Source organism: Rutilus rutilus (genome assembly GCF_951802725.1).
Source record: "Rutilus rutilus genome assembly, chromosome: 7".
Classification (NCBI taxonomy): domain Eukaryota; kingdom Metazoa; phylum Chordata; class Actinopteri; order Cypriniformes; family Leuciscidae; genus Rutilus; species Rutilus rutilus.
This window is the reverse complement of record NC_140221.1, coordinates 41070654-41201650: the sequence shown is the minus strand read 5'-3', so window position 1 is coordinate 41201650 and position 130997 is coordinate 41070654. Positions and strand designations below refer to the sequence as shown.

The following is a 130997-nucleotide window of genomic DNA, read 5'->3' as shown; positions in this document are numbered from 1 at the left end:
TTGCCCATAGCCATATTTTGTTTCCATGCCAATCCAGACTGTAACATGATGGTATGATGTCATCACTCACTCAAATTCGCAGCAACGTTTGAATTTCAGTTGCAAATTATTATTATTAGTAGGCAATTATTATTATATAAAAAGGTAACTGTCAATATTTGTATCCTAGAAGAATTCAATTGTTCAATTGCTTCTTCATTTGTCAGTGTCAGGACTCAGGACATGACAGTTTCTCAGTAATCTCCACATGATATGGTGCACAAACTGCACCCCAAAAGCAGATTCTAATCATGGTGATCTACTGCATATAGCTTGTGTGATTCCCCCCTCTCTGATACAGAGAGACTCCATTCACAACATATAGTGACTGACATATGCTTTTTTTTTTTTTTTTTACCTAAACAATCTTATGCTAAAATAAAATAAAGTTGTCCGTTTTCTTCCAGAAGACTGCTAATTTTCAACAACAGTGGATATTCCTCTGTATATTTTTTAAAGTTAATTTCTATATAGGTACCTTGCAGTCTTGGCCACATAAAAAAAAAAAAAAAAAAAAAAGAGATAAAAAGTACATTTTCACCTGTATAGTTCACCTATCAAATTCTGTCATCATTTACTCACCCTCAAGTTGTTCCAGATCTGTATGAATTTATTTAAATATATTTATAAACAATACAGGCAGAATATAAGGGGGAAATAAATTACATTTAAATAAATTGATCTTTATTTTATTTTATTTTATTTTATTTTATTTTATTTTATTTTATTTTATTTTATTTTATTTTATTTTATTTTATTTTATTTTATTTTATTTTATTAACGGACGTCAGCAGCATTGACGCATGCGATCGCATTTAACGGCCACTAGATGGCGGTGTGACAATAATAATAATAATAATCTCTTCATCCCTCACACAGATTGTATAGCAGCATCAGACTCCAGATCGCTCATGTGAAATCCTGCCAGTTAGAAAATACAGCACAGGACAGTTCAATTTGTTCAGCCAGTTTGTTTAGTCAAATGTCCAATGCTTTATAAAAAACGAGTCGAGTGAGCAAAAAAAAGAATGTAATGAAAAGGGAAGACGAGTCTCTGAAATGAGCTTGTGTCTGCGACCCCACAGATGGCAGAGGGAGGGTGGAGTTGAGTTGGTCTCCTTCAACGGACTGATCAATTGAACACATATCCAACGCACAATGGCTGCCTCCCTCCTCCAGTATTGACTCATCTGGACTGTCACAGCACACACACACTCACACAGATCATTGGATGACACAGATAAGCCGATGAAATCATGATCCAGATCCTATTCGCCATTACTGTGCAAGAACAGAACATATAGGCTTCGGTCAAGGAGCAACTCGAACATCAATCCGCAAAGAGCTTCACGTGTACATACATCTGATTGGGTGAGATGAGTCATAGTTTCTCATTTTCATCACTCCTTCATCTTCTCTTACTCATAGACAGACACATAAACACATTTAAAGCAAGGAAAAAAGCAGTGTTTAAGAGCAGGAGAACATTCAGCACGTTGAAGGAGGAGGACAAAGACAAAGAGAGAGACAAGTGAATGATTACAGGGCCTAGGATGGATGAAATTACAGACATGGGTGAACAAACAGCACTTATTTGCTGCTGTTTCTCTCTCTCCTTTTCTCTCTCGTGCTCATTCACAGATACGGTTAAAGAGGTTTTAATGGATTCACTTCCAAATGTACAATATAAGCCTCACAATACTGTATGTGTTGGATGAATGCTTGAGAGAGGGCGGAATTGACTGGCAGGACGGGGGAAATGATCTTAACCATTAAAACTCTTGCCAGTAAAGATGTGTGACTCACCCACTTGATCTAACCAGTGTTGTAACTATAGACTGAGCTGCAGTGAAGATCTCACTTGTTGTTGTCTCTGTCTCGTTCTTTCTTTGCCATTATTTTTTGATGATCTTTTCCTTGTTTCAACCCAACTTTGGGTCGAATATGGACAAACCCAATGGCTGGGTCAGGATTTTTTAAATTACATTTTTAACCCAACGTTTGGGTTTGTCCATATTTGACCCAAAATTATGTTAAAAAACCCCAGCATTTTATCAAACCAACACAAACTGGAGTGTTTTCTTTCATGCTATCATATAAAAAAAATCTCAAGCCTTGTGAATCATATTTTAGATGAATTTCTAAGGCTTCTAAATTCTGAACATGATTGCTAAAAGAAATGACCTTGAGGTTGTGGTAGGCTTACGTGTGTCTTTTTATTTAAGAATAAACTAGTGATATTTCCAAATGAACACTTACTGGACTGAAGCATCTTAAGTCTGTTTAGATTATCAATACATTACTTTTTTTGAAAAATCCTATTCAAATGTGAGGATCATATATGATACGTCAGGCTTTTGAGGAACGTTTATTTGTTCACCTCACAGTCATCTTTGAATTGCATTGCATTACATTACATGTTTTGCTCCCCACAATAAAAGCAACAGAGCTTTGATCAGAAAATTAAGCATTTGGATATAAGACATATTATTGGGAGATATAGAGTGACATATGTGCATTTTATGTAATCTGTAGTATTGCTATACAAAATCTCATTGATTTACATTACAGCTATCAGAATTGCATCTTGCTTGCATCAGCAAATGCTTCACGTTACATATTTTTTGCTCGGTTTTGACCTCTTCGAGTACGAACTCCATTCTCATATCATACAAGCCATAAAAGCATGATGCCTCGAATGTCAAATATATTTTCTGAAAGTTTTCCATTTCAAAAAAAAGATTTTTCTGAATACTATTTCAGCTTTAGAGGTAAATATCACAACTGTTTCTCTTACAGCAATGAGATTAAATGGAGACCAAACTGAGACTTTGCATGTGTCTCTTTAAGAATTTCAGATGAGATCAACAAGATCTGAGCTGTCTAAATTAATTTCTTATTTACGTCTAATGTTTAATTTTAGGAGAAATATCTTGAAACCTGCACAAACTTGTCTGAGATCTCCATTAAGTCTAAGTAAAACAATTTTACTCTCCGCAATCCATTTAAACATAAAAGATCAAGAAACAATTTTTTTTTTTATCATTCCAAGCAAAAGGTCTAGCTGGTTAAACAACATAATATGATTGGATTTTTTTGATGATGACGTTTTTTTTTCTTCTGATAGTTAAGCCTCACTCTTAGAAGAAAAGGTTCTATTTGAGGTTCTATTTTGTGAGGCATTAAACATATAGCTATAGAAATCATTGGATCATTTTATGGATTTTGTTTCAATTAAATAATTTTGTTTTAATTCATTATTAAACATACTTTATCACGAGAAAAAAAATTAAATAGTCTGTTAAACATGAAAGTATTGTGCTATCATTTCATACATTTCTCCATATAAATAAACTTTTGGGCATAAAGGGTTCCTTAATATTCAGTCAACGCTGTAACAAATGTCTAACCTCCCCAACTCAAAATTTTCTAGTGACTGGTCACATCTAAACATTTTCAATTGGCCCAAGTGATAAAATTAAATTTACAGAATATCACTTGGGCCACTTGAAAATGTTTAGATGTGACCAGTCACTAGAAAATTTTGAGTTGGGGAGGTAAGACATTTTTTACAGTGACGGAACCACATAGGGTTCTATTTAGAACCATATTGACACTTTTTTTTTTTTAAAGAAGGTGGGACTAAATTAAATTCAAAGCTCAAAATCTTTGAAGGGATCCTGTTTGAAATAACTTTTTAGATCAATGAGGAGTAAACATGAGCAGCTTTATTCCCAATACAGATCTAAAAAATAATAATATTTAATAACAAAACATTAAAGTGTTTGCTTCGTGCGAATGTAATTCAAATGTTTAAGAGAGAGCAAACACAGCTGATGTGACTTTTGTTGTGTTAGTTTAGTCATTGAACAGGAACAGCTACGCAAAGTAATCATCAAAAAATGAATGTTCTCGTGTTCACTTACTGTAATTAACATGGACATATAGTTTCAGATAGTTGCCTATCTCTAATACTTGATCATCATCATCATCATCACTGGCCATTCAGGCTCTTCCTTCTCTCGTCTCCTGTCCTTTTCCTGTCTTTTATCAGTGTCCTTCTTCCCTCTCATCTTCACACGTATCTATGAGATATGCAGGAGAACGAAGCAATCTGGCACTCCACTGTGAGGAAGGTGAGGAGCGGTTCAAGGTGTGATGATGAAGGGAGGAGGGGAAAACAAAAAAGAAAGCTGCTTCTGGAATTGCATTGCTTTTAGGAAATGTAAATATATAAAAGACTTAAATTCGGTTTACATTCTAAAAAAATTATGTAAACCAAACTTCATTATTTTATGGATTACATTTTACATAAAAAAGAAAGAAGAAATCATACTTTTATTCAGCAAGGATGCATTCAGAAAAGGCATTTATAATGTTACAAAAGATTATGGTTTTTTTTTTTTTAATGCTGTTTATTTGAACTTTCTATTCATGAAAAATGTATCAGCTGTTTCCACGCATATTATTATCAACATTCTTCTCAACATTAATAATAAGAAATGTTTCTTGAGCAGCAAATCAGAATGATTTCTGGAGGATCATGTGACGCTGAAGACTGGAGTAATGATGCTGACAATTCAGCTTTGCATCACAGGAATAAATTACATAGTAAAATATATTAAAATAGAAAATGGTTTGCAATTATATTTCAGAATGTTTCTGTTTTTAATATGAACAGCTGATGAATATTTGCTGAACATCTGATCAGTGAAAGGTGTCATCATATAGTTTATAAAATGAAGAATGCATTTTGTGTTACAACAAATCGTTTGGATTGTTTTCCAGAAATAAGTTCTGCCACTCTTTAGATAAACCAAATAAATCAAAATATACTTCTGATTTTAAATATCACAATTTTCACAAATATTGAAGAGGGAAGGGAATCAGCTTTAAAATTACATCATTTAAGAAAATGAAGACTCAAGTTACTTTCAAACAGTCTTTCGATATGTTCAAGCGTTGTACATGCAAGAATTCAATTTAGCTTCTATCTTTCCATGATTATAAACAATTATATTATTAATAGTTCATTCTTAAAACTGAAGCTTCCAAAAGGGGGTTTTCATAACAATGCTTGAAGAACCATTTTTGGTTCCCCGAAGAACCTTTCAGTGAATCGTTCTTAAAAATAACCATTTTTTCTTAGTGTGAAGAACATTTAAAAAGATCTAGAATGTAAAGGTTCCATTGATGTTAAAGGTTCTTCATGGATGCCAATAAACAACCTTTATTTTTAAGAGTGTTGTTCTCCTCTCCCCCGCTCACTGCCTCCCTCCTCCATCTTTCACTCAGTTTTTAGTTGGGAACCTGGGATTCCTTTATTGTTTGAACAGGGTCCTCACATCAAGGCCATGCCTTTAGCTAGGGGCTGTTGCCCTCTGACCTCTCCTGCATTAGGTATGTGCAGCGAGACCTCAAAGAGCTGGAATTCGTCTGAAGTCAAACCTGTGCGCGAACACACAAGGGAAGCACACACACACCGTGGAGGACCACCGAGGGGCCGGGAAAATGTAGAAAACAACACGTTTTCGACAGGAACTCTCTCCATCACACGCATGCAGAAAAACAAGAGACCTCCTCCATGTCCTGAACTCATCACCTCGCACAAAAACACTGTGATGGCCGCTAGTTTTTGTACTGTTTTCATCAAGGTGCAATTCTTGTTGAGTTTTTTTCAATCTACCACATACATGAAAAAAACTATTTTCTCAGTATAACACGAGACCACAGTGGGCCAAACTGTGACCGGTGTCCATCCATCATGGGAGACTTCAATGAAGGCAATGATTAATTACTTACAGGTCATTGGTTTCTCTAACTGTAGGTTTTCATCCTCCTCATCCTCACATTGTCAAGGGGTTTTACTGTAAACGATTATTGTAAGTTTAACTTAAAAAGTAAGTAACCTGGTTGCCTTAAAAATTTTAAGTTCATTGAAATTGAAAAATTTTGTTAATACAATGATTGGTTTAATCAACAGAAACTCCAAATATTATGTTATCTGAACCACTTAAATTATTAAGTTGATTTGACAAAAGAAAAAAAAGTTGTGATAACAAATCATGAATTTTTTTTTTTTAGATCCATGTAAATCATAACATTTGATGTCACAGAACTGACTAATATATTTCTTAAGAAGAATCAGGGATGTTTCATTCCCTAAAGTTATGAAGATCGCCTTTTCCTTTTCATGGAAAATGACATGGACAATTTTTCCATGTATATCTGAGTTGTTTCTTTAACGTTTAATGCACTGTAATATTCTCTATAGGAACATTAAACATATTCCAAGGATGATTTAGAAGAATAAAGGTTGTTTTTGCTTCAAAAATAAAGTTTCTTCAATTTTCACCTGAGTTTAGCACTGTATTAGGATGTTTATCTAAGTTATATTGCTCTTTGGAGCTTTAAAAACATATTGATTTCACATTCAGATCAGTGTTATGTTTTTAGGTTTATTAAATGGTTTTCTAAAGAACTAGAGAATGAAAATATTAAAATAAAGTTATCCTGTGAGAGAAGCTTGATTATGCATTTTTGTTTGATTGTATCTTTTGTTTTTAATAAAATGTAGAGAAAAATATAATCATACTTTTGTATAAGGTGAATAACAGTTATTGATGTGCTAAACAATTTTCATGGAGCAGACTTTTAAGAACGTTTAAAGTTCCAGTAAAGTAATATTGCACAAAATTATAATTGCTAATGAAATCAAATTAAGAAAGGAATAGCAATTCCTGTGATTATTGAGATCTTAATCATTAAATGGCTAAGTCTTTAACAAATGGCTAAGTCCTTGCAACTCATACTTTGTGCTCGTTTTGGTGTCCTAAAAATAGTAGATCTTTTTAAAAGGAAGCTGTAAACAGTAGCCCAATTCAAGTCCATAAGGCTTTGAAATGTTTGGACATAAAAATAACGTTTAAAATAAAACAAATAAATCTGAAATAGCCTATACTAAGATTTAAACGTCAAAGGTTTGCCAGCAACACATCAAATAGAAAAACACTCTTCTGTGGAAGTCATTTTCTATTTCATTCGTTTAATTATCATTTTCAAAACACCTATATTAAGAAATTCGATCAAGTGGAACTGTTGTCGCTTGCACAAACATTATTTTTCGTTTTTGTAACGATGTAACAAGCGAATTAAAAATGGGTTTAACGATGCCACTGTTAAAACGGACGGATAGATTGACACGTAAACAACAGACTGAAGATATCTGTCTAATTAGGTTATAGATTTAAAACATCTTATCGATATTAACGTTATTTGTCCTGCTATTTAACGCGATTTTCCGTTTTCAGCACACTTATTTTTGAAACTTCCGTCGTGAAGAGCATACATTTCCCTGCCTGCTAAATGTATTTCATCGACCAAAACGCGTGGATGAACTCCTAAATAATCACAAATCAACGAAAAAATTAGTTGCTTTTCGATGTGGTGTTGAACAACTGAAGCGCGCTTGTGTTTTCAAAGATGTGACAACAAATGTGCACTTTACATAGACACGCCTCTTCTCAACACACACACAGCGCGCGCGCACACACACGCACGCGCACACTGAGGAATGTCAGACAGCTCTGTGACCTTTAATCGCTTTTAAAGATGAGCTCCAATAGTTTTAGATGAATGAAGCGTCAGTTTTATGTCTCAATAGGGGTCATTCATAAATTTAGTTGTTAAAAGAGAAGAATAGAAATAACTTCAGAACGTGGACGTTCATAAAACCCATAACGGAAGTTAACAAATGCAAGGATCTTCATAAAACTCATAATTAAAATCGGTGAACCTCAACTTCTATGTAAAACAAAAAAGGAAATTAATATTAAATTAAATACGTTTTGTTTTTTTATTACAACAAACAATCCACACGAATGTTTGCCTTTTGAGGTTAGGCTATACGTTTTTTGTAGTTATAATGTAATTTAAAATTTGAATAGGCCTATATTTATTTCACTTTTAAGACAGTTTCAATTAGGCTACTTATAAACATGTGTAGGCTATAAATGGATAACTGGGGTGGATGTTTGGTGTTAAAAGCAGAGTGTAAGGAAGGATATTTGACAGGAAGTGACAAAACTGTCTGTCATAGACAATCAACAATGACCATTCAACAATTTTCTATATGTCATAATCATTTGTTAACAAACATGTATGAGCTCAGTGTTTCTGCCTTATTAGGTTGTTTAAATTAATACATTTTAAAACTAACTGTGTGATTTCTGTAATAGATAATAGATCCCTCTAAATTGTAATGTGGACTTTACATTGAGATGATGTGTATTGTGAAAAGCACTATCCAAATAAATGTGAATTGAGTAGATCATGTCAAATTAATTATAGAAACATCTTGGACACATAGAGACTGTGTTTGGACATATCAAGGTGCTTGTTGAATCAATTATATTAAATAAAAACAAACAAGCTATTTCCCCTCAATTTTCAAGAGTTATAATATTTAAAAGCAAATGCTTTATAATCAAAGTGAACATGCTCTTGGCTTTATAGATATTTTTAATTTTGCACCAAAAAATATTCAAGGCTTTTAAAATGCCTTCCACTGAATGCAAATGACAATCTAATCATGACTAACAGCAAACACCAAAACCCCATACATTTATTGATCCAACAACGATCAATCAGTTCTCCTGACGTCACCAAACGGCCGTCTTTCGTTGGTTCTGCAGATCCTGGCTCTGATACCGAGCCTGTAGGCTGAATAGCAGGTATGTAGAGGGATCCGGGTGGTATGTAGAGAGCAGAGCAGTGGCCTGGCGCCACACGGATATGCACGAAACCTGAGACCCTGAGCAGTGGCTCTGAACTCTGACATCTGGGAATTCTGTGGATGCTGACCTCTGAGGGGCAGAGGTCACCCGGGGGTCCACCAGTTTCCTTTTTCGAGAAGGGGAGAGCGAGCAAGACAGAGAACAGGGTGAGGAAACCATAAGAGGGGTTATTGACTAGTCTGAAGAGAGGGAAGGTTGATGATGCCCGAGCCTGTGCACATCTGGCAATAATGCTGGATTTCTTATTATTTACATTTCCATTGAAGGAAGCATTTCCTGCACCATGGTGAAAAGAGAGATTGAGTGTCCTGTGAGAGCACACATCTGTGTGTATTGAGAGCAAACGTTGAGGTGATTGAACAGTCATGACGTTTTGGTTATTTTTTTGACAGCAAAAAACAGAGGTTGATGGGGAGAGTTGTCATGATAAATTATGATTAAATTAAATTATTAGTTTTTAAAACTATGATATATATATAAAAAAGAGTTGCTGCCTTAAAATTTTAATTACAATCAGCTTGGATGACTAAGTAATTTCAACTTAAATTACATTAAACTGACTTTATTGTGTTGAGTTAGAGCAATGTAAAAACATATGTTGTCATAACTTATTGATTATATACTTTTTTACAGTGTATATAAATGACAACAATTAACTAACTCGTTACAGTGTTCCATTTGTTAGTTAACTAGTTACCATGAACAATGAAAAATACTTAGTTTAATGTTAAATTCAACATACATTGGAATACATACATCAAGTTATCGGTTAAGATTATTATTTAATGGACCTGACATAACAAGATCTAACAATGAACAGATCTATTTATATTAACTTACAAAAGATTAACAAATACTGTAACAAATGTGTTAATACAATAACCAAATAAAACTGATAACGTTTTTCTTACCTTGATCAAATTATTTTTATTAACAATGATATGGACTACTTTTCAATTCTGCTTAAGGAATCATGCATTGCATAAATCAATCACAAAATTGCAATCATGCATCTACAAAAACAAGTAAGCATCCATCAAGACTTGACTTAATATATATCTATAAATACTTAGAATATTCAATGTAAAGAACTTTGATTGTGTTTACATAAAGCATTATACACAAAACAAGTAATGAAAAGAACAAAATGCACAAATTAACAGTAACAACAATAATAATAAAAAAAACATTAAAATAAGATGCTAAGTATTTAATCAAATATTTATAATAGACTATCAAGACATAAATACTGTAACAATTATGTTTTTTTTTATTTTATTGATTATATTAAAACATACCGAATATTTAAAGAACGTTATAATGCATGAGAGTTTACAGAGATATAGTGAAAGTGCATGACATGCTCCTGCATTAATGTGTTTGTGTTTGAACGTCACTCAACTCTAAAAAGCTCTCCAGTTCCTGCTATAACACTTTACAGTGTACAGAAGGCTCTATGCCACCCACCCAGCTGGAATGTCATGCATGCAATTAGGAGAGATTGTAGCAGGAGTTTGGGGGGCTGGGACGGGACGGGACGGGGCTGGGGGTGGGGGTGGGGGTGGGGGTATGGCAAGGAGCTGCATGGAGCCTGCCTGAAGAGTCAGAGAGAGGGGGTGGAAATAAAGGCAGAGGGGGAGAGAAACAGGCGAGGTGAAGAGAGGAACACACCGGCTTCTCACAACCTCACAGTTCCTTCCCCTCATGGTCATCAATACCCATCAATAGGAATCGGCCCCCAGTCAATAGACCCCTCGCAGGAGAGAGAGAGAGAGAGAGAGAGAGAGAGAGAGAGAGCAGCCATGCTACATTAACAAACGGAAGGAAATGTATGAATCAAAGAGGAAAGAGAGAGAGAGAGAGAGAGAGAGAGAGAGAGAGAGAGAGAGAGAGAGAGAGAGAGAGAGAAGATCAATGCTGACAACAACCACCGAAATGAAGTGAATGTGTTTGAGTCATAGCTAGCTTTCACCAAAAACAGAAACTACTAAACCTGTCTCTTGATTTTATATGCAGATCGAATCTTTAAAATGCATATTATTAGCAAAGAGGAATGCATTGAAAAAATTAAGCAAATCAGCTCTGAGACTTTTCTGTAATTTAGGTACATTTGCTGGCTTTCAATAAAAATAACCTGTTTTTCAAGGAGTTATCAATACATGCACATTGTTTTTATATTTGCTGCTAACCTGTTTCGAATGCTAATAACTATGGTGTCATTAGATGTTTTTGTACATTAAAATGAGATTCAGCAACAAAGGATTTAAATTGAAACCCAATTTTTCTTTTGGTAACATCTTCTTTTAAGGTGATTTAGTTAAACATTACATGTGCTAGTAATAACAATAAATTATGCATCATTTTAAGAAACTAGCCCTAAACCAAAACCCTAACCTAATCATAATAAGTACATGTAGATAATTAATATTACTCAGTACTTAGAGTAATTACAATGTAACAACACCTTAAAAATAAAGTGGAACATTTCCTTTTTTTTTCTATAATTATTATTAATCATAAATACATAAATGTGGTTGGCACACATTTCAGAACACAAAAGCTTTTCTATGTTGAACTTATCTATTTTGACTTCTTTATTTATTGATTCCAATGAGATTTATTCTGGTGACACAGATTTATATTTAATGTAATCAGTAATAAATTCCACTATCCCTCAAAAATACAACACAGCAGTTTTGTTATGATTTACAAGATTTGTCATAAAACATAAGTTCATGCAGTTTATGTTGTTTTCTGTATTGACAGCTAAACTGTTGTTCCACAAAGACACACATCCAGAAAGATCTATCAAAACTTTTCATTATTTAATTACAATCATTTTATTTGATGTCAAACATTTAGTTTTAGATTTTAATATGTTTGTTTGAAAATACAAATTTTAAGACATGTGTGTGAGAATTTCTTAGTTATTTGTGTGGTGAAATCCAACATAAATGTTTGAATGAAAAGAACTGTACATGTAATTAGTTATAGGCTTTCATGAGAGAAGTGCAGTAATTGTGTGTAGCCTACATTTAAAAATAATTTGCCAATATCTGTCAGTAATAAAATATCTTGGAATGATGTTTGTACCGACGTTTAGATTATAAAACATTAATAATGAAGCCGTGTGAATGACCAGAAAATTACACGCGCAAATTATCCTTTATCAAACACAAGTGAGAGTTTACTCCTTTTGCTGGGACGTAGGCGTGTCCAGCAGGGTTTGGGAAGCGTCACATGATCACTAAAGAGGCGGAGATTAGGCGATCTATATTTTTCTCTCTTCCTCTCTAAACGATGCGACATGGTTTGGATAAATAGGAATGTTTTATTCATACACAGAATGAACTGCATTTTTTTAGTTTTGAATATATTAACATCTTGCACGTGGTTTAAAATATTTAAGCAAAATCATTTTATTTGATTAGATTGGATTTAATAAAATAGCTAACTTCAGTTTATTAAAAAAAATTAGCCTATTGGTCTAGTATTTTCTTTACATAGCCTATTTTTGTTCTTGGTAATAATTTAAAGGTGCATAAATACTTATACATTTAAGTCCATAGAAATAGTCAGGTTACTGGTGTAAACTCTTGCTTGTGTGTGCGCGCGCGTTCTGTGTTTTTAACGAGCGCGTGGCGTTCTGTATTCCGCCTCGAGATCACATGGACACAAAGGGCAGCACGTGCAAATCGAACAAAACAAGAACACAGGCTATATATTAACCGCTGCATGCGAGCAAGTAGATGAGGGTTAATGGTTCGTTTACGATTGTGAAGTGTATGCAAATTTGTGCTTGCTATTTTGCTAATGGGTGGGTATAGCCTACAGCCAAATGGTTTGGGTTGATTTTCGACATACCATGATTATAAATACAACGTTCCTTTAGTCAAACTAAACTTATTTAGAAGCAATTCCTAACATTCAATATAGGAACTAGAATTATTTTTATATTTATTTTAAAATTCATCTTTTAATAAAGGTGCATCAAACTTCGGCTTGCGATTTGCTCGGGCTAGTCTAAACAATCACACAGCGCGCTAAGAAGGTTTAGCTGATATAGGCCCTTTCGTATGTGTGTGTGTGTGTGTGTGTGTGTGTTATAGAAGGGGAGAGGGAGAGGAGGGTGTCCCTCTTGATACGTTCGCTGCATACTGAATTCACGCTCTGCTTTGGATCAAACGCTCTCTGCCGATTAGCTACACAATCAGGTCCCCGCAGTAAACGGGGAGAGTAAGACAGAGAGAGGCGGTTCTTTTCCGCCGGACAATGCCATTATTTAAGCTCCATTGGCCAGGAATGCCGGATTTTACAGGCCGCTGCCCTCCTCTAGGCGTCAACCAAAGGGCCTCGACTGTGGGGCCCCTCTCTCTCTCTCTCTCTCTCTCTCTCTCTCTCTCTCTCCTCGGGTCACCATATCTATCCCGGAGACATATAGCTTTCTCAGTGCATTCCACAGTTGCTTCTCTAAGCTGTCGTCTCATGAGAGGCTACAAAAATCAGCAGGTCCGTCAAATTCTTACAAAGCTTTAGGCTCACCAAAGAAAAATATAATTTTTCTTTTTAGACTTTTTGCTGTATATATGATCGTACAGAAATTTGATTAAATATTAAGAACATAAGAAGAACTCTACAATACTGAAATGTGAAAAAAATTTTTCAATGTTTTTACGGACGTGACTTTTCCTTGCATTCAAGTCATAAAAATCCTTAAGGAATGCTAACGGAATTTCTGTCATTTAAGAATTCTATCCCCGGTTTCAAAGACAAGGCTTAAGATAATTTAAAATGCATGTTTGAGCTGTTTTAAATGAAAGCAACTTATATCTAAAAATACGTCAGTGCCATTGTTTTGTCTCAAGATGCACACTATAATGTTTTTTCTAAGGCATGTTTATAAAAGCTACTTAAATGTCCTAATTGAACTAAGGTTCTAATCCTGGTTTAATCTAAGCCCTGTTTGTGAAACCAGAATTAAATAAGGCCCTGTTAAATCAACTAAAATGTCCATTTTTCTGCTCTTTTTTTTCTCCAGCATTTCATTTTCAATGCAATATGTTCTTTTTTATTCTTAGAGGATTAGTTCTAAACGATGACTATAGTTTCATTCGAATTCGTTTTGGATTTTTGACTAGTTACGTAGGCTATTCTTTAAAGCCTTTATTCCTTCATAATACATTTTCTAAAATGTTACATTGTTTTTGTTGATGTGGCATGAAATGTACAAACCGTTTTCATGCAATATCCTACTTTATAACCACAACTCATGTAGTTTTTCAATCTAGCATAAGAAGAAATTTGTGAATGGAGAGCAGAATTTGAGTGTTCATTGTTAAACTAAAACTATACGGTGACGCTTCACTCAGAGGAGCCAATCGCTGGTCTCACAAGACAGTTAAATGCCTTTGACTTCAACCAATGGTTCTACAAGCGGCAAAGACTAGCGCAGAAACGGGCCAATCGCACAGACTCATGCAAATGAGGAATTTGCTTCAGCAAGAGCTGAATGTCAACTAGTCAAAGATGGAGTCTTGAGCAAAGAGGGCCATTGGCTTGCCATGGATAAATTACGGTTTTGATTTTTTAGACCATGAGGGGAAAGAATGCGCGAGCGCGACAAAATGGCACTATGTTAAGCTGGAGGAATGCGAAGATATTTGAAGAAATTCGCGCGTCTTGCCTTGCAAAGATTCGGTCCAACTTTTTCTCTTTTTGTCGGTGTCTTCTGCTTTCAAGGATTGTCCCTCCCTTGGCCAGGTACCATTCATGAAATTTAGTGGGTCCTCTTTCTGTTTGTGAGTAGCATCCGGGTGATTTGGTAGAAATGGCGGGAGCTCAGGGGCAAAAACGACAACGTTGAGTCGGCTTGGGTGGGGAGAACGACGAATGGGGTGCCAGAGAGAGAAGCCCCCGAACATGGCTGTAGTTAGAAATGTGAAGAGCGAGCGCGCGCGCTGCATGGTGAGGATATCAAGAGGGCATCGCATTTGAGAAGTCTTGTCTGTCAGCCTGTCAGTCAGTCAGTCAGTCAGAGCAGAGGAAACAATCTCCTTTCTTTCTCTTCTATTGTCATCAGTGTTGATCTGTTGCAGTCAACTGCTTGGGTATTTAGTCCGAGGAATCCATGCAACTTCACCATATTCTCAAGAAGCCAATGATTAACTTGCAAAAGGCTCTGGGAAAACTAGTCTGTATTTTCCACGTGTTTTTCCTGCACAGATCAACAACTGTAAAAGAATAGCTTTTGGGGATAAAATATTCTGCGAGCTCAGAAGTAGAAACACGATGTGCCACTTTTTGAAAAATTACAGCTTAAGGTTTGAAGTCTACTGAAACTGAAAATATAGGCTTTTTTTTTTTTTTGCAATAGGCTACTCGTATTTTGATGCAAATGCTGTGTTTATGGGTAGTAGCATATACATTCCTGGATACATTGAAATCAAAGCTTTTTGTGCGCGTTTACAGTGCCATCCTTGTTGCGAAAAAATATTCTGTGTACCAATTTCTTCAAATCCTGTAATGTATGTAATTAATGCGTAAAATTGTACTGGAGGCTTGCACGAGGTTGTGTATAAATGTGTGTTTTTAGCTCGTCATTAGAGTATAATTTATATAGTTCGAATAATTCTCAGACAAATTTAAATGTTTATTTTAGGAAACATTCAAATGTTTTTTTCTCCCTCCAAGTGTCCAAAAGCACTGTTAATGTATGCATTGAAAATAACAACCTTAAGGAGCTCCCGCCCCCTCACCTTGTCCCCTAACCAGGGGGGTTTCAAATTGCCACTTTGGCAAAGGGGACAAGAATAATACGAATTATACGAAGGTTCCTCGTACTGTATCGCGGAATGTGCTCTTTGCCCTATATTTTCCTCCTCTTCCTTCGTATCTCACTCCAAAGCAGTGTGTTCATCGTTATTTGCTGTTGAAATTGTATGACAAATATGTGGAAACTATTGCTGTTAAATGTAAATGCTAATTCGGAGATTGTGCCACGTTCTGCTTGGTTTCTTTAATTACACGTGTGTTGTTTTCCTCAGCCTATAATAGCAGCCTCATTTGGGAGGTTTGGAGATTTTTTTATTTATTACACAATTATATTTGCCCTCCAGTGCTCTTTATTTTTCTTAGACTTAAGCGTATATGAAACACGAAATGCTTTAATTGTTCAAATATCCCAGTCATTTCGTGGACTCGCTCTGTGTGGGGCATGTGTCATTTTGATAAATGCAGTTTAAAGCACAAACCATTATTTATAACACACCCTGTGTTCAGTTTCTTTACTGTTGTTGACCAGGGCCCTTTTTCTGTTGTACTACTGTGCAGTCAGATGAGCAGTGCAATATTAAAAGGGCATTGGCTGACAAAAAAAGAGGAAAGAAAGAAAGACAAGTAACCTCCACCCCTCCCCTAAGCTTTCAAGTTCTCCCACCCTCAGTTCGTTTAAATTTCATGATTGATATAACAGGTGTAATGAATTGATTCTATAAAGAAACGTATTATGATGTGAAAAATGGCGTTGCGGCTCTAGGCTACCAAATGCTGCACGAGCTCCAGTAGCCTAAAATAAAACGCAGCGAAATACGTTCAGTTGCCCATTAACGTGTGGTTAGTGTATACCGTTTTACTAACTTCAAGCATGCATTACTTTATGTATAACTCGTTTTTATAAACTCACTTGACTAACTGCAACTGTGACGAATGATTTCGGCACTGTTGTAGCCTATTCAAGGCCTGTTCAAGGCCCATATGCGTTTCGGCTGTGCTAAGGTCTGTTGCTTTGACGATGTTGCACTACTGAACCATCTACTCAAGCAGTGCAATAGTATTGTCATTGCATTCGGCTTTCGCCTACTCACCCACTAGAGCCTGCTAGGCGAGCGGTAGGCCTACATGGTTAAAGGCGTTCGAGGCTATTTCAACCGGCGAAAAGGGGAGTCTAGACCACCTAGATGTATAGGCCCAGATGTGTGCACGATTTTGGATTCATTTAATTCACTGCTGCAATGTTTTAGAGCATGAAAAAGGCGTGTGAACTGCAGTATTTGACCTATATGGTATATCGGTGACACCAGGTTTTTCCACTTATTTGAAAATGCCTACAGACCACGCCTCCTCCGAAAGAACATTTTGTACGACTGAGGTCGTCTTCGTTTGCATTGAAAACCACGTGTTCGATTAAGTAACACTCCAGCAATGCTTTGAAGTGAGTTCCTCAACCTTTAGCATATTTCGGGAACTTCTGTGTGAGGCCTGCTGGCAGTGAGGTGTAGAAAAGCAGTGGATAAAACGAGCGGACGTAAATAATAACCCAAACGCCCTTTTTGTATGTTTTTGTCGAGCGTAAATGTCACGAGCGCACGAAGCATACACAACGCAGCCAATATTATCAATAATAATGTCTTCTTATAAAGTGTTTTCAGTTTTTTTTATTTATTATTAAAATATGCATCCTCCGTATGTTTTGTAGTCTACAGCAACGTGTTGAATTTTCTTTTTCTTTTCAGAACAATAATTACTTATTTATTTTTTCTGAGGTCTGTTTAAATTACTAATGTATTCTGCATTTTTATTCTTTAAGATTTCTTTATAGCAACTTTTAATTTTCATGCAATTAAAGTTCGTGTTTATTGTTTAATATTTTTCCTATCTTCCTCATATTAAATATTTAAGCTATTTGTTGTAAATTCAGTCCCAAAGCTTACATCTAAATATATATATATTAATCAGTGTTGTGAGTATTAAGCTGTTTGATGCGAAGTAGGCTATTTGCAACCACCAATGCTTCCACTTCTCTATAATGCAACTAAAGAGCTGGTAGGTGTGCAACCGTATATTTAGATTTTTATTTATAATGAAGGAGCTCTTCCAGAAGGCAGAAGGAAGGGATGATTCTCTTGTTTGAGCCAGATCGGTGGGGGATGGGACTATTTGTAAGGAATGTAGGGGGCAGGTCCCTTCCGAGAGGGGAGGAAAGGGAGGGAATGTGAGGAGGGGAGGTCGCCCATAGTGACATTTTACTCTTGGTCAGTATCTGCAAGGTTATGCAAGTTTAACTTTTTGGTTGTCTCATCAAAAGAATGGACATCTGGCCAAACGAAGTGTAATCTATTTGTTGCATTTAATGATTCGTAAGCAGTTCGGTGTATGTGAGTACACAGGCGAAACACACACAGACTTTGTAGGCTATCTATGTACGTGATGTACGAGGCGTGACTGACTTATATATTTTAAATAAAACATATTAAATGCATACACAAATACATTAAGTCTCTTCTATGATGAACACGTTTTTAATTCCGGGATTATTTTTGATATTATCTGTATAGGTGGTTTAACATCCGAGGTAAAAAAATAAAATAAAATAAAAAGAGAGGAAAACCCCTTCAATTTAAAGACTGGATTTAAAGCAATATTGACATAAATAGCCTAGTCTGGAACAATCTTTTATTATTATTGTTATTAATAAGCTATTAATAAACTGTGTCTTAACCAACATGCAGGAACCATTTTGTTGTCATGTGACAAGAAACACAGAGAAGAACCATTTAAAGTAGACCCCCATTACTTGACTGTGACTAGGTTAATTTTTAAAATCTTTTTATTTATAAAAATGCGCTCATTATTCAGCTTTGTTCAAACGAAGTAGGCCTAACCCATTAGATAATAAAACCTTTTGATATTCATGACATAAAAATCATGAATTGTATTATTATTAATTATTAATTATATAAAAGGCTACATTCACGTGGATTCACAGTAGCCTACACAAGGAATTTTAAAATTTGAAATTGACGGTTACACCACTAGACATTTTAGTTTTTGTTTTTTAAAATTAATTTTCTTAAAACAAACTAAGTGTAATCTAGCCTATTGGTTTCCCGTATATTTTCTTTTTGTAAAGAAATTTAATAAAACAATTTTTTTTTTTTTTTTTAGAAATGCATGAGAACGTCAAAATTGGTCCACATGTTTTAAGCTAGACCTTTAAAAGATGTCTCCTTTTTAGCATCTCGAGCATTTGTAATTGACCCGCATAAATAGAGGCTCCACAACAGAAGGTAGGCTTGAGATTCACCGGTCTGAACTGGGTGTATGAGGAATGTTGCGCTACATACAGCAACGCGCATGCGCAGCGCGTTCACAGGGTACTATATAGCATACTGAGGCCTACAGCTCCTCTGTTCTCATGATCCTGTTTCAGCTCTGAGCTAGTGGGCTTTGAAGCTTCAAGCTTCATATGAGGGCACCTTCTGGTGGTAAGTTTTTTTTTTTACCTGCAGATTTGGTAGCGCATTCCATATTCTTACGCAGAACCCATTTAGAATCGCCATACGAATTCAGTTCCGAACTATTGCGTGTTTGCATAACATATTAACGTTACTTTGCAGCGCGTAACGTTCTTCTACAAGACCACTACTGGTCAGTGTGGTCAGCTGATACAATAATCGTTCGTATCTTTTAGTGCGTCTATTTCTCGCCCTGTTGTCTTGATTCAACATTTTCACTGCATGAAACCTGATTGGTAAATTGTTTAACGTGTTTTATTACCGAGGGGGGCAAGTAAGATCATGCATGTGAGTTCAGTGTGAAATTCCCAAAGGAGAAAAAAACCATCCTGTTGGAGCATGTCGTTAACTCCAAGGCAGAAGCTGGTATGCGTGGAATTGCAGAGCACCAAGACTGCTTTTGGACGCAGATAACCAAAGGGCCTACAATATGCGTTCCAGTCAGCGTTTCTCATATCTGAAAACCTGAGGCAGTCCACAAGCGTGTCTTTGGAAGAACTGATGAATTTACTGACGGCATGCAAACATATATTGTTATTAGTTATCATGAGAAGATGCTTACTTTTAAGTATAGCCCATTTAAAATGCCAGATGTGCTGAAAATGATGTGTTTGGGAAAAGAAATATCACATGGTACATGAATGTATGTTGATGATATGATTATAAATAGTCTTTACTCAAAGACTACATTTCATGATGAAAAAAACTAAGTTTATTAGTTTTGCTATTACATTTTATATTAAATGTTTTCTTTAGCAGGAAAAAAACCTAAGTTTAATTCTGCTTAAATAAAATGATGACTGAAATGCACAGCATTGAGCCATTCGCTTTGGCATCATAAAGGCTGGTTTGTTTGTAGGCTGTTCCTCGCTGCATGTGAAGGGTCAGATGTCACAAAGAGGTTTGCGTATCATGTGTTGTAGAGCAGGAACCATTTTCAGTCTCCTCATGTAGGGATTCAAACCCCTAGATATTGTGTTTTGCACACAGCCATGTTATCTTTTCCCTAAAGTGCTGTGTGATTATCATGATAAATGCATCTTGCAGGCGAGACCCTATCAATATTGCCTCTGCTTTTTTCACTGTTTATGGAGTAGTGCAATATTGCTTATAGGGTCTTGACTTTGAGGGTAATCTACAATTTCAGGAACATTCAAGGATGTCATTGTCCTTTATCATTTTTATTAAAATGGGCAATGATTTTATGCTAAGGCTCAACAAGATCTCAATCTCTGTCAATCTTTTTGTGGAGAAAGAATGGGCTTTTGCTCTGCTCTTAACCATTTCAGGTGAAATGCATTAAATAACACCTGTTTAATGTGAAAACAAAATGGCCCACAAACATTTTGTTGTGACTGTGAAAGTCAGCTTGCTTTTAGCAGTGCAAACACTTGAGTGAATCATGCACTGTTAACAATGATTGCATTTAATCGTACCCAATATGAATTATATCATTATGTCTGAGAACATGCTGTCCTTTGCGCAGTCGAAACAACAGATATAGACTTGGGCTACTTTATTTTAGACTATTCTTTAGCAGCTTTTTTTTTTGTTGCCAGGTCAATGTCTTTACAATTAAATATTTTGTTTGTATTCCTCTGTATTTTCTCTGTTTTTGATGAAACATATTTTACCTCAACATGCATGCGCTGATCATGCTGTTACCTCCCCAACCCAATGAAAATAAACTATACTCAACATAACAGATATATCCCAATAAATTTCATTGGCTTCTCCATTGGCCATATTTATTTATTATTAATATAACGGTAACGTCAACACAATTTGCTTGCACGAATTGCTCGCAGATTGTGATTTTTCTGAAATACCCCAAAAATGACTATATTGACAGCTGAACATATCAACTGAATATCCTATATTATAATACGTTAAATACTCAGATGGTGCATTTCAACCTACCAGTTCAACATTAAATCAATGCAAAGCAAGTTATATGCAACATTTCATTATGCGACTGGTTTGTATGAAAGTCTAGCTCTCTATGTGGTTTCAAATTGTTATAATTTAGTTCATGTCATCATGATCCCATAATCAATAGGTTAACCTTGAGTGAGTCTGTGTGTGCAGTATAATGTGGAAGCTGTGAGGTCTGAAAAATGGTGGTTATGAAAGGGATGGGAAAGAATTTCTTGTGTTGGTCAGAGACTGACAGGTGCATTTTCAAAGGCTGTATAACGGGGTTTTTTATTGTTTAGACCACATGAAATAGCTTGCGAGCATTTGGCTATTTAGCAAACGAAACCCTCAAAGTAAATGTGTGTGGAATATGATGTAGAAGAACCTGATTTATGAAAGCATGTTTTTTGATCCCCTTGTGTCCTTCAGCTTGCTGTCTGTTGCCTGACACTCTTTCCCTGTTGCACTACTGTGGAAGCTGCAGCTAGCAGTGCAATAATGAAAGGGCATCAGTCCACTGGACCAGACCACCACACACACACACACACACACACACCTATCCTTATTTACCACAAATGACATGCTTCTCCTGCATGTTTTAATGAGCTGAGAAATTAATCTGTCCATATACCTCATGGCTAGTGTTTGTTTTTTTATGATTTGCTTTGCTCATAACCAGTCTTCAATAAAAGAAAGTAATTCATTAAATAAGTAAATTGTGTGTTTTTTTTATATTTAAATTCTGGTAACTGTATATTGTAAATTGCCTGCGTTTGAAATTAAATGTCATTGTATCTTTTTAGCAGCAATTCATACAATATTTTTTAGAGATGCCTGACTATCCATTTTTTTCTTGCATTGAACAGTATTTTACCTGGTAGAGTATTGTAAGATTTATAGATATATGTGACCCTGCCTGTACCACAAAACCAGTCACAAGGGTACATTTTTTTAACAAAACGATACAACTATTTGAAAATCTGGAATCTGACGGTGCAAAAAATCGAAACATTGAGAAAATCGCCTTTAAAGTTGTGCATTTATGTTTGTGATTTTTGCAATTCCCGATTTTGCTGCAATATATATATATATATATATATATATATTTACGGTAGGAAATTTACAAAATATCTTCATGGAACATGATCTTTACTTAATATCCTAATGATTTTTGGCATAAAAGAAAAATCGATAATTTTGACCCATACAATGCCCGTGCAACTTCTGATTGGTTTTGTGGTCCGGGATCACATATACATACAGTATATGATATATATGTATATATGTGTGTGTGTGTGTGTGTGTGTTATAGTTGCTTGATCATGTTTAAGATTGCAGTTTATTAATTCCCAGTTTTATTCTGATCTTGTATCTCCAAATGCATGTTGAATATTCAAAATATTTTTTTTATCCACTATATTAGTGTGTGTGTGTATGGCTTGGTAAACTAATATGGGGACAAAAAATCCCCACAAAGTTGGCAATATCCGAAACCCGTGGGGACATTTTTTGGTCCCTATGAGGAAAACAGCTTATAAATCATACAAAGTCATGTTTTTTTGAAAATGTAAAAATGCAGAACGTTTTCTGTGATGGGTAGGTTTAGTGGAGGGGGATAGAATATACAGTTTGTACAGTACAGTATAAAAATCATTATGTCTACGAAGACCCCACAAAGATAGCAAATACCTAACGTGTGTTTGTGTTTGTTTATATGATTTGTGAGAACATCAATTTGTATAGTGACATGGGTATTACACTGGTATTACTATGTAAATGTGGTTTATGACATTTCCTGAGTCTTTAAAACATACTAAACAATGTTTTAGGGTAGGTTTAGGGGTCAGGTTAGTGTGATAGAATATATATACGATTTGTACAGTATAAAAACCATTACGCCTATGAAACGTCCTCATAGACCAATATGTGTGTGTGAAATGTAATAAACACTTTCTAAAAATGAATTTGCATTAATTTACTGCTAATATGACAAATTGTACTATCATTTGTCCTTTTCTGTATTCCTAAAATTGCCATGAAGATAATTCTGCATTCAAGGTGACTTTCTGAAGGCAAATTTCACATGCAGTCTCTCTGGCCACAGAAGTGGTTTAATGTAATATTGCGACCTCAGACACTTCAATTTCCTGGTCACTCGCACGGTCAGCCCTCGATCACCTCTGTGCTGTAAGCTAAACGCTTGTCTTCTCTTGACCCTGTGAGCAGTGAGTTTTCATGGCTACCCCATCCATGTTAATACTCAATCCAGCTATTAATTTAATTATGAGTGCAATAGAGAGCTTGAGAAATGATGCATTTGAGGAACATGGCTCCTTTGGTGCAATATGGCATTGCATCAAGATTGCGTCTCAGACGTGATGACAGTACTGGTTCTCTTTTGATATGTTGAGTAACATGTCGACAAACAGCTGGAATTAATGTAGAATGGACAATGAAGTCAAATTCAGCAGTGTATACAGATAGACATGTCATGCATAATAGGAAGACAATAAAAACAAGGATCTTCAATACAGATTCAGCTCAGTTTAGCTAATAAGTACCATTAAAGCTAACATTATGGAGTTCATGACGGTTACAGGGTGACTGACCCAAACCCTGTGTTATATTATGTCGCCATCTTCTGGGAAGACAAAATACAAAGTAGGGTTCGACTTCAACCTGCCATGGAAGCCCATTTCAGCCATATGAGGGGGAAAAAAAATGCTTGAGTAAATCATAATAATGAGATTAAAAAGAAGAAATTATGACTCTTGCGATGGCACTCAAGGAAAATGTAAGCTATGAAACTTAAAATTGGCATTATAGGCTACTGAAATTAAAATAATAGACCTATCTACATTAAAGATGCTTGACCACTCTTACATTTATTTTGATTAATAAATCAAGGAACAAACATTAAATTAGATAATGTTTAAGATATAATTAGTTCAAATGTAGGATAAATCAGCAATATGCATATAAAAGTTAATGGATGTCATGTCGACAGATCTATGAGATCAGTGGTCACACCTCACGTGGACAGCAGTGATGAGAAATGGTAAGTGAAATGACACAATCTACTTGGCGAATCATAATTTAAATATTACAATTTACAAACGCTAAAATCTTCAGGAAAGAATCAGTCAGGCAAGAGGAATACCCTATAAAATTGTAAATATAAGATAATTTAGATAGTTATTTGGCTATTGTGCATTTTACTGAAAATGTTTTTTTTTAATACATATTTAATGTTGTAGCCTACTACTAATAAGGTGTTTTTTAATATTTCTTGTTTTTTTTTGTCTGTAGCTATTTTGCCGTGCAGAATTTTGGGTTATTTGCAGTAGGCTAGCCTAAGGCTAAATCATTTTAAACTTATTAGAAAATACAACCTATTTACAGTAGCATGCCCGATAAATATACTACTACAGTAAAACCATGATAAATGAATATGAAATCTTCTTCAAGCAGCGTAAGAAGCTTTTAAAATCTTTCATTTTTAATGAAAACATTTTGGCGCAAACTATGGTGAATTTTTTTTTTTTTTTTTTTTTTTGGGGCATTGAAACCAACCTGGAAAAGTCTTGAAACTAATTTATATAAACAATGAATGTATAAATAATAGATCCAGCATCAGACTGACTAGTTAGTAATTTGTCTGGATGTTTTATAAAAAAAAAAAAAAATTAAGAATGAATTATCGTTAAGCACATTTTTCTTTCAAAACAGTATCGTTTTAAATTTGGTAATAGTTTTTGACGCTTATAGTATTCCAATATGTATCGGTTAGTCAGTCAGCAGTCCCCACTTTCCGTCCCTCGTTTCATAGGGATTTTCCCTTCTTCTCAATCTAGTGTCAGGACTGTAGCTCAATGCTGCCCCCATCTGGATGCTGTGTCATCTTTCATACAGAAGAGTAACGAAATGAGCAGAAATATGACACTCTTGCCATCACCTTGAAACGTAATTGCAATTGTAACTTCAGAGTAATCCTTAATACAGTCTAGATAGTGTGCAGTACTTATAATACTGTACGATTGACAGGATTCAGATATTATTAACATGCTGATTAGCATTAGCATGCAATGATGCATCTGCTTGTTTACAATTTATATGGATATTTAAAACATGAGTAACACTTTACAATAAGGCTTTGTTTGTTAACATTAATGTATTAACTAACATGAGCAATACATTTGTTACAGTATTTATTAATCTTTGTTAATGTTAGTTAATACAAATCCAGCTGTTCACTGTTTGTTCATGTTAGTTCACAGTGCATTAAAGTAAAAAAAATAATATTAATGTTAAAAATATTAAAATATTAAAATTTAATTAATATTAAAATTAATATTAACTAAGATGAATAAATGCTGAAGAAGTATTGTTCATTCTTATTTCATGTAAACTAAGGTAGTTAACTAATGAATCTTATTGTAAAGTGTTACCAAAACATTATATTAGTTGCTTTAACTTGAAATAAAAAATGTAATAACGTTTTCAAAAAATTTATTTACGCTTTCACCAAATTATGTACATATCGGGTCATATACAGTATGAGGGGGGAAAACAACTACTGGGAGTTACAGTTATATCGAAAACTTAAACCAAAACAGAAACAGTCATTTCATATCTTTCATGTGCACAAAACTACTACAGTATTTCATAGTACAAGTTATTAATGTAATGTAATTTGTTCTACTAGTAATATGTCATCCTAAATATAAATAATACAAAATACACCATTTTTTTGGCCCAAAATCCTGGTTTGTAAAGTCATTTTATTCCCTTATATACAAAAAGACAAATTCCAATCATAAGAAATCTAGTAAAACAAACCTTTTTGTCTTTTTTTTGTCTGTGATGTGCATTTTGTAGGTGAGTTTTGTCAAAAAAAATTGCGACACACAATTGAGTTTGACCAATAAAAGTAAAACTTTGAAGAAACTGAAAGTTTAAATAGAGAAGGTTTCACAGCATGTGTGAGTGGAGTGCATCATCAGAGCTCATCATGGTTCACAGGATCACTGCTGGGCTGAATAAAAACCCCCTCCATCACCTTCCAGTAGTTATGCTGATTGGGTGAAGGCATTCCATGGACCTCACGCTGGCCTCTGATTGGATGACCAAACTGCTCTCCTGTAACACTGAGGAAAACCTCAGTGCCGACGTGTTTAAATCGCACCGCGTCGTCACGTTCCCAGTATGTTGCGCTGCACTGAACGCTCCATACGTCTAAATCATCTCCTTCTCCATTTTCACCAAACGCGCTCACTTCCTGCAAACACAACCTGGGTTATGCTCTACTACAGTTTTAATTCAAGTCAAGCCACCTGGAGAGTATTGTGCGGGTGTACCTGGTGGTTAGACAGCGGGGAGCTGAAGTGATGCGAGTGGAGGTTGCGTCCAGTCTTCATGTGTGTAATTCGGATGGCCTCTCCGCACCGTATGGGCGCCCCGCGCTGACAAACGCGGTCTGGTTTCCCACGGATACGCCAGTAGCTGTTGGCATCCTCGGCCGAATCCACGCCTGTCACTGACTGCTGGCCACTACCTGCAGGGTATCGTGTAAAAAATGTTTGGTACATTTGAGCATACATGCATACGTCCCATTTGCATTTACCACTGTATTTACATAGTACTCTGAGAATATAACAGTAGCTTTTTATAATACACTTAAATAAATACATGATACTGACAAATAGTTATCAAATATCACTGAGAAGTAACCTCTTCAGCTTTCTCATGTGTTTACATATCCAGACTTTTTAATTGCACATTATAATTAGTTATTATTGATATAATTATACTGCTAGAAGTTATATAAACATTATCATAGCAAAAATCAATTTTACAACATTTTCCTGCTATTTGGATCCACTGAGTAAAATATAAATGTATTTTTATTTAATCTTTACTTAATCAGGATTTTAAAAAAAACCTCTTGAGATTTAAAATCTCTTTAGCAAGAGGGTCCTGGATTATTATTACTATTTATATTATTAGATAATCATCAAAATAATAATTATTAATAACGTATATTATTTTTCTTTATTATTCAGGGTGAACATTCACTATTGGTCAATTTAAGTAGAGACACATATAGATAATTATACAAACAGTTTTACTTAAAGAACGGCTAAAATATCTGGATCCACTGAGTGAAATATCACTCATTATTATAATATATATGGAAAATAGCTTTTGCTAATTCTGGTACAAAACATCTTTTCGAAAGATTAATGTATCTTGTACATTGTCCCTGATAAATAAATAAATAAATAAATAAATATTTATATAATTTATATATATATATGTATATAAATGGGTCAATGACGTGACGGGTCATTTTTTTGTCCAAAGGCCTTAATAATAATTAAAAACAAATATATAACATCCAAAGTATGTAAGGTAGTACAACTTGATCTCTTTTACTGAATCCAAAAGGTTTTAATTATATTTTACTACATATAAAGGTATTTTAAAGATTTTGAAGTGTCAAAAGGTCATTCGGTATAGTAAATATTTAAATGGAATAATATTGTTTTTAATAACTAAAGGAACTACAATAATACAAATATAAAGCAGATAAGGCTCTTTTTTTTTTACATTTCCCCTTTTCTCCTTTCCCTGTGCAATGTTTTACTTGAATATGTTGGAGTGTTTAGATTAGTCCAATAAATGATTACATTTATGAGATCAGTGATAATTTTATTTAATATTTCTTCTGTGGTACACACTTTAAACTATCTCAACATCAATGTCAAATCAGTTTTTAACGTTCAAATCAGACTTTTTTGGTGACACATTTTTTCAAGCTTGTAAAAAATGACAAAAAACAGTGTTAAATGATTGTACAAATCACAAAATCTTATTGTTAACACATAGGTAAACTAAAAAATGGTTTAAAATATAGTTATATCTCCATTCTATTTTTTTTTACACTTTTAAAAACCTTATTCGTCAATGACCCATATATATATATATATATATATATATACATACGGTATGTGTGTGTGTGTGTATGTATGTGTATATATATAATTTTTTTTTACAATTGTACAATATTATACAAACAGTTTTACTTAAAGAACGGCTAAAATATCTGGATCCACTGAGTGAAATATCACTCATTATTATATTATATATATACCGGTATATAATTTTTTTTTTTTTACAATTCTAAAGCATTTAATGCCACTTCGAACTAAGAAACTCATGCGACTCGAAGGAATACCATAGTATTACCATTGCTCACGTCAAAAATGGTATTACCATGTTACCTTTGCTTTAGTATATTGTAGTGCACCTGTCGTCATGATGAATACATGCATCCTTCAGGTAAACATATTATATCATAACCAACAAAAACAAAACCATTGAATAAGAGACAGAATAAGAGTCTATAAATGCTTTCAGAAAAGCAGATACAGTACTTTGCAGATCACTTATGGGAAATATTCCTAATCATCATTAGCTTCCTGGCTAATGCATGCATGCACCAGCTGGTATTACACCAAGCACAATAATATAAGTGAATAACAGGCTCAAAGTGAATATTAAATGGTCGGCTACAACATAAGCATCCTCTGAGGGCTACGTTAACCAAATTGTTAAAGTTTATGCTCAGAGTGGTTTTACCTGATCCATATTTGACATCATGAGAGTGAAGTCTGACGCTGTGCCGTGTGTTCATCAGTTTGATCAGGGATCCACACGTCACGTAGCTGGAGTCCAAATCACTGGCCCCGCACTGGGCAAACATGAAACATACTAAAATAAAACCCAGAAAGACAGATAGAACTCTTAATGGTCCCATTGTTACAGCTAGTGTCTATGTACATCACAGAAAAATGGAAAAGGAGAGCCCCATTCAAACGCTGACACGCTTTCTAACCAATCGCATCATGACAAGTCCGAAAACAAGGAAGTGATCCGCGCGCACACTCGGAGATCAGTGATTGGTCGAGGATGATGTGACGTGACCTTACATTATAAAGTAGGCCATTAGTTCATGTAATGTAATACATCTTGTTCTCATGGCATTGATTAAAAAAACAATTAGTTCACATTTAAATAGTTAGAAATATCACGAAACTTTTATTGGTGAAGTCTATTTTAATATATATCCATGGGTATTTACACATATTTGTTATAAGCTATTATTGAAAGTTATGTTAACGGAATCATATCAATAATCACTTAGATACAAACATTATTCTTTAAAGAGCTGCTAAAATGTAAGTAGTTAAATATTAGTTTATTATTGTTGATTACTGTTATTTTAGTTTTAGTTTTCAAAATGGATTAATTTTTGTCAATTTACAATGTACGGAAAGTATTCAGACCCCCTTAAATGTTTCACTCTTTGTTATATTGCAGCCATTTGCTAAAATCATTTAAGTTAATTTTTTCCCCTCATTATTGTACACACATTGACAGAAAAACACAGAATTGTTGACATTTTTGTACATTTATTAAAAAAGAAAAACTGAAATATCACATGGTCCTAAGTATTCAGACCCTTTGCTGTGACACTCATATATTTAACTCAGGGGCTGTCCATTTCTTCTGATCATCCTTGAGATGGTTCTACACCTTCACAGTGGCCTCCATAATCCTTAAATGGAAGACGTTTGGGACGACCAGAACCCTTCCTAGAGCTGGCCGTCCGGCCAAACTGAGCTATCGGGGGAGAAGAGCCTTGGTGAGAGAGGTAAAGAAGAACCCAAAGATCACTGTGGCTGAGCTCCAGAGATGGAGTCGGGAGATGGGAGAAAGTTGTAGTAAGTCAACCATCACTGCAGCCATCCACCAGTCGGGGCTTTATGGCAGAGTGGCCCGACGGAAGCCTCTCCTCAGTGCAAGACACATGAAAGCACACCTGAAGGACTCCAAGATGGTGATAAATAAGATTCTCTGGTCTGATGAGACCAAGATAGAACTTTTTGGCCTTAATTCTAAGCGGTATGTGTGGAGAAAACCAGGCACTGCTCATCACCTGTCCAATACAGTCTCAACAGTGAAGCATGGTGGTGGCAGCATCATGCTGTGGGGGTGTTTTTCAGCTGCAGGGACAGGACGACTGGTTGCAATCGAGGGAAAGATGAATGCGGCCAAGTACAGGGATATCCTGGACGAAAACCTTCTCCAGAGTGCTCTGGACCTCAGACTGGGCCGAAGGTTCACCTTTGTCCAACAAGACAATGACCCTAAGCACACAGCTAAAATAACGAAGGAGTGGCTTCACAACTCCGTGACTGTTCTTGAATGGCCCAGCCAGAGCCCTGACTTAAACCCAATTGAGCATCTCTGGAGAGACCTGAAAATGGCTGTCCACCAACGTTTACCATCAGACAGAACTGGAGAGGATCTGCAAGGAGGAATGGCAGAGGATACCCAAATCCAGGTGTGAAAAACTTGTTGCATCTTTCCCAAAAAGACTCATGGCTGTATTAGATCAAAAGGGTGCTTCTACTAAATACTGAGCAAAGGGTCTGAATACTTAGGACCATGTGATATTTCAGTTTTTCTTTTTTAATAAATGTGCAAAAATGTCAACAATTCTGTGTTTGTCTGTCAATATGGGGTGCTGTGTGTACAATAATGAGGAAAAAAAAAAGAACTTAAATGATTTTAGCAAATGGCTGCAATGTAACAAAGAGTGAAAAATTTAAGGGGGTCTGAATACTTTCCGTACCCACTGTATGTAGCCTACACATAGCCTATTTTGAAGTCTTTGCTATAATTCAATTAACAATTCTAATGTTAGATACAGGTACAAAAGAAAAAACAAGCAAACATAAAAAAGTTATTCCATTGTCATTTATATATATATACATACATATATACATATATTTGCTTTTATGTAGCTTTCTGGCTAATTGTATACAATATGACTTGTATTAAAGTCATGCACAGCATTTTTTTTTTTTTTTCAAAAACAAATTTTCTTGAAAGTGTTTTCTTTTCACTTTAAAATTTCACTTTTAATTCAATGTTACTTGCAGTTTCTTTGTAATCAATTGTGAAATTTACTAGCAATTTTAAAGTGAAAATTTTTTCTATTTTTTTTTTCAGTGTGTGACAACTGATATCATGACAACCTGCACAGTTCAACTATTTGGTTAAATGTACCTCATAGTTTAACCTTAACTTAACGTATCCAAATGTTTTTATTGTATTTCCCTTTGCTTAGCCAAGACTGTAAAGTGTAGTCCTAATTTAAGACTACTTTTGAACTAGTGGTTTGAAACCAACTTTTGTATAAGCACTACTATACAAAACCAGACTGTAGCCTCAAAACATTAGAGATACTGATATAGCGCGTGTGACAACTATGTGACAACTAGCCCCGGTCTCCACTACAGCTTATTAAAGAATCAATTTCTACAAAGTGGTGTGTTCCACTACTATATTTCACTACTATTCCACCACTATAACCAGCGACGGCCCAGGTTATTCTAACATCGCATGTTATTGTTATCCTGTTATGTCAGGTGGCTGAAGAACAAAAGATCATAAACATGATACTCTCCCTCCCATTCTCTCTATCTTTGTAATGTTTTCCATAATTCTAAAGTAGGTTAAGCGTCTTGGGAAAACATTCACGAGCCTCCATAGACACGTAGGCAAAGTCACACACCTGCTGCCTTAAGTCTGTGTACAAGGAAATCCTTCAGTTTCACATTCATAACATTGAGAGCAGCAGAATCCTGGCTCTGGTGAGTATGGTGTTCGAGATGATCATTTAATAATTAATATCTAAATAAAAACGTTTATCTCTTTGTTATTTCTCAAAATACCACATCTTTTTATTTAGTCTCTATTCTTCCTAATACACCTAGTGTAAAATATATTAAAATAAGATATACTTTGTGTATGTGAAATTTTAAGATTCAGCTTCAAAAGTTTAGGCATCTCTCGCAGTATAAAAAATACTCTTAGGGAAAAGTTTCAATGGGGTTCTAAATAGATTCTTGTCTTTAACACGTAGGCTAAAAGTCAAAAACTGAATCAAATATGCTTTATATATCTATATCTATATTCTACATCCACCAGGATTTGGAAACTACATGGGTCTATTTGTACATGTGGCGTTGTTTAGTTGGCATCCTGTAGAGGGCGCAGCAACTCCGGAAAAGGAAATTGCTTTAATATCTTCTGTCGGTCAGTCGCTCGCGCTGTGTTGGGTTGATACAGTGTAAAAAGGGACCAATGGCAAAAACCTCGCAATAAAATGGGTAAGCGATTACTACATTATGACTGCTAGCCAGGCGTTTATATTACAAAACAGAATTCGTCCCATTGAAATTATAAGACATCTGTTTGTTTCTTTGGATCCCGGCTACTAACAGATTTAAACCGAGTAACGTTATGTCATTGGGCTGTGTAGATCTGTAGATGCGATTATATACCTGAATGTGGTCATGGGTAACGTTAGGCAGTGGCAGCTGTTCGTGTTAACACAGATAAAGTGATAAGGAGGCAGACTTCTAGATCTGTCTTATTCGCCGGTGATTTCCCGGTTGTGATAAGCAGCTTCCCCGCAACCGAGACTCGCCTTTAAACATATGTTGATGATGTTGGAATGACGCGTGTCATTTTGTTTCCTGTTGTGTGAATGACTTGTATTTCAGTGTCACGATGATTCACCCAAGACTTTTCTGTCTGTGTTCGGTTTGAATTTTAATTTATTTTAATTTTTTTAAATTTAGAGATCGATAATCGGTTTTATAGATATATATTTGCATTTAATCCTCACCGTTTGATGAGTCTCTAAAGAGTAACACAAAACAACAGGTAGAGTAACTTATTTAATGCACTGATCGCCTAATTTCTCAACATTTTAATAAATAAAATGTGTGATCTTAGATCAGACTTTTAATAAATATCAACAATTAGTGGCATAAATAAAATTGACTACGTTAATTAATAATATTTATAAAATTTAGTCTGATTATACATTTGTTATTATTGTCAAAAAGAAAAAAAGAAAACCAATTAGAATTCTGTTTAGCATAAAAATATTCATTAAAATAAATCAGCAATTTATTTTCAAGCATGAATATCTTTACAATTAGACATAGCCTAAAACAAACATGAAAATAAATGTGTGGCCTTTTAGATCAGGCAAACCAATTTCATAACTCCACAAGTAGCAGCAATTATTAAATAAATTAATCCTGTTGTAAAGTCTAAAGATCCATTAGTTATTATCATTATGGCAAAAAAAAATAAAAAAGAAGAATTCTTTTAATTGTAAAAATAAAATAAAAAAGCAATAAAAGCAATATTGGTGGATCTTCTTTAGTGTTTTTCTTTTTCATCAGCAAGGCGAGGAGAAGATGCCTCAACCCAAGGTGAAGCTGGTGGTGACGGGAGATGATTTTGGCTACTGTGAGAGAAGAAATCAAGGAATTGTGGATTGCTTCAGAGCTGGTGCGATCTCCAATGTCTCTCTTCTGGTGAATGCAGTCTCAGCGAAGCACGCGGCAGAGCTGGCCAAAAGGTACAGCAGCTGATTTCTAAACTACTATGAAAATATGATATAGTCTGAGTATAATGGCATTCCCTTATGACATGTGAGCCTGTTAAACCTGTTGCCAAAGATAAGATTAGGCCTACTTGTAAAAAAAAAAACACGGACATGATAGATGTATAGAGATAAAAATTCATGTCTTTGCACCAGTTATAAAAAAAAAAAAAACTTAATAAAAATAACAAAAACACACAACAAAATTACTAAAACTATAATTAAAATGAAACATAAAAACAAAAAAATAATTCAAAATATTATTAAAATCAATAATAGGATCTAAAATAACACTGCTTCTGACGCACAGGTATCACATCCCCATCGGACTCCATGCAAATCTCTCAGAGGGTCTTCCAGTGTCTCAGGAACTGAAGGGCTCAGCAATCCTCAACAAGGATGGGTTCTTCCATGGGAAGATGGGATTCAGGGAAGTTTTGCACAGTGGTCAGCTCAAGATGTCAGAGGTACACATGAACACGCACCCATAAAGTCCAACCGAAAAGCAAATGGGAGTAAATTTAAACCATAAAGCTGGGCGTCTATGTGACACTGTTTACATCACAGTGAATGGGATTGTATTCATGTTATATAGCAGCAGAGGCGGCCTTTGTTGAAGGCCCGCCCCCCCATTGAGAAAAACAGTGCGACTGCAATTGCTTTATTATCTCCGTTATAATGTTATCTCATATTTCACACTTAATTTTCTATTTATGAACAAATTCTATCTCTATAACCAGAATCTCGACTGAAAACAAAAACAATCAGGCATTGAGAGCAATGAAAATTTGAGAAGAGGGATTAGATATTGGTTGTAATAGGAATTAGTATTAATACAATATGAATATAAATAGACCTTGGCTTTCCGATGACGGAGTGCTCCAAAAGCTCCAGACAAGTTTATCCTTATTCTTTATCCTCATCCAACAATCTCATAATGTCGTGTTGGAATGACAGCAAGTGCGTACAGTCTTTCTTGCAGGATGATGGACCGCAGGTGTGACTTTATCAGCCACAGGTGTGAGATATAGCTAAACCCTCTGGTATTGTTCATTTGGGAGTCACACTTGTGTTGTTGGCATTCAAAAGGAACGACCACCTGAAATGTAACTTTTTTTTATTTTCAGTAAAATCAGTGTGATATACAGTATTTTTGTTCAATAATACTGTATATTACACTGATTTTACTGAAAATAAAAAAAGTTACATTTCAGGTGGTCGGTCCTTTTGAATTTATTTATTTATTTATTTATTTATTTATTTATTAATTAATTAATTATGGCAGTCAAAAATCTGCGAACAACAAAAGTGTGACTATTTTTTTTACAGCCATTTAGCTTTTTCGAATCAAGTCCACGATTGTTTTATTGTGGTCACATAGCGACTGCCGCAAATCTCACAGAGTTTCGTACAATTCCGATGAAGTAGCGATTTTTAAAATTTCCACAAAAAATAAATTCTGTCTAAAATGACCGAACAACACCAGAGGTCTACTACATTTCTCTTGAAAAGAAATTATGGGAAAACTGATATGATACTTTTAAATATGAAACTAAAACTGTCAGAGACGCACAATTGGATTTGTTTGGAACTATTGTTATTGCCGAAATAGACCAAAAACAGACAATACACATTTGCAACCATGCTGATATTTGGGAAAACGGCACTCGTGCCCGTGTGGTATTGTTGAACTATATCCAATAAAGGCTTATTAAAAACAAGAAAAACAAGAATTCCTAAATGGACATTTATTGCCGCATATTGCATTTTGGGGGCTTTTTAAATTTATTGTAGTGGCTTTTTTGCCCCAAGCCCAATAATGTCTGACCCTGGTGTGTGCGCGCGGCATGATGGCAGGGGTCGGGGCTCTTTTTTGAGGTCAGGCGAAGACCTTCTATTGAGAGGCTCGTGAAACATAGCAAAGGCTGCCACTGTATGGAAGTGTCAAAGGTTGCTCAAAGTAGGGCATTAAAGAACTTCATTATCTTGATCTTGATAAGTCTTGAAGAGGTGTTCACATTACGTACTAGTTTAAAGCAGCAGGTATGCAAAATATCTACCACTATGTAAATCTTAATTGGTGGAACATTAAAAAGAAAGAATAATAAATACCAATACAGAAAAAAAAAAAGTAAAAGGTTATTGCATAATTTTTATCATAATTCGTTTGTTTTTAAGTTCACTAATGTTAGTCAAGAGGGCTTGCGCCCAAAACGGATGTATTATACTGTTGCATCATTGACCATTTCCACCTTCTCTCTGACCCTTTTTTTTTATCAAACAGCTTTATTAATAAAGCTTAGTTTCAACAGATGTTGTTGGGCTGTGGAGGAAGTTTTTCCAGTATGTTTTTTGTTACAAATTAACCTTTTGTTTGCACTTTATTTTACAGTCGCATAAACATACAATGTACTTTTTGTAGTTATGACATTAACCAGGTACTGACTCGGAACCTACCCCTAAACCTTAAATTAACCCATGTAGTTACCTTACACTAACTCACTACTTTTGTGGGTAATTACTCTGTTAGTACATTGAAAGTGCACGTACTCTAAAATTAAGTGCAACCAACCTTTCATACAAATACGGTATGAAACCATTTTCAGACTTCAGAGCCAAGCACAGCATTACCATTTAAAACACGTCTCTGATTATTTCATCCCGTGTTGTTTTGTCTGTTTGTAAGGTGGAGGTGGAGCTCAGAGCCCAGGTAAATCGTTTTTGTGAACTGGTTGGCCACGTGCCCTACCATATGGACGGCCATCAGCATGTGCACGTGCTGCCAGGTAACAGTTTGAACAACCCTTTTCACCTTACATTTACATTTAATCATTTACCAGACGCAACTTAGAAATGAAGATAGCAATAGAAGCAGTCCACCTAGTTCTGAATGCGTATTTAGCCGTTTCTTGAAAGTGGTTAAAGACTCAGCAGCTCGGGTTGAGTTAGGCAGGTCATTCCACCAGAAGGAACAGTCCAGGTAAAGGTCTGTGAGAGCGATTTTGTGCCTCTTTGCAGAACGCAAGCTTCTAGAGTGCATATAGGTCTGAAGTAGTGAGTTTAGGTATAGGCGTGCAGAGCCAATGGTTGTTCTATAGGCAAACATCAATGCCTTGAATTTAATTATAATGGCTACCAATCAGTCTGCCTGTGTGCCACTGTTTTATTTGAACTACACTATACTCTTAAAACATAAACATTCTTAATTTTCATCGACGGATCCATAAAGAATCCATGGAACCTAGAAAAATATTCTTTAAACTAATCAAATGTTCTTCACGCTTAGAAAAAATATATTCTTTCAAGAACTGTTCACTGAAAAGTTCTTTGGGGAACCAATAATGGTTTCTTTAATGGAATTGCTGCAAAAAACAACTTTATTTTTATATGTGTACCGCTCAAAAGTTTGAAGTTGGTAACGGTTTTTAATGTCGCTTATGCTCACTAAGACTGCATTTATTTGATCACAAATACTAAGCTGAATTTTTAGCATCATTACTCCAGTCTTCAGTGTCACATGATCCTTCAGAAATCATTATAATATGCTGATTTGCTGCTTAAGAAGCATTTCTTATTAATATCAATATAAAAAAATAGTTTTTTTGTAAACCGTTATACTTTTTTTCTTCCAGGATTCATTCATGAATAGAAAGTAGAAACCTTTTGTAACATTTTAAATGCTTTTACTGTCACTTTTAATCTGTTTAATGTTCCCTTGCTGAATACAAGTATTACATTTCCTTGTTACATTGTCTTCTTTTCATCTTGAACTTTTTCCAGAGGTGCGAGAGGTGTTCGCCCAAGTTCTCTCTGATTTTGGGATCACCTACACACGGGTCCCCATAGAACCTGGTCTTAAATTCTGCACCTTCCTCCCATCACATCTGCAGGACTTCAACACACAGGTTGAAAAAGATGCCCTTGAATCCATCGAGGTCTTTCATCGCCATGGAATTAGGTTCGTGAGGCTAAAGGATCAGCATCTGCTTTCCAAGATTTCACAGATGGTTTTTTTTTTGTCTTTAATATCCTTGTGTCGTTATCAGTTCATCACCTTCTTCAAAACACGTGGGCATTGAATCTGAGTCTAATTTTTAGTAAATTTTGTCCTTCATATAAGCAGGCACAGTATAAACACAATATGCATGAGATCTAATCAACTAAATACTGTTTTGGTATGACTCCTCAGGTGGCCTGACGTATACCTGGGCCTAAGCACCATGGGTAAGAACATGTCTGTGCCCAACCTGAAACGCGCTTTGGGCTTCGCGCTGGAAGCTTCACTGGATGACACCGTGACTTCCCCATTAATACTGACGCAGTCCAATGACGCCGCGACCGACTCCTATCGACCAGTTACAGCCGAGCTTATGGTGCATCCAGGATATCCAAGTCAACCTCACCAGGGTGGATGTGGAGAAGGACCAGATGACTTCTCCCAGTCTGCAGACCGACTGCACGAGCTGAATACTCTGAGGGACCCTTTGGTGCTTCACTACTACAGGCAACAGGGGATCCACCTCTGTGCCTTTAAAGACTTTTAAAAAACACTTAAAGCAGACTATTTGGGGCATTTCAAACCGAATGTATGTCTGCTGATAGGAGATAAGATCTTGACCCATACCTCAAAAGATCAATTATTTATATTACAGTATGAATGCTTGGTTTGGGAAAAGGCAGAAAATCAGCATTCAGTTTCATTGTGCTGCTTCCAAAGCCCATACTGAACTATTTGAAACTACTACCTGTTAAAGTACAGCCAAAACAAGCATATTATACCAATTTTTCAACAAAAACCCAAGTTACTATTAGATTGACCTTTTTAAAATTGTATTTTAAGTTTTTTTTTTTTAAAGCAGCCGTTCACTTTAGGATGGAGAGCTGCTTCAGGCCAGTTCTTATCATAGGAAGGTGCCATTTTAATTGGATTTCTTTAGAAAACTTTTGCCTCATTTGAGCTGAAATGTCTCTCAAATATTGCAGAGAATTGTAAAATCCAATAGCAATCTGCATTAGTGACTGTAACATACTATATGAAAATTTTAACTCTACATAACATGTAGCGACTACTTTATATTTTAAAAAAATCAATGGTATTTTTCAGGTACGATGTTTTTAATGAATGTATTTATGATATTTTTATTAACTTGGATTAAAAGCACAGTACCACTTACTCTGGATTTCTTTGTGAAACTTGAAAAAAGGCTTTGGGACAAGTATTATGCTTTAGCATGGAAAGTAAAAACCGTATTGTACAAGCACACTTTATCTTTAACGCTATACCTATTTAACACCAGAACTTTAGGCCAGCCAATGGCACCACAGAAATGTATTTGTGCACGTGCAATATGTGTATGTATTTGTACACTATTCATCCATCCTATTGAAACTCATTCAGAACTAGGTCAAAATAGCCTTTATTTGGTGAGTTCAACCTTTTGTCACATATTAGGGTTAACATGTTTATAACCTGTGTATATTAAATTCAGGCCATTAATGGCATTTCAGATGTAAGCTGTAATTGAAGCAACAGTTCGGACTTTAAGTAGTAGTCTTCATAAATATATAGTTTACTAATGCTAATATATTCAGGTTAAACAATCGCTGAACTCTTTTAGAATTTGATTTCGTCACACAAATCCGTAATGCTCTTTTAAACTGGGGCATCCCAGAAAAATATTTTGATTGGTCAGGGATTTTCCTACTAAAATCAAACCAATCTGTAGAAGCAAAAAAAAAAAAAAAGAAAAGTGAATTTAGCCAATGTTTGAGTATAACAGGTTCCCGTGCTTGGTCTTCCTCTTTTATTTCGGTACACAAAAGGGAGTGTTTTTAAAGTCTGCACAAAAATAAGCCTTTAAGAAGAAGAAAATGACACTGTGAAGAGAGCAAGGGGGCTTATTTGAGGCATACTGCAAGAGATTTCACCCAAATGCATAAGCAAATATGACTTAAATATCTTGAACGATAGAAAGCACAAAGAACCTCGTCGATTTTGCATTATAAAGCGTGGCGTCGAAACCAAAGTTAAACTCTTTAGTCAGTCTTAAGTAAATTCTTGACAGATTGAATAATATTCTTTAAAAGAGAATGTTCTAGAAAACTCACGGTCAACTACTGCGTTTATTCTGTGTTGGGAGAAAATAAGAATAATATTCTTCAGTAGCGTACATCTCTGTGAATCTAGGGGCCATTTCCCTGTTTAAACCCAAATAATATACAAGAATCTCCTATGAGACGCGTTAAAAGAGAGATGTTTAAAATGAGTGATCATCATCATCATGAAAAATTACTTTCACTCACACAAAAAGCATTGTTTTCATCCTTCCTTTTTCATTTGTGAAACAAAAAGTTATTTCACAGCAATATCAGCCTTTGTTTCTGACTCTACAGTGGTTTTGCCGATTCGAGGCTTGGTAAGGGGCTGAAAGTAGCCTGTTCCTCAGACATACCGTGCAACCCAACAAGTGCAGTGAAAATAAAAGGGTTATGTGAAATAATCGCTTGCCCTCGCTGAAACCCTCCACTCCTCCTCAATGTCTCCGTTTTGTTTTGTTCATTCGGTATTGTGGAAATCAAAGAACACACATGTAAGAAGAGGGAACAACATAATAATAATAATAATAATAATATACATGATAAATTACAATCCATCTGGTTTTAAATGAACTGTCACTTCCAAAAGTAATTTCTGAAAGTTTTGTGTAATAATGCAATGATTCATTTTCTCATTACAAAAGGGTCAAACAGCATTCACAACTGAAACGCCCTGTACAATTTCCAACTTCTTTCTCTTAAGTTATCCTCTAACAAATTTTGATGCTCTCAAACTTCAGAAAGAAAAAAAAAATAAACAACATAGTAAAAAGTTAGTAAGGGCCTCAAGCTAACACCAGAAACTCAGAAACTCGGATGTCCTCACGGTGTCCTGCTTCAAGACGGAGGCTGCAGCTGCGCAGTACTTCTCCAGCTCGACTAGAGTGACACGTGGAAAGGAGAGGAGAAGGAGGGAAAGCGGGAGGGAGGGATAGAGGATGGCAATTGGGTGTTGGGAGGAAGGTAGTAGAGCGAGGGGAAGAGGATCAGAGGAGTAGGGGGGGAGGGGGGTCTGGGGCTACACACTTGTCTGGTATTGTTAGTCCACTGGCCGCTTTTCGCCGTGTTTCTTTGTAAACTCTTCTGCATTCTTAAAGAATTTTTTACGGTCTTTTGAGTATTCTTCTGCTAGGTCGGCCCTCAGAGGGTGTTCTGGCTGTGGGTCGTTCACCAGGGCAATGAGCGACTGAATTACTGTAAAAGAAGGGGAAAGAATGCTGGTTAGGCAGGAAGTAAGAACCCCATTATTCATAAAACTGTAAACCCTAATGCTCAAAATAATTAACTGATTTGAGTAGGGTAAACTTAAATTAAACAAATAAGTTCAATCAAGGGAACTTTTATGAGTATTTAGAACTTAATTTTTCTTTGAGCTCACAAAAAGACGACATTTTAAGTAATCTGAATTGTTTCATTGTTTTGAGTTCTATGAACTTGTTTCTTTTAATTTAGACAAACTTAAATTTAGCTGAAACTGGGCTGGGGGATTTCTATTTCCAAGCATGCTTTGCCATGATGATGATGACACTCGAAAGTGTTTTATGTTTTGTTTTTTTAGCAAGATTAATGTAAAGTGGGGGGTAATTTAGTAATGTCTAATGTTGGATTTTTTGAGGGTTACCGTTATGGTGACGAGTGGAGCATGAGCTTGGTTTGAGAACAGGTATATGTTAAATGTTTTATATTGCTATGCGAATGCTATTACAGAATTGTGTTTCCAATTAGCAAGTTAGCATTTACTTTTAAGTTAAATGTATGAACTGGCTTACTCAAACATTTTTAATTAAGAGCAATTAAAATGTATGAGTACAAAGTAAAAATGTGCCAGCTCTGCTTGCTTAAACTTTGAATTTCTTAACGTAAAAATGTATGTAACTTAATACCTCACTTCTTTGCCAACTTCTCTGGGTTTCCAGTGTACTCTAATGTAATCAATACACCCACAATACAAAACTCTGAGTAAAATCCCATAAAACAACTTTATAAACTAGGAATTTAGTACTGCATGATCTCAACTTGGTGAGTTTTCTGAAGAAATGCGTGACATTACAAGAATGCAGTAAAACGATCACGTTGACAGACTGTTTGAACGCATCTGTTCCTGGAGAAATTTGTGATCATCTACAAAGCTGCAAAAACTAACAACTGCAAAACTAGCAGATTCAATACAATCATACACACTACCGTTCAAAGGTTTGGGGTCTGTACGATTTTTTTATTGTATTTGAAAGAAGTCTCTTATTCTCACCAAGGCTGCATTTATTTGTTTGAAAAAACAGTAAAAACTGTAATATTATGAAATATTATTACAATTTAAAATAACAGTTTTCTATTTTAAAATGTAATTTAACTGATGCAAAGCGGAATTTTCAGCATCACTACTCCAGTCTTCAGTGTCACATGATCCTTCAGAAATCATTCTAATGCTGATTTGCTGCTCAAGAAACATTTCTTATTATCATCAACGTTGAAAACATTGTGCCGTTTAATATTTTTGTGGAAACCGTGATCATTTTTTTTTCAGGATTCCCTGATGAACAAAGTTCAAAAGAACAGCATTTATTTGAAATATAAATCTTTTATAACATTATAAATGTCGTAACTGCTACTTTTGATCAATTTAATGAGTCATTGCTGATTAAAAGTAATTATTTCTCTAAAAACAAATCTTATTGACCCAACATTTTTGAACGGTAGTGTATATCAAGATTATTTCTATTAATATATGAGTTCAGATGCAAAAGCCTCTAAGTGCCATCTGAAATTTTCTTCTAGAATGATCATTTTTATCAAGCTTGTATATTTAAGTTCAGTAATTTAATAAATAGGTCATTTTCATTGCCATTTAAATGAAATTACTGAATTTAAATATACGAGCTTGATAAAAATGATCATTCTAGAAGAAATTTTCAGATGGCACTTAGAGGCTTTTGCATCTGAACTCTTCATATATATTCTAATTTTTTACAATACTAATAAATAATCTCTATAATTTAGTTTGAGAGAACTACATAGCTTTCATCTTCATAAAACAAACCAGGATTAAAAAAAAGAAGAGATTAATCTATGTAATGTTTGTGTAGTCAATATGAGTTGAAAAAAAGAAAGTAAGGGTGTTGCCTACTATATAAACAGATGTGAATACAAACAACATCACAACGACTTCTATTTGACTTCTACATAATAAAATGACGACAAGGCCGAGAGTGTACATGAGAGCTTTAGCAGTCTGACTCATGTGGCGGTTTCAGGAATATTGCAGCACATCTCACCTTGGTCAGTTTTGGTGGCTGGTTTCCAGTTCTCTGCACTAATAACAGGCAGGCAGACCTGTCCCTTCTCGTCAATGTTGGGGTGGTAGATCTTCGTTTTGAACGTGATCTTCGGTGGTTTGAATGGGTACTCTGCAGGGAAGATGATCTCGATCCTGAACGCCCCTTTGTCATATGGAGGATTGTCCTGTGGGAGAATAAGGTAAATGAGGTGAGCACAGCTCAGTCTATATTGTAAATAATTGGAAACAAATGGATGTTGATAACAGGACAGAAGGCTGAATGCGTGTAGCATAAGATCAGATATGGCAGATTGCATTATGAAAAGCATGGATATCATCCAGGTCTAAATGCAGTCCAGCATTTGAAATCTGTTCAACAATGAACATACTGAAACTTAAGCAACGTTGTAGAACAGAGGTCCCAAGCTTTACACTACAAAGTGGCAACAATCTAAATTGATTGAGGGCCGTGGGCCAAAAGTACATGTTGCTTTATATTTTTATTTAAAAAAAAAGATTTTTATATTTTTAAAACATTTACATTTAAAAAAAAATCTAATTAATTTATATTCTCTACATCTCAATGCAAAAATAAGAGATAAATTAGAAAATAAGATATGCTCCCATTTTTCATATATCAAAGGTCATAAAAGGTCAGCCATCTCTGGCCCACAGACCATGGTTTGGGCATCTGTTTTAGCATATATAGCCTAAAGCGTTTTACATGCAAATTTCTAATGCTGTCTTATAACATAATTTCTTGTCTTGACTTTATGCATAGGCAAATAACATGTAAATACAATTCATGCAAAATATGAACATTTAGTAAACTTACTGGAACAATGAGGCCTTGCCATGTCAATATGTTTGATTCATCAACTTGAATGTTACGGAAGTTTTTCATTCCAGATTTGCGGATTTCTTCAAGCTCCTGATAAAAACAAGGGTTGTAAACAAGGATGTGTTAGATACTACTAGTGGGTTATTACACTCCCAACACCCACTTTTACTTGTGGAGCAGAAATATAAGAAAATCTGAGATGGATGAGTTTACGATAAAAACAACCTTTCTTTATAGAACAATCAGCATTAATTAAGTGCAAAGAAATGAATTAGTAATTACAGTTGAGTTTACAACATTGGCCAACAGCTTATGTTATGGTCAAGACACCAAGTGTAACCTGAGTCAGATCTTGACCTAATGAGTCGGAGAAATTACCCCTTCCTCAGCAGCTTACTGTAAATAACTGACCCGAAGTGAGTGTGCATTAATACAACAAACCACACCTTAAATGTTTGAGGTAACATTATATCTGAAAACTATTGCTCTAACATGTGCTTTCGAAGATGTCTATTCACTTCCACATAGGGCTTCAACTAATTATTACATTTAAAATCTATTAATCTGTCAATTATTCCTGACTAATCGGATTTAAAAATGGCATTTTTTTCTGTGTGTGTGTATATATACACACACACACACACACACACACACACAAAATACACATATACTTCTTATATTACAAACGTAATTCTTCCACATCCTGTCCAATGTTGTTTGAAGTCCATAATATAAAGCAGTCTCATGTTTTAGACAACTTGGTTCAAGCAGTTTTCCCCACCGCAGGTCAGCCTCTGTCCACTGCTATATTTCAGTTGTGTTTTGTCTATAGAAATGTTATTCACTCCTGTAAAGTGACGTGACTTGCTGTGTTTTGTTCACAACACTCAGAAGTGATTAATAGATTTCAAATTCGTTATTGATTATTTTCATTATCAATTGGTTAATTGTCCTAGTCTCACAAGTCCACACAGTATTGAACAAAACAACAATTTCATGTTGAAAAACAGGTACTATAGAAAGAGTGTGTTTTTACTGCCCTGTGAAGATTACCCATTTCCTACCATTACCACTGAGAGCTGACTGACATTTACAAACTATCTCATCTAATAAGGAAGTAAACTCGCTGAGATGATCATTGTGACAAAAAAAGTCTGCTAGCTGTACATACACACCCTAAAACCTCGAATATACGACAATTCAGACAGTTTGACCTCGAAAAAAAAATTGGACAGAAACATCTAGGTGGTTAAAAACAGGTTTTTCACGTGTTGGGAATGAAGTGATTTAGACAAGACGGAAGTTCATAAAGCGAAAGCTTGGTGTTAAGTCGGTTACAGTTTCGTTTTAAATTAAGGGCGTTACTGCAGCTTACCACCTGAAACACACTAAAACGTCTTATTTAAGTAGTAGTCGAATTATTTGTGCCATTTTAAGTTTTAAACGGAAAAAGAGCGTCGATTTCAGCTTAAATTCGTCAGATGTTGCTGGTTAGGTCCCTTTGAGTCATCTCTAACGTCACTGCAGTGGGTTTAAAACATTAAGATTCGGTTAAAATGATCCATTAGTTCTTACAACAGCCGCTTAATTTCAAGTTATTGTATTCAGATTTGTTTCAATCAAGCAAATCCATTCTAACGGAACTCGTCGCATTAGAATCCTATACATTATATTGCAGTCATTTACATGCAGTCAATAAACGAAAGGACTTGTTAAGACACTGAATCCTACTCTAGCGGCACTTTGACCCATTGTCTGTCCAAAGTCGACCCCAAAACCCTGTTCTATAGTCCCGCGGCCTCCACCGGCGCTTTTCCTCCTTCATGTTTGGAAACGCGAAGCGAGCCGAGTCATCGAGTGAGAGAACCGCTTGTACCAACGTCGATCAAGCCCCAACGAGCCAACGAAACGCATTTTCGGCGAGTTAAACTTCATGTTTAAACCCCTATCGCGTCGTCGTATGTGGTTACTCTTTAAATGCGATGTAAAAAGTATGAGGTTGAGACGTCTACCTTGTGTAGTCTCCTGCTCGCCGCCATCTTGAATCTTTCAACTACTACCAGAATGCACCGCGCGGCGCAACGATGGAATCATGAGCTCGTGCGCGTTTTTAAAACTTCGGTTGATCTGGAATCAGATTAAATAGTCGCGTACAACCGACACAACAGGCGAGACAAGAGCGCGAATACTGATCTCAGGTCAGCACCCGTGGGTACTTTCCATTACAAAACGAAACAAAAATGTAATTTATTACTCTGTGGATGGAATTGTTTCTCCCGTGGTGAATCAAGCTCTATTTTAGTCAGCCTTTATTATTTACTTATCTCGAAAATGTATTGAACTGAATAATTTAAGTGAACTTTCAGGATGTAGGTGTGTCGAGAAACCATAGCGAGAAACACAAAATTCAAAGAACGTCCTTGACAAGGAAGCGTCTTTTCCGTATTTCTAGTTTAGTACTAGTTAGTGACCACATGATGTCACTACAGAGTAGGTAATAATGCTCAGTGGTTATTTGATGCCGAGTGTTTGAATTTGGAAATTGGGACATCACTCAAACAGGGTTTAGATGGTTTTAAACTATTGGCTCTAAAGTCAACCAACAGTCTGACTAGGCTGGGAGACCAGTAAAGACCAGCAAGCCACTTTAGGCTGGTTGCATCTATTGTTCAGGGAGTGAATATCAAGAGGAGGACGGATTTTCCAGTTCAAAATGCAAAGGATTTCCATCGTTTATCCACGTAATAGCTTCCAAACGCGTTGCAAATGTCATACGTAGTGGGACTTTATGCATCTACACTCTTAGAAGAAAAGGTTATATATAAAAACGTAAAGGTTTCTGTCAGGCGCTTCATATAGCTACATCCTTTTAGGGGTTTCCATGTGATCATTTTAGGGATCTAGTTTTAATTAAAACATTTTATTTTAATTCATTTCTTATTTTAATAAAATTTTATAAGTTAAACAGCTTGTAAACATACTTTATCTCTAGAAAGAAAGAAAAAAGTTAAACATTAAATGCATTCATTAGAACCTTTTTGGCATAAAGGGTTCCATAATATTGAGTGAAGAACCCTAGGGTTCTATATTGAACCCCATCAAAACTTTTTTTGTGATATGCTTTAAAAAAAGAAAATATTATGTCCCCAACCAGGGTCCGGCAGTGAATCTCAGCCATTTCCACCACTGGTTATTCGACATTACGTATTATAATGTTAATATGTTTGTAATGTACTAAACTGCAATGGCATCATTACAAATAATTAATTAAAAGTATATTTTAATATGTTTTAATAGAATGAAATTAAAGTATATTTTAGTTTACCATAAATGCTTGTCAATACATTCAACAGTACACTTTAATTGACTACAATATAGGTACTTATGAAATTACATGCAATGATGGACTTAAGTTCTGCTTCAGTATATGTCAAAAAAGCACTCTTACATTCAACTATTTGCATTTAATATAAATGTAAACTATAATACATTTTAATTTCATTTAAATGAACATGCAATTATTGACCAAAAACATTTAAAGCTTTAAAAAAAATTCTAACGTGTACTTAGTTTTCACCGAAACCCAACTTAAACCAGCCTAAGATCGTCCCAACCTGGAATGCGTTTCTCAAAAGCATCGTGAGCTAAGACTCTACTTACGCTTACAATGCTTTTGAGATACGCACTGCAAAACTGTTGACTGGTTTCAGAAGGATTTTATAGGGTTCAGTTTTGTGGAATATTCTTTGAATGCAAGGCAATATGAAATATATTACATTTTAATCATACATGTCTATGTCCAAATAGAGTTTGAACAGGGTGTGTACATCAAAAGTTAAATGCTGGATTAATTGAGTGGGTTGTTTGTGTGCATGTGAATTTGTCTTTTTGTCAGTTTGCTTATTTGTTGATTATCTTTTCTTGTCATAGGAGCCCAAACTACACCACCAACATGCTTCCCAGACCAAGGAGCGATAAAAAAGTGAGATTGCACTCTCCCATAGTTTCCTGGAAACCACATGACTGAGACAACTTGATCAGACTTGCTTCCCCTTCAGCAATTTCAGGTAATGTTGCTGTTGGGAAACATTAACTATCTTGTTTCTGCTTTTGCTATGTTTAGCATTCAAAAACATCAGGAGTTTTGCTTAATACATTAATTTTGGATTAATAGGTAAAACCGATGCTTAATATTCCAAGTTGAGTCACTTAAATGACTTAGATTACAGGGCATGAAGATTGTTAACACAGGTATGAAAATGCTAAGAAAACACCTGCCTGCCAGAATATACAATGAAAGCATATGATCTGACCTAGATTTCAAAAACAATAGGTTTATTTTCACTGCATTGCAGCAGTTATGTCTTGCTTTATGCAGTTTTAGACTTGTAAATCAATTATTGCAATTATTGCTCCAACAGCTTGAAATCTTCAAGATGAGCTCACCAATGTAGCAAAGTAGGTCAGAGACCTTTTAAGATTATTGCATCCGCAAGGAAAGCCCCAACAGAATCTAAATCTTAATAATACCTAATAATATTATTTCCAAAGTCTCTTATTATGGTTTGAGCAGGAATATAATGTTTGGTTGTTTCCAGCAATATATATATATAGTTATTTTGTGCAGATATACAGTAGTGGTCAAAAGTAATGTCTTGCCTATAGGAAAATTGTCATCTTCAACCTTTATTTAAATATTATTAAAAAAATTGTTAAAGATTTCGTAAACATATTGCATAGTTCTGCTTGGAGTCAATTGTTTTATTCGTGATAACACAATTGAAATAATCCAAGTTGTACAGACATAATATTTGCCAGGCTGTCAAACAAAGAAATTATGAACACAAATGCAAAAACAAGAGAGAACCAATGAAATATTAATAACTGATTATGTTGTAGACAATGTATGCTTTTTCCTGTGAGCTTTCAGCATTTTTCTTTTTTGCATAGTAAAAAAAATCTGTCTAGCTGTAAATTACCCCTTTTTTGCCAAATAAGTTTGTCAGATACCTTAATACCTTAACCAAGTTTGTTTTGTTTTTTCCATCACAATTAAAATATTTTCCTCATATTTTGATGGTGTAATTGAACTTGTAGGGTAATTAAAATCAAAGATTCCCCTCCAGACATCACTGTTGGCCACTATATGTGTATGTGACCAAGGTTTTTTCAGTAAGAGCAATATAGGGTTTTTCTTCCGAACCCTTGTGGTTTGTTTTGTTGGCTTTATTGCAGTTGGATTACTGGAATGTTTGTTTTGATTATACCACATCCAATGTTGAATTCTCAACTGAGAAATCACTGAGGGACTTTCCTCTTAGTGAACATACTTTTGTTATGTCATAGCCTACATACTGAATAGCTGGATGAGTGCCCAAGACCAGTGTGGGAGAAGCCATGTGGCTTGCCTTACTGCGTGCATAATATTTATAGGCCATATTTATTTATTCATTTATTAGGCTATTTATGCAATGTAGACGGAAATGCACGTTGGCTACTGTATTCAGAATGTTGGGCAATGCTTTCAGGAAGACATTTTACCTGCTCTGAGATGGGGCTCAGATTACATGGGTTTCGTTTGTCTGTTATACATAATTGCTGATAAGCAATAATAAAAAAAACTCTTTTGGAAAGAGTGAAACTTGTCTACTTTTCCAGGTAGAATAACAGAAATGAAGGTGCTTGCCATAACATCTGTGGCTCTCAGTCATGAAATTCAAGAAGAATGGATTTCTATGTAAATAGTTTGTACTTAAAACCTTTGTGCCTCCCCAGTCTCGGGGCCACGTAAGCAGTAACAAGGAAGTTTGTGACAACTGAGCAATTGGCTATTGGCTTGTTGGCGAATTTGTTACTATTGTGAAGCTGCTGTGAAACAATCTATATTGTAGCTCAAAAATAATTTCTTTCTTTCTCAAAACTGAGTTTTGATTTTCTATGTGATCCGTTTATGTATAAGTGTTTTCACACATGATCATTGGGTGTAGGTCATCTGTGGCATGTAGAGAACTGTGTTTAGAGCTTTGCAAAAAGTTTGTTTTTCAATTTCAAACTGAGTGTAAAGCGTATAATGTGCATGCAGTTTCGCAGACTGAAGATTCAGTACATGAGTGAATGGTTTCCCTGAGTGGGCCTCAAGTTCCACTTTTAGTGTGTAAGCAATTTGAAAACACTATAAGAGCCATGCACCAAAATTTGTTCTGCTTGTGTTCTATGAATGTTTTTTGCAGAATTTTCTTGAACAGAATAAAAGCAAAGGTTCCCACTCTTGGCTTGTTTACAATAAGATACAATTGCAAAATAACACAAAAAGATATGATGAAAAATATCAGCTTCATGGTGCAAATATTGAAAAAAATATGATACAAAAACGAAGTGATGAAGTATACAGAGGTATATAGTGATGATTGTAAAGAAACATGAAGAAAATTTGATGACACTTTACTGTAGTATTTTTATATAGGGTACATTGTACATGTTTAAACCTCATTGCAAATGACAGGTTATTGGCATGCATAGACTGTTACTGTGACTGTTGGAAAGCTACAGGAAATCATGACCGGGAAATTGAACGTTATCTTAAAAACGAAACTTAAGTTGTGCATAAATGGTTGGAGGGAGGGCTGTGCTTTTGAAAATTAAGCTTTAATTTAGCAGTTCAGCTCAGGACAGGTCCGGATGTATTGTGGGGACACATTTCCCTTTAGTCTCTTGACAATAGTGATGCTCTTGGCGTTGTTGCTTCACGGAAAATCACACACCCTCGGATCCTTGCCAAGCTCTCACATGCCAAAAGGCATTCAAACTATTCATTATTAATATAATGACATGTCATGATCACTTTAAATGGCTCTTTGTTGTACAGACGGGTTTTGAAAGATCTAGATTATGTGCATTATTATTCTGTCTCCACTAAAGACATTTCCCAGAAAATCCATTTCACCCATCAGTTTCTATCCGGGTTTGAACTGCATTTTGTAAAATATATAAAAGTTGGGAGTGAAATAATTATGAAAAAGATATTTAATACATTTATTAGTGCTGTATATTTATATTAATAATATTAATATGCACATACTAAAACATTCTGAAATGATTACAATTCATTTTCCAAATCACTCTATGCTGAAAATGTAACTTTTAATAAAAAGGTATTAAATTAGAAATAAATGCAACTGAAATATTTTCACTGGTGGCCTCAGACTTTTGGAACACATTCCCCAAGTTTAAAGTAACTAAATCAGATCATTCATTATGAATAGGTTCTGTAGAGAAAACGAAAGCTATGAGCACTTAACCGTAATGCAATGCTGCATTGCAACCCATACACAAAAGAAATATATTTGAAATATATTTTCAAAATATATTTTTGGAATATATGCAAATATTTGAAATTGGCCCAATAAATATATTTTAGTTAAATATATGTAAATATATTTTCATTATATGTTTACATATATGTTTTAACTTTTGCAAATTGTTTCATTTGAAATATATTTAGAAATTTAAAAAGTTAACAATTTCACATTCAAACAACACATTTTCAACTTATTTTTTAGATAGGCCACTTCAGCCGTGGATGTGGACATGGGAGAGCAGTGCTCTACCACTTCCCCTGCCCACATTTTTCCTGCTGGTCGGTGATCGAACCGGCAACCCCTCGGTTACAAGCCCGAAGCCCTAACCAGTAGGCCACGGCTGCCCCTTTACTGACTTTATTGGCCTAAAATGACAATTTTATGTAGGAAATAACACACAGAATAGAAGAGTTTTTTCCCCCATTTTTACAGAATTGAATACAGTTATTTAATAGTGTGTGTATGCAGTGTTAGACACTGAGTTCTATCTATTGTTTAAGTGCACTTCACTGTTGGAGTGTCACTGCTATACTTGCATCATAAATATTGTGCATATTTTCAATATTTAAATGACTTCAGGAAAGATGTCAATAAAACAACAATAAATCTAATAATTGCACTTAGTGTTAGGTACGTGCCACCTAATATGGCCTAATAGTCCTAGGAAAGCAACTATCTGTCATTTTACATTACAGTCATTTAAATGTAAGTACAGTATTTATTATAGCTGTGTGTCATAATACAGTAGTGAAATATGGCCTACTGTTGTGTATAGGGGAAAAGGTAGAGGAATCACTATGATCAAAAGACATTTTCAACCCTTCTTTAGCAAGCTAAACATTTTATGCCCATATATTTTGTCATATATTTTACATTACATGTTATACATGTAAATATATTTCACACTTAACATCATATATTTTTGTTATATTTCAGAATATATTTCAAAATGATAAATATAAGTGAACAACAATGCAAATATATTTCAATGTATTTGGAATATATGCCACATATATTTTTGACACTTTAAAATATATTTCAATATATTTCTTTTGTGTATGGGAACCCTGATAACAAACCAACAACGAAATATCTCACTGAGAGTTCAGTTAAGTAAGATTTGTGTGTGTCCTTGTTTATAAGCTGCGGAATGAATTATCAGGTCATGTACCCCTGCAAAAGAACTCTACCGGAATTGAGGGGGAAAAAACTGCCAAGAAATGTGGGAATGGTGAAGCCAAATAAAACGGCTGGATTTACGAGTAGGGGTGGAGCAGGTACGGTAAGTCTTAGTGTGAAAGTGAAAGTGAGTTCATTTTTTTGTGTATAAATACATGCACCTGATACCTGCATGTCACACCTGTGCACAATTGTCTGATGCTTTTGCAGAGATCAAACACGAAGACAAAAATGCAGACTTCAGCAGTAACTCTCCTGGTCATTACTGCAGTCCTCTGGGGCAACATAGAAGGTAAGACTGGAACTGAAACACTCTCATGGCACACACACTTGCAGCTTCTCAGAAGCACCCTTCAGAATTTCAAATCGAATTTGAGGACTGTCTGCAGATCAAGATTTACAGCCATTGATAAATAGAGCAATTCTTGGCTTTTTCTGTGCTGTCTTGTTCTTCTCAAAGATTCAGTTATAGTAACTGTGGGAGCAAGTTCCTGTAAGTCCAGGAACAGACCCAGTTTTGTTCTTGCATGGTATCAAGTACACATTAAAAGGGGGGATTTCCAGTGACAAGCATTGCTAATGGCAACCTTTCATCCTCAGCATTTTCAGACACAGCTGTGGACTGCTGTCTGACCACCAAGGACACTCGTATCCCAATAAAAATTGTTGAATCCTACTTCCATCAATCCACAGACAGTGGATGTCCCATTGAAGCTACAATGTAAGTATCAGTTGATCCCCAATTGGCTTCATTGATACGCTAGACTCGTATTAATGCATGTTTCCCATACGTTCCCTATAGATTCATCACAAAAAAGGGCAAGAAACTGTGCGCTCCACCAGAGAAAAACGGCTGGATTGCCAAAATCATCTCACACCTGGACAAGAAGAAAACTCCTCTGTAGGAGCACATGGTATTAACAACTCCCACTGCATGACCCTTTTCAAGGTTTAGTTCTGCTCAGTGGAATCAGACATTTAGCAGAAGTTGTGCAGTTTTTCTTCTTTAAAAGCTTTTCTTAATCTGGTTTCGTTTTCCTGCTTTACAGACAGGAGGTGAACACGATGACCCTATAGCTGCACTGAGCAACGCTGAATTGACAGGAAGTGGCTTCACTAAATCACCAACTGCGACAGGGATTTTTTTAACAAATATTTACAAAGTATTTTGAACTTTGTAAATGATTAAATGCTGATATGCTATTTGCGTGAGTCTCATACATTTGCACGAGATATCATGTAAGCTGTATTTGTATTTTTAGGACATCTGTTATGTATATATATATCAAAATTTGTGTGACTGGAAATTTTTTGCTATGAATGTTTTCAAATAAATTCATTTTGTTAAATCTCCTGTCCACCGCAATTATTTCATCTGGAGTGTCGTTTTTCCTTCATTTATCCTTCTGGACAAGATGCAGTAATATGCCTTTTCAAGAGTTTCTTGAAAGAAGTATTTTATGCTTTCAAAGGCTTCATTTATTTAATCAAAATCATAGTAAAAGCAGTAATATTGGGAAATATTATTACAGTTTAAAATCAGTATATCTGTTGAGGACAAAAATAGGATAAATAAGCTGATCAAGAGAGCTGGTTCAGTTATTGGTCTTAACCCATGTATTGGAGGTCACTGTGGAGAAGAGGATAAGTTTGAAATTAAAAATGGTCCTGCTTTTTGAAGGCCATCCACTACACAATTTGTTCAAAGGACTCAGAAGATCTTTTAGTGAGCGATTGGTAATGCCTCTGTGCTCTAGCGAGCGCATGAGAAGGTCTTTTGTTCCTGCAGCAGTCAGATATTTCAACGAACACTGTTAATTGTTGAATATTATTCTTTTATAGTGTTTGTATTTTAAATTTTTGAACTGTGAAATTGAATCTTTCTTCAAATTGTGTCTCCTAATCAGGTTTTATTAGTCTCCTAATGCAGAATTATTTATCTGTCTGTTAGTTGTGTATTATGTTTGATGGCTGTATGGTTGGTGGCAAACCAGTTTCCCTATCGGGATTAATAAAGTTTTCAATCAATCAGTCAGTCAATCAATCAATCAATCAATCAATCAGTCAGTCAGTCAGTCAGTCAGTCAGTCAGTCAGTCAGTCAGTCTATTTGAATATATATTAAAATGTAATTTATTTCAATGATGCAAAGATGAATTTTCAGCATCATTACTCGTCTTCAGTGTCACATGTTCCTTCAGAAATCATTCTAATATGCTGATTTGCTGTTGCTGCTGATTGCAATGTTGTTTTTTGTGTGGAAACCGTGATGAATTTGTTTCAAGATTCTTTGATTGTAAAGTTCAAATGAACAGCATTTATTTGAAAAAGAAATCTTTTGTAACATCACTTTTGATTAATTTAATTCATTCTTGCTGAATAAAAGTATCCATTTCTTTCCAAAAAACAACAACTTACTGACCCCAAACTTTTAAATGGCACTGTTTGAAATGGCAGAAACTCTCATTATAAACTTGTTTGATGTCAGATGTAAATGTTCGTTACAAACACAATGATATCAGACTTTCATGCACAATACTGTTACTTTCCACTTTTTTGTTGTATTTTGTCAAATGCTTGAAGGAGCGATGAAGATCCTTGATAATCGGCATATAAATAGAGGGTGTGCATGCAGTCTGAAATTTTGTGAATCCCCTGTTTTATTCAAATGCACAATGGCAATGCAGAATAGAAAGGCATTTTTCATAATGTTAGATTTTATCTACATTTTTATTGCCACACATTTAAGAATTTAATCTGATAACCATCTGTTTACAACCCTAAATGTTCAGCCATTAAGCTAATCTATCAGTACATACTGTTAACAGTGCATAAAGTTGTGCTTTGACATTCAAACTTTTACAATAAACCCAACAGAATTCACTATGTAGTTTCCCACACACACACACACACACACATACACACGCGCGTGCGCACACACACACACACACACACACACGTGTTGTGTTTTCATGTTTAATAGGGACTTTCCATAGACATAATGATTTTTACACTGTACAAACTGTATATTCTATCCCCTAAATCTAAACCTACCCATCATAGAAAACTTTATGCATTTTTAAATTTAAAAAAAAAAAACACATAATTTTATTATGATTTATAAGCTGTTTTCCTCATAGGGACCAAAAATCTTTATAGAATATTTATGGAAGATTTTAACATATGGGTTTACCTGAACCACACACACACACACACACACCAATAATAATTAACTGTGTTACAGTAAGTAAACATTAACAGATATTTTGTTTCCTTTTTTTAACCCCCTGGAATTCCCAGCTCTGCCTTGCCAAGGACAGATGCAGTAAATACACATGAAGTTGAGCAAATTTTTAGTTTGGCAGGTTTAGCTGAACTATTTCCTCTGTCATTTTGAAACATTTGCCAGACTATTGGCCTTTGAGTGAGAAAGTATGTGAAAGTCTGTGAGAGTTTTTATGTGGGCATAAATGGGAAAGAGAAAATAGAGAGCGAGGAACAGATACAGAGAATGGTGCATTGTGCTGTAAGCATGCAGGCTCTCATTTAAAAAAAAAAAAAAAAAAAACTTTTGTCCAGGTCACAACCTCTGGTTCAGCCTCTCCTGCTTTGACTATTGTTTTTTTTTACAGGATCTGGGAGGGACTATACGTCATAGTGAAACTTAAGATTGTATAAAACGGGAGTGATGGAGTGATGAGAGGAGAGTGTCAGGATCTTCCAGCCACTTGAGCAGGACCGACTCAACGCTTGTTCCTGCATCTTCTGTTCCCGTTGCCATGGCTTCATCCGTCATTCCTGCGCTGAGTCTCTGTGCACTGGCGTTCGTTCTCTACTGCAGTCCGGCAGGTAATCGCTCATGTTTTCCATCCATTGCATGTGCTTATTTCATTCATTTCTTCTGATCTTTCATGTATGATAGCAGATGTGTCACACAACTCAACAATTCGAGTTTTTAGCATTCACAGAAAACAAAAAAATGTAATGGCGAAACCAATGTGTTGTTTTGGAGAATTCTCTAGAGGCAGAGACACAGGTGGTGCTGATTCCTCCTTTTCCTGTCTTCCCGTCTCTTGTCTCTCATATTTCTGTTTCCCTTTTGTCTTGATCTTTCTCAGATGCTCAGGGAGACTTAGCTTTGGACTGTTGCCTGACGGTTAGCCATAAAACCATTCCTAAACATATCCTCCTCACTTACCGGAAGCAGTTCAAAGGTGACGGATGCCCCCGTGATGCTGTTGTGTAAGTATATTCATCAAATACTGGAGAATACTGGATGCTTGTATGCAGTTCAAAATCCGGGAGCCTGTGAAACTTCTGATCGCATTTCTAAGCAAAGCAGATGTGAAAGTGTGTATTAAGCATGCTCTGATTGTCTGTTCTAGTCAAATAATGCGCTTAAATCAACTATCTTTCAGATTCATGACCAGGAAAGGTCGGAAGCTTTGCGCCCCGACTGCCGCTGATGAGGAGTGGGTTAAAGAGCATATCAAGTTTCTGGACACTAGGCTCAAGAAGTGCAAACAAATCAAATTCAGTGTATGTAATTTTCCTCAGATTTATTCAGTAGCTTGATAGTTTTATTTCCTCAGTTGTCTATCCTCGGATGTCATAAAAACCGGTTGCATAACAGGCATGACATTGTTATTGCAAAAGTTATTGCAGGTCACTTTCTCTTCTCTGGTTTTCCTCTGACTCATGACATTGTTTATATGTAGTAAGATCTCGATTTGGATGTTAAAATCGTACTCATCCAAAACCACAAACTATTCAACTATGAAACCACAAGCCAAAACATCCTCCTACGGCAGATTTATAAGCTCTGAACAGACCACCAACAATGTGGACTCAGACTTGGACTCAGTCGAGCATTTTACATGAAGCATGTGCAGCAGATCTCTGTTTCAAATAATGCAATTAGAATTAGTATCAGAATTCTGATAGGAATGCTACAGTAAACATTAGAACTATTAAATTTGACGTTGACAGTCAAGTGAAAGTCTACAATCTCTTTATAAGCTTAAACTAATGGTTTGCTTTGTGTGCTTTTATTTCAGGAGAAACGCTGTCATGCCCTGAAGGATTTGACTGTTTGAGTGAACACACACACACACACACACACACACACACACACACACACACACAAACACAATGGCAGCTAACATCTTTCTGTTTTATAAAAAAAAAAAAGCAAAAAAAAAAAAGCTTTCTTCCTCATTCAGGATTGCCTATGATAACATCAGGCCAAGTTGTGTGATCTTATTATTTACAAATACATTTTTTTCTGTTTGTTTGTTGTATTTTGATATAATCATCTTGTTGGATTTAATAAATTAGTTGACTAACGCAATTATTGGTGGGACTGTATTCTTTATGTGACGTCTGACTTTATAGACATGATAAAAGCATATAGTGCTGGGTAGAAACTAGTGCTGTCAAATCGAATTAATCAAACGTAAAGTTTGTGTTTATATAATGTACACACACACACACACACACACACAATGGCAGCTACAGTAACATCTTTCTGTTTTATAAAAAAAAAAAAAAAAAGCTTTCTTCCTCATTCAGGATTGCCTATGATAACATCAGGCCAAGCTGTGTGATCTTATTATTCACAAATACATTTTTTTTTTCTGTTTGTTTGTTGTATTTTGATATAATCATCTTGTTGGATTTAATAAATTCGTTGACTAACGCAATTATTGGTGGGACTGTATTCTTTATGTGACGTCTGACTTTATAGACATGATAAAAGCATATAGTGCTGGGTAGAAACTAGTGCTGTCAAATCGATTCATCTAATGTAAAGTTTGTGTTTATATAATGTACACACACACACACACACACACACACACACACACACACACACACACACACACACACACACACACACACACACACAATGGCAGCTAACATCTTTCTGTTTTATAAAAAAAATAGTGCTGTCAAATCGATTAATCTAACGTAAAGGTTTGTTTATATAGCCTAATGTATGTACACACACACACACACACACACACACACACACACACACTAGCGCCACTGAGCGGCGCTAATGAGCTGATCTGATCTCTTCTTCTGTGTAGCGCGCCATCAAGCAATCACGAAGAAGAGGTCTAGTCAGACCAACGCCACATTATGACACGATTTTCAGGCTCTCACTTCGTATTTCATTTTCTGTGTATAATTATTATGCTCTTAAATGACGGAACTATTTGTAATGTTGGTAAGTGAGCTTTGAATAAATGAAATATCAGTAAGAAAACCCGTAAACAGAACCAAAACAAAGCCAGCTAGCTGGATAACTGTTAGCAAACATCTTGTTGCCATGGAGAAACGCAAGCTTGAATGTATAATTAAAGCATATATTAATCATCTAAATAAAGCATGTATTAATTAATAACTCTATAAATATTTAAATAAACCCTTACATTCCAGAGTCAATCGTAATATAACGTTACATCTGAAATCAATAGGGAATATATGAATGTATGCTTATTTCAGTGTTTCAGCCTGCGTTTATTCTGGCATCTGGTCCAAGAATATCATCATTTCTGGTTGGAAACGTGTCTGGCGTTTCCTTCAGCATCAGCGCTGTTTCATCCTCAAATGCAACAGGTAGACAATTACATTTCTATTCAAACACCTATAACAACTAACTTACTTGCATTACTGTAAGGTCCCATTAGTTAACATTAGTTAATGCATTAAAGGGATAGTTCAGCCTAAAATGAAAATTCTGTTATCATTTACTCACCCTCAAGTTGTCCCAAACCTGTATAAATTTCTTTCTTCTGCTGAACATAAAAGAAGATATTTTGAAGAATGTCGGTAACCAAACAGTTGATGGTCCCCATTGACTTCCATTTTCCATACTGTGGAAGTCAATGTCTTCAAAATATTTTATTTTGTGTTCAGCAGAAGAAAGAAACTCATACAGGTTTGAGTAAATAATGACAGAATTGTAATTTTTGGGTGAACTAAGCATTTTTCGAAGCATTGTTATTTCACGTTAACTAATGAATGAACTAACAAATGGAACTTTATTGTTAAGTGTTACCCATGCATACTGTAATATTTGAACTTCAACAAATGTTTTCATTGTGAACTACTTCAGGAAGCATCCCATCGTCATCTTGTGTGCCGGTTTATCGAACACAGTGGAATCTTTCATATGAATTAATTGGGAAGGTGAGTTTATTCTGCCACAGGTTTATGCAGTATAGAAGGGCAAATACTGTTTAATAAATCTCCATCTTTATTCTGTTTAGAAGGTACTAAAAATCTGCAACATGGAAAATCTAGCTATGTTACATGGAAAGAATTTCCAACAGTTAACGAGATCAACACATCAAGAAATTTACTTGTGAAGTCCCCGGTGAAATAACAGGAAAAGGCAAACTGTGTTATTAACAGTCAACCTGTCATTAAGCAGGGTGTGTGTATCACCTACGCATCACGTTTTTGTGCATGAAATTCCTCCTTCTGTTTTTCTGCTTAATAGCCCTATCAGGGAAATAGTTTGTAGAGAGATGCGTATTATGAGCTCCAGAACATGCCCAGGGATTTGTAATAATCTTTTGGGCACTGTCGAAGTAAAATGAGAAACTACTTTCCTTTCTATTTCTTTAGGCATCTCAGCACAGGGCATAGCAGTTACTTTAGAGTTTAATAGAGCAATCAAACAGTCGGTGCTTTTTGTGGTAATTTTCACTTCTTGTGAAATGCCACTTTCTTGTAAGTTGCTCTGGTAAGGAAGTATCTTCTAAGAAGTATATTTTGGGGTCTGGAAGATTTTTTTTGGTCACACTTTAGATTAAGGTCTAATTCTCACTGTTAAATAACTACAACTTTTGCCTCAATAAACTCCTAATAAATGAATAGTTGTTATGTTGTAAAGTAGGTACTATTAATTGCAAGGTAGTTGTTAAGTTTAGGGATTGTGTAGGATAAAGGGATGTAGAAAATGGTCATGCATAATTAGGCATTAATTTGTGCTTTATAGTTACTATTAAACAGCCAGTATCCTAGTAATATGCATGCTAATAAGCAACTAGTTAATCGCAAGAACTAGACCCTGATGAAATTAATACTTTTATTGAGGAAAGATGCATTAAATTGATTAAAAGTAACAGTAAAGATATTTATAATGTTACAAAATCTTTCAAATCAGTGCTTTCTATTCATCAAAGAATCCTTGGTCCTCCAGAAAAAATATGAAGCAACACAACTGTTAATAATAAGAAATGATAAGAATTATAATAACATTTTGAGCAGCTAATCAGCATATTAGATTTATTTCTGAAGGATCATGTGACACTGAAGCCTTGAGTAACGATGCTGGAAAAATTCAGCTTTGCATCACAGTAATAAATTACATTTTAAAATGTCTCATTATTGGAAAATTAAATTGTAATAATATTTCACAATAAGTCTGATTTTTGTTCAAATAAGTCTTGGTGAGCATAAGAGACTTCTCTTAAAAGCATTGCTTCAGCTCATAGTATGGAATGGAGCTGATCTTCTTGAAATTTGTACATTAATATCTGTTGTTCATATGAAAACTTGACTAATTTCATGGTGGAAAAATAATCCGGTTGACTTCAATAAACATGCTAGGAATATCCCTGACATTCAAGTTTGACAAACCAGAATGAGCGACTCAACTATACATTTTGACTGCTTGATTTTCCAGATAATGTTATTTTCCACAGTATGCCTCCTCAAGCTAAATGGCGTATTGCGTTCTTTTGTTGAAACTTCTGCCTCAGGGTTTCATAAACACAGCCCAAGGCTCATATACCACAAGAACCCCTCACCTAACCTGAAATACACCACATTATACACTAGAATGGTTCACAGAGTTCACACCACTGCTATAATGCTAATGATTTTAAGCAGCAGATGACAACCCTGCAGTGCGCGCTTACAATTAACAAAAGAACGATATCGCCCGCTGGTGTGGACGTGAACATAGTTATCGTTATAGTTATCGTTCTTGTTGTGAACGGATGTTTGTTTCAAAACATAAGCAATACTGGAACTTTGAAATATGTAATACCATTATGTTCTTTCTGTTGAATACCAATATATCAGAATGCCTTCCTGGTGCGAGTGAGTCTCAACCGCAGTCTGCAGCTGTGTGGGAATGAAACATCTGTCCCGGACTGCTGCCTGGAGCCGCTCTGTGTCCAGGAGACTCTCCTTGTGTCTGCATGTGCTGGTGAAACCCCCAAAGCCTCACTCATCATACAGACCCATATTTATGCTCAGATCTTCCCCAACAAACCCCTTTCTGGTTAGTGTCTCTTTTCATGTTACTGAATTTGAAGTGCTGTAGTACAACCTGGTTTTTAGTACCGTGGTGGGACTACTATTGTTGATTTTTAGTGGTCAGGTCACCTTTAATTTATAAAGCACTTTATACAATTAGACATTGTACTAATGTCTCTCTGTTGCAACTACATGTCAACTAGCAATCATTAGAGTATTAGGAGACTGTCTGCTTAATATCTGCTAACACTTTATTTTGACGCTCCTCAATAGTACCTTTGCAAGTACATATGTCAACTTATTCTACTAATCCTAACCTTAACGTAACAGTCTACTTATTCTCTAATGATAATTAGTTTGCTTGTAGTTGCAAATTAATGAGAGTTAGTTGACATGTAGTTGCAAAGTTACTTATAGTTAGTAGAATGATCCCGTTCACAACAATACTGTCATTATTCAGCTCAGTTCAATAACTGTGTGAAGTTGATTGTGTTCAGTTTAGATAAGCAGCTCTACAGAAGACAATAGTGTCGTTATTCACTTTGAGTAGGTTCATTGTTGATTCAATTCATTTCAATAACAGTGTCGATGTTGCAAAATTTGCAATTATAAAATGAAGCCAAATCAGCGATAAAGCAGTATATTCAAAGTACCATCAAATTACATGGTTCGTTTAATATTACTTCGTTTATTCGTTTAATATCACTTAAGCAATTTTTGTTTGCATATATTAATTTAGCAGAAGTAAATTTGAGGAACATCACAAGCATGGTGCTAATAATAGCAAGGTCTTGGGTTTAATTCCCAGGAAATGATTATATGCATACCTTTAATGCAATGTCACTTCAGATAAATTACTTGGCATTACCCTCTGAGACCATCATTTGTACCATGGTACGGCTATAGTACTTTTTCATAGAGAAATCTTAAATGCGTTAATGTTTCTTGTATTATATCATAATGCATATGTGATTTTTTTTGCAGAAAATAAAACAGCCATTCCCAACCAAGTGTTTCAGCCTCTCGGCAGCTGCCCATGTGACGTTTCCCTTGGCGAGTGTGACATACGCTGCTGTTGTGACCAGGTAATAATTAAAGCTTGGAGAAAGTTTAGTTTATTAGGTAAAAAATGTAGGTTAGTGTTTTGTAAAGCTTACATCAACAAGGGGGGGGGGGGGGGGGATGATAAAATCTTAGTTTATTTATGAGTGTCATTTTTCTCTTTTAGGACTGCACTCAAGAAGTTCTGCATTTGTTTGCGACTCAGTGTCTTCCTGGCCCATTTGGGGGAAGTTTCAGTCCTGTTCCAGAGTATCAGTGCTCACCTCAGGCCTCTGAAAATGACCCGGATTGGTTCCCCTTTCTCTGTGTCACCTCCCCCTCGGACAACAACCCCTTTCTGGGACTTTTCTATGATGGTCGGACTGTGTAAGGAGTGGAAGTTTTTCTAGTGCATTATGTTCTATACAGTTTCAGTTTTGTTTTTGTACAACTCTGTGTATTATTAGACCTATTCAAAAATACACTTCTGTTCAAAAGTTTGGCGTCAATAAGAAAAAAGTATCGTATGCTCACCAAGGCTGCATTTATTTAATTCAAAAATACAGTAAACACAGTAATATTGGAAAGTGTTCTCTGTTTTAAATTAATATATTTTAAAATGTAATTTATTCCTGTGATGGCAAAGCTGAATTTACAGCATCATTACTCCAGTCTTCAGTGTCACATGATCCTTCGGAAATCATTCTAATGCTGATTTGGTGCTCAAGAAACATTTCTTATTATTATCACAAAGCTGAAACCAGTTCTGCTGTTTAATATTTTTGAACGCTGTGATGCATTGTTATTTATTTTATGAATAATGAGTTCAAAAGAACAGCATTTATTTGAAACAGAAATCTTTTGTAACATTATAAATGTCTTTACTGTCACTTTTGATCAATTTAATGCGTTCTTGCTGAATGAAATTATTAATTTTTGTAGAAAAAAACTCGCACTGACTCCAAACTTTTGAATGGTAGTGTATGTTTGATGATTTTCTAACTTTGCATGGGTTTTTTCAGCTCCCCAAAGCCCAGTCCATCATTCCAAGCCCCGCAGATGACAGCTGCTGTACCTCCCATAAACTACCGCCAGGGGGATCCAATATTCACTAAAGATGACCAATACTTCACCGTCCCACAGGTTAGATAACATTGCTAGTGTACGTGTCTGTTTATATGAGTGCACGCATTCATGCATGTGTGTATCTGTCCTCTGAGCAGAACTCTGGACTGGGCCAGTGTGCAGACAATGCTCCAGTGGCATTTTTGGAAAACTTTGAGTCTCAGTGTGTGAGGAGACTGCAGTCCTGTCCATCACCATCAGATGACCTGAGGTTGGATGTTAAAGATGGATTGGGAGGTATATATACAATATAACCGTTTATTTGCTTTCCTCAACCAAACACAAGAACATAAACCACATATTACAACATATCTAGAATGCTGCAGTAGATACTATTGAATCAAACATACCATAAGTACAAAAGGTCTCCATATCTGATAAAACATTGTGAGAAAATCTAAAATCCTTTTATGCCATGTCAACATAGATGGGTTTATCCGAGATCCATCGTCCATGTGCTATTTCAGGCAGCAAAGTACGAAAATGTCCTTCCCGGTGTGCCTTTTACTCATTTGACGGTGTTTTTGAATACAACTTTATGCTTTTAAGGAATAGCATGGGAATGGTGAATCTACCCTCAATGATATGCTTCAGATATATAAATATACAGCAGCTTATGAATCTATTGATCATGTTGTTTTTCTGAGTATGCATGCAAATATGCATATGTGAGACCGTTCATATTTTTGCACTCTTCCCAGGTGTGGTCACAGTCAGCGTTGTGGATGAAGCAGCCAATGACCTCGGATTATTTCTGTCAAATTCTCTTGAGCCCATATCTGGTCAGTTGTATGAACATTTTCAGCAGTTGTTTATTTAAAAATAAGTTAATCTATTTTTAAATATTAACTATATATTGAAGTAGTCCTAATATAAAATATTAAGAACCAGTAAATTGTGAGTTTGATTTATTAATTTTGTATCAAATATCAACAATAATTTCTTTTTAAAGAAATTAGTACTTCTATTCACTAAGGATACAATAAATTGATGCAATTAAAGTATCAGTAAAGACATTTATAATGTTATAAAACTAAAATAGTTGTTCTTTTGAACTTTGTATTCATCAAAGAATCCTGAAAAAAAGTATCACAGTTTCCACAAAAAAGAAGCAACTGTTACAACTGTTTTCTACATTGATAATAATAATAAGAAATGCTTTTTGAGCAGCAAATCAGCATATTAGAATGATTTCTGAAGGATCATGTGACACTGAAGACTGGAGTAATGATGCTGAAAATTCAGCTTTGCATCACAGGAATATATTACATTTTAAAATATAATAAAATAGAAAACAGTGAATTTTTACTGTAACAATATTACTGTTTTACTGTATTTCTGATAAAATAAATACAGTCTTGGTGAGCTTAAGAGACTTCTTTCATTAAAAAAACTAACTAACCCCAAACCTATCAAAGAATAATACAGAAAATATGACTAAAGTTTCTCGTTGAAGACACGATGGACATTATATGTAAAGTTGGATCTTTTTCATTGTGTTTTTTTTTTTTTTTAGTGCCACAAAAGTGTGATAATGTCGTTGTGGCCTTGAGTTACACTCTTTACTGGAGAGAGAATGGCCTTACTGCCATTACTGTGAAACGGACCTCTGCAAACATCACTCTACCTGGTAAGTCACAACTATTGTCTTCCTGTTCACTCTTACAATGCGACACACATCACTGCACATGTTTTTCTTATGGAATGCATCTCTTTCTCTCTATCATATATATATATATATATATATATATATATATAAATATATATAAATATATATTAAATCTTACCTCTTACCTCCCATCTAGTATCTTTGACCAGAAGATATTCTGCCGTGTTTGTCAACGGAAATGAAACATCTCAGCCAAACTCTGGGAATTCAGGTTAAAGCAACTCCCATAATACCTCAGCTTCAGATGCTCAGGAACATTGTTTAAATTATCCAGAAGAAATAATTTCTTATGCATTACTAATGTTTGCACAGGTTACCTGGTGAAGAGGCCAGTGATTGGTGGCATTTTGGACTCTGCTACAGAAGTTATACAGAGGGCCCAGATCAATCTCTGGCAGCCAGGTAGTGTAGCATGTCCATATTTATCCATACAGGACTACACAAAAATATTACTTTAATCCTGTGTTGTGTCCTCTGCAGGTGGAGATGGACTATGCTCTTCTGCTGAACTGAGACCAGTTCTGTTCGGGATCAACTCCACATCAGGCTGTGTGATTCCTGTGAGTTTGCTGAATGTGACACAGTGCAGTCAGCTGAGGTGAGAATCATTGCCGAAGGCTTTTGAACACAATACAATAGATTCCTATTGAACAGTTTCATTTGACACATGTCTTTCTTTTGCATGTCATTTCACAGGGAAACGGTGCGTGCTGTCCTAGATGAATTAGTGACTGCTACACTTGTTTCCACAACAGGAAACCCAAACTTTTCCAACCTAGTGGATTGGGTCAACATTACTAGTGAGCACTACATCATATAATTATCTCTAATATGTATAATATGTCAAGCTGTTCTGGAGTCTATTTATACCTAATCTTATAAACTACAATGTTGCAGCTTTAAATTCTGATCAAGCTGTCTTTATATGTACACATTTATGTATGGCACTTTATATGTGCCAAGTCTATACAAACTACTTTTCAAAAGTTTGGGGTCAGTAGGATTTTTTTTTTTTTTTTTAAAAGAAATTAATACTTTTAGTTTTACTCAGCAAGAATGTATTAAATTTATCATAAGTGATAGTAAAGACATTTATAATGTTACAAAAAAATTCTATTTCATATATAAAAGCTGTTCTATTTGAACTTTCTATTTAAAGAATCCTGAAAAAAATGTATCACTGCTTCCACAAAAAAGCAACTGTTTTCAACATGGATCATAATAAGAAATCTTGAACAGCAAATCATCATATTAGCATATCTGAGGGTGTGTCTCAGTCAGCTCCTTAGTTCAATAGTCAGGGCACTGATCAGGCAGTCGGCCGTTTTAAGGACTGTCTCAATGCTAAAATCCTTTCAGTGCACTGAAACGTTCGCTCCCTAAAAAGTCCCACAATGCACTGTAAAACCCAGAGAGCATTGATGCTTACTATTTTCCCTGAAAGGAAATTCTGAAGTGCAAAACAGAAATTGCATGTTTTAAAAATATTTAAGATGTTTTATCATTTTAGATGTGTTATTTAATGATATATTTTTAGTATGAACATACATCTCTAGAACATAACTTAGCTAACATTTATTATGCATTTATGGCTGAAATGTTGCAGGGAAATGTACCCATAAATAAAATAAACAAATAATGTCAGAAAGATATCTGCTCTGCTGTTCATATATACCAGTAGTAGTGACGGGAGCTGATTGAGAGACACCCTCAAAGATCATGTGACACTAAAGATTGGTGTATTGGCTGCTGAAAATTCAGCTTTGCCATCACAGGAATAATTGATGCTTTAAAAGTAACAGTTATTTTAAATCGTAATACTATTTCACAATATTACTGTTTTTAATGTATTTTCGATCAGACAAATTCAGCCTGGATACGCTTCTTTCAAAAATGTACAAAAAATCACCACTTGAAAAAGTTACCTACTGCTTTAAGTCATTGATTCTCAACCTTTTTGACTGCAAGACTGCCCATTTTCCAAGACAATATTCAAAGGCCCTTCTGTCTAAGCTGATAAGTACCTGTGGTCAGGGATGGGTATGACATGGTCTAAAGGCCCTTCGGTGCTTCAAATTTCTTGTTGAGTGGGGGTGGGGGGGGGTGGGAGAAGTGGTGTGGTGCAGTGCGGCACGTTGTGTATGGGTTTAGCGATGCAACGCTCCGATTTTATGGTTGAGCGGGGGATCCCACCGCAGCTTGTCTGCCATCCCCCCTGTTCGAGTGCCCTGGACACATGCCCCATAGGCCAGTGCGTTTATCCATCCCTTAAAGATTGCTAATATAGCTACATTTAAATTAATTAATTATTAATTAAATTAAATTAACTCCTGCTTGAGAACCACTGCTTTGAATGAATGAGCAAACGATGTTCTTGCTCTTGTGCCTCTCAGCATCACTGCAGAACTCCAGTCAGCCAGCAGAGGGCAGCAGTGGAGAGTGTTCTGCCGTCCCGACCCACCTCCACATACACGTTTGGAGCGTCATCTTGGGCAGGGTGCAGGGTGTGCCCCAGACAGTTATCCAGGCAGTGGAGATTAGGTACAGGTTCTTATCATCTCGCTATCCTGATAGCAAAAACGAAAGCTGTTCATTAATGTTTGAGCTTAATGTATCTAGATGCATTATGCTGGTTTGAACTGGTTGTGTTTGCCATTCATTCTTTTTCCAATTCACAGTTTTATAGAAACAACATGGAGGATTGAGTGTGTAATTGGCAGGATGAACCCCTGTGTTAACCCAGAGCTAATGCAGAATTTCCCCGTGACCTCTTCTGTGACCTTTACTGACAATCCTCTTAATACACAACCCCCTAGATCCAGGTCGGTCCTAAACGCATACATATTGAGTGTGATGATTATTGTATAGATGCAGTGAAATTTTAAATGTAGTTTTTTTTTTTTTACAGTTTAATGTTGTTGTTTTTTCTGATAAAAGGTGCAATAAAATATTTTGAAATAATATTTCAAAAAATAAATTCCAGAATCTTAATGTCATGTTATACATTTCAGAAATTATTTCTATTTGTTTGAATCTGTTGCTTGCATATGACATTATTTCACTAATCCAAGCTAATCGTGCATTCTTGTGAACTCTGTAAAGTTGAAGTGAAGTGTCTTCTCTTCTGCAGGTTCAGTATTAACTTCACAGAGTTTGACTGTGACCGGAATGATGTGTGCTGGCCTGAGCTGGCGTTCCCTCTCACAAGATACTACACTGGTGAGGGCTTGAATTTCTTCTAGATTAAGACAGAAATAACCGTGAAAACTCTGTCCTGTTGTAGGAGTCAGCAACACATTATAGTCTATATCATTTTTGTATATGAAATGGCATTATGTATCCTTTTTTATACTAGTTTATCACTCATGTTTTGGTGTATTTAGGTATTTGATGTGAAACGTGAAGCACTAATAGCAGTGTCTTGCAGTGTGACATGCTATACCTCATCTAAAACAATTTTTGTAATTCTTGTGTAAGCCATTGTTATATTTGTGCTTTTATTTTGTCACACTACAGAACTATTTAAGTAAGCTGCATATAGGTGATTTAAAAATAAAAGATGAAGTTTCCCTTATACAAAAATGTGTAGGCCTACATTTGAACCTAAATCCTTGATTAAGTCATACCCCCGGTTTCACAGACACGTAGTTTAAAATGCATTGAGCTGTTTTAACTGAAAGCAACTTGCTCTGGCATATATGTCAGTCCCATTGTTTTGTCTCAAAATGCACACCATCTAAGGCAAGCTTATAAAAGCTACTTAAATGCCCTAATTGTACTAAGGCCTAATCCTGGCTTAGTCTAAGCCCTGTCTGTGATACCAGGCCTTAAAGTTTGAAGGTAACGTTTTTTGGTTTTGTTTTGTTTTTTACAGGTGAGCCGTATTCCCAGGCTCTGGCTAAGGGTCTTATTCTAGTGTTCTTCTTCATCGCTGCATCTGTTTTAGGAACGCCATGGAGACAAATCCGCCAGGCATGGAGCAGTGCTCGATTATGAGAGAGAGAAAAGGAAAATTATGATATTTATTTGTAAATAGCTGTGAAGATGTAATTATTTTTCTTTTGTGGTTTATACATTTTATAAATAATTTATTATGTTTTGTGAAATGAAAATGTTGTACTTTTTTATTAAATGTATTCAATGCAAAATAAAAATACATATATTTTATATGTAAAAACTATTTTGTTTCTTCCACTACTATATATGTAACATATGATCACATATAATAATCAATATACACTACCGTTCAAAAGTTTGGGGTTAGTACGATTTTAAATGTTTTTAAAAGAAGTATCTTATCTGCTCTTCTGCATTTATTTGATAAAAAAAAAAAAAACAGTAATATTATGAAATATTATGACAAGTTAAAATTACTGTTTTCTATTTTAATATATTTTAAACTGTAATTTATTCCTGTGATCAAAGCTGAATTTTAAGCATCATTACTCCAGTCTTCAGTGTCACATGATCCTTCAGAAATCATTCTAATATGCTGATTTGATGCTCAAGAAACATTTATGATTATTATCAATGTTGAAAACAGTTATTTACATTTTTATTTCATGATGCTATGATGAATAGAAAGTTCAAAAGAACAGCATTTATCTGAAATCTAAAGCTTTTGTAACATTAAACACTACCGTTCAAAAGTTTTTATTCATCAAGAATGAGTTAAACTGGTCAAAAGTTAAGTAAAGACATTTATAATGTTAGGAAATATTCTATTTTAAATAAATGCTGTTTCTTTTGAACTTTCTATTCATCAAAGAATTTTGTCTGTTTTCAACATTGATGATAATAATTAATGTTTCTTGAGCATCAAATCATCATATTAGAATGATTTCTGAAGGATCATGTGACACTGAAGACTGGAGTAATGGAGTAATCACAGGAATAAATTACAGTTTAAAATATATTAAAATAGAAAACAGTCATTTTAAATTGTCATAATATTTCACAATATTACTTCTTTTTTTTTATCAAATAAATGCAGCCTCGGTGAGCAGAAGATACTTCTTTTAAAAACATAAAAAAATCTTACTGACCCCAAACTTTTCAGCGGTAGTGTATATTATTCATACATATAATATTATTTTTTATTATGAATACATGTGATGATTTGAATCAGTGACCCCGCAGCGCCCCCTATCGGTGCAGAGTCCGCGTAACAGGTGGGCGGGGACAAATACATCACTCTGTGCCTCACAGTCTCCGACTCCAGCTGAATATTTTAGACAGTTATTTCTGGTGTACTCGTGGCGACATGAGCGGAAGAGTTGGAGATCTGAGCGTGAAACAAGCCGAAGCTTTGGCCCAGGTGAATTATTTCCCTTTTTTCCTATCAGCAGGTATCTCGGGGATTTATTTGTGGAGTGATCCTGTAGATGACGGGATGAAACGTTCTCCCGACCAGAGAGAGAGGCCACACATCGCAGATGAAAATACATTCGTTTTGAATGCAGGATTCATAGACTTTAGTTAGAGTACAAAGTGTTTAAGCTTTATTAGTTTTTCCCTCTCTTGCTGAGTTGTGTAAATGACGTGGCTGCACAAGTTTGCACTGTTGTCAGCACGTGAGTAGATGTTGTTAAGGGATAGTTTCCAGCAATGTGCGTGCATGTGCAACTTCATACTGTTGACATCGCATAATTCTCCATCTGTACTCCTCAGTTTCGAGAAAAGGTTCAGGATATTCTGCCCCAGTGTCCATCCCAGAGTGACCACTTTCTGCTCCGATGGCTGAGAGGTGAGCTACTATCACTGTCACATTCGTGATGCAGATTGAAGTAGGTTAAATACTAATGTCCTGCTTAAGTACTTAAATGTTGAGTTAGAGAGAGAGAGAGAAATCCCTCTATCCCATTTTAATATATAGAAATGCATTTTACTTACTTGGAGAACAGTTGCGAGTCCTTGTTGCATAGATAGCAATATTATAACAGGCAATACAAAGCTTAATTAATCTAAAAGAGTGAGCATGATCTATAGAATCTAATCTTATAGAGTGGAGTAGAGTAAAATATTGTCGAATGATGCTATCTATAGAATAAAATCATGTAGAATTACACTATTAAACTATTTTTGACACTATTAAACTATAATGACAACTGTTAAAAAGAATCTTCTAAACTGATACCACCTATGAAATACAATTGTATTCTACTACATAGAATGATATAAAATGGTCGTACCTATTAAAAATACAAATTTAGCATACCATCTGTTTAATTGAATGTTATTATAGAATGACCATTATGTATGAAGTATTTAGATGGAATCTTATGTAATGATACAGTCTATAGAATAGAAACTTTTTCAGACTATGATCTCTATTTTAAGAATATAGGTTTTGTGAAGGATTCTGGAAAGACATGATACGTTCTGAACTGACTCGTGTTCAGACCGTATGAATCAGTGTAATCGGCTCAAGACTGCGTGTATCTCTGGATTCAGGAGTGAGGAGGACAAATTCAGATAGTGCTGGAACTCACACAATAGATGATAGATTAGGCCTTCGTGTATTATTCTGGTTAGACATGTAATGTTCTATGTCTGTTCATTCAGTCATTTTGAATCTTTATCGCTATTTTATTTACTAATATAAACATATTACATAGTGTGAACAGCTTGTAGCGAAAGACCTTCTCAGACTTCCTCGGTTGTCCATGTTTTATGTGAAGAATTCAGGACATTTTTCCTTGGAAAATTAAAAGGATGTGACGTTTACGCGCTCTCCCGAGAGTCTCTCTTCCGCTCTATGACACGTGAAAGGAATGCTTATACAATGTTCAGGATAATGGCGAAAGAGCCGTTCTGTACTGTAATGTCAATGTGCCCGGCAAAGAAAAGGGTTTAATTCAAACTATAGTCTCACATAGCCAGATCTATATAGCCTGTAGTCTCAAATATAGGCCTATTTTATAATCAAAATCAGTCAAAATCAATCACAACAGTGTCATTTTAATTACCTCATCTGTCGACATGATGCCGCTGAATTGCAAAACCTGTTGCAAACATAATACATCACTATCAGATGTTTCCTAACTGCTGCTTTCTCACTGCTGGCATTTTTGTTAGTTAATTTTGTAATTAAGAGAAAAGCACGCAGCAGATATTTGCATATTCATCTAAACGTCCCTCTTAGCAGCGGGACGGCGACTATTCAAGAAATACTTTTAAGTAGTGCTGGGCAATGATTAATCGCGATTAATCGCATCCAAAATAAAAGTTTGTGTTTACATAATATGTGTGTGTTTACTGTGTATAATTATTTTGTATATATAAATACACACATATGCATGTATATATTTAAGAAATATTTGTCTGTGTATATATATTTATACATAATTTATATTATATATAAATATACATATTTTATATAACACATTTTTCTTAAATATAATCATGCATGTGTGTGTATTTATATATATATATATATATATAATAATTATGCACAGTACACACACATATATTATGTAAACACAAACTTTTATTTTGGATGCGATTAACCGCGATTAATCGTTGCCCAGCACTACTTAAAAGTATTTCTTGAGTATTTCGGGGCCATGAATCACATTCAGTTGTACGTTACGTGTACACGAGTAATACTTTTCTGGCTGCAGTTCACTTAACGGCCACCGGTAATAACAAGAGTTATATCGCTAATAACAAGAGTTCCTGAATTCTACATAGAGGCCTTTTATTTAAGTTCTTCTGCTTTTCTCTTTTGTTTCTCTGTTGTTATAAAAGCGTTTGCTAAATGCGTAAATGTAAATGTTTTCTAAACTTTAATTTGACCCTCCAGAGTGGCGTTTAAACCCCTCTCTGGCAGCTTTACAGAGGCTGTTCTTGGGTTTTGACAAAGGCTGATTTGTGTGCATGAACGCCGCTGAATGCCGCCAGTCTTCTACAGATATTTTTTGGCACCAGCCAGAGATTAGCAACACAGGTTTTACATCAGATTACTGATGTCATTGTTTAATTAGCATGCAAAAAAATGACTTCATCTAGAGTCTAGAATGCATGATGGAAGCTCAAGAGTGTCACATATCATGACAATGCATGTTTTTGGGGGTTATTCATATATGTAGTTCTGCCAGTAATCTTTTTGTGCTGCGTTAGAGTGTTGACACATGCACATTTCCTTAATAAAGGCATCACGCAAGTGTTGATAAGATAAACGCTCGATTGTGACACAAGTCATTGAGGTCTGCAGTGATGTGATATGAGTGCAGTTTACTACAGTATAGCATTGAGTGTGCAGGTAGTTCATGACTTTAAATAAATGCATAGACTACCATTCAAAGGTAGGTTTTTAGGCGTGTATCTCGTCCTACATTTGTGCTACAATCTTGAGTGGTATTACTGACTTATTGCCTTGTGGACAATAAAATGAGCGAAAAAATATAGGCATACATTGTCATAGGCATACATTGAAGACATATCTAGAGATCAGAATATCATAGAGATATCAAGAGACTTGGGGATACGCCAGTAAGCAAACACCTAGCAACCTCCCAGAACATCCTGGCAACCAAATTAACAACATTCTAAAAAACGTCGACATCATCGACCACCCACATCATCATAACAAAGGCAAATATAAACACACTATAAATAAGAAATAAAAAAAAATGTGATCAAACTGAATTATATAATTGGTATATTTTTTTTTGTGGTAAGAAAAATATTATTAAATTAGTGTAGGCTTATATAATTTTTTTTTAATTAATTGTATTGTTATTGTGATTAGTTTGAAATTCTCTGATTTTGCCTTTGCTGCTGATTAATGAATGAATAAATACATCTAGTTTGTGAATAAATCTAGTAAGTCACTCTAGTATCCACCACGAAACGTGTTCATAAGAAACAACTGACATATCCGTTCCACAAAACACTGAATGCTTCTGTCAGCTGTGTCACATAATCTTCTTTATGAGTATTAAATACTTATGTATGACTCCATGTCTGACTAATTCTGGGTCAGTTGTGTCTCTAGGCCAGTCAGGTACAGACTAGAGTGACTATAAGACAATGAAACTAATCCACTCACTACACAGGGTTGGGTTGAATACTTTTTTGAGGATAGGCTTATTTTGTTGGAGGGAAAAGCCTATCTACATGGGAACATGGTAAAGGTCATCGCACTGCGGTCACCTAGTCTCCTCATGTCTGCAAACTTTGCTTCTTTTCAACTGAACGGTTAATCTGTTACCAAATAGTAACTTTCAGTGGCGTATGGCTTCCAGTTATGTGCAAGTTATCTTAATAAAACACATGATAGGACCTTGTCTTATGGAGTCATGATGTTGAGTAAGGTCTGTTAGTACAATATGCTCTTTATAATGTGAGTAGGCCAGTTTATTAGCCATGTGTACTAGCCATGTGGTTAAATTTTAGGGCTGGAACCTGAAGGTTTGTTGGTTCAAACCCTGCAAGACACTTAAGGTGATAGTTCACCCAAAAATGTCATTTATTCACCCTCAAGTTGTTTCAGACCTCTATGAATTTCTTTCTTCTGCTGCACACAAAATAACTTCATTTTGAAGAATGTTTTTCCTACAATGGAAGTCAATGGCTACCATCAACTTTTTGGTTACCCATACATTTCCCATATTCAAAATATCTTCTTTTGTGTTCAACAGAAGAAAGAATCTCATACAGGTTTGGAACAAATTGAGTAAATGATGACAGAATGTTAATTTTTGGGTGAACTATCCCTTTAAGCTTTCTGTAATATATTAGTTAGTTATATTGGACAAAAACCTGTTGAATGACAAATTAGTGCATACTTTGTTCACTTTTCTATACTAACTAGTGACATATTTTTTTTGCTTGTTTTCCAGCCAGGAATTTCAATCTACAGAAAGCCGAGGCCATGCTGCGCAAGGTAGCACACAAACTTAATACTACATAATGTTTTTTTTTTTATATATATATTTACGCTACTATTCAAATTTGGGATCTGTAATATTTTGTTTTTGCAGATTCTCATGTTCACCAAGGCCGAAAAATAATATGTATAATGTACCATATATGTAATATATATGATATAATACATATTATATTATTAGTATAATATATCATATAATATATAATAGTAAATAATAATAATCAATTCATTTTGTCACACAAAACAAAAAATTTGTATATATTTTTGTTATTTAATTATTATAAAAAGTATTTATATATATAAAAAAAATTTAACGGTAGTGGAAATCATCATATTTAAAGTTGCATATAAATTATATAATTGCAACAAAATATATGTGTGTGTACTGTGTATAATTATTATATATATATATATATATATATATATGAAGAGTTCAGATGCAAAAGCCTCTGAGTGCCATCTGAAATTTTCTTCTAGAATGATAATTTTTATCAAGCTCGTATATTTAAGTTCAGTAATTTCACTTAAATGACAATTAATAGGTCATTTTCACTGGCTTTTAAGTGAAATTACTGAACTTAAATATACGAGCTTGATAAAAATGATAATTTTAGAAGAAAGTTTCAGATGGCACTTAGAGGCTTTTGCATCTGAACTCTTCATATATATATATATATATATATATATATATATATATAAAAATACTCACACATGCATGAATATATTTAAGAAAAATGTGTTATATAAAATATGTATATTTATATATAATATAAATTATGTATAAATATATATATACACAGACAAATATTTCTTAACTATATACATGCATATGTGTGTATCATTGCATCATTAATTCAGCATATAAACAAGCTCTTGGTGTCAGTTACTCTGTGTTTTAAACTTCACATTTACACAATCCAGAATAATGCGCTGTGTAATTCATTGACCTTTGGGCACAGACTGTCTCAAATTGGTCTGATAGAAGAACATTTCTGTAAATTCGTCATCTCTGGATACATCCAGTGTGATGATGTATATGGGTGTGACGGACCCTCACAATGCCAGGCTTTATGTCGGGGGTTGGTGTACATTACCCAGAGGCTTCAAACGACATGTTGAATAACACTATGAAATATGATCCGACTAATATTAGGCCCCGTTTACACCTGGTGGAACACTTGGTGGATCAGATTTCAAGGGGAGGATTGCTGATTTCGTAACTATATACATCGCTCACGAGGCCACCCATACACAAAAGAAATATATTTTCTGGATATGTTTTGGAATATATGCACATATTTGAAATTGGCCCAATAAATATATTTCATACTTATATTTCATATATTTTTGTTATATTTCAGAATATATTTCAATGTATTTTTTTCTGTACGGGTCCCCAAAAGTGTCAAAAATATATGTGGGATATATTCCAAATACATTGAAATATATTCTGAAATATAACAAAAATATATGAAATATAAGTATGAAATATATTTATTGGGCCAATTTCAAATATTTGCATATATTCCAAAACATATCCAGAAAATATATTTCAAATACAATTCTTTTGTGTATGGGCATGCTGTAAACGTTTTGGACCTCATTTGGAGTTTTTATCCCTTTAATACCAGGTGTAAACTAGATAATTTTATAATTTTTTTTTACTTTGTTGCACTAAAGGTTCACACTTGTAGTTCAGTACCCTTGGTTCTTTAGGCCCGGAACAAAAAGAAAAAAATGCTACATTTAGTCCTGGTTTGCTTAGTGTTCAAATTGTAATATCAAGCTGTAAAATGGGCTGTTTTTGTACAGGGAAACTAACTGGAAGCGAATGACACCGGAAGCCATTCAAAATCAACTTACAAATGGCTGCAGCCGCTCTTACATTAAAAATAAGGTGGATAGGCAACGTTCTATTTCAGATTTATTTATTTTGTCTGGCCGTGCGGTTTAAAGGTTTTATTTTAATGCATAATCATAACTAAAGTATTCATGCAGCATCAGCAGATAGCAGCTCTGCAGAGGTGAATTGTGTTTTTCAGGATTTAATTCACGAGCCTGCATTGCACTGATGAGTCACATCATTGCCTAATCACAGCTTATGGATGATTACACCGTGATCATTCAATGCTATAGGGTGTTCAAAGTGCTGTTTGCTTTCCCATTGTGCGAGTGATGCTTGCGTAGTTCATGGGTCTTTTATTACAGACGTTTTTGGCCGCCATGTTATATCTTTGAACTCTGTCACCAGTATCCGTTGAACCTCAGGTCAAAGAGCTGTAATTAATACACAAAAGACTCATGGTGGCAAATTATGTTCAGGCAGAACTGATAATGCTGTCAAACTTTGCTATGTTGATGGTTCTGAATCCTGATTTGATTATGTAAATACACAGCCATGTCTTTAATCATGTGTTGTTTTTCATCCGCAGCATGTGGAATTTCGGAAATACATGAAAGTTGACACCATCACTACGGAATGGCAGGTGCCAGAGGTACGACACCCTCGATTTATGATAAAAACACATATGTGTTTCATAGTTTTGTTTAATATTTGCACTACTTTTCAATGTTGGATCAGAAGATTTTATTATTTATGAAAGAAGTATCCTATGTTCACTAAGGCTGCATTTATTTGATCAAAAACAGTAGTATTGTGAAATATTATTACAATTTAAAATATTTATTTTCTTATTATATATTAATTCATTTTAATAATAATAATGATTTTAATATATTTTAAAATATAATTTATTCCTGTGATGGCAAAGCTGAATTTTCAGCATTATTTTTTTTTTAATAGACAGAACATTTTAATAGCCTATTAGATATTTGTTATTTTGTTCAATTTAAGAGTTTGTCATTGATAAAAAGGTGCCGTTTGGAATTTATGGTTTCATATATTAAGTCCTGAAGAGGCCATATTCTCCACTAGCATTACATTTTTTTTCCCTGAAGTCAATTTATAATATTAGTCAAAGCTTGTTGCATCAAAACAGTCATAATAGAATTACGCAATTTTTTTCCCTTCTTTCTGTCATCTAGAATTAAACAGGTGGTTATTGCTACTGTGCCTTTAAGACTTCTATGCCTTTGACCTCTATTATGATTGGCTGACCTGCTCATGCTCATTATAACCATAAGAATTTCTTAGTTATCCTTATTTGTAGTTTAGTTTCGGTAAACATTGTGCATAAAGTGGGTAAGGATTTTGCAATGTTGATGTTGAGTATACATAGTACATCTCTCCTGTTTTCCATGATGTGTCCCTTTAGGCGTTTAATCTTATGATTTTCTTATAATTGGTACTGTGTCCATGTTTCATCCAGTGTGTGTGTGTGTTTTAAGGTAATAAAGAAGTATCTGTCTGGTGGCATGTGTGGCCATGACCGTGAAGGGAGCCCGGTGTGGTATGATGTCGTCGGACCTATGGACCCTAAGGGTCTGATGCATTCAGCGTCTAAGCAGGACTTAATCAAGTCTAAAGTCAGAGACTGCGAGATTCTGCAGAAAGAGTGCGACTTACAGACCGAACGGGTAGGTGTGCGGCTGCGAAAACTGGCAAGGAATAGGTCACCCAAACATGACAATTCTGTCACCCTCACATACGTATTTTCTTTCTTCATATTGAAGTCTTATGAAATACCATACACAAAGTGAATGATGATCAAACTGCCAAGCTCTAAAAAAAGACCAATAAAACATCTAGTGCATATGTCTTGTGCACTATATTCCTTTGTTCTTTTTGAAACTGCATGAATATTCTTGAAAAAAAAATTGATTTTGTGTTTTATTGAGTAAATAAAAACAGATTTTTCATTTTTAAGGCTGGAGTATACATTTCGTTACACTGAGAAAATTTGCGTTCTCTCAAACATATTGCTCTCTCTGAGAAACTTAATGCATTCGCTCACAAAAGTGTTGCGGTCTAACAAGAAAGCGTTTGATCGCCAAACATTTGCGTTCTCTTACAAAGCGATTCAATTTCCTCACAAAATCACTGAATATCGATCCATTGACTATTAACTGACATCAGAGAACCGTGAACATGCAAATGTGTGTTGTTAAATTATTGAAATGTTAACTTAAATTCTCAGGGGGTACTTCAAGTAAATATTTCACGTCTAAGGGGTTCGGCTGACAAAAACAGTTTGAGAACCCCTGCACTAAACGACCACTAGCAGACTAACCCACGCTGAAACGTGTGCCTCTTTGCTAGGAGGCAATGAATACAAGATTGCGTTCTAAAATTTGCTCAAAATACTCCTCATCCGACTGGATAGAATCATAGTCTGAAGCTAAAAAAATTTGAAGCTCCGACTGCCGAAATTTTGCAGACTGGCTCTGACTTTCAGCAAATAGCATCGACTCGTCCAGACTGAAAATCGGCACACAAATCCGGGGGGAAACAGGTTGTGTAGTGTATTCCAGCCTTAAGGTGAACTCTCACGTTCACTGAAGAACTTCCCTTACAAGTTAATCAGTGTTTTCTTTAAGACTGGTCATAACTTTTTAAAGGCACACTATGCAGTTTCCGTTTTTCTCAAATAGCGACCCCTAGAGTCGCTGTGGAGTACTTGTATTTAATGTTACTGTCGTAAATACCACTCACGCAGAGCCGTCTCTGCACTCCTCCGAACGCGCTTTCTTTGTCGACTCTGCCATGATTCACGTCTGAAATGCGTGCCAGTGTCTTCCATAGAGGCTGCTTCATATGTTGTTGATGTATGTGACGTCGTGCCGTAAAGCAAGTCGTGATTTTCGCGAGATTTGGCGGGGCACCACCTCTCAAACTTGCATTGCTGGTTTTGCCAGCGGCGTCCCCCCCCCGCTTTGCTATCGGGATGGTTCGCCCTACTACGAGTTCGTTTACCATCGAAATGATTTCGAAGCTGTTATATTAAGGTACAAATCTTGCATAGTGTGCCTTTAAGTCGTTACATTAAAATGTAGATTGGTCTAATTTGAATCTGAAAAGACTGATTATACCTTGGCTAAGGGCTAGTCGGTAAGACTAGTTCTTAAGACTCAGTATTAACAGTTTATTCAACTGGTCCTGTGGTTATAATCACTCATATCATGGCTTTATATGTGTGTCTGTTTCTTGCTCTTTTCTCCCAGTTGGGTAGGAACATTGAGTCCATTACTATGGTCTATGACTGTGAGGGTCTGGGAATGAAGCACTTATATAAGCCGGCTATAGAGACTTATGGAGAGGTGGGTTTTTTATTTGTTTCTTGATTATTAATATGTTGCTTGGCTCTTTTGGTTACGTTAGACTGCTGTAGTCTCAATTTTTTATTTTTTTTTATAGGTTCTCACTATGTTTGAAGATAACTATCCAGAGGGACTCAAGAGGTTATTTGTCATTAAAGGTCAGTAGTAGTTTTATTACTCATCTGAATGGCATATAAAGCATATTACATTAAACAAATTGAACAGTGGCACAAGTTATTTAGTAAGTACGGCCCTATGATTTGCGTGATGCAGGAAACACAGACGGAATCCAGTCAAAATAATGAATTTACAGTAACAATAACGCAGAATTTCACAGAATGTGGCAAAATTTGGAGGAATAAATAAAAAGTAGGGCTGTAAACTTAATCAAATATCACAATTGTTCGTCCATGTTTGAATTTAAACAGTAAAACTATTTAGCACTTTGTTCAGCAATTGTTCAAATTTCATTTTGTTACATTTAAAACAAAGTTTTATGCATTTATTTGATAACCACCATTTTTTATAAGAAACGTGTTAAATCATAAAACACAGAATCTAGAAAATATTTAACGGTAACATTTAAATCTCATTTATGTACATTAGTTAATGCATTAACTAACAATAACTATCAATGAGAAATATATTTCTACAGCATTTATTAACCTTTGCTAATGTTAGTTAAAAAAAAAAATCATGTTCATGTTAGTTCACAGTACATTAATTGATGTTCAACTTTTGATCTTAAAAATGTATTAGTAAATGCTGAGATTTAGATGACCTAAAATTAATAAATGCTGTAGAAGTATTGTTCATTGTTTGTTCATGTTAACTAATGTATGTTAACAAATGAAACCTTATTGTAAAGTGTTACCATTTAAACAGACATCACATAATTTATGAAAAAATAAAACGCATTTCATATTAAATTATAAATCAAACATTTAATTGATTAGACAATATTTTTGATGACTAAAATTTTTATTAAACCCTTAAAACGGAATCCCAGAAACATTATAAAAGAAAAGATGAAATTTGGGATTTTTTTTTAATAAAACGTATTTCATAGGGCCCTAAGTAAGCAATACATTATTGTATCGTGCCAAAGTGATGAACCACTTTTAATATCTGAATCTCTGGACTGTTTCTGTTGCAGCACCCAAACTGTTTCCTGTGGCTTACAATCTGGTGAAACATTTTTTGAGTGAGGACACTCGCCGTAAGGTCATCGTACTGGGATGTAAGCTAACACGTGTATCTTACTACACTAATGTTTTTCTATACAATTGCTATTGCTTTCATAACACTTGCTCAGAGAAAGTCTCAACTTGATCTGGCAGTGTTTTTGAATAATTCAGTTTGTATTTCAATGTATTCAGGTGGAAAGATTCTCAAATACCTTTGGTTGAGGAATTATACATTAGCCCCTGGTTTCACAGACAGGGCTTAAGACTAGTCCTAGACTAAAATGTAACTCTGAGCTGTTTCCACTGAAATAAACTTGCACTGACTGATATTAAAAATATATCAGTGCCTTTTTAGTTTTAAGATGCACATCGGTGTTGTTTTTTTCTAAGCATGTTTATAAAAATTACTTAAATGTCCTAATTGATCTATGGTCTAATCCTGGCTTAGTCTAAGCCCTGTCTGTGAAACCGGGCCTAGATGTTGTTAATACAATACATAGATGTTGATACAAAAATGTTGTTAAGGCCCCGATATACTTAAAGTGAAATCAAACTAACGGGTGTAATGTCATTTCGAACTAAAACTAAGCGAGTTTGAAACAGCTTCATTTCTTCTGTTCATTCCTCAGAGATAAGAGCCGCTTTAAAGTAGAAACTGAAGTTTTAATTCTGATTGATATAGAAACTAACACAGATTTTCATGTTTGATACTGTAAAGCTACTGCTTTAATAGTAGAAATCTATTGTATAAAGTGATCTATAAATAAACGTGACTTGACTGAAGTGCTGAATTGCAGAACTGGTGCAAACATATCCACATCACTATGATCAGATGCTTTCTTAACTGCTGTTTCCTCACCGCTGTCATTTTTGTTGTGGGTTTATTTTGTTATTGAGAGGAAAGCGCGCAGCACATATTTACATATTCGTATTTATATACTCATATTTACATATTCATATTTACATTTTCATATTTATTTACATATTCACAGAGCGGCATCGGCATGTTTATTAACGGTATACTCATGGTCACGTATTTTGAACCTCTTTTTACGCCTAAGCAAAGAACGAAAAAGATCTTCACCGAGAGTACCGTTGTATATCGGGGCCTTTAGGATCCACAGCTGTCATCCAGATGTTTACTCACAAATCCGTTTTCTCATCAAGTTTGCCGTGACTAAGCTTCTGTGTCTTGTCTCCTCAGCAAACTGGAAGGAGTTGTTACAGAAATACATCGACCCTGAGGAGCTCCCAGCGTACTATGGGGGCAAACTCACCGACCCTGATGGTGACCCTAAATGTAAGACCATGGTGAGTTAGAGGCGCTCGACACGCGTCATTCTAGTGTTGGCCAAGTGACATTGACTTGCTAACGAGGTATTGCTGAGCTGCGACTGTCCCAGATTTCTTCTTTCAGTTCTCTTTTTAAATAGAATGACACTTAAGATATAAGGGAAGTTGCGAAACCCACATAAGAATCAGACAACAGTTCCCATTTGACGAACCTTGAGGTCTAGCTGTGCAAAGCCGACTTTCTCTCTTGCCATAGAGTGTCCTCTATATCTGATACTTCACTTACGTTAAGATTATTTTTCTTTTTAAGTTAGTCTTTCTGTTAAACCACCAAAATTTAAATATAAGGAACAAGAGCAAGATCACAGTTTATTGACAGTTGGCGTCACAGAGAGTTTCTCTGGCTTGTATATGATGCTGTAATGTGAGACATCATTAACTACTGCATATATTAGGGAAAATAGCTTAGCAATTCCAATTTTTTTCTTACAAAATAATGAGTTTCATAGCCTTCTCGTGTGCTATTGTCAAGAGTGTTGGAAAAAGTTCATTTTGGACTGTTTGTTTCCTGACAATCTAGCGGCATAGAAACATGCTTCATAATATGGTCAGCGCTTATTGTTTTGGAGAATATTTTTGGTTTGAAATTAATGTATTATGTATTATTTGCTAGTATAACTTCCAACAGTGTTATATTCAGGCATCAGCATTTGTCTTGAGATCATTTCCTTTTCAGTTTATTGTTATGAAACAATGGCAGAAAAGTTTCAGTCCACCTGGTCACTCAGTTTTAACATTTTATATTTGCATATTCGCCTATTTAGTTCAGATGTAAGAGCTTCCTGCTTATCCCAATACCAGTATACCCACATAATACCAAGAAATACAGCCTGTTGCCTCCCACCAATCTCCTTATAGATGCATTCTTAGAGTCCAATAGTGTCAATGTCTCAAAGCAACAGAGGGGTGGAATAACTGTCAAATAGTTGTTTATCTTTATCACATTATCTTTAATGATACTCTGTGGTGTAATCTGGATGAGAGCCCGTTGGATTGCTTCTATGGTTATTGCATAGGCTGATTACTCTGTTGATCAGTTGGCAAGGTTGAAGCTTTGGAACACATGACATGACTAATCTTCCCCTTCAATCTGTCTTAGCGTTGTGGTTATGATTCTGTTGGGCGCCAGTAAACACGCCATCAGTGAACAGAGGAGATGTTGCTGCAAGAGGAAGGGGAAGTTATTTTCATAAAAGTTTATGAGGGCACATTAATTAAAAAAATAATGATGTGCACAGATAAATAATTTATTATAAAAACACTGCAACATTCCCTAAAAAAGTAGGAATGGTCAATGTTGATTTCATGATGATGTTAAAACATGCAGAATCACATTCAGAGTTCTGAAATGTGTCTCTGTGTGTAGATACACAGGTAAAGCTGCTGCCCCCTTCAGGATTGGAAGTGCTAAAAAGACCTCAGAAGACTTTGTGAAAACTCAAAGTGGACTGATATTTAGTTACAAAATATTTATTAACTACAATCCTTGGAGTCTTTTGTTGGACTGTGATATCGCACAAGTCAAATAAATGTTTGTTTTCTGTGTTTAATGCCAGAGAGCGGAAGATAGTAGTTGTTTATTTTGTCTTGAAGAGAGTTAGAGTGCTTGTTTTCCCTCTGGTGTGACATGTGGATGGCAATTTCCTTGCCTATTAAACCTGTAATCAACCTTAAAGGGATACTTCACCGATTAGCATCAAGCTTTGTATCAGTAGAAACCCAGTGGTATTTTCGAATGACCGTGTTTCCCTTCCTCATGTCCCCCTGAGACGAGAGATTTCTGTTTTGTGTGTCTGGAAAAAAACCTCAGATGACGCAAAAATTGTCATTTTGCGTCATCGGAGACTTTTTTGTCCAGAGGCGAGAGACTACAGCCAGTAGTAGGAGCTCGTTCTGCATGTTTTCAACCCGCCCATAGAGGGATCTCACGATAAAACGGCGTCTTTTCAGTTTTGAGTCGACTAGTAGCCTAGTTGCATCATTTCTTCCGATACTGCCCTCTGTAAACCGGTAGGCGAGGCGTAGGGCAGCGAAGCAAGTGCATTCTGGGAGTTGTTGTCTTTCATCCACATGAGCCAAAAATACATTTTCTGGCTTTTCTCAGTCTAGAAGGCACCAACTTCTAAAATAATTTCACATTTCTACTACATAAATGACCCAATTTAAATACACGTTCATCTTTCCAGCGGTGAAATATCCCTTTAAAGAAAACTAGAGCACTTCCTTCGTGGGAAAATCACTAAAGGGGGATGCAAGTTAAAAAAGATTTGTTTGTACTAATAAGCACAGATGGGGTCATGACATGTTTGAATGACATGTTGAAACTTAAGCAAATCACAAAACAGACTTCCATTGGAATGTCTTCTCACAAAGATGTTTTATGGAGTGAGTAATAAGGTTGTGGCTAAATCCCATTTCACATACTTCCTAAATCCCACAAGTATGTACTTTTGAGTATGTAAAAAGATATTAGGAAATAGTGATAAAATTGTCTTAATCTCACCAAGGCTGCATTTATTTGATCAAAAATATAGAAAATAAACTGTTAAAATAACTGTTTTGTATTTTAATATACTTTAAAATGTAATGTATTCCTGTGATGTCAAAGCTGAATTTTGCAGCATCATTACTCCAGTCTTCAGTGTCACATGATCCTTCAGAAATCGTGCTGATTTGCTGCTCAAGAAAATGTATTATTATTATCAATGTTGAAACCTGTTGTGCTGCTTAATATTTAAACTGTTACGTTTGATCAATTTAATGCACCATTGCTGGATAAAAGTATGAATAAAAAAAAAAAAAACTGACTTCAAATGTTTGAACAGAAGTGTTTATTACATTTTTATGGAAATCGTACAGTATCCATAAACCGTTCGTATAGTATTATTTGGGATTATTCACTAATCTTGCATACCATAAGATGTAAAGAATGTGAATTGGGATTTAATTTATATGTTGAGTGATCTAATACTATTGCTAGTGATTGTGAGTGTCTAAATGTGCTTTTTTTCTGTGTATCAAAATAGTAGTGAATCATTTGGAGTGACACCTTTTCTCAACCATCATCTATATTTGGGTCTGCGACTCCGGACAACATGAACTTAATCTTTTTTTTTTTTTTTTTTAATGAAGTGTCGGATGTTTTTGTCATGTTAAGCTGTTTATTGTCTTATTGTATTCATTGACAATCTAGACTCTTGTTTCTGTATTCTACTGAAATTTGAGCTCTTGAAAATAAAATAAATAATAGACAACATTTTTCTCCTCAAGCTTCAGAGTAGACAACTCAACCTATATGTAGGATAATAAGTCTAAAACAGTGAATGTAAAGGCAATTTGTGTTCCTTATTAAAAGCCACTTTGATTTGGGCTGCTTTCCTGTCTGTCTTTTCTTTCTGTTTCCTCATCGTTCATAAAATACTAACATTTAAATATGAGGCTTTTATCTTTTGCACTCATGATGCTTCTGTAAGTTTCATCCTCTTTTGTTTTTCCATTTTCAATTCTGATTAATTATTACCAACTCATCTCAACCAAGCATATGCTAAGCAAATGTTTCTGTGTTTTTTTTTTGTTTTGTTTTTTCAGATTACGTTTGGATCAGAGATTCCCAGGACCTACTATGTTCGAGACTCCATTAAAGTGGACTATGATCAGTGTGTGACTATTGGCCGTGGCTCATCTCATCAGGTGGAATATGAGCTACTTGCACCAAACTGTGCGTTAAGGTGAGCAAAAAACACTTTCTGATACTCATACTAAATATGGAGTTTGCCATGAACCACCAGATCATGACATTAAAGATGCTGTAAACGATTTATTTTGAGAAAATCTTGCATAAAAGAGACATTAATGTAATATGTGTCTTTGTGAAGTTCTGTATACTTTTTTTTAGCACTTGATACTCTTTTTATGAGACTACCAAACTAACTAACCAGCAACATTCTCTGCATATGAGACGTGCATTTGGTTTACTGATATTGGGTTTGTTGGCATGTCTTTGAAAGGGTGGGGTTTGGATGTTAGGGTGTGGTCTAATTTAGTGAACAAAACATTAAAAATACTTTCAGCAACTTGCTGGATTCAACATGCACATGCATGTGCTTATCGCCACTAAACTGAACCTTGAACTAGAATAGTTCACTAGTTTTGTGTTTAATATACAGTACACTTTTTGAAATAAGTCACTCATGCTCACCAAGGCTGCTTTTATTTGATTGAAAATACTGTAAAAACAGTAATATTTAAAAATATTATTGCAATTAAAAATGTTCTATTTTAATATATTTTTTAGATGTAATTTATTCCTGTGATCAAAGCTGAATTTTCAGCATCATTACTCCAGTCTTCAGTGTCACATGATCCTTCTGAAATCATTCTAATATGCTGATTATATCAAGAAACATTTATTATTATTAATGTTGAAAACAGTTGTGCTGCTTCATATTTTTGTGGAAACAATTATACAGTTATAGAACAGTTTGATGATTAGAAAGTTCATCATTTCATTTATTTAAAATAGAAATCTTTTGTAACATTATACATGTTTTTACCGTCACTTTTGATCGATTTAATGCGTTACTATTCATTTCTTTAAAAAATAAAATCATTCTGACCCCAAGCTTTTGAGCAATAGAGCTGCACGATTCTGGATAGATTGAGAATCTTTTTCTTTAAAATAGAGATCGCGATTCTCCCACAACTAAACAAAATAACATAATTTTCCACATGTTCTAACAAAATGTTAATTGCTACACTATTTAAAAATATTTAATGAATTTGAATTGATCATTTTTGTTTCACTTGTTTCATTACTGGATGAATCAGCATTTTTGAACAAATCTCTTGAATAAAAATGATTAAATGACAAATAATTATTTTAAGCCACTTGTCGCCACCTACTGGTGTAATGATGTAGTTGATATAATCTTTATTAAGTTACTTTCAAATTTAACATTTATTTGTTTATTTAAATTAAAAAAGGAACAGTGTACATTATTCAACATTCATGAATGTAAATGTACCCAAATTAGCCCGAAGGCTAGCTTTCATTGGAAGTCTCCAACAAGAACAATACAACCAGAAATGGTAAACAACTCGTCAGGAGTCCATGTATGACACTCTACTCCATTCAATGCTCTCTTCCTCAGATGGCAGTTCTCGTGTGATGGTGCCGATGTAGGTTTTGGTGTCTATTTGAAGAAGAAGATAGGAGAGTGGATGAAGGCCAGTAATATGAAGGAAATTGTGCCGAATCAGCGTTACAACGCTCACCTTGTTCCAGAGGACGGATCGCTCACCTGCCCAGAACCAGGAGTGTGTAAGTACAGAGTTACTATTACGTAACTGAGATAAACATTAAACATGCACATGAATTTACTGTACTGTCTTCATTTTCTCAGATGTACTGCGATTTGACAACACGTATAGCGTCTTCCAGTCCAAAACAGTCAGCTTCACAGTGGACGTCCTCCTACCTAGTCAGGTCAACCAATCAGAGCGTTAGAAATGATGGCAGCAAGCAAGTCGGCACGCCAGTAAATTGAGATTATGAAACTGCTCTGAATACAGTATATCTGCTGTAGTTAATAAAGGAAAATACAATAATAAGCTACTCATGGGAAGAGGACTGTATGTAATTGAACTGACCAATCACGGCATTAAAATGGTGGGATGAAATTTGAGCTTTAGTGATCGTCCATCAACGTATCTGGATCCTGACTTCAATGCCAGTGTTATTCTTTACATTTGTTTCTCTAAGATGCAGCTGTTATCAAGCTGATTTGCCATATATTAACGAAGTGTTATCGTTGAACTTGTCATTGAACTGTGGTTTATCAAGTGTAATAACTGCTGCAAATTACTAGGCTGAAACTGTCTTGGTACACATTATTTGAGTTTGCCCTTGTCTGCCCTCTTTATCATTGCCTTGTAGGTATTTTATCTCTTTAAATTAATTCCTTTTGATAATTAATTAGTTTAGATAATGAGTCTGCACACTTTTTTCCCTCAGAATTTAGTAAGAGGTTAAATTATTATATACTTTTGTTTGTTATTGACGCACAATCTGTGAACCTTTTGAAATATATTGTTTACAAAGAGCATTTGGCTTGATTCAGAGTATGATGTTGCTGTTTTTTAATCTTTTTTTATTATATTTTAACTTATGATTGCCTTTAATTCTAATTAATGTTGTAAACTTTTGGTTAGTAATGAGTTTTACCTCAGGTTCTTGTGTTTACTGTAACGGTGTCCGTATTTGATTCCAGCAACATGCATCTGTTTTGTCCATATGATGACCACATTGTATTTTGTCTGATTTGCATGCCCTTTTAATATTGATGAAATTTATGAGTGATATTGTATTGATTTTTGATTAATTTACTAAATAAATATATACAATACAGTAGCAAACACAATTTTTTGTCTGTCTAACATAACCAGTTCTCATGTACAGACTAAATCTATGTAAAATTATTTGGAATAAAGAACATTTACTTAAAGCTTGGTTAATATCAAGATCGATTCCTGTAAGGAGGTTAGTTTACGTTCATGCAAAGTGAGTATTTTTAATCCGTGTTAAAGGGATAGTTCACCCAAAAATTAAAATGTTGTCATTAGTCCGAGTACGAGTTTCGCTCTTCTATTGAACACAAAAGAAGATATTTTAATTTTGACGGCACCCAATGACTTCCATAGTAGGAAAAAAAATACTATGGAAATCAATGGGGCCCATAAACTATCCCTTTAATATCACAATGTGTGATATAGTTGTAGTAGTGTTCATTTGTACCCGGTCTAATGGCTCCATCTGTTGGTTAAAGCATGTTGATCCATTTTAATCAAGCCAGTTACATCTCTGTCCATTAGATGGCGCCATAAAAACGGGAATCTAAGGATGCAGAATGGCTTCATTGGCATAGTTTGAAGATTCATTACGTTTCCGATTCCTATAAGCATTAAAAAACATATACATACACACACACATATTTGTGCACACATAAATAATTTATCATATAAACTAATTCATTTAAAAATATTTTCATCTAATACAAAAAGATGAACGATGATTTACGATTGTTAAGACAATAAAGATATTTTGTATTGTGACATTCATTAATACAGTGTAATGCAATATATATTGCTAACGTATATTTAAATTTACGTTAATTACTATAGCCTACGTTCAAAAGTTTAGAGTCGTAAGAAATAAGTCTCTTCATCAAGGTTGTACATAAAAACAGTAATATTGTGAAACATTATTGCAATTACTATTTTAATCTATTTTAAAATCTGCCCCCCCCCCCCCCCCCCCCGTGATAGCAAACCTGAATTCACAGATCCTTCAGAAATCAATGTGTTGATTTGGTGCTCAAAAAAACAGTTCATTTAAAGTTCAAAAGCACTGCATTTATTTGAAACGGAAGTCTTTTGTAACATTATAAATATATTACTGTTGCTTCGATCAGTTTAATGCGTCTTTGGTCTATGCAAGTAATCTTTCCCGTAAAAAAAGTACTTCTTTTTATAGACTGTATTATCTCATATTTTCAGACGTAATGAGAGTTTGGGACAGTAAAACAAACCGCTCCACCTTAACAGCACCGAAAACCCGGTCTTCCTTAACAACCAAACCCAAGAAGGCTCGTTCTTCCTCATAAGGTGACGACCCACTCGCTGATTGGAGTTCCGCGGAGGATATGTTAATGAAGGGGCGTGGTCGTGTGAAATGAATAGGTGACGTCAACTCTCATTCCGCAGAGTGAAACAAACATGGCGACAGAATGCAGTTGGAAAGGGTACACGCTAACTTTAATGCTGTTATTTTGGAGTAGAGTCTGTGCGGATAGAGCGGAATCCTGGGGGAGCGACAGCCGGATCCTCGGCATGCGGTTGGAGAGGAGCGTCAAGCCTGCCACGACCACCGATGATGGGATCATACAGGTATCCGAGGACAGCGACATCCAGCTCAGGTTCTACGGACTGCAGATCAGCAATGACACCTGGGAGCAGATTAAGTTCGTGGATCAGAGCGAGGGCAGAAGCTCTGATATCAACAGCACTTGTGTTGACTTCACCAAAGACATCTCCATCAGTAAAAGTATGAATGTCAACAGCCAGGGCACCTCTGGGCTGCTGTGGGTCCAAATTAAAGCACTTAGGAAAAGTGAGTCCCAGAGGGAATATGCGCTGTGCATCAGACACAACCAAGATGGGAAGTGGTACCTGCTGGAAGATGATGATGGAAGGTTGCGTGTGGTGGAGATGAAGAAGTCGCTGCTTCCCATTTGGTTCCAAATAATCTTGATAGCCTGCCTCCTGGTGCTCTCAGGGATGTTCAGTGGTCTAAACCTGGGGCTCATGGCTTTGGACCCCATGGAGCTGCGGATTGTGCAGAGTTGTGGCACTGATAAAGAGAAGAAGTACGCGCGCAAGATCGAGCCCATCCGGAGGAAAGGAAACTACCTGTTGTGCTCGCTTCTCCTCGGGAACGTGCTGGTCAACACCACGCTGACCATCCTGCTCGATGATCTCATCGGCTCGGGTCTGGGGGCTGTGGTGGCGTCAACCATCGGTATAGTCATCTTCGGCGAGATCGTTCCTCAGGCGCTGTGCTCTCGCCACGGCTTGGCGGTGGGTGCCAACACCATCCACATCACCAAGTTCTTCATGCTTCTGACCTTTCCACTGTCCTTCCCCATCAGCAAACTCCTGGATTGCGTGCTAGGCCAGGAGATCGGCACCGTGTACAACCGAGAGAAGCTGGTGGGGATGCTTAAGGTGACCGAACCGTACAATGACCTGGTGAAAGAGGAGATGAACATGATCCAGGGAGCTCTGGAGTTGAGGACTAAGACAGTGGAGGACATCATGACTCCTCTCAGCCACTGCTTCATGATCAACAGCGACGCCATCCTGGACTTCAACACCATGTCGGAGATCATGGAGAGCGGATACACGCGCATTCCGGTTTATGAGGATGAACGGACCAATATCATGGACATCCTATTTGTGAAAGACCTGGCGTTTGTGGATCCAGATGACTGCACTACGTTGAAGACCATTACTAAGTTCTACAACCATCCGGTCCATTTTGTGTTTCACGACACCAAGTTGGATTCCATGCTGGAGGAGTTTAAAAAAGGTTGGTCAGTTTTTGTCAGTGACACACACTGTTTTTCCTGCAGTATTTCTCATTGTCAGTCTCAGGGAGGTTTCCATCAGGTGTAGCAAGGAGGGACGTGTATCAGCAGTGATGTCACTTTCAGATAGTTTGTGGAGAAGGTCTCTCTATCTATTTTTAATTAATTAGTCCCGCTCTTATCAGGTTGGAAAACATGCATCCTCTCTCCCCATGGGCCTTTCTCTCCTCCACTGACTGTCAAGGTCAGTTGTTGGCATTCTTTCTTCTCTTGTTTTCTCTCTCTTTCTTCCACTCACATTTTTTGGGAGGTTGCTTTCCTGAAGCTCATGAAGTCGACATGAAATCATAATTGACCTTTCTCAATAAAGTCAACAGTGCATGATGTCATTCCTGAAAATGATCCTGCCCCTCCAAAAACTGGTCATATAGAGCAGTGTTATTTTAGTGTTCTTTATACACAATTATAGGTTTTATTAATAACTGTGAATTTGCTTTTGTTTTAATATTTTTCAGTTTTTATAAAAAACATTATTTTTTTATTTAAAAAAAAATTCATTTTAGTCATGTGCATTTGCCATTTAAATTTTATTTATGTTGTGGATTCTATCACTTTTTAGCTGTAATAAATTTTTATTTCAGTTAAAGTTTTAGGATTTATTTATTTCAAGTTCAAACTTATTTCTGTTACTTGCCAAGGCAACATTTCTAATTTTCATTTAGTTTAATTTTTATATTTAATTTCATCTTTATTTCAGAATCTCTGATCCTCACTCAGAATTATATATATCTTTTTTTGGTTACTTTATTCACAGAGGAATAACATGTTTCTGCTCGCAGGCCTTCTTATATGTTAGATAATCTAATCCTCCACCCATTATTTAAACAATTAGCCTAATTATATTGACGTCATCGAGATTGTATTTTTAACAACAATTATCCACATACAGTATAATCTTTTTAACCATATTAATGGCATCCACCAATAATTTAGATGAAACACAAGACATAATTTTACACTAAACACAGCAACAGAGGATCCCAAAACAAATTAAACAAATAGACTATTTAAAAATCCTTATAAATCAATCCAGGTATTAGATCAAGTACATAACAGGAATCCACCTATAATCAATAGTTACGATGTCATTAGTGGTAAGCCATGAGGTTAATGTAATCTATATCTTAGTTGCCTAACCGTGATTAATGCAGGAACTCTGGGAAAGTATGTTTAAGCAGACATTTGTAGTTTGGTCCTGAAGCCTTGCCTAAAATACTTTGCTGGTATTTAACATTTTGAAGCTAGCGCTGGGCCAATTGCAAAAACAAAGCTGCTAAGTTAAGACTGTGTCATAAAGGATTAGTTCACTAAAAAATTAAAATTTGGTTATTATCTACTCAGCCTCATGTCATTCCAAACCCATAAGACCTTCGTCCATCTTCGGAACACAAATTAAGATATTTTTGATGAAATCCGAGAGCTTTTCGGACCTTTTATAACCACTTTCAAGGCCCAGAAAGGTAGTAAAGACATCATTAAAAAATAGTCAATGTGATTCCAGTGGTTCAACCTTAATGTTATGAAGCGACGAGAGTAAGTAGAGTTTTTTTGTGTGCAAAATAAACCACACACTCAAAACAATCAACTTTTAAACAAACTTTATTCAGCAATCTCTTCTCCTCAATGTCAGTCTGCTACTCGGTTCACGTAGTAAACACAGTGCAGCGCTTCCAGGTTCTGCGTCAGAACATTGATCTTATTTTGTGTTCTGAAGATGAACAAAAGTCATCAAAAGTAGGTTTGGAACGACATGAGGGTGAGTAACTAATGATATAATTTTGTTTTTGGGAGAACTATCCCTTAAAGAACTAGTCTGACCAACTAGTAGCCTAGTTAATTATCACTCTTACTTTTCAGATTCAAATTAGACCAATCTACCTTTTCATGTAACTGACTTTAAAAAGTTATGACCAGTCTAAGACTAGGCTGAGCATTTTATGTAAATGGCCCTTGTTTGACTAATCACACGTGTTTGTTGTCATCACAATAACCATGACTAATAATGGAGAAAAACCTGTTATCTTATCATTGCTTGTGCATGTTTGCTGTCAGCAGGTTCTGATTTGCGACTATATTTTTCTGAACTTGGACTGTTTTATTGCACAAACTGTGAAGAAGTGTGTCTTAACATCCATTTAAACATGGCCAGACCAAAAATGGCTTATTAATAACAATGATTCAAAGTCTGATTGATTCCCTGTAGTCCGGTATAATTCTTAACTCTAGTATTAGTAGTATTAGTTATTGTGTTAATATCCCTGCCACAAGACCGATTTGACACGTATTATATCCCAATTGCTTTTACAGTAGAAGTGATAGTCACCATGTGTCCAAATGGTTATGGTAGGCGATAATACCAAAGGAATTTGAACTGATAACATGACATCTTAATGTAGACGCTAGAAAAAATCTTTGGATTCACGACCACAGAAATCACAACACGATTAGACATCTGGGACAGCCCAAAATCGTACAATGTGTGCTGCGCATTAACCGGATAGCAGAAAGGCAGTCAAGCCCTAAGACGCATGCTTTCATACTGTCCTTTTGAATTGGGCAGGCAAGGTAATAAATTAGTTACCGGCTGGCTACTAGATTCATTAAATGAAAACAAGGTGGTATTGATATGCATGCTATTCGCTCAGCTCATGAGTTTGTCCGTTTTGAAGCACTTCCTCTCGTTAAAGTCTTTTCTTCACTTTCTGTCCATGATACAAACCCCAAATCTTTGTATTTCTTTCCTCATCCGCTTCAGTACTCAAAGATGGCATTCTACCTCTGCCGCCCAGTGTTTGGGTTGCCGTCTACCACGTGGTACTCTGGCAAATGGTTTTGGTTATGCATTGCATGCGTGTATGAATGTGTAAGGGGGAAAAGCAGGGCAAAAACCACAATGAATGGCTGATTCCTAAAAGTGCTCTCAGTCATTTTTAGTATGTTTACAATGAGTTTAGTCATTGGATTTCTGCAAGACCCATGTCTTTTCTCCTGGTTGACGCCACTAGAATTTTGGCCCCATATAAGTGCAAGTGCAATCCAAAAAAACAGTTAGAGAAAGAGGAAATGACACATTTCTGTCAAACACTGTTGTTTTGGTCTGTGATTAGTGTTGCTAAGTGGATTTGGCCAGCTCTCTGACGGTATTGTCATGTCATAAGCCTCTCTGTATTCTAGATGGATCACGGTCTCTGTTTCTCTATGAATGCATTCATGGCTACAGTGTCACAAATACTTCTCTCTTCCTATCCTTCACTTCCTGTCATGTCATTTGTTGATTTGGAGTGCTGACCGAGCATACGCTGTGTGTTTGTGCTTGTGTTCGATCCCAAGGAGGAACGGCTCTGTTGAGGAAGGAGAAAGAGGATTTGTTGTACAAATATGCAATTTTCTAGGAAAACTTATTTTAATTTTTGTCAGACTACAATTTTTAATTGTAATTTGGTTTCTTTTGAACTGAGAAAAAAGACCAAACGTTGTCAAGAGATATTTGTTCTGGATTTTTATAGACATTTCTTGGAATATATCTGGATAAGATCTATATATATCTGTCTATCTATAAATTACAGAAACGTCTGTCTGTCTGTATGTCTGTTATTCGCATATCTCTTGAACCGTTAGTCCGATGGATTTCAAACTTGACAGGTCTCTTGCTACGGGCACGAGTAAGTGCAGTGCCAAGATTGGCGTTGTTTGGATTAGAAATGCAAAAGATATTGGTAAATATATCGGTAAAAGAAGCACTTAGAAGGTTGTGGTTTAAAAATAAACATTCTGACATAAACACTCTATCAGCTAAACATTAAGTCAGCTACACTGTTTACTTCTGAATATTATATTTTATTCACAGCCATCATTTGTAGTAGCCTATAAGGTAAATATATCGGTAAAAGAAGCACACATTGACTTTTGCCACTCTAGCCGCTGGCCACTCCCCCTCTCACACTGATACTGAGTGAACACAGTGCAGGACCAGAGGCCACTCCCCCTCTCACACACACACTGAGTGAACACAGCGCAGGACCAGAGGCCACTCCCCCTCTCACACACACACTGAGTGAACACAGCGCAGGACCAGAGGCCACTCCCCCTCTCACACTGATACTGAGTGAACACAGTGCAGGACCAGAGGCCACTCCCCCTCTCACATACACACTGAGTGAACACAGCGCAGGACCAGAGGCCACTCCCCCTCTCACACACACACTGAGTGAACACAGCGCAGGACCAGAGGCCACTCCCCCTCTCACACTGACACTGAGTGAACACAGCGCAGGACCAGAGGCCACTCCCCCTCTCACACACACACTGAGTGAACACAGCGCAGGACCAGAGGCCACTCCCCCTCTCACACACACACTGAGTGAACACAGCGCAGGACCAGAGGCCACTCCCCCTCTCACACACACACTGAGTGAACACAGCGCAGGACCAGAGGCCACTCCCCCTCTCACACACACACTGAGTGAACACAGCGCAGGACCAGAGGCCACTCCCCCTCTCACACGGACACTGAGTGAACACAGCGCAGGACCAGAGGCCACTCCCCCTCTCACACGGACACTGAGTGAACACAGCGCAGGACCAGAGGCCACTCCCCCTCTCACACACACACTGAGTGAACACAGCGCAGGACCAGAGGCCACTCCCCCTCTCACACACACACTGAGTGAACACAGCGCAGGACCAGAGGCCACTCCCCCTCTCACACGGACACTGAGTGAACACAGCGCAGGACCAGAGGCCACTCCCCCTCTCACACGGACACTGAGTGAACACAGCGCAGGACCAGAGGCCACTCCCCCTCTCACACTGACACTGAGTGAACACAGCGCAGGACCAGAGGCCACTCCCCCTCTCACACTGACACTGAGTGAACACAGCGCAGGACCAGAGGCCACTCCCCCTCTCACACTGACACTGAGTGAACACAGCGCAGGACCAGAGGCCACTCCCCCTCACACACACACTGGCCCTCATTTATCATTCTTGCGTAGAAACGGGCGTATATGTTGGCGTAAGATTATGCTTACACTCTTCTCACCGCCTGATTTATGAAGCTGTGCGTACCTTTGAAATCCAGGTGTACGCAATACCTGCCCTTGATAAATGCCGCGGCTGAAAACGATCGTCATTTGAATAACACGCCCCTATATATTCAAGTCTCCGCTCCCCCCACGCCCTCATTTTACGCCATGGACACACGGAAGACGGCAAAGAAGAGAAACTTCTTTGAGAAAGAGAAAGCGAAACCAGGGAAGTGGAAAGAAACAAAATTGATTTCTAGATTTTTATTATTAATGACGCTTATTGTTATTTAGAAGAAGGATGTCGTTATTATTATTATTTGTATTTGTATTATTATTATTATTATTATTATTTAAAAGAAGAAGAATGTCATTTTTATTATTTTGTCAGTCTGAATTATTTTTTTGGTCATTGAAAGCCTTTCATTACTAAACCCAGTCTGTGCGCTCCTGCTGGGCCTAACCCTGGCCTAACGATCGTTTCAAAGAATAGAATAGTACAACGGCGAGCGCGTCGAGTTTAAACGCCTCGTCCGTTTGGGGAGGTGCGCGCGCAGTCTGCGGAGACTCGCGCTGCGGAGCCAGGCGAAAGTATAAACAAGGCTTGAAACGTCAGGTAAAGCGCACAGGCTCGCAACTTAAGGAATACATATGCCTACAATTCAAATGCTTTGGTAAAGTCACACAAATTAAACATTGAAGTCCATGTTGCACAAAAATAAACACTGAAGTTTATAATTACTATGTTTTTTGTTTTTTTTTACAGTGGGTCATAATATATCATATCTTTTAGTTTGTCAGTGCGTTTTGTATTGTTAGGAATTGTTTTTCTGCGCATTCCCGCACTCAAAACGTGCGTACACCACCTCCTGAGCTGGCGTAGGATTTGAGCGTGCCGTACGCCAACGTCCATATTGATAAATCTCAAAGTCACCATGGTTTTGGGTGTACGCCAGGTGTACGCTGGAAATTTGGTGTACGCACTTTTGATAAATGAGGGCCACTGAGTGAACACAGCGCAGGACCAGAGACAGAGAGGGTCGAAGAAAGCAGCGGAGCTTAAGTAGCGTTTTCTCGGAGTTCACTGTGTAGTCTGCTCCCTGAATCGTCGCGCTTATTCATTTGTGGATGTTAACTGAATCTGTAAGTCAGCTACACTGTTTATTTCTGAATATTATATTTTATTCTGGTGCGCTTAACATTATCGCTACTGTGTAATAGTAGCCTATGCTATTCACCAACTAAACATATCCTATTCAACGCGAATGCGTTCAGTCTCTTTCACGGCCATCCTTTGTAGTAGCCTATTCACAAACTGTTTGCTCAAGCGTAGCGTTTTCTCGGAGTTCACTGTGTAGCCTGCTCCCTCAATCGTGTAGTTCAATTTTCCATATTTATTGCATATCATTATGTCAGTATCAGTATTTGCTTTCTACCATGCATAAATAAAAATGTCACTGAACTTTTGCTGTGCAATTGTAACAATGAGCACTCAAACACACCGAACCGACAATTACTAAAAACAAACTGATTTTGCACGGACATTTTGCACTAGTATTAAATAAATACAAATATGCATTTAATCTAGATTAGAATCACTTTATTGATTTATTTAAAGTCAAGGGGTTCCAATTAAAATTTGTATTTGTATTTAATGTAGCCTATGCATTTTACATAATTATTTAATGATTTATTCAAAGTCAATTGATTTAAAGTTTTTGCTTAAATTTAGTTGTCAAATAAAAAACATTTTATCTTTGTATTTTTTAGACTTTTAATTGTTTTTATTATATTATAATCTATTAAGTTAAATGGTTGATCTAAAAAAGATGATCTAAAGATGCATTATTGAAATGACATTTGAGAATTGGTGAAAGTTTCTGTCCATAGTTGTCATCAAATGAGTATTGACCATATTCTCTCAAATCACTTTCTTTTTCAGTTGAAAATACTTAAAGTAACAACATGTAGTTTTTCAACCTTCATAATATATTTCCAAGACCCTTGTGATGGTACATCGACTTACAATAGGTTGAATGACACGTCTGCCAGAGCCTGACGGGGTCTGTATCGCTTTTACTGGCACTATGGAACTTCGGGGTGCGGGTAGTAACCAGAGCTCAAAAAGAACTACAAAATTCGACTGCTTTACGGCATACGTCACTTCGCTTCCTCACTTCCTCAAATTCGGCCGTGACAGGCCAACCAGCGCGTTTGTTTTCGTGCGTCTGTTTTCGTCATGGCTGAAGCAGCAGCGAAACGTAAGAAGTCCAAGGTTTTGTCGGAGTAGAGTCGGAAGAGGAAAAGGGAGAGTGATAAACTGAAAGGCAGGACTAGGATCAATATTGGTCGAGCGTTTGCTCGCTGGCGTGAGCTTATCGTCAGACCGATGCTGACTTGGCCGTCATGCTGTTGAACTAGTAAGTAAATTGCTTGCATACTATCTTTAGTTTTTCTAATCTGTTGTCTGCCTGGCTACGTTACGGAAACTATCTGGTCCTCCATTTATCTTCATGAATCAGCTAACGTTAGTAGATGAGCGAATTATCAATCTGGTAGCTAGTAAACACTAACATGCTAGTTTTAGATGGTTAGGATGCTATCGCTATCATTCTCGTTCAGATTTGAGCATTGCAATCGACATGCAAATCGCAAATGTTTGAGTTAAAATGTTTAGTCTACTAAACATGTATAAATTATGAAAGGAGGAAGATTAATAATATTATCATTGCCCATATGAAAAAAACCTGCATGCTTCATATACAGTAACAGCCCGTTCTCATCCCAAGTCGTCATATACTGACGCTTTCAAAATTTCTTCAATATCTGACGCACAAAGCACCCTTTAGCGTCCATATGAGACGCATAACCCTACCACAGACCTAAACCTACCCATAACCGAAGCGTCTCATATTGACGCTAAGGGTGCTTTGTGCGTCGGATATTGAAGAATGTTTGAAAGTGACGATTTGGGGATGAGAATGCGTTGACAGTAACCGTAAATCATTTTACGACAGCGGTAATGGACAATTCCGCTTCCAACCTGTAGGGCGACCGCAGAGGAAAAGTTCCATGTTGTTGCTTTAATGTTAACTAACAGACAAATAGCCAATTATACATCATTTTAGAAAACTCTCCATTTGGGTCTGGTTCCAATCTGATATGTATGTAACAGCAGTGTAAGTGGCAGTTCATGTTCACGTTACTTGCACAGAAATAATTCTGGAGTTTTCGTAAAAGATGTTAAAAGTTGCAGTAATGAAAACTACTTATAATTTTTGGTTACACAAATGTAAACTTGCACATATTTAACAATCTCGCATACACATCCACAGTGCTGGCTGCAGACAGACGTTCAGTTTATGTGGGACTGTAGTGAAGTAATTGAGATGAGTTTCAGAAACAGAACCTCAGTGAAACTGCAGATGACAAAAAACTAAAGACGGCGTGTGCAGTTACAGATGCAATTTACTCATCCCCTGAGTAAAGAAACATTAGTGTCTTTCATTGCATATGACTCAGATTAGCCGAATGATTCATTTGGATGAGATCAGTAATGTCCAGTTTCTGCAGAACGCAATTTCTGTGGGACACAACAGTGTGAACATGCTTGCTTAATGCATTATTTTTCTTTTTGCAAGTCTTCAGTGTAAGAACATTCGGATGCATATGTATTAAGGCTTCGAAAGATATTTTTTTGCAGGTTAAAAATGATTTAATGTCATGATTTGTCAGGATACATAATGATCATTACAAGTCTCATAGAAATCCTCCTCCTAACTGTCTCCTTTCAAATATTGTAACACCTTTTAATCGACAGTCAGGGCTGATTTTATACATTTAGAGGTGTGAGCGAATCAAAGTGACCCAACAAGTTTAAATCAACTCCATTCACCTTTATTTGACAAGCAAGATCGGCCCATGTAACATTATGATCTAGATGTTAATGTTATGTGATTCAATTTAAGTTGCTAATTGAAATTACTTTACAAATGAATCAAAGTTGTTTATAAACTTCCTTTAAAATACTGCTGTATTTTCGAGAAAGTAATTTCAAGTAACACCAAATTCTGAGAATTATCAAATATCAGAACATCTACTATGATGACACTGACAGCTTTTAACATTGACATTTTTCTATCTGATTATTGTTACTATTGTTGCAGTATAATAATGTTTATTAGTTTATATGTTGTAAAACATTATTACAATTTAAAATAACTGTTTTCTATTTGAATATATTGCAAAGCTGAATTTTCAGCATCATTACTCCCAGTCTTCAGTGTCACATGATCCAGCAGAAATCATTCTAATATGATGATTTGCTGCTCAGGAAACATTTCTTATTATCATCATCAATGTTGAAAACAGTTGTGATGCTTAATATTTTGGAAACTGTAATAAAACATTTCAGAACTCTTTTGAATAATAGAAATTTGAGAACATTATAAATGTCTTACTGTCACTTTTGATCAATTTAATGTGTCCTAGTATAGCTGAATAAAAGTATTAACTCTTTCCCCACCAGGATTTTTGACAATTTTCACAAAAATGTTATGGCCCCCAGAATATTTTGTTGTATGGATATCTGATATCAAACAAACCAAAAAAACAACAGCCAATGCATTAAAAAAAAGAAAGAAAGAAAGAAAGAAAGAAAGAAAAGAAAAAAAGTATGCATTCTTATTAAAAAAAGCAATATTTTGAACAAAAAGCTGAGAAAATCGCTTCTTTTCCCCCCAAAGACTTCAACATGCAAAAGCAATGATTATGTCCCATGTTTCTGCTTCTTTTTCGCCTGTGTTTTGATCAGGAGAACCTCTTTCAGAAGCATAATAGCGGCCCCTACTACACGGAAAGCCGGAAAATTCTGTCAATGGCGGGGAAAGTATTGTCTTGTAAATGATGGAAAACTCCCTCAGTGTCGCAGGAAAGAGTTAATTTCTTTTGAAACTTTTGAAAGGTTTTGCTAAGAAGAATGTCATATACTGACTATATTATATTAAATTTGTACGAATGATTAGGTGTGTCCTGTGTGACTATGAATGAATAATGGCTTTCAGGTGAGGCTGTTTAAGGTAGATCGCTGGGTACAGACTGTGTCAGTGGGTGAGTGTGTTTACCAATGCAGAGAGAGAGAGAGAGAGAGAGGGAGCGAGCGAGCAAGAGACAGACAAGCATTGTTTTAGCCGCAGGGATTGATGACTCAGCAAGACAAAACTGGCTTGTGAAATGTAGAAAGTACAGAGGATGTTTATATATATTATGTATATGTATATATATATATATTTATGTATATGTGTATATATATATATGAAATTAAATAAGATTTGAACTAAAGTACTTTGGGAAAACCTGCATTTGTGGGCAGCAGACACAGCAGAACATCTAGTACATTGCAGCATCACCTCTATTTCTCTGTACCATTAAAACATCCTGTAAGTTTCATAGCTTAAAAATGTCCTTCTCATTATAAACAAAGAATTTATTTAACCAAGCTTTGTTTGGATATTGTGGGATCTGTGAATGTGTCACATGACTGCCTCCAGTGCAAGACATTGAAAAGTAGATTTACACCATCGGACAACTGCGTCAGGAAGTGGTCGGTTTATTTTTAATGGCATTCCCGGATCGCATTGGAGGATTATATGTTTGTTCGGAGCGTTTGATGATTCTGAGCAGGTTCAGAATGAGGGTCGTGAAAATATTCTATTTTTATTTTGATTGTGTGTTGTCTGGAATTGTTGTTTTGGCAGTAGACGGTGTTTACATTAAGCCAAACTAAGCTTTTCAGAATGTTCCACTGGTACATGACGTGAAGAGTTTCTTTCTTATGTGTCGTCATGATTTTTGGCTCATTTGTTCCTCTGCAGCACAGTGCAGACCCACTGAGAGACGTCTGCTGCCGGAGATCTGTTCCACAAATGCACTGAACTGGCTTTACGCTTATCTCGAGCAAAGACACTTGCTGTAGAATCAGGGATCCGGAATCTTCTGCATCACTCGAGTACAGGCTGTTTAGTCTGCATGTGCCGCACAGGCTTTATTAGCTACATCCGGTCACATTACAAACAATCAGATGGAAGATAAGCCGGTGAGCTTTAACTCTTCATTCCATGTCCGCTAACTGAAAACTACCATGGCATTACCATGTTGGTACCACAATATGATTTATGATTTATGACCATGCTGTCTTTGATTGACTTTGAAATCTGTTGAAAACACTGAAACAACTATCATTCTACTACCATGTTTTTGGACATACCCCATAGTACTATCGTTTGTTTTTTGGGACTTTTACCATATTATTCTTGAAAGTACACTAGTGTTGAGAAGTTTGGGATCAGTATGTTGTGTTTTTTGAAGAAAAAAAAAACTTATGTTGGACTGTTCAAAATAGTTGTCACTTTGGGAAATATTATTACAATTTAAAATAACATTGTGTATGTACACACTATGAAGTAGTGTGAGTCTATGAAGTCTCTTCCAATGCTCAACAAGGCTGCATTTATTTGATCAAAATACAGTAAAACAGTAATACTGTGAAATATTATTAGAATAAAAAAAAAAAAAAAAAAATATATATATATATATATATATATATATATATATATATATATATATATATATATATATATATATATATATATATACATATGTTATACATTTTATTTGTACAGTTGTAGATTTTTTTTCGGTATTCTTTTAATGTAGAATTTATTTTCTGTTTTCTATTTTATTGTATTTTAATTTTTGTTTTTTTTTCTGTAGTGGTGAAGCTGAATTTTCAGCAGCCATTAATCAAGTCTTTAGTATTAAGTGATCCTGAAGAAATTATTCTAATATTATGATTGGAATGCTCAAGAAACATTCCTTTTTTTTATTAGTTGAAAATGAAGTGTGGAAAGTGATAATTCCGGATAATTTGATAAAAACAACATTCTAAAGAAGGTTAATGGAAATGATCAATTTTAAACATAGTCTTTTTTGTAATTTTAGATCAATTTGAAGCATTTTTGCTGAATTTAGTGACCCCGAACATTGTCTAAACCTTTGCAGTCAAAACTTCTGTGGTAGAAGATGGGAAGTGTTTTTGTGGGTTTTGGACAAGACGAGTTGAAATATTTTGTAGATGCTAAATCATGTTTCGCAATTCACTGTTGTGGCTCCTAATGTCAGTGCAACAGGGTGTTACGTCTACGCATAACTCCTGGATTTTTGTTTTGATGAGCAAACGCTTTAGGATTTCCTGGCTCTTTGTGTGCTGAATGGCAACAATAGACGTCTTATAAACTGTGTGACCCCTTAGCTCTTTCTGTTTGTCCATGACACTATTTACAAAGAAACAAGATATAGTAAGCGGCGCACTACAGAAGCCTACTGTCGTTTGTCACTAAATTGAGCAAAAGCGTACAGTAGGCTACACTATGTGCATTTACTGTGGGTATTCCAAATAAATAGCTTGTCATATGATTGTAAATGCTAAAGGGTTCCCCCCTTAAGTGACTCTTTTTGGGGGGGATTTTTTAATTGGAGGGTGGAGTTTGCTCACTCTGTGTTTGTTTTTACAATGGCGTAATTTTGTTGCAATAGCATTTAGACAGCTCAAGGAAGCTTGATTTCAAAAATTGAGTCAGTAATAAAACAAGAACAAATAAATAACAACCAGTAGCACAAATAAATACAATAGAATAAAGATACAAATTAAATAAACAGCACTGTATGTTTTTCAGGTAGGTCTAACTAGGGCTGAACGATATGGACAAAATTTCATATCTCGATTTTCATGCCAGATATCTCGATATCGATACAATACGATATGACTACGCAAGTACTAAAAAAACAATACATTTAGAGTTTGTAAAATACACACTGATGTCTATGGAAGAGGTAATAATAATCCTTTCCATTATAATTCGACACGTTTTATTCATATCAGATACACATTGTGTAAGTAACTTCAATGTTTACTCTATTCTATTCCCAGTTCACCAGCCACTTACTTTTAAGTATTTCGGGAGAAGTGGATGAATTCACGTGTTGTAAACATAGAGGTTGTAAATCCAACAGATCCGATTCTCTGAACTGCGTCTGCGGCACAAACTAAAGCCTGTTTTATACTTCTGCGTCGAACTGCCGCCGTAGCTACGTCGTAGGCTGTGTGTAGCGCGCGTACCCTTCGTACGTGCACCTCTCCAAAAATGTAACAACGCGTCAATTCTACGCGGACACAAGCGCTGTGATTGGTCTGCCAGAACCCCTCCCTCGGGGTTTCATGCTCCCCAGGTGCGCGTCAACGCGGACAACGACACAGAAGTATAAATTAAAACCAACACGTTGCCTACGGCGTATAGGCTCCGGCGTATGTCCGACGCAGAAGTATAATGAGGCCTTAACACGGCGGTGCCCATCGCGCATACAGCTCAACTAACGCGATCGTTATAAAGGTGTTTAAACAACAATATACTTCCACTTGCATGTATTTGACAATCGGAATATCAGATATTTCATGCCATAGCTAACACATTTGTGAATATTCTGAATAAAAAAGGAAAAATGACATAAAAGCAGATCATCATTCATTCAGCGCTGTTGCTGCTGCGGTGTGTCACGTGACAAGCAATGACGCGTCACCATGGAAACGCCGCCCCCCCCTCTCACAATATAGTTCCCACGTCCCTGGTAGTGTGTGCGCGCTGGCTTTAGCGGTGCATTCAAGGGCACTCATAAAACTGATGTTTGTTGTGACTGCCAGAGTTGTAAGCAGGGCGAGCGCGGAGAGGGGAAATCTATATCGTCTATATCGTTGCTTTTTTCGATAGTAATATCTTGAAAGTTCATATCTCGATATAGATATGATAACGATATATCGTTCAGCCCTAGGTCTAACAGTATTCAAGGAAGAAATACAAAATATAAAATAACTGCAGAGCCTTAACTGATTAAATGTAAATTATTCCTTATTAAAGCTGAAAACGTTGTTCAGTTGAGGAGTGAGTGATTGTCTCTTTTTTTTTTTGTTTGATTAACATTGACAGACAGCAGCAGGTTTATTAGGCTCCTGTCACTTTAAGAGTTAATGCATGGATCCAGTATACTGATTCACACACGTTTTCTTTCTTAGCTGTTTACATTCATTCACTTAAGACATAACTGACAGTCTGAACGTGAATACTAAGACAGGTATTTTGACATTTGACTAAGCCAAGACCGGTTTTTTTTGTGTGTGTATTTGGCCATTAAAGCAATAAGCCTCAAAAAAGAACTCAATTTGACAATTTGAGCGAGCGAGCAAGCTGAGTGGCTTTATGTGTGTGCGCTTTGGCTGAGAGTCTCTCAGAGAGTGTTTTGCGAGTGAAAGTCTTGTATCGCAGCGTGCAGCTCGCTTGCAGTGCATACGCAACTATGGGGTGATGTAAAGATCTTTTCGCATTTTGAGAGAGAGAGAGAAGACACGGTAACGCTGCATCACTCACAGTGTTTGTGAAATTACATCTCAAAGTTTTCAAATTACTTACTTTCTCTGATAATCTGCTTGGATTAATTTACTCATTTAACATGCTATAAGTGCATAAATGTTTGCGGGAATTTCTTGCTTTATTATTGCGATAACTGCAGGAATGTCTAAATTTATGCGCAATGCCTGCAATCTCATACTGAAATTCAGGCTCTGTTTAAATGTTATAAATGCGTTAGTATATGCAGAAATGAATGAATGATAATGATAATATAATATAACTAAGTATATTAAATGATAAAATGTACAATATAATATTACAATGTTATCTTTATGCAAAGCTCTATCAAACTGCTTGATTATTCTTATTTGCGAATGTATTTCCTGCTTTTAAAGGGGTCATCGGATGCAAAATTCACTTTTAAATGGTGTTTGCATATAAATGTCTTTGCAGTGTGTGGACACAACCACTATACAATGAAAAAAATCCATTCACTCCTTTTTTTTTCTCTCTCAATAATCAAGCTGTTTGGATTTTCTGAGCAATATGATGTCATATTGCTCATGCTCTGCCCATGACCACTGACGGACTGTCCCGTCTTAGCGTATTTCCACCCTCAGCCATTTGTATACTGTCCGCCAAGGCAGCACTTTACGTGTCTTGTGTCGACACCCCCCATGGAAAAGAGGGGTGGGGTGAGCAGTTGCTCATTATCATTTAAAGAGACATGCACCGAACGCTGTGAACAGAGCTGTTTTTGAGGAGGTAAAAAGGGTGTTGTTTTACACAACCATTGAAGAATTTTAACCAAAGTATGTTTCAAACTTTACATGAAGACCCTAAAGAATCATACCAACTTGTGGAAAATGGGCATCCGATGACCCATTTAATAATAAAGCTCTTTGAGTGTTATTTGACTGAATATGTTATTATTATTTTTATTATTATTATTATTACACTGAACAAAATGATTTTGTAATTTCCGAACCCCCCCCCCCAATACAGTAAAACTGCACATTTTAGAGTGGCCTTTTATTGTGGCCAGCCTAAGGCACACCTGTGCAATAATCATGCTGTCTAATCAGCATCTTGATATGCCACACCTGTGAGGTGGATGGATTACCTCGGCAAAGGAGAAGTGCTCACTAACACAGATTTAGACAGATTTGTGAACAATATTTGAGAGAAATAGGCCTTTTGTGTACATAGAAGAAGTCTTAGATCTTTGAGTTCAGCTCATGAAAAATGGGGGCAAAAAGTTTTGCGTTTATAATTTTTTTCAGTGTATTATTTACATTATTAACAGCTGTTTATTGAAAGAGTAACACAAATACGCTTCTAATTAAATCTTCTGCAGGTAAATCACACTTGGCGATTGTTCAGAAAGTGAATAATGAGGGGGAGGGAGATCCGTTCTATGAGGTGCTGGGATTGGTCACCCTGGAAGATGTCATCGAGGAGATCATCAAATCAGAAATCCTGGACGAGTCTGACCTCTACAGTGAGTGGACAGTGTCTAGTGAATGTGTTTTTAGTGTTTTCTTTAAATAAATTCACACAAAATTTGCACATCTCAGTTTTCCAACACACATACATTTGACTTCCTCTTGCTGTGCTGCAACACACACCATTTCAAGTATGATTACGAAATGACAGAGACATGCACTCAGCATTTTTTGAGAAAAGCACATATCATCATGTTCATGATGTTAGTTTTCATGGTACCAATGTGATTTTGTTGTTGTTGGAGGAATTAAGTCATCTGACTTCTGTCATAAATTCCTCAGTGTTCTGCTCATATCAGTTTTTGTGTGTGTATTTTTTGCAGCTGATAACCGCAACAGAAAGAAAGTGGCTCACAATAAGAACAAGCGAGACTTCTCTGCCTTCAAACATGAGAGTGAGTCTAAAGTCAAGATCTCTCCTCAGCTGCTACTGGCCGCTCACCGCTTCCTAGCAACAGGTAAACAATCACCAGACTGAGTGTAACAGTATGTGTACCTTGCCTTGCCTTTTTTGGCCCATTTTACCTGTAAAAGAAAACCTGCTTAATAACTATGCACATCTGAATATAAGGCGTTTTTCCACTTCCTGTCCTCGTCAACAATTAAATATCACTTTTAAATGATTATATACTAAATTGTTTTGGAATTGTTAAAATGTGCTTGGAAAAAAAAATGACCAGAATATTGACTTGCTTAATAATTATGCATTGATGTTAACCTAGATTACATTTTTTAATGTTTACCCAGTTTTATGCCATGAAAATAGCCTTGAATACTGGCATGGATTTACGTTTACCTTGTTGGTTCAATTTGTTACATTTGTAACACTTTATAATCATCAACCGTTAGTTAATGCTTTAACTAACAATCAGCATTACATTTATTACAGTATTCATTATTATTATTTTTAATGTTAGTTAATTCAAATACAACTGTTCATTGTTTGTTCATTTTAGCTCAGGTCCATTTTCTTCTGGTCATTTACATGAAATGGGCCTTAAAAATCTAACTTTTGAAAACGTTTCCGTTTTTAGTACATCGTTGTCGTGTAAACTTATCCTTAAATTAAGAATTTTTCATTGTTTGTTCATGTTTCCTAATGTAGTTAACTAATGTTCAAAAATGAAAGTCTACTGTAAAGTACCACAAACCAACATGTTTAATCTTATTGTAACGTGTTACAGGTCAGGTTTCTCAAAAAGTAAGACAATGTGCATCTTAAATTAAGCAAAATGGTCTATAGATTTTACATCTCTTGTCTGTCTGTTTCTGTCTCTGTCGCCTGTGTCTCCGCAGAGGTTAATTTGTTCAGTCCATCTCTGATATCAGAGAAAATCCTTCTGCGTATCCTTAAACACCCTGATGTGATCCAGGAGATAAAGTTCAACGAGAACGAAAAGAAATCGCCGCATCACTACCTTTACCTGCGCGGCAAACCCGTGGACTACTTCATCCTCATACTGCAGGTAACGGCTCAAACTAACGCCTAACACCGTGTCCTAACTACACGCGATGCGACGCCGTGACAAAAGGTATCTTTTCCATGTTAAGGGTAACTAAACCCTAAAACAACTTTTTTTAGTTAATGATCTGTAAGACTGGGGCTTTAATAGTGCTGTTCATTGGTTCAAGTAATTTTTTTGACATTTGGGTTTAAAGTGTTAAAGCCCCTCCGCTGGGCTCTGCCCACTTTTCCAGCATTTTTTAAATATTGCCAGTGGGTGGAGTCAGGCTCTGACCAGGGGTTTAGTTACCCTTTAATCAGAGTTTTTGTCCTAACCAGCCGCGACGGCGACACGCCACGATTCTATTTTAGAAACGGTTTCTATTTTTCTGCGACGTCGCTGCTTGAACAACAAACACAAACTGTGGCAATGAGAATCACAGGTACTGTTTATGTGCTTTATTTAATGTTAAAAGCGTGTAATGTGACTTTGAATATCATTTAGTGCTCCAGCTTTGTAGCTGTAAAAGCAACAATGGATAATTATTAGAATTTATTAGGATTAACCCCTTGAGATGTATCATCTCGTTCACCTCAGATCTTGAAATTAAACAGATGGAAGCAAGAACGTTCAAACTGTGAACAAACAAGTGTATTATTGGACAAAGGTTGTTTTAGTAACTCAGTAGCCTATGTATTTTTAATAATGTTTAAATGGTGTAGTATTTGTGAATTTGATTATGTAGCCTACTTATACATTTTCTTGCGAGTGCCGTCAAGGTTACTCTCTGGTCTACTCTCTTGCCGTGAGACTCCGCCCACACGCTGTTCTGATTGGCTGTGGGTTTTAATTGATTTTGACGCATCTCGCAGTCACGTCGCGTCTAGTGTGGACAGACCATAGATAGACTGTAAAAAAAAAATATGGACGTAGTGTCCGTGATGTCACCCGTAGGTTTCTGAAGACCGTTTTTGAAGCCTAAAGTGGGCGTAGCTGACCGTCGCCATCTTGGCAGCGCGTCACTCCCGGATAAACGAAAATGGGCAAAGAGGCGGGACGTGGGTGGAGCTGAGGAGCCTGGTGCTGAAACCATGCCCACCTAGCTCGACGCGATCAAGTTGTCTATGGATGGAAGATATTGGCGGTTGATTTTGAACCGATTTGAATGCAGAAATTTAATGTAACTTAATATAATGTATTATATTACATACACAGTTGTCATGAAGGGCAAAATTAGCTGTATAGACCAAAGCCACTTTTTGATCCAGGCTGTAAACATGTTTTTTTTCTGCTGTAAAGTTGGGCATTTCAACATGGAGGAGATGCAGATTTGACTCACTTTTGCAGCCAGCCTCAAACGGCCAGTCGATGAATTGCCGTTTAATGCACTTCCGTGTTGTTTTCAAGAGAGAGACAGGGAGGTTGCCGCTTGGGACAGACACATTATTTATCGCTGGAATCTTATCAGCATCGCGTCTGGTTAGGCACGGTGTAATGGCCTGATCCTTACCTGGGTCGCGGCTTGAGTTGCAGCCAATTGGACAGACGAGGTGTTTTAAGCGGTTTAAGAAAACAGTCTTTGGCTTGCAGCATGAGCGTGTGGTTGGCTTTGCCTTGTGTTGTCACATGCTAAAATTGAAGAATTGACTCAACAGAACTGCTGGCTTACACAACAGTTTATCAGGGCTATATGATGATGTTTGGGAACAGCCCAGCTGTTCATCTATGTTGTGCGCTATGGCCTTATCAGAAATGATTTCAGAGGACCTCAAAATAAGGTTTTGCTTTTAGATGTAGAAGTTTTGACACTAGCGATCAAAAGTTTAGGGGCGGTTAAAAATGTTTTTGAAAAAAGTCTCTTATGCTCACCTAAGCTACATTTATTTGATCAAAAATGCTGTAAATGTAAAAACTGTTTAATTTTTTTTTTTTTTTTTTTTTAAATGTAATTTAAAGACAAAGACAAAACTGAATTTTCAGCATCATTGGCCTACTCCAGTCTTGTGTAACATGATCCTTCAGAAATCATTCTAATATACTGATTTGCTGAAGTAACATTTCCTATTATTATCATTTTGAAACAGTTGTGCTGCTTAATGTTTTTGTGGAAAGAATTTCAGGATTCTTTGAATGTAAAGTAAAAGATATATATTTTCTAGCATTATATATGCATTTCCTGTCACTTTTGATCAATGTAATGCTCCTTTGCTGAATGAAAGTACTAATTTCTTTAAATTCAATTTTACTGACCCCAAACTTTTGAACAATAGTGTAGATGAGAAAAACAGTTATCAGAAATATTAATTATGAACTGCTATATGTGCTGATGTGGGCAATTGCGTCCCAATTTAATTTCCCTTCAAGATAAGGGAGGAAAGTTGATCTTGAAGTTTCTTGAAGATTCAAGAAAAGAAGTTGCACTTTTTGATGCATGTATATGTGCTGGCTGCTTCAGAAAGAATTCAAAACGCAGAAGCTACATTAAAAAAGAGGCTGTTTCTGTATGTTTTGATTTTTTTCGAGGAAATAAAGTATCTTGTCTCGACTTCAGTCCTCTTTAATGGTCTGGCATGAGCTAAAAAGAAAAAGAAAAAAAACTCTCAAGAAAGGCATCCCAAAAATATGCTGCAACTGTTTTGTATAAAGAAATGAGCCAAAATACCTTGTAAGTGTTGCACAACTGAAGTAAAGGAGCAATAAAAAGCATTTGATGGAGGTTATTGCCAATAAAGCAGGTTTAAATACGAAAAATATGTCTGCACACGCTTTCCCATCCATTAGCTCGGTGAATTTTCTCTGTGATAAATTGTTATCACCTGGATGAAGCTCATCTCAGATTTTTGGAGCTTTTCACATGCAAAATCCAGATGACTTCCTAAGTGCAGAGTTGTACTTTTTCCCACAGTGGAACAATCATCCATCACGTATTCCTTCATTCATTCTCTCGGTCTCTTTCTCGGATTTGTTGTTGTTATTATTGGCCTCTAAACAATCATTAGACCATTCAGCTCATGGTGGTTAAACATCACATGCACACCTCAACCTTTCAGTGATTCGGTGAATTTCAGACCTCACACATTGTTTCTTCTATAATGAACGTGCAAAACTATGATAATCCACAAAATAAATGCGGGGAACCACATAGTATCACAAAAATATTCTTTATGTTAGGTTAAAGGTTCCTGGTTTTGTTTTGGAGGTCTCCTACAGTAGATTTTACATGCATTCAAGATAAAAAAAAAAAGTAAAAACTTTGTTTTATTTTTTTATATACACTGCATTTGCTGTCATTATGCAAATTTGTTACACACCTACGTAGGTTCGAGAAGGAAGAAAGACTGGAACTACTGACGACTCTTTTCTGGCAGTTCAGAATCGGTTCTTTCTTTCGAGAGACGCTTCAATCTTTGTCGAACTTTTACGTTCACAAACAGCTATATTACCGCTACATGAAAGGTAATATCTGAAAAAGCATAATAGAGGCACTCTGAACTTTTTTTGCCATTTACGCTTCTGAGAGTGTGAACTTTGTTTCTTGAACTGTCATGGAATTAACTTGTCAAGTTCAAGCTCTCCGGTTAAAATGTCTGAAGGTAGTTCACCTGGTGTAGATTATTCACAGCGGGAAGGAGATTCATTAATAGATTATGAAGAGCACACTAGCAGCAGTTTGAGGCTGTTAAATATGTCGGGCATCTGTTTGTGTGGCTTTTTGTTATTTATTATTTAAAGCCGCTCAATGGTGTGTGTGTGTGTGTGTGTGTGTGTTGGAAGCAGGATGTGCTGTATTATTATGATTATTATTTAATACATTGAGTGTGCTTGCAAGTAGAATTCCCAACATGGAGACCTTTCTTTCCTGGCACCGTTCGAAGATGGCCTCCAGCCAGGCCTCCAGCTGAGAGCGAGCTGACTGACCTTCATCAAATGTTAATGCTGCTTTCTCTGAGGTGTCAAGCTTTGTGCTAAAGATCCACAGCACTTCTTCTGTTGCGCTCCGGTGCGTATGTCCGAAAAGGACTTGGGAGTTTGTGAGGAATAAAAGAATACGTTGATTTTCCAATTTGCACTTTAACTTAAACTTAACGTTTTGGCACAATCCGAAGACCTGACATCAAGAAAAATTAATAGACATAACATCTAGTAAAACATAAGATGATAGACAAATGAAGAAAAATAAAGACAGGTTTTTAAATATATATTCAAAATGATTTTTTATAGGTTATCTTTTTGATGTTTATTTTTGTGTTTTAGATAGTCAATAAAAAGTGTAAGTTTAGCTTCAATTTTTTTTAAATCCACACAATTAATTTCTCTCTCCAAATCTAAAAACAAGATTTAGATTCAAGATTAATCTGAAGTTTAGCTAAGGGGCCGTTTACACCACACCGTTTTCAACTTAAAAACTAGGTCTGCCCCCTAATAGTCGACATTTTATTAGTCAGTCGCAGAAAAAATGAACCGAAACCCAGCGTTTAGGCTACTTTCCTCAAAGTCATGAGAAATATATGGAAAGCTTGACATATCATGCGGCAAGCTTTATGTGAAAGGTCAGGACTAGTCAGTTATTGAGGTCCACAACTGGAGATTTTAGCTTTAATATTTTTAACGGCAGTGCTTTGAAGATGAATCTATGCAAATTCTCAGTGAGGGTTTTAGATGATTTACTTTCAGGCTTTGAATCACCCGCTGTGATTTAAAGCTCTTATTATTTGTAATACGTAGGTCTTCATTTTTGTGAGCGCTGTGATTATTTTTATGAAACAAAAAACCTTTATAGTTATTTGGCCTGTTTATTTGTTAAATATCTGTCGGTCACTGTACTGAAGGGCTCCGCTTGCTTGGTGGTATATGTCTGACGGAGTAACTAAAGCAGCATAATTATACAGGACATCTTCAAGAGCGTCTAATTGTTCAGACAAACCACCGTCTAATTGATTTTGGATATATATAGTTTTGCACATAACTATTTTTAACTCTGCTTCTAGATGAAGAGAGTTATAGCAGTGCAGGAAGAGAGGCTGTGATTGTCTCTTCTGTACACAAATATTTGAAGATGTTTGCTTGTGCTCACTGTTGTTAGTTACTCAAACAATGAGCTGTTAAACATACTCATAGTAATTTTACAATGTGTGCTTGGCCACCCACGTTATGTTTGTGAATGATTGACAATACTGACGCTGAGAAGAGGTTACTGAGTGAAGCAACTCAACATGGCCTTCTGCACGTACACACACACACACACACACACACACACGTATATATAAACAAACATTACCTCTTCTCAACACCTCTGTTATTCATATAGCCCATCTGCTTGGCATTAAAGGCTCGCTGTGTGTATGAGGTAAAAATATTCAAATGAGTTGGTTAAATCTGACGAACGTTTTTGCAATATAAAAATGCAACATTTGGCTTAATTTAAAAACAAATAAATGTTTTTGCATTATTATTATTAGTAGTAGTATTATAATTTATTATTATTAAAATGCAGGAATTGGCTTCTTTAAAAAACAATAGAAGTCAGTGTTTTGTATTATTATTACTACTATTTATTAAAAAACAATTGGCTTTATTTTAAAATAGTATTATCATTATTATTAATAATAATTAATAATAATTAAAATTCCAGAATTGGCTATAAAAGTCAATATTTTTGTATTTTTAAATTAAAACTCAAAAATGTGTTTTATTTAAAAACAAAAGACATTAATTGTTTTATTGTTATTATTTTCACTATTATTTGCAAATATATACAAATATTGGCTTTGATGGTCCTCGTTTAGCGAAGTTGGTGTTTAACGGTATTTGTAAGAACTGGAAATGCGAGATTGTTTGTTGTTGACGTCCTAAGGTGGGATGTGCTTGTTAAAGGAGAACTCCGGTCAATTTTAACATTGAGCTCTTTTTTTTGTACATTTGGAGTGCTGTCAATACAGAGAACAACGACAAAAATCGGTGTTGCCTACACCGAGTTATTCTATTTTTAAAATTTGCACCCTATTGACTTCAATGGGGCAAGTAGTAAGCCTGCTTTTTAGCCTCTTAACATCCTTTAAGTGTCATTACAAGTGCACAGAAAATGTGAGTGATTCCTTCCGAGTGAACACGAGTGGATCTGACTGCAGTAGATGTTAGAGATATTAATAAAAATGAAGTTAATTCAGCCAGCGCTCATACCTTTGTTTACATCCTGTTTTCGGTGGAAGGCCATAGTAATCGATTGTCGAGTTCACGCGCGTGATCATAGGTACTAAACCTATGCGCGTGAACTCGACAATCGATTACTATGGCCTTCCACCGAAAACAGGATGTAAACAAAGGTATGAGCGCTGGCTGAATTAACTTCATTTTTATTAATATCTCTAACATCTACTGCAGTCAGATCCACTCGTGTTCACTCGGAAGGAATCACTCACATTTTCTGTGCACTTGTAATGACACTTAAAGGATGTTAAGAGGCTAAAAAGCAGGCTTACTACTTGCCCCATTGAAGTCAATAGGGTGCAAATTTTAAAAATAGAATAACTCGGTGTAGGCAACACCGATTTTTGTCGTTGTTCTCTGTATTGACAGCACTCCAAATGTACAAAAAAATGAGCTCAATGTTAAAATTGACCGGAGTTCTCCTTTAAGTGTGTTTATAAAGGACAAATGTGAACTTTTACCTTTGTCAGCAGCACACATTTATTTACACCCTTCTCACAGTCGTGGATTTGCATATTAAGTGGCACAATGACAGTCAGGACGATCTATTTAAAGATCTCTTCTCTCCGTTTCTGATGTTTGTGTGTCTGTACTTTTTGTCCTGGAGGTCTTTCTCTGTAAGGTCAGTTTGCATAATTGTGAAACGTGATTGATCTGATCTTTCCAGAAAAACGGGATTCATGCAGCTGCTGCAGTCCCCTCCCTGCAAACAATCTCACTACCTTGATGTTCGCAAAGGGAAGTGTGTGTGTGTGTGTGTGTCACACTGCATTGTGCACCTCATTATGTGGACGTCAGTCACTCGTGGTATTCGGCCCCCTCTCTCAGAGCATCATTGTTGTCTCAGTGGATTTACTGTGCTACGGTTCTCACATTCCTCTTGACCAGAGCTCACATTCACTCACTCCTATCGTTTTAATCCTCTCAGGGCCTTCTCAGTCTAAAGCTAGTTGTTCATTTATGTGTCTGTCCACCTAGGTGGTGGTGCTTCTGGGAAACTAGTCTTGTGGTATGATCTCATCTCTACTTTGTCTCCAATTCGTTCAAAGGATTAGTTCACCTAAAAATGACAAATCTATAATTTGTTCACACACTCAAACCCTTTTTTCCATACAACACAAAGGGAAGATGTTTTGAAAAATGTTCACGCTTCTGATTTCATACATACTTTCATCAGCAGACTTTCAATCGAAGACATGATTTTCAGTGATAAGTAACTTTAATTTGACTTTCTCGCATTAAGCTATCATGTGGCTATTTGTACTACTTTTTGGTCCAATTTTTTTTTTTTATCTTGTCAAAATATTGAAAAGAGCACTGTATTTGTTTCAGCAATATTTTTTTTTAACCGAGCAGATTTTCATCAGAATATACACTACCATTCAGATGTTTGGGGTCAGTAAATTTAGTTTGGAAAAAAATTTATGCTTTTATTCAGCAAAGACGCATTAATTTAATCAAAAGTCACAGTAAAGATATTTGAGACATTCTATTCCAAATAAATCCTCCCCTTTTTTAAACTGTCTATTCATCAAAGAATCCTGATTAAAAAGTATCATGTTTTCAGCACAGTAGTTTTCAACATTGATAATAATGAGAAATGTTTCTTGAGCAGCAAATCAGCATATTAGAATGATTTCTGGAGGATCATGTGACACTGAAGACTGGAGTAATGATGCTGAAAAATCAGCTTCGCATCACAGGAATAAATTACACTTTCAAATATATTTAAATAAGAAAACAGAAATTTTAAATTGTAAATATTTCAGAATAATGGTGTGTTTACTTTGTTTAAACCTACGATTTATGCACTTTTTGATATCATATCACAATTGCATTATTTTTTTTAATTTTTTTTTGATGCAATGGTTGTTTTAAAAAACCCACCCAGAATCATCTTCCTTTATTGTGTACAGGGCCGTGTGGAGGTGGAGGCTGGGAATGAAAACATGAAGTTCGAGACAGGACCTTTCTCTTTCTATGGAGTCATGGCTCTCAGTGCTCCAACATTAGGTGAGTCAAACACACACAAAGTAAAACATACATCAGAAATGCATGCAAACCAAGACTCTTTTCATACTTCTTTTCATCAACAACTTCAAAATAGGAATCAATAGGACAAGTCTAAACCTCTAATATTTGATTTACCAACATGCACAAACATATATACTACTGTATAATGTGTCACTGACCCCTTCAAAGCTGTGGGTTAATATATTAAGTGACTCGACATCAGGATAGTCTGTTTAAAGATCACATCCTACACACTATCCTTTCGGATTTGTGCATAGATGAACAGTAGGTGGTCTTGTTTGTGCGTCTGTGTGTGCATTATGGTAAAGGCCACATTATGAAAGGGTTCAACAACAGATGGGAAAATACTTTAAAGCAACAGTTGGCTTTGCCACTAATCACTCATAATTATAATTATCTCACGTGGGATACTGGGACTTTTCCAGGCCACCCATCTTTACTTGTTGAGCTCTGAAAAAGCTGTAGATCATCGCCCTCTAGTGGCCATATGCTTCCTTTTAGTTCATTTAAAAGGGTTAGTTCACCCATAAATGAAAATTGTCATAATTTACAGTCACTCACCTGTCATGTCATTCCAAACCTGTATGATTTTCAGTGGTGTACAAAAGGAGATTGTTGGCTGAATGTGGATGTTGCCCTTTGTCATAGAAGTAAATGGGAATCTCCAAAAAGGACATAAAAAGCATCATAAAAGTATTTCATACAACTTCCACAGTATAAGCATTTTGAATCCATACGATAGCTTTGTGTGAGGAAGTGACTGGAAATCTGCTCTGCCGTAGCTTTCATATATTCGAGTTTTCTTCACATATTCCACCTTCAATTCCTCCAGTTTCAATTGGCATTATAGATGTTAAACCTGATGTAATGCATCTTCATGTGCATAATTATATCTAAGCGAATGAGATTTGAGAGCTGTGATGGAGAGGAGGCATTATAGAGTTTAATGACTTAAATTTTATTTATTTTCCTCACCCAAAGAGCAGCGTGAATGTTCTGCCTAACATCTCCTTTTGTGTTCCACGAAAGAAAGTAAGTCCATTTTGGATTGTCATCAGGGCGAGTCAATAAATATCCATTTTTGGGTCAATTAACACTTTATTTATAATAGAGGTCATGCTGGTGTTTTTCTATCTGTGCTCATGAATGTACACTATCGTTCAAACGTTTGGGATTCATACAATTTTTTTGAAAGAAAATTCCTATGCTCACCAAGGCTGCTTTATTTGATCAAAAATACATTACAATGGTTAAAAAAAAAAAAAACAGTTCAAAAGCCCACATATAGGATTTAAAATTCACTTTAAAACTGGAAATAAACCATAGGAATAAATAAACAAAAAAATATATTATGAGAAGAAAAGGTGCTTTAAAGAACCTTAAAGTGTTTCTGTCAGGTCTTCATATATAGAACCTTTTAGGGGTTCCCATCAGGAGTCCACTTTATACATTTAATTTTGTTTTAATTGTTTTTTTTTAAATTGTATGAATTAAACAGGAAAATATTTCCTTATTTAGACCGTTTTTGGCTTAAAGTGTTCTTTCAAAATTGAGCCAAGAACCTGTGGGTTCTATTTAGAATCCCATTGAACCTTTTTTCTAAGAGTGAAATCTCTCTAATCTTTTTTTATTTTAAGGATTCTTTGATGGATAAAAAGTTGAACAGCATTTATTTGAAATAGAAATCGTTTGCAGTGCACCATTATACATGGCTTTACTGTCAATTTTGATCTATTTAAAGCATCCTTGTTATAATAAAATAATTAATTTCTCAAAACATCTCACTGACCCCAATCTTGTGAACGGTGGTGCGTGTCTTCTTGTGTTTTCCCTCTACCTGTACTTCCCTCTTCCCTCAACCCTGTCTTACATGTCCCATCAATCTCTGTCTTTCTCTCTCGCTCCCAGTGAGTGTGTCTCGTCCTCGTCACCTGTCTCTTAAGAGATGCTCTCTCTTCTCTCGTTTCCCAGGTAACTGCCGGCATGTCGGGGCTCTAACCACTGACAGGGAAGGGTCAGACTGATTAACAGTGATAGTTTTTGCAGAAATAACCTACACTGTTAGAAAAATCTGTAGAAATTACAGTATTACTGGCAGCTACTTGCCAGTAACTTACTGTAGATTTAAATTTGTTATTTACTGGCAACAATTTGTTCAAAATTAAATGAACATTAAACATTAACAAGTCTTTATCTTTACAGAATAAAACTAAAATAACAGCCTCATGCAAAGCATTCTGGGAACCAAAATCTGAAGGAAAAAAACAGAAAAAGGTTGATGAAGATTTCTGGTTCCCAGAATGCTTTACATTAGATTGTTATTTTATCATTTTATTCTGTAAAGACAAAGACTTGTTAATGTTTAATGTTCATTTAACTTTGAACAAACTGTTGCCAGTAAATAACATAAATTTAAATCTACAGTAAGTTACTGGCAAACAGCTGGAAAACTACAGCACATTTTTTACAGTGTACAAGTGCTATGCAAGTTGTATACAACTAACAAGTGATAGGAGAAGGAGCAAAAGGCGGCTGGGAAACTGCCTACACACATCGTCATTTTGACCTCTCATATGCCAATAAAGCATGAAAAAATTATGGACATAAAATTTCGTCCCTTAAAGGATAATCCCGGTATTTAGCACTTTGAGTCTCTTTTCTGTTTTTTTCTGGATGAACTAGAGTGGTGGACAGAAATTTTGACGATGGGTCCTGTCTCGACTTTTTGACCCGTTTAGAATCGCCTTTGACTGCTTCAGTGGCTGGCTACGGGCATGCACGAACATGTCCTTAAAACAACCCTTAACGTTCGTTTTCAAAACTGTGCAACTCACCGAGTGGTTAGTGGTGTTCGTTGATGATTCAAAACAAATATATCGGCGCAATGTATGATTTCAATCCGTGTTATTTGCTATAGTGGAACTATTTTTTCAGATACCTCACAACCGCGTATAAACTTCCGCTCGGTATTTGAGTCTGAAGCGCAGTAATATCAACGAGCAATGAGTCCTCCAACAGAAATCAATGGGATTTTACAAAATGCCAAATAAAACACAACAGAAACTGTATTTCGCTACGCTACTTGTTTTGGAACATCAACGAACACCACTAACCACTCGGTGAGTTGCACAGTTTTAAAAACGAACGTTAAGGGTTGTTTTAAGGACATGTTTGTGCATGCCGGTACTAGCCAGCCACTCTGAAGCGGTCAAAGGCGATTCTAAACGAGTCAAAAAAGTCGAGACAGGACCCATCGTCAAAATGTCTGTGTCCACCACTCTAGTTCATCCAAAACAAATCAGAAAAGAGACTCAAAGTGCTAAATACCGGAATTATCCTTTAAGGGGCAGCCTTTTGCTCCTTCTCCTCCTTCTCCTATCACTTCAGAATAGCAAAATAGATAGGTTTTTGTTTACAGACATTAATAACGTAACACTTAGATTTATCGTAGATTTGATCAGTCGTACAGATCTGGATTTGAATAATTCCTCTCATACACCTGTTACCCTGCAGAGCCTTAATAATTGAACACACTTAAAGGGATAGTTCACCCAAAAAAATAATAATTCTGTCATCATTTTCTTACCCACATGTTCCAAACCTGTATGAATTTATTTCTTTGTGGGACACAAAGATGTTTAGCAGAAAAGCATCTCTTTTCTATCAACCGTTAGCCTCATAGCATAATTGCCTAAGTAATATTTAAAAAGAAATGACTTAGGCAATTTTGCTATGAGGCTAACGAAATGTAAAAGTAGGCACTTTCAATCCACAAAAAGCACCATAAAAACAGTCCATATAATGAATATGTGCAAGCACAAATTATACGCAGAAGCTATGGTGCATTTTCAGTGAATATCTAATTAAATTTGTGTCTTTTTTGTAATAATAAAATGTGGATGCCTTAATGGTGCTTTAATTTGTCTTTTTGGGGCTTGACGTTCCTCAAGATGTCTTCTTTTGTGTTTGATAGAAGAGATCATTTCACACAGGACAATGAGAGGGAATAAATAATGACATAATTTTGAAATAATAAAATTATGAAATAATATTTTATTTTTGAATGAACTATCCAACTGTGGGCTGCTGTACTTAGAATGTGCCAGTAGGTGGCGATATCTGAGTGGAGCTTGTCTTTATCTGTGTGATGTCCATCACATCTGCATATCTAGTGTTTCTTCACATCATAAATGTATTCTTTCTTACACACTTGCACACATTACTACAACAACAACTATATATATGTACACTAGCGTTCAAAAGTTTGGGGTTGGTAGGATTAGTTTTTGAATGTTGTTATTTAGTTTACAATGTTATTTTTTTCCTGTGATGGTAAAGCTGAATTTTCAGCATCATTACTCCAGTTTTCAGTGTCACATGATCCTTCAGAAATCATTCTAATATGCTGATTTGCTGCTCAATACAGTTGTGCTGCTTAATATTTGTGTGGAAACCATAATAATTTTTTTTTTCAGGATTCTTTGAGGAACAGAAAGTTGAAAAAAACAAAACATTTATTTGATATCAAAATCATTTGTAACATTATAAATGCCTTTACTGTTACTTTTGATCTATTAAATGCATCCTTGCTGAATAGCTTTCTTTCAAAACAAACAAAAAATTGTAAAACCCCAAGCTTTGAACGACAGTGTATGTTCCATGAGTTCCTGCATTGTCTTATATTGTATGTGCCCTGTATTAATTTTTGGGTGAACTACTCCTTTAACTCTCTCCTCTGAACCTCTCTACTACCACCTTGTAGTGATGATGAATGTGTTTGCATGGCATTTTCTCTCTCTCTCTCTCTCTCTCTCTCTCTCTCTCTCTCTCTCTCTCTCTTGGAATACATAGAATAATTAATATAAAGACATCAAAATAATAAGATATTATAACATAACTTAAATTTAAATGTACAAATTAAATTAATTGTACAAATTAACAGTGCAACAAATTAAAACGTGTGAACATTTGATACCACAGTGTTTTTTTAACATATACACACACAAACATTACTGAAGTACACTGTGGTGGACAGTAGGGAAACACACTGAGGTCAGACACACACATTACACACACATTCACCTGCTGTCTCTCAGGCTGTGACACATCGATACATATCTGGCAGCCAGTGCTGCTGTCTGACCCTCTCCTAGTATCATCTTTATCTGTTCTACTTCAGTCAGGACAGTTAATGCATTGCAGATGTGGAAAATGCCTCAATACCTTTTGTTATTATGACTGCAATAGGAAGAGATCGGGAGGGGATCTTGATTCTAACCAAATTTAATTTTGTGGTGGGACAAGCTAAATTGGCCATCTATTTGAGCAGGAGAGAAAAAATTGAACAGGATATAGTACAAAACATTGTTGTATTGTTTTTTTTTTAACTTGGTACAATCTAGAATCTTAATTGATTTTTATTATTATAAATGTATTGGTGATCTGGTTTCCTTTGAAAATATTTGGAGCTGTAATGATGCTCTATGTATCATTTTTGAAGATGAATTAATTTTCACACTTTATTGACCAAATTTAAATTTGATAATGGTCTTTGACTTAAAAAATGTGCAAAAAATAAATCAGCAGGGAAGTATTTTTTTATCATTGTAAAAGCATGAACTGTTGACCTTTTAAAAACCACACACCAAGTGCATTCAGAGTGTCAGCACTTTCCCAAGCACAAAACTGTCAGCAGCTGCGAACACTCATTTTCTGCAGTTTTTTGGCTTATTAACTTGTTGGAAATGGAGGATTTTTACAAGGCTCTCTGTTTACAACGTACTTGTCAACATTTGGTTTTCAAAATCCGGGAAATTTGTGCGGGGACCGTTCAGGTTCAACTTTCCGCGCAACTGGGTTATAGGTTGACAGGTTGAGGTGACAAACGGGTTGAAATTGTATAGGCTATGGGGTGTGGATTGTGTGAATATAATGCATTTAAACATATTGGTCCGATTTTTCATAAAGGAGTTTGGGCCATGCAAATTTCGAGAGTTTCCTGGGAGAAATAACAAACTGGGAGGGGTCCGGGAAATAGGGCTAAAAAAACCGGAAGAAAAACGGGGGTGTCGACAGGTATGATTTACAAGGCTCTTGGGAAATGGAAAAAATGTTTGTACTGATATCGTATGAACTTTTCAGGACAGAATTGTTTCTTTTCGGATGAACTCGTCTCATCTGCCACAGCATGTCTCATCTGCCACAGCATGTCTGCTGTACTACAGTTATTTTAAAGACAACTTTACACATCTATTTTCTTGCAAAGTCACTTCTGCTCACCAAGGCTGCATTTATTTGATTGAAAATACAGTAATATTGTGAAATATAACAATTTAAAATATTTAAAAAAAAATTAATATATTTTAACATGTAAATGTATTACTGTGATGGTAATGTAATCATTACTACAGTCTTCAGTGTCACATGATCCTTCAGAAATCATTCTAATATGATAATTTGCTGCTCAAACATTTCGTATCAATGTTGAAAACAGTTGTGCTGCTTAATATTTTTGTGGAAGCCGTAATACCTTTTTTCATGATTCGCTGATGAATAGAAAGTTCAGAAGGACATTTATTTGAAAAATATTTTTTATAACATTTAAAGTCTTTGTAACTTTTGATCAATGTTTTTTGGTTTATTTTTAATTTTTTATGTTTTTATGTATTTTTTTAAATGGAAACTGATGGTGTAACAACTTATTGATTATTTTTATACTGTATTTTTCCAAGTTATTTTGTGGTTTGGGAAAGGTCTTCTAAATCATTTATTTAATCAGTGTAATATGTTTCATAATCTTGTATTCTTAATCAGTGGTATTTTATAAACCTCAAATCGAGATAATGTGTAAAAGGACTAAAGGGAAGATGAATAATTTCCTGTTTTTCCATTTTAAAGTGTGATTTATGCTGTAAATCATCCAGTTTTCCCTCTGACTCCTCCACTGTTCAGCAAAAGTGTTGTTTAACAAGTCTGATGTTCTGCATTAAGTCATCAGCAGGGGTACTGACCGGTGTTGGGGAAAGTTACTTTTAAAAGTAGGCCTATTGCATTACTCCCTCAAAAAAAAAAAACACACAAATTGTGTTGCTTAGTTACTTTTAATGGAAAGTGATGCAAGTGATATATTTTTTGCACTGTAACTCCTATATACATTGTATATCATCATCGTGTAGGCAAGTCTGTTATCATTTACTCGCACACCTTTTCAACATCCCATGTGTGTGTTTCAGAATTCCGCTCGCCCTCTCACATCAGCGGACTCAACCGATCTGCGTCTCTAAACTACACGGATCACCCTGAACCTCAGTCTGTTGGTGGCAGCAACACGCAGCTCAGCAGCGCTCCATTGCCACAGTACACACCAGACTTCAATGTCCGAGCTCTGGCAGACCTACAGTTTGTGAAGGTAAAGATATGGTGTAGTGACGCACCAGAAATGGTCAAAACCGTTATGGAAGGCCGAAATCCAAAACGGTGACATTTAATTAGCGCTTCTACAATTGCACGTTTTGGCTGTGCCAGCGTATATTTCATGTACACAATGTGGATAAACTACAACGGGTAAACATGTCGGCTACATGTGTGTGGAGTGGACACTAGGGCTGGGTTGACAATATTGATTTCTCATTTTAAAGTCACCATGAAATCAAAATTGACAAATCATATTTTTTGTGAAATAATTTTGTTTTTAATTGTAAATTATTATTATTTTTTTTAATTCATGTGCCTTCGTTATATTTAATCAAAATAACTTCCCGTCCCTTCTTGCAGCAACATTTCTTCAGTACTCATTTACTGGCGCAAGGGCGGGACAACCTGTCACTCACAAAGGACCCACCTATAGAAAACCACAATGAATCAACCATCCAATCAATTCCCCATGGACAAAATCAAGCCCCGCCCTAAATTCTTTTCTTGTTCTAGAAGCCGACTTTAATCGATCTTCATTTAGTCTATGCTGAGCAAAACTTCACTACACGTTATTTGCAGCGCACCTACCATCCAAAAATCGCAATAAGCTTTGTTACTTTTGATATGAAGCAAAGTCTCAGCTGGCTTTTCAATTCTGTCATTTTTATAGCAAAATACAATCGGCACGTGAACCGATCATCTTTACCACTAAAGATGTGTGAAAGATACAGTAGAACATACTGAAATGTATCATCTCTCATGTAATCGCTCAATCAGTGTCACAACCACAGAAAAAGATCAACAAAACAGCGTGTAAACAATGTCACGTAACATTACATTTAAAAGCCATTCAATGACCATAACTTGGTCGTCAACTAGAAAAAATAGCTCTCGGGGGGCTAAATATATAAAGTATTTTGCTATAGATATTGATTATATTTTTGCTTAACGGTCTTAAGTTTGAAATGAAAACAAGTTTTTATTACAGCCACCGTTTAAATGTTTATATTTCAACATAGTTATATAATAATAAAAAGGTTGATATAAAAACTGCCCAATGTACAATTCAGATGTTGATATATGCTTTTAGCTCAATGAAAACTTTCATTTTGGTTTTGTTTAATTAATTTCGGTGCGTCACTAATATGGTTTATTCCTTCATCCATTCAGGAATTCCACAAGAAATTCCAAACACCTCTCACAATACCTTTCCGTCTCTTCCTGTTTTCCAGATCACACGCTCTCAGTATCAGAACGGTCTGATGGCGTCTCGGCTGGACAGCTCGCCCCAGTCTCCGGACAGCGGACACGGCCGTGTGGATAACAGCGCATCATCCATTCCCCATCCCTCGTCGGAAAACATGCTCACGCTCACGGATGCCCCCGATGAGACGACCTCGCTCCTCATCGAACAGAACAGCCAACCCACGTGCCAGGCCAACCACAGCACACACAACGAGAGCCCCATTTGACACGCTCACACTCAATTCACCGATATCCCACACACCCATTGGACATTTAGCACTTTTTCCCAGACCCGTTTTAGCGCTAGCCATTAGAGTATATCAGTGTGGGTCTATGAAGAGCAATAGTTTGCTGAGACAGACTTTGTGTAACGCATTGTGCAAGACGAAGGCACAGAGAAGCCAAAGTGTATCTGGACTGAGAAAGGACCCCTGTTTCAGACAGACTCTCTGGGGCGTTTTATAGACTGTGCGAATAGAGCCGTTTCTATGTACATGAAGATGTTTATTTTGTCATTTTTCTATTGAGGTTGCTCACAGAAACGCGAATGAGGGAAACTGTGGATGCCTTTTTATTTGGTGTTAGTCCATAGCTCTGTCATATTTGTACCAAATTCTATATGTGTGTGAGAGTGAAAATGAAAGTGAGTTTGTGAAAGAGATATACGTGCCAGTGTATGTTTGTATATACGACAACGCATGAGTCCGATTTGGCCGTTGCAGCCCACGTAAGCAACAACTCAGGGAGACGCTGAGCTTCACATACTAATTGCATGTTTGATAATTCCCTATTGATTTACGTGAACCCATGCGACAAGTGATCAAAAAAAAAGTGAAGCATGCTGTCGTCAAATGCACCAAACAGTGAAATACTAAGATACGCTGCATCTCATACACACGGCATCCACATGTAATTTCTATGTCCGATATTTCTGCTGGTTGTCTGTGGAGGTTTGTTAATGTGATGCAGTGTTTGTGTATGTGTAAAATTGTCCTTTTGAAAATAATGCATTGACTTTTTTTTTTTTACTCCAAAGAGAACAAGCATTTGTCGTTGTAGTACAACTGTAAATGGAGTCACTTTTCTGCACAAGACGTTTGTGTGTGATTAGAGCTCTCGAACTGTATCTGTTGCTCCCATTGGACCAGAGGTAATCTAACCAAAAGAATTGAACTCTTTGCTGTATTTAATTAGCATTCAGTTGAGGTTGTACATTTTTTTTAAATGATTTTCTTTTTTATTATTATTATTATTATTATTTTTGTGTGTGATTTCTTAAAATTGCTGTGCGTTTTATATGCTGGTTGACATGGTACAGACTACAAATTGTAGATGCCTAAAACTAGGAGATGGCAGGTTCAGGAAGTGACTTCATAAAATGTACTGTTTCTTTGCCTTTTTTTGCCTCTGTGCAAATCTTTTGCTTTCATACCAAAAAATTTTGAAACTGATGAGAACATGGAAGATATCTTGCTTAGTCAAATGGACACAAAAGCCTCTTTAATTATGTAGCATCTCGATTATGATAAAAAAAAAAAGGGGTGCAAGAACTGCACTGTGTATTTCTATTTTTGGCTGTTGACAGCTGCTCAGTGTTTTTTTTTTTTTTTTTTTAAAGAAAACACTCCCTGTTTGTTCAAACTGTTAATCAAGTTATTTCCTGTCCTTCTCAAATTAGTGATGAAATACATTGCGACTTAACACAGATTCTTTTTGTTTCTTTAATGGAAACTGATGGTGTAACAATTCTTTTTATACTGTATTTTTCCAAGTTATTTTGTGGTTTGGGAAAGGTCTTCTTTTAGATAATCTGAGTTTGGCTATTAAATTATTTATTTAATCAGTGTAATATGTTTCACATGCTTGTATTCTTAATCAGTGGTATTTTATAAACCTCATATCGAGAGAATGTGTAAAAGGACTAAGTCATCAGCAGGGGTACTGACCGGTGTTGGGGAAAGTTACTTTTAAAAGTAGGCCTATTGAATTACTCACTTTAAAAAAAAATAAAAAAAATGCGTTACATAACCTTTTGCTATTTTTTTTCCCCACCTGGACTAGGCTTAATAGGCTTATTTTTTAATAACAAACCAAAAGTGTAATGAATAAGCATCAGGCTGAATGAAATGCAAATACACACCTGTACAGTAGAGGACGCAGCTCAAACAAACCTTTCAGCTGTGCTGCCATTCTAGATGGGACACGAGAAAAAAGTTGAACATTCTTCAGGCAGCAGTGCCATGTACGATTATCGATAATCATTCGATTGAATTGGTCGAAAGTTAAAAGCACCTATAGGCACTATTATCGATAATAATACATTTTATTTAGCGGAGAATACTGATAGACTGTGTAAGATGAGTCAACAAAGACTTTATTGTCGGTGGAAATTAGCCAAATTTAATTTCAACAGAACATTGATGACTGTTTTTTATCAGGCATATATGAAGGTCAAACGAAAGAATGCATTGTCAAAGGTTGTAAATGACTGCCATAAGGTTTTGGGTGTAAACATTTCCTGGGTTATCAGATTTGTTTGATATGCAGGTGATAAAGAAATTGCATCACACAATATTTGACACGTCACACACATCTTTATGATGCATTTCAGACCCTCCCCTCAGGATTTTTGTATGGGTCCCTTTAGCCAAGACAAATAGATTTAAATTTGTGTTTACCATGTGCCATTCATTGTCTTAATTTAAATATGAAGAGGTCATTTTTAAATGTTGTTTTCCTAATGTGCTATTAATGTTGTGTATTTGTCTGTCTTGCATGTGGTGTAAAAACAAAAACAAATTGCCCCTAAGGGCAGGGGACCACAAAGTTTTACAATACAATACAATAAACTGATTTCGGACAGACTTCTGAAGCAGCGTAATGGTTGAATTATCAACTACAAAATAGAGAATGCTTCGGTGATAACTATGCAAACATTTAATTTCAATAGTAATTTCTCACTAGAAATGACATCAAAAATGGAAAACTTTGTTCAAAGCATTTACTCACAATCTGACCACCAACCACAACTTTCAGATGCCATCTTTGTTTCTGTTTGTTTTTGCTCAACTGTCGCACAGGAACTGGAACGCACAGGATTGTGGGATATCACAGGCAGCTAAAGATACAGCTGTCTTCAAAAATCGTTCAGATGAAGAAATAGCAAGAGACCAAGTGTAGGAAGTGAAGCTAACATTGGATTTGTATGTTTCTTGATGCCTTCATGCCTTAGAATGTATCCTCAGAAGGCAGCATTTTTCAGCTTTCGGACACAGTCTATACATTTTATTTATGTATTTTTGAAGACCTAACCAGGTGTGTGTAGGTTTAAACACTGAAAATGCTGGAAGCATAAACCGTGACAGATGCAATATGATGCACTGGAGAATAAACTGAAAGATCATTACAAAAATATCTGCTTAGTAAAATTCATAATTTAGCTTACTGGTTACTGACATTTGAAAACTTATAATGCACTTCCAATGTCTCCTCTCCAGTCACTTATCTGCTCTGCATAAGGAGATCACGGACAATTAGAAAATATTTGACATTGTAAGACATTGTAATTTTAATTCTGTTGTACTATTAGCATAGCAAATTATATTTTGACATACATGAGCAAAACCCTGATGAATGATGCAGTATGATTTCAAAATGCTCCAAACTAAAAAAGCATCTTGTGTGAAAATCTGACCTTTTTTTATAAAGGATTTCACATGGTTTATGTCATATAGATAACTATATACAATTAGTCACCTCTACGTCGTAGAGGTCTAAATGTAAACTTATTATATTATTGTTTTGTAATAGAACAGCTTCAAACAGATAAAGCCATATGGCAACATGTTTTGACAGCCGATTTGACATGTATAACGAATCATCAAATCATATGAATCATTAAAACTGACGAACCAATAGTCGGTATCCAAATATTTGAATGAACCAATGGGAAATTAGATGGGCGTGTCCCCGTAAAATTCAAGCGACTGTTTGGGAGAATGTGGTGGACGTTGGTTTAGCAACCCTGTGTCTGTGTGCTAATAGACTCGTTTATTAAGTTAAAAACAAATACGAAATTTATTTTGATGAAATATTTTTATGTGGATTAAGCATAATGGAAACAGTGGAAACAGTGACGGAGGGAGACGTATCTAAACTATCTAAGATAGGTAACGTTAAAGCGCTCTCCTATAACAAGCTAACACCAGGCTAACGTAGTCCTATGCATCATGTACGCTGTTGGATATTTATTGTTCCTATCGATTCACATTTGTTTAGTTTTATATCGCTAAATTAGAGTTAGTTATGTCAAGAATATAATTTGGAAAACCTTTTAACATTGATGTGAAAACCAATGAGCTGATGTTCAAAACACTGC

The 130997-nt window shown here is 35.9% G+C and overlaps 9 protein-coding genes across 13 annotated transcripts in view; 7 read left to right on the top strand and 2 right to left on the bottom strand.

The window, feature by feature from the left end:
* Positions 1 to 25535: 25535 nt before the first annotated feature.
* sdf2l1 (stromal cell-derived factor 2-like 1) lies at positions 25536 to 29010 on the bottom strand. Its single transcript, XM_084413973.1, has 3 exons — positions 28685 to 29010; positions 26401 to 26597; positions 25536 to 26321 (listed from the first exon to the last, which is right to left on the bottom strand). Exons 1-3 carry the CDS (start codon positions 28860 to 28862, stop codon positions 26043 to 26045), a joined length of 654 nt encoding a protein of 217 aa, XP_084270099.1. The 5' UTR covers positions 28863 to 29010; the 3' UTR covers positions 25536 to 26042.
* Positions 29011 to 32158: 3148 nt separating this feature from the next.
* On the top strand, positions 32159 to 38751 carry ydjc (YdjC chitooligosaccharide deacetylase homolog). The gene is made up of 6 exons (XM_084413166.1): positions 32159 to 32286; positions 33376 to 33554; positions 33889 to 34045; positions 36265 to 36364; positions 37359 to 37536; positions 37768 to 38751. The coding sequence occupies exons 2-6, from the start codon at positions 33391 to 33393 to the stop codon at positions 38120 to 38122; spliced, it is 954 nt and encodes a 317-aa protein (XP_084269292.1). The 5' UTR covers positions 32159 to 32286; positions 33376 to 33390; the 3' UTR covers positions 38123 to 38751.
* A 931-nt stretch (positions 38752 to 39682) lies between these two features.
* On the bottom strand, positions 39683 to 45938 carry ube2l3b (ubiquitin-conjugating enzyme E2L 3b). The gene is made up of 4 exons (XM_084413167.1): positions 45802 to 45938; positions 43784 to 43879; positions 42947 to 43133; positions 39683 to 40868 (listed from the first exon to the last, which is right to left on the bottom strand). Exons 1-4 carry the CDS (start codon positions 45826 to 45828, stop codon positions 40714 to 40716), a joined length of 465 nt encoding a protein of 154 aa, XP_084269293.1. The 5' UTR covers positions 45829 to 45938; the 3' UTR covers positions 39683 to 40713.
* ccl19a.2 (chemokine (C-C motif) ligand 19a, tandem duplicate 2) lies at positions 45841 to 53672 on the top strand. Of its 4 annotated transcripts, none has more exons than XM_084413169.1 (7): positions 45841 to 45987; positions 47720 to 47856; positions 52310 to 52429; positions 52537 to 52618; positions 52927 to 53047; positions 53129 to 53240; positions 53376 to 53672. In XM_084413169.1, the coding sequence occupies exons 3-6, from the start codon at positions 52313 to 52315 to the stop codon at positions 53229 to 53231; spliced, it is 423 nt and encodes a 140-aa protein (XP_084269295.1). In that variant the 5' UTR covers positions 45841 to 45987; positions 47720 to 47856; positions 52310 to 52312; the 3' UTR covers positions 53232 to 53240; positions 53376 to 53672. The 4 variants fall into 4 exon arrangements, with proteins under 4 accessions (XP_084269295.1, XP_084269297.1, XP_084269294.1 ...); XM_084413168.1 differs by having other exon boundaries at positions 45858 to 45987; positions 52291 to 52429; XM_084413171.1 differs by lacking the exon at positions 52310 to 52429 and having other exon boundaries at positions 45854 to 45987.
* Positions 53673 to 55662: 1990 nt separating this feature from the next.
* ccl19a.1 (chemokine (C-C motif) ligand 19a, tandem duplicate 1) lies at positions 55663 to 58027 on the top strand. The gene is made up of 5 exons (XM_084413172.1): positions 55663 to 55851; positions 55958 to 56174; positions 56444 to 56567; positions 56744 to 56864; positions 57383 to 58027. Exons 2-5 carry the CDS (start codon positions 56105 to 56107, stop codon positions 57419 to 57421), a joined length of 354 nt encoding a protein of 117 aa, XP_084269298.1. The 5' UTR covers positions 55663 to 55851; positions 55958 to 56104; the 3' UTR covers positions 57422 to 58027.
* A 383-nt stretch (positions 58028 to 58410) lies between these two features.
* Positions 58411 to 69608, top strand: tctn2 (tectonic family member 2). Its single transcript, XM_084414593.1, has 18 exons — positions 58411 to 58554; positions 58833 to 58946; positions 59446 to 59519; positions 61425 to 61626; positions 62586 to 62686; positions 62830 to 63029; positions 63665 to 63785; positions 63866 to 64004; positions 64469 to 64549; positions 65284 to 65397; positions 65573 to 65647; positions 65749 to 65838; positions 65917 to 66034; positions 66133 to 66236; positions 67830 to 67977; positions 68115 to 68258; positions 68567 to 68655; positions 69311 to 69608. Exons 1-18 carry the CDS (start codon positions 58467 to 58469, stop codon positions 69430 to 69432), a joined length of 2124 nt encoding a protein of 707 aa, XP_084270719.1. The 5' UTR covers positions 58411 to 58466; the 3' UTR covers positions 69433 to 69608.
* A 1007-nt stretch (positions 69609 to 70615) lies between these two features.
* On the top strand, positions 70616 to 89496 carry sec14l8 (SEC14-like lipid binding 8). Its single transcript, XM_084415054.1, has 12 exons — positions 70616 to 70753; positions 71107 to 71182; positions 75282 to 75325; positions 77761 to 77823; positions 78677 to 78865; positions 80450 to 80545; positions 80643 to 80703; positions 81702 to 81785; positions 82937 to 83043; positions 86674 to 86813; positions 88236 to 88405; positions 88488 to 89496. Exons 1-12 carry the CDS (start codon positions 70700 to 70702, stop codon positions 88589 to 88591), a joined length of 1188 nt encoding a protein of 395 aa, XP_084271180.1. The 5' UTR covers positions 70616 to 70699; the 3' UTR covers positions 88592 to 89496.
* A 1275-nt stretch (positions 89497 to 90771) lies between these two features.
* LOC311294127 (metal transporter CNNM4) lies at positions 90772 to 128227 on the top strand. 2 transcript variants are annotated; one of them, XM_084414824.1, is made up of 8 exons: positions 90818 to 92230; positions 108128 to 108271; positions 108599 to 108733; positions 109572 to 109741; positions 117844 to 117940; positions 119870 to 119932; positions 125194 to 125369; positions 126607 to 127441. In XM_084414824.1, the coding sequence occupies exons 1-8, from the start codon at positions 90859 to 90861 to the stop codon at positions 126844 to 126846; spliced, it is 2397 nt and encodes a 798-aa protein (XP_084270950.1). In that variant the 5' UTR covers positions 90818 to 90858; the 3' UTR covers positions 126847 to 127441. The 2 variants fall into 2 exon arrangements, with proteins under 2 accessions (XP_084270951.1, XP_084270950.1); XM_084414825.1 differs by lacking the exon at positions 119870 to 119932 and having other exon boundaries at positions 90772 to 92230; positions 126607 to 128227.
* A 2351-nt stretch (positions 128228 to 130578) lies between these two features.
* Positions 130579 to 130997, top strand: part of ckap2l (cytoskeleton associated protein 2-like) — a 14505-nt gene continuing 14086 nt past the window's right edge. The window contains exon 1 of the mRNA XM_084414823.1: positions 130579 to 130788. Within this exon, the coding sequence (XP_084270949.1) occupies positions 130734 to 130788 (55 nt within the window). The 5' untranslated portion in view covers positions 130579 to 130733. The remainder of the gene's footprint in view (positions 130789 to 130997) is intronic.

What these genes read in the sequence shown, in the direction of transcription:
- sdf2l1 (XM_084413973.1), bottom strand. Translation starts at nt 28,862, where the DNA reads ATGGGACCATTAAGAGTTCTATCTGTCTTTCTGGGTTTTATTTTAGTA. An exon ending in TGATGTCAAATATGGATCAG is followed by an intron (nt 26,598 to 28,684) that starts GTAAAACCACTC and finishes GATACCCTGCAG; the next exon opens with GTAGTGGCCAGCAGTCAGTG. An exon ending in CCCCGCTGTCTAACCACCAG is followed by an intron (nt 26,322 to 26,400) that starts GTACACCCGCAC and finishes TTGTGTTTGCAG; the next exon opens with GAAGTGAGCGCGTTTGGTGA.
- ydjc (XM_084413166.1), top strand. Translation starts at nt 33,391, where the DNA reads ATGCCTCAACCCAAGGTGAAGCTGGTGGTGACGGGAGATGATTTTGGC. An exon ending in GCGGCAGAGCTGGCCAAAAG is followed by an intron (nt 33,555 to 33,888) that starts GTACAGCAGCTG and finishes TCTGACGCACAG; the next exon opens with GTATCACATCCCCATCGGAC. An exon ending in GTCAGCTCAAGATGTCAGAG is followed by an intron (nt 34,046 to 36,264) that starts GTACACATGAAC and finishes TCTGTTTGTAAG; the next exon opens with GTGGAGGTGGAGCTCAGAGC.
- ube2l3b (XM_084413167.1), bottom strand. Translation starts at nt 45,828, where the DNA reads ATGGCGGCGAGCAGGAGACTACACAAG. An exon ending in CGAGCAGGAGACTACACAAG is followed by an intron (nt 43,880 to 45,801) that starts GTAGACGTCTCA and finishes TGTTTTTATCAG; the next exon opens with GAGCTTGAAGAAATCCGCAA. An exon ending in GGCAAGGCCTCATTGTTCCA is followed by an intron (nt 43,134 to 43,783) that starts GTAAGTTTACTA and finishes ATTCTCCCACAG; the next exon opens with GACAATCCTCCATATGACAA.
- ccl19a.2 (XM_084413168.1), top strand. Translation starts at nt 52,298, where the DNA reads ATGAATTATCAGGTCATGTACCCCTGCAAAAGAACTCTACCGGAATTG. An exon ending in CCTCTGGGGCAACATAGAAG is followed by an intron (nt 52,619 to 52,926) that starts GTAAGACTGGAA and finishes TTTCATCCTCAG; the next exon opens with CATTTTCAGACACAGCTGTG. An exon ending in TGTCCCATTGAAGCTACAAT is followed by an intron (nt 53,048 to 53,128) that starts GTAAGTATCAGT and finishes CGTTCCCTATAG; the next exon opens with ATTCATCACAAAAAAGGGCA.
- ccl19a.1 (XM_084413172.1), top strand. Translation starts at nt 56,105, where the DNA reads ATGGCTTCATCCGTCATTCCTGCGCTGAGTCTCTGTGCACTGGCGTTC. An exon ending in TCTCTACTGCAGTCCGGCAG is followed by an intron (nt 56,175 to 56,443) that starts GTAATCGCTCAT and finishes GATCTTTCTCAG; the next exon opens with ATGCTCAGGGAGACTTAGCT. An exon ending in TGCCCCCGTGATGCTGTTGT is followed by an intron (nt 56,568 to 56,743) that starts GTAAGTATATTC and finishes ACTATCTTTCAG; the next exon opens with ATTCATGACCAGGAAAGGTC.
- tctn2 (XM_084414593.1), top strand. Translation starts at nt 58,467, where the DNA reads ATGACACGATTTTCAGGCTCTCACTTCGTATTTCATTTTCTGTGTATA. An exon ending in AATACTTCACCGTCCCACAG is followed by an intron (nt 63,786 to 63,865) that starts GTTAGATAACAT and finishes TCCTCTGAGCAG; the next exon opens with AACTCTGGACTGGGCCAGTG. An exon ending in TGTTAAAGATGGATTGGGAG is followed by an intron (nt 64,005 to 64,468) that starts GTATATATACAA and finishes CACTCTTCCCAG; the next exon opens with GTGTGGTCACAGTCAGCGTT.
- sec14l8 (XM_084415054.1), top strand. Translation starts at nt 70,700, where the DNA reads ATGAGCGGAAGAGTTGGAGATCTGAGCGTGAAACAAGCCGAAGCTTTG. An exon ending in CGGAATGGCAGGTGCCAGAG is followed by an intron (nt 77,824 to 78,676) that starts GTACGACACCCT and finishes GTGTGTTTTAAG; the next exon opens with GTAATAAAGAAGTATCTGTC. An exon ending in TAAGGTCATCGTACTGGGAT is followed by an intron (nt 81,786 to 82,936) that starts GTAAGCTAACAC and finishes TTGTCTCCTCAG; the next exon opens with CAAACTGGAAGGAGTTGTTA.
- LOC311294127 (XM_084414824.1), top strand. Translation starts at nt 90,859, where the DNA reads ATGGCGACAGAATGCAGTTGGAAAGGGTACACGCTAACTTTAATGCTG. An exon ending in TCACCGCTTCCTAGCAACAG is followed by an intron (nt 108,734 to 109,571) that starts GTAAACAATCAC and finishes GTGTCTCCGCAG; the next exon opens with AGGTTAATTTGTTCAGTCCA. An exon ending in TCTCTTCTCTCGTTTCCCAG is followed by an intron (nt 119,933 to 125,193) that starts GTAACTGCCGGC and finishes TGTGTGTTTCAG; the next exon opens with AATTCCGCTCGCCCTCTCAC.